Genomic DNA, 120,412 nt, shown 5'->3' with positions numbered 1-120,412 from the left:
ATTAGACACTGTTACCCTGTTCTCTTCTCTTCATTTTATGAAACAGCACTTTTGTGCCCCTGCCATCTGCCAGCTATGACATGCAGCAGTTACAGTGTGATGAATCTATTATTGTTTTAGTTTTTATTGTTAAAGTTAGATTCAGCCATGCTGTGACCTCAACAAGGTCAACGTAGTTTTTGTCGTCTTCTTGCTGATTTCCCCATAGGAGAGTCTGTTGCTCCAGGTGAAGAGCTTCTCTGTATAAGGTCAAAAAATTGTCCCACTGCCCAATACTTGCAGGGTCCAGCTGGTCGGGGGAGAATCGTGATTAGGCTGGGGATTAACATGCAATAAATTCATAGTGATTTAAAGTCCTTCCAGAGTCAGAATCTGTGACGGACTTTGCTTTGTCAACAAATCACAAATTTGCACCTCTAATACAATTATTCAGTCACGTTGCATCTGATGTTCCATAAATGGCCTTGATGTTGCACTGAAAGTCCCAGAAGACTGAGTCATGGATCGGGAAAAGGTACAGAGGAAACCAAGAGGCTTTGATGGACCAATCAAATTACATGTGTAGCTTTCACAGGATTAGCCAGCTGGTTGAATCATTAAATGGACATCAGCTTGTTCTTGATGTAAAGGTTAAACCTGTTTATCACTTGTTTTTCTTTCATGATAGACACAAGCAGTACCAGGTCCAGGTCTCAGATGGTCCAAGGGTGTCTCATTCCACTAGTAAGTAACCAGATAGTCAACAATTTCTGTCAGAACTACTATATTAGACTAGAAATGTCATCATACTCAAAAAAGGTGGATAAGAGTATACTTCATAAAGCCAACAAATGACACCATGCAATTTTCCACAGCGATGTTGTTGATAAATGCCAGCTATATTTAATGCACAACTGAAATTGTGGGTGCAGTTCATTGAGTCCTTGGCATCTTAATGTTTAGTGCTTATATTCATGTTCACATTAAACTGATCCTAAACTGTTATGTAACATAACCGGGAAGATAAAACCATATTCTTATCCGTTTTGATAGAACATATTCTATTGCAGTAACAATTCCTATGAACTTAATAACCATTTGCACCATTTAACAGCATTAAACGGGGATGAAGCTTCATGAGATATGCCATCAGCTCAGCTATAAAGATGCTTTTAGCCACTGCTTATTGAAAAATCTTGCTGGCTTGATGGATGGCTTGACTGATGTATCATATGCCATTATTTATCAAGGAAGGCCATTTCTAGATGGCAAATGTCTTCTGCTGGCATCAGTGATTGATGTAGAAAGCATCCAGAAGGGTTTAAGAGACAATCTATCAGATCTTCTTGAGGGAGAGATTGATTCCTATTCGGTAGGTAAGTTGCTTTTTAGATTTCAAAGTGTAGTAAACCTAATATTTAGTTCTCTGTTCAAGTCAACCCTTTTACAGTTCAATCTAAACAACAGGTCAATGATGCATGTGTGTGTTTTAACATTTCAGGGTGTGTAATGGTGATTGAATGTGATGGTTGTGTGTTTGTGACAAGTACAAAGCAGTCAATGGATGGATGGATGGCCGGCCGTTGCAGTCTCTCTCATTCACCCATGATTTTTAAAGCTGATCATGGTCTTCATTTATCATCCAGGCCTCAGAAGGACAACAATCACATATTGCACAAAAAAAGAGTCATAGTTTAGTTTTCCAGTACCATTTCCCAACCTTTTTCTGACCCTTAGAGTTAAACAGGCTTATTTTTTGCCACGGCCCCTTTAAGATATCCATTTATATATGCCCTTTTCACGTGAAACCAGTAAAAGCACTTTTATATGCTAATACACATCTTTCAATAACTTGGCAAAGCCTGCTTTACATTGTGACATTTTAAAAAACACTGAAATAAAATGCATAAACTGTGAAGGTCAGGCTAGAATGATCAAAAACTGTACTAGTTTTTAATGGTAGGATATTAATTTTATCGATATTAGATGTTAGTTCGAAAGTTATCTTTTATGTTTCTTACTTTATTACTTGATCATGACTGAGCAGTCCAGTTTATGAATACTGAATTGACGTTACTGATGTGTAAATGTGGGTGGTGTCAGACATCAAGATGTTTTTGCAGCGTTGGTGCATTAAATGGCCTTTTTAGCGCTTTTTTGCTTCTTAAAAGATTGAGGAAAACTGTATTTCCTATTACAGTAACCTTTAAACTCTCTATGATTGGCACGAGTTCTGCAGTGATGTCTGGATGCTTCTATTAGCATATTTGTGATGTTGTCATCATACCACATTTCAGGCTCAAATTTAACTTTTTATCACTGCATTAAACTTCTTCTTGGCAGAGATACTAGAAGTGAACAGATGTTTGAGTTCTCTATATTCAGTATAGTTTTGATCTGATATGTCTCTCATAATTAGGCACAGGCTTGTCAGTCGGTCTGTTTCTTTGTAAATGGATTTGATCTTGTGAACTTTGGCTGACATTATATTGATCTAGATATACAGCATAGAATAAATGAAATTACCCAAAATGCACTGCCTAATCTCATCTCTTCTTGAGCTGTTTTTCTGCATTTTTTTCAAATACAGGTTGTATAGATTATAGAAAGAGTCTCTTGTGATGTAACAGTCCTAACCAGGCATGATGAGATTAGGTGAAAACTTGTTATATATCATGTATTAAATATGTTTTGACTTGTCACATCCTGCAGCTTTTTTGCTTTCACTGTTGACCGACAAATAGCTTGACGTTGTAAACGTATTGCATTGCTTCTAGCTACGACACTGTGTCGTTCTTTCTCTCTTCTGTCTGTCGTGATGATAAGACCTCAGTGGGCAGTAAGCATCCCATTAATCTTAGCTGACAGCTTGACCATAGATGTACCGCAGTGTGGCGATGAAATTCTGGAAAGGGTCTCGCTTGGAAAGTTAAAGCGTTCCTCTTCTCTGTATCACAAGAGCATCATCATTGCAGTAGTTCTGGGTGGAGCTTTTATTGAACATTAGAGACCTTAGAGTCTTTGACAGACAGCTGTGATTGGAGCCATTCCTAGTATTCCTTTAAAGGCAAAGTTTTAAAAATGAATCAAAGGCTGTAGGAGGAGGCGTTTTCAGCATTTTTTTTTCCAGGCTTACTTCACAGTGAGTATCCATGTATTATTTATACACCACAGAAAGCTGAGTGAAAGAGTAGGAGGGTCAGTTCAAGCACTCATTCATATGCAGAATTAGTCAGGTTCATTTAAAGAGTGCCATATGATGTGCTATCAGCTAATAAACTCAGATTAGACATTTTATCTGTTCATTTGCAGCATCTGGCTCATAAACATCTCCTCTTTCCTAGAATAAGTCTCATTCAATGTTCAAAAAGAGAAAAGTACTGTAAACGTGTTTAGTTGGAACATTGTTCATCATCCCTGAGAACATAAAAGGTGGTGGAGTAAAACAATAAATATAATATGAGTTTTGATTACATTTGTTCGATTTAAAAAAAAAAAAATTTGCAATTACAGTGGAAGTCTATGGGCCTTCAACTTTTTACTGTACACAAAAAGGCTACCTGCAATGTGCTGTTTCTATACTATTTATATAGAGGCTGATGATGCTTTTTAAATTTTCTTTCTTAGTCAGGTTTCTCAGGCTCTAAGCAGGTGTTTGTGCATGATGGCTTTTATTCATGCCGTCAAATGAGCCACTTGTGTGTTCTGCTGATGTCTGCATGATGTTCTGCTCAGGTACAAAGTGTCTTTTTGTGTCCCTCAGAAATCACCAACACACTGTGTCAGATTTGGAACTGTAACAAGCCTTCCATTTTATAGACAAACTAATATAGTGTAGTTGACGTTTTTAGTATCTTGTGGTGAAAAATTAGGTTTTATCTCTTAAACTGTAATGAAAATGACTGCTTATACTGTGATATGTCTGCTATTAGGTGATGGCAACCAACATCTGTTCTTCTACATTTCTCCAAAGTGGTGTAGTTTGGCATTTGAGACAAACAGATTGAGAGAGTGGATGAATAATGCTAGTAAATACTAATTTGATAAGGTAAATGAAACAAAAAGAGAATAGGGACTTACTACTGCAAAGTAATTTAACTGCATTGCAACATCATTAGCAAGCTTTGCATTTCATATCTGGTGCTTCAAATGCTTAAAATGGGTGTTGAATTTCTGTATATCATCCCTTTAACAGATCGGATGTCAAAGGCTATGTTCAGAGTGAAATAAAAGCTTACTGCAAACTGTGCAATACATATTCAAAGCTTTTTGTAAATATGTGAAATGTATTTTAAAATGTGAAACATTTTTTTAAAAAGTAGTACACTATTGTCACAATTTTTCATTCAGGATAGTTCTGAACTAGGTATTTTGTGGTTTTTAACCTAACTTTTGTGTAATAAATATTATAATTTTAATAATAATATAATTAAATAATGAGAAAGACGTTAAAAATCTTATTAATTGTACTTCTAGGTCATTTGTTAATTTGGAAATGGAGGGATAGGTGGAATCCATTGTGTTGTGTGATATATTACATTGTATTCCATGCACATATTCCTTGCATTGTGTTCTGTTCTAAACTGCACATTTTAGTAAAAGTAGTAGGTCATACATTTATTCATTTCATGCAGGTGTACTCTATATGCATACTGCAGAAATAGTGATAAATTATACCATTAGTAGCTGTTCAGTTTGCTAGAAGTGCTGTAAATGCTGTAATAATACAGACTTGTTCTGATGTTCTACAGAAGCTGCTATGTTGGAATCATACATGAAGAAGATAGATCAGAGAGACAGTTGGAGCACTGAGATGAGGCAGGTATCTAGAGATAAGAAGGCAGATACAGAGCACTGATGATTACTGTCTTTAAGGGCATATTAAAGGCCAGCGTTAATCATCTGATTACCATTAAGTAATTAGTTGCAACTTCTAACATCTTAGAACCAATCGATCAATCTCTCACTCTAAATAGCCCACAGACAGGACGAGCCGAGCTATTCTATAGGCCATGGTGACCAGAATGATGTCATGTCAGGGAATGTAGAAATGTCCCTGAATCAGTTATGCGTCTGTGACTGTAATGTATTAATGGGCTTCATCAGACCTCACGAAGGATGGTGGTGAATCCATAAAATGTCCACAGACAAATGATTTCATTTATGATTTATAATCACCTTTCCCCAGGTATAGGTTCTTACACTCTGCACAAATTCTCAAAATATATTTTATTATCAGCAGGTACAGTGGAGTAAGAGAACGGAATCTATCTATCTATCTATCTATCTATCTATCTATCTATCTATCTATCTATCTATCTATCTATCTATCTATCTATCTATCTATCTATCTATCTATCTATCTATCTATCTATCTTTCTATCTGTCTACATCTATCTTTCTGCCTTGACTATTCGTTTATATATTAAAATATATATATATATCTGTATATATATCTTTCTGTATTCATAAGTTGAATTTTGAGTTATGTAGATACTTTCTGTATAATACTACAATGAAAAAACTACAACACATCACAGACAAAATTTGTTTTACATTCATTTCATTCAGTTTTAGTCACTAGTCTGATATCATACTTGTAGAACTGGGTTCCATTTCCTTTCTCTCATCTCTCCTGTGCAGCTCCAGCACAGATATCATCACTATATCATCAGTCTCACTCTGGATCACTGCCAGATGTTCGCTTGGCTCAAATCAAGAAATTGAACACCAATAAAACATTCAAAAAAACTTGTCCACAGGGATCTCCATATGCCACAGAATCAGTCGAGCCACCAATTTGACTGCCCCATTTATCTTTAAACATAACGATGGTTGGAGAAAACAAAGTAATCCAGTTGGATTGAAATTGTACTCCATCCTTCCTATATTAGATATACAGTGCAATTTGTGATCAATCCCAAGATAGGGAAAAGCGGTAGAAGAAGATTTTGTGTCCTCACAGCTGTGGCAGAGCTGGATTGAGTCTTAATCATCCAAACTATCAGCACAGACTGTGAATAAGCCCCTGATGGGCCCTTCGTTTTGCTCGGTTGGAAATGCACAGAAAACCATCATCTTGCATTAGTTTTCCAGTGCATGCATATGTGCCTGTGGACACGTCCACACTGAAATTTTGATTGGCTGTATAGTACGTTTTTTGTTGACTAAATCTCTCTGTGCTTGTGTAAATTAGAATGCCTTGGACTTTGAATGCTATTCGTGATGCTGGGCAGATGGTGAGGTTGAACTCCTGAGTGATGAATGAAGGGTTCAAAATATAGATCAGTGCAACACTCTGCAGGGGCTGTGGTAAAAAGAGCATCCTTAAAATAAACTGTAGATTGGTGCTCGAACAATATAAAACTTACATTTAAAATATCAAATGTTTATGATCTACACTGTAAAAGTAAACAAATAACAACAAAAATGTAATGTAATGGTAAATAACTGTTAGGACATCATCCAGTAATTTTACAGACATTTTCATTTACCCTAAATCACAACCCAATTAGCAAAATTCACAATTTAGTTAAAACCTAAATAATAATAATAAAAATAATAATAATATGAAAAATTCCTCCTTAATACTGTACATACTGTACACATCTGAGCAGCATTAAACAGTCCGTGTAAAGACACCTAAATGCCACTTTTCAATTACATTTGCATTTAGTCATTTAACAGATGCTTTTATCCAGAGCAACTTACAAATGAAGACAACAGAAGCAATTAAAAACAACAAAAGAGTGCTATGACAAGGTTTGGTTAGCTGGTTAATCTAGTGTTAGAGGGACTTTTTTAAATAAAAATAAAACAAGTCAAAAGAATAGAAAAAAGAGATAATGCAAGTGCTAGAGGCTTGTTTTTTTATAATAAAAAGCAAGCAAGTAGGTGGAATAGAAAAAGAAAAGAGAATGCTAGGCTCTTTTTTTAAAGATTACAAGAAGTTACAATAGAAAGTTCAATTGGATAGATATTTTTTATGTATTTTTTGTATCATATTAATAATGTATTTTTTTCCCTACTTTATTTTAAGTTTTTATCATAATTTATATATATATATATATATAATTATTATTATATTTGCAGGTTTGGTTCTCCATAATTCATACAGAATAGCCTTGTCAAGCTTGTTGATTTACTGTATAATGTTTTATTCATCTAGGTTTTATACACTTCATAACTTTCTACTTTTAAATCTGATATGCAGAAACCTTGTCATTGTTTATACAGTACAAGGAAAATGTCCCAGACAAATTCAATCCTGGAATTAAACATTTTCAGATGAAACGTAAGCAACACACATGCAAAGGAAACCCTCACACCACTCAGTATTCTAAACATACAGCCATAATAAACCTCAGATATAATAACCCTTCTGTCTCATTTACATAAGCTCCACCTTTTCCTCATCATCTGGCTTAACCTGTGGAGTTCTGACATCATCACCGCAGACCAGAGGTTTAGTGCTACAACACACCTGATGGCTACAGGTAAGACTTCTTGCTTCTTCATATCACGTTAGCACACAGCTTTGCTTGGTCTTTTTGTCTTCTGTTATTTTTCCATCAGTGTGTGATGCTAAGCTGTGTAAGTATAATGGGGGAAGGGATGTTTTTTGGTGCTATGACACCAAATCCTCTTGAGGAGCACAGATGGTCACTATGTACACCAAAACATAAGCATGACTATAACAGGGGGGCACCAGTGGTATCACACCTTATATAGATGAAAACAACAGAATAGAATCAGTATTAGTGGCATAAAAAAATATGCAGTACATAGTAATTATTAGCAAATACTATACAGATCTCTGAGTGAATGTACCTCCTAAAGACTTTAGATTTAAGAACTGGGAATTGGGAACATGCTCAACAGAGAGATATATGCATTTCATTTGATTTCAAATTCTCCTTAAATTTTTGCTTCTGTTTACATTCAATTTGAAGTAGGAACTTTACTGAATTTCTCAGTTCATTTTGAACTCTGATATAGGCTACTAATTATAAAGAAAAGATTTTGAATATGCCAATATGGTTTAAATTCACAAGTCCTTTAAAGGAATAGATCAACCCCAAAAAAAGAAAATTGTGTCATCATTTACTCACCTTCATGTTGTTCCAACATAAACATTGAACAATGTGAACTATTACTTTAAGCCCAAGTCACATTTTATATTAAGCTTGTTCCTCTCTAGTGGGACAGCTCATCCAAAAACTAAAGAGAGAAACGTATTATTTGAAACAACCACAGCAAATTTTGATTTACTTTGATTTACCTCCAGAATTGCCCCGCAACTTTGTATCCAAGAAAAAATTATGTGCATTCTGTCTTCGTTCTGGAAAAATATGCTTTCTAACAGAAGCTTCAGAGATAGTAATCTAACAGAGCAATTTCGGTGGAATTGTGATTTAGATGATCTTTATATTCCAATGAGATCTTGCATGGCTGGCTTCTCATCTTTTTGTCATACCCAGGTTTTGTAATCAACAGCAAAGCCATCTGGGTAAGTGCAGAGACACCTGTGCTTTTTGGGTGAAAGCCACTGAAGTGGAAGCACTGCCAGAAGAGAATGCCCTTCTAGCAATGACAATGTAAAAACATACAGTTCAACGTCATAACATGTTATTCTACCCCCACAATATGCTTCTTATATTGCTCTCTGAACCATTTGGAGGCTTAATACTTCACTTATCATGTCCATGTTATTTAATTAGTGTCTTTTTACATTTTCATCCTATCAGAGGGATCCTGAACATAAAGACCTTATTATGATGAATGATCCACGGCTCAGCTAATGCTAACCTTCTGTTTAACACCTTGTGGGTCACAACACCCAAACAGAGATTAATCTGAAAGTCATTTCATCCCTGCTGGTATATCCAGTAATATGAGAATCAGTCTGATTAAGTTTTTACTACATGAGACGTGTCAAAATTCATGCCTGGAATATGAAATCATTAAACAAGATGCCAAGGTCTGATGACCAAGGGTAGTCTGATGCAAGTCCAGAGAGTAAAAGATCACAGATAATCAGGCAATGCACAGTATTCGATAACTAACTTGCTGACGGTTGGTTATTAAAGTTCTTTTTTATTGGATTTCATCCCAAACTGGACAAGCAATTAGTCAGAGAACATTTAACCTATGAAGCTTTAAACAGGACATGCAACATTTACTTTTATAGCTGATCATGTGAGCATAATATTTTTTTTTTTTTACCTTGTTGATAAATTTTTTTTGTTTAGTTAGTTAGTTATCTCTCTGCCTCTATATTCAAGAAATACCATACCAAATTAATAATACTTTCTTTTGAGAAAGGGTGCATTAAATTGAAGTAACAAAAGATTTATATTGTAAAAAAAGCAGTTTTATGAACTTTCTATGTATCAAATAGTCCCAAACGTTACGGTTTTCGTAGAAATATGAAGGTGTAAGCATAAATTATTTAGCATAAATAATCAGCATATTAGAATTTATAACGGTATATTTCTTGAAAGCAGCTGCTTATTTCATATTATTATGTAGTGCTTGATGATTAAGTTGATATTAATTATTCAGACAGAAGACAGTTGGACAGATGTAGTGCAGTTTATTATGACGCTTCAGTTTCAGTAATATATCTGAGAATGTCTGCATATATTTTATGACTTTCAGTGCTGAAATCAGTTTAGCTATGGCAGATGAAGGCATTCTCATCTTTTTTTCCAATGTACTGCCACTCCAGGATTTTATATACATGTACTGTATTATCATGTATGTGTCACATTAACATATCATATCAGTAATGTTCTTCTTTTTTGGAAGCTGAACACATCTGGTGTAGTTTTTTTCTTACTATCCACTTCTTTTTTTTATGCAAACTTAATTTTAGCATCTCTGTAATATTAATCACCATCTATTTCATAATAAATAGTGTGTAAGTGCCTGTCCAGAAGGTAAAAATTACAGCTGTATGAATCTGAAGCTGACAATTTTTATGCACATTTGACAGTTTAACCTTCCTTTTAGGAAACACTTTATACTTTATATGCATAAAGAGGGAGAGTGATAACATCACTGAAACAAGTTTTTTATTGGCCCCCGAGCTTATTTAATTTTCTTTCCTTTTAATTTGTTTTTCAAAACACTTTGGGTTTTTGCTCTAAAGCAGTGAAGATCAAACATCAGAGAAAGCTTAAATGACCTCCACTAATCAATGAACTCAAAGCAGTGGCTGAGAGATGAGATTCAGGCTATTACTGAACTGCTTTTGGTTCTCAGGGTAAAGTACTGTTTATGCATCAATTTTAGTTGAAATAGAGTGTCAGTAGTTCAAGATTACAGGTTTGCACCTAGATAAAAATGGTTTTCTGAATGTTTTTCCAAACTAGTTTCAATGACCTATATGATGACCTTGGACGATGCTAATTTGAAACACAATTAGTCAGGATAACATTACTGAGAACTGAACTTACAAACAGCATATCAAATTCTTTGGAGGTCAAAGGTTTACCCGAAAATCCTACTATTATATAGGCACTTTGTGAGCTATTGAGTGAAAAGGAATGAGACTGAAAAGGAATTATGTACCATATTAGAGTCTATCAGAAAAGCCGATGTCTTTACATTTCTTTTTTCTTGGTCAGTTATAGTGCAGTTTTTACCCATTTCTTTTATATCTGATCCTTAGAAATTATTTTCATTGGTGTTGGCTAATGTATTCAGTTATAAATTACGTTTGACTTGAATAAAAGCAGTTAATTTAGATGCTATCACACGATGCACATTTCTAGCTTATCTAACAAAATGTGGTTTAAAGTGCTGAATGCACCATAGGTCTCATCAGTTTTATCATAAGGAAAGTTTAAAATTACATAAAGAAGATGTGTTTTTCTTTTCATTTGCTTCTATTGGTTAACTGTATTATAAGATATATTCAACCTAGCAGGGTAGGATATAAAAGTGATTTCAGTGATAAGGTGACAAAATTAATTTTTTTGAAATTAATGATCTTGTTATCATACTCTAGAGAATGATGTGCTTTGCACATTACTGTGCAGAGTAATTCATTTATAAAACAACTTATTTATGCTGAGGTCCAGAGATCATTTGAGCGTTGGACCAGCGAGGCTCAGCCAGAGTAGTTGTGCAACTCCTGCAGTATAACAAGATAAACTCTCTTACATGCTCTAATATAGAGGACGATCAGGAAATGCACCACCGTTTTATCGAAAGTAAGAATTGCAATAATATATATAATATAATATAATATAATATAAAGTTGTAAATAAGTAATATTTGTTAATGAAAATACAGTAAAATTATTTTTATATATTAATAATAATACTCCAATTTCTCCTTTCTTTTCCCAAATCTCTCCCTCTTATATGAAATAGCAGGTTACCTCCCACTTTCTACTTGTTCCCTGTGTTGACCTTTGTATTTATATGTACAGGGTCATGAATATGCCGTGTCACTGAAGATAAGCCACAGAACATGGAAGTGGGAATGAGGAGTCTTTTCAGCCGGCAGACACCATGAGAGGTAAGATCATGTTTGGTTTTCAAATGTAATTTCCCTGCAACCCTTTCTTCTGTGATTAAATTCAGAATATAGATGCTTATTGTATTTTAAATGATTGCTTCATTCATGAAAAAAAAAAAAAAATATATATATATATATATATATATATATATATATATATATATATATATTATGAAATGGCAAGGTGTTCCACTTAGATTTTTTTAAATAATGTCTTTCGACCATTTAAATTTCACATTGAAAATAGGTATTGATTAAATAGCTGTATTTCACACATAAAAACAGCCTTAAAAAGCCTCTATTTCAGTTATCGCCCTGATGATAACCTGTAAATAAAGAAAATGCACAAAATAATATGAAAAAAAATCATATATATTGAAATGGGTTTCTGTTGTCCTACATGGCATATCTAAGTTTCATGTTATGTGCTGGGGTGATATGCAGGTCATCATGTGTTTACCTGTCCTAACATCTATCCTGCATGACATGCTGTTAGCTCTTCACACCTATTCATAAACACATGGGACATAAAACATGACAGAGAAACATGTCAGCAGCTCTAGAAAACACCCCTATGTGGATAATGAAAGAGACCACCATCAGCTCCAACAATGTTCAGCTGACTGATTCAGTGCTGACTGTTAACATTTGCTTCTGGCGGTAAAAAGAACTAGTTTTCTAACTGTTTATGTGTGCTGGCCTTGTGCAGATGGCCAAGCGAAAACAAGTTTACAGGGTGTCCTAAATTCTTGTAAGGGTCTTGACGTAGGTTACGCATTCATTCCCTCATAGATAAACACATGTCCACAAAGCATAAGATCAGCGTTGTATAATATCTGAATACAGCTTGTAGTAGTTAATCATTCTTCAGCTGTTTGGACACTTAAAGTTAATAAGTGATGAATTATATCACTTTCATCTCATGTGTTATTGAGCTCAGAGAACATCGGTGCTGACTAGGCAGTGTGGATTTATGCATTCCATTGATATAAAAATAGTCTGATGTATGCTGTATCTAATTTTTAGATTGAAGGTGATGCTTTGAACTTCTCTCCTGAGCTTCCAATGGATCTACAAAGAAAGATCCGAACAGTTCAGCCTGCAGGTCCCCCGGATGGAGGCTATGGCTGGTTCATTGTGCTTTCCACCTTCCTTGTCTTTGGGCTGACATTCGGAGTAATCAAGTCCTTCGGTGTGTTCTTCGTAGAAATCCACTGCTACTTTGCAACCACAGCAACTGCAAGCTCATGGATCACATCCATCTCTGTGGCAACTGTACATTTTGGGGGTATGTGGCAATTTAACGTTTCAACCAGCAGGGGGTTTACTCCACTTCCGCTGTCAGCACACACCTTTGCCTTTTAATGTCATACATGAGACTGATATGTTTATGAAGTTCAAAATGAAAATGTGACTTAGTGAAAACTCGGTCACATATGATCATACAAGATTGTTCTTCTATTCTTTTAAAATGTTCTCTTGTAAAATCTTTTCTCTTATTTATGAATTTAATATTATAATTTATTTAATGAAATATTACATTTATATTTAGTCATTTAGCAGATGCTTTTATCCAAAGTGATTTACAAATGAGGACAATGGAAGCCATCAAAATCAACTAAAGAGCAATGATATGCAAGTGCTATAAGTCTCACTTAGCTTAACACCGTATACATAGCAAAGTTTATTATTATTATTATATAATAAATTAAAAGAAAAATAATTGTGCAAGCTAGTGTTAGAGGCCTTTTTTTTGCTTTTTGTTAATTTATAGAAAATAAAAAGAAAACAAATAGAATGCAAAAATAATAAAAAGAATAGAATATATTAACATTATTCTTCATGTAATATCATTAAAATATTTTAAAATGTATTATTTGCACTATAAGAATTAATTGCTATTTTGTTAAATGTTTGCACAAAATCTAAGCTGCAAAGACTTAAAACAATAATATACATCTTAAAATCTGAAGAAAATAAATATACTATATATAAATATATATTGTAATGAATTAAAACTTCCTAATCATCGGGAAGAAGGAGGCGACTGGTGCGCTCAAATAAAAACCAAAACACAACTAAAAGCCCAGGCCTGGTCCTCTCTCGTCCTTCACTGTCGTCGCTCCAGTTTTATATCCTTCCATCTCCTACGTGGGACTCGAGACCAGCAGTGGGTCGCAAGGTGTCACTGATTTGCCCAATCATTGCCGGCCTCACTCCTTGTTCCCACGTCCCTCGGCCCCGCCCCACTCGCTACATACCCCCATCGCCCCTCGCAGGCCGGGGGGTACCCTCGAGACTGCGCTCTACTCCCCCCCCCCTCCCTCCAGGGGGGGACCGCTCGCGGGAACCTGGGGGTAGGACAGACGAGGCGAGAGAAAAGGAGATGGAAGGAGGAGCGACAGAGACGAGAGAGGGGAGAGAGAGAAAAAAAAAAAAACATTCCGGTTCCCAGACGCACTGCTGCTCGGCCCTCCACCAGCTGGGTGATCTCCTCCGCGGTGCCTGGCGGTGGCACTGGACGGCCCTCGGTGGACGCCACGACACCCCTCCGCCGCCAGGTGGACGGCGACGGCTCCTCCGGTTTTGGGCAGCCGGCAGGAGTCCCCCGTTCCCTGCTCCTCCGGATACCTTCACGGAGGCAGCAGGCTCCGGCCCCCTGGCGAACGGCGCCGACTCCACTAGTTCATAGTTTTGATGACTTCAGTGTGAATCCACAATTTTCATAGTCATGAAAATAAATAAAACTCTTTGAATGAGAAGGTGTGTCAAAAACTTTTGGTCTGTACTGTATATATATATATATATATATATATATATATATATAGTATATAATTGAAGTATTATTTGTTAATATCCACAAACACTTTGCCTATAAATGAATATGTGGCTGTGTGTATTTGTTATTACACTTATGTTCTCTCAACTTTTTTTTAAAAAGTTATAAATCATTTATATTACTAATATTTTTATTCAGATATTATGTTATTATTCAATGTTTAACAATGTTATTGTGGTTTTCACACAAAATCTAAGCTGCAAACCACGAAGATGTGATTTGCGAAAAACACTTGATCTTAACTGTTGTCTGATCTTATTTGTGATTAAGATGCATGCCAACACACAAGCTCGCCTTAATCTTGTAATATTTGTTAGAGACATGCTCTTGTTCTCTGGCACCATCAGACTTTAAAACATTGTGTGGCTGAAACAAATCTAACAGAGCAGGGGACTAGAAATATGGGTTTGTGTTACCAGTATAATTTCATTATTGGGCTGATGGAGCACTTGGCTCCTGGTGGTACAGTATGTCATGACGGTGTGCTTCGTGTTTGTCTGTGATTCAGCCCCTGTAGGCACCGCACTGAGTGCGTACTTCGGCCATCGGCCAGTGGTGGTGGCGGGGGGTCTGCTGAGCAGCATTGGGATGGTGGCCGGGTCATATGCCCAGGATCTGCTACAGCTGTACATCACTGTGGGGTTCCTTACAGGTAAAAGTGCAGCCAGCAGTGGAGCATATGGCTCCATGTTTCCAATGTTTCAGTGAGGATTCACAACTTGAAGAAGTCATTAGCCATTTATAGTAGCTGTATAGGATCTTATTCATGAACCACTCAGATTCAAGAACACAGCAGAGCATATGATGAAATTAGAAAATGGTAGGGGCAAAGCTAAAAAAGAAACAAAGTTCACTAAAACTGTTAAAAAATTTTGTCCAATTATTGATTAAATTATTAATTTTTCTTAATTACTTGTTAATTAGATAATTATTCATGTAGTTTACTTCATTAACTGACACTTTCTTAGTATCTTAACCAACTTATTCTTTATTTATTTTACTATTTAGCTGGTTTACTACTACATATTATTATCTTACTATTATCTCTTTTTGCAATGATGTTATTTTACATAAAAGAAACATTTACTGATTTTGTCAGACTGATAAAGCACAAGAAAGAAAGAAACAAAGAAAAAAAACAAAGAAAAAGAAAGAAAGAAAAATGTCACGCAGCACAACTTTTTCAACATTTAAAATAATAATAAATGTTCCTTTAGCACAGAATCAACCTATTAGAATGATTTCTGAAGGATCATGTGACACTGAAGATTGGAGTAATGGTGCTGAAAATTCAGTTTTGCATCATATATTCAAAGAGATAATAGTTGTTTTTGATCGTAATAATATTTCACAATATTGCTGTTTTAACCATATTTTTAATAAAATAAATGCAGACTTGGTGAGCATAAGAGAAGTATTTTTAAAAAACACAACATTATAATCTTACTGACCCCAAACTTTTGAATCGGACATTCAGTGTTACTAGACGGTCATAAATACCTATGATCTTACAATACAGTTGTCTATGTAACCAGTGGCATCTCAGCATTGTTTTACCCTTGAAAAATTAATGACTTGTCAGAGGAATAAATGCTTGCTCAGGTATATCCACCTGCTTTGCTCTCTGAATGTCCTTTTTGTTTCGTCCTCTGCAGGATTTGGCTATGCGCTGACCTGGACCCCTACTGTGACCATGCTGGGCTGGTACTTTGAGAAGCGACGGCCAGTGGCCAATGCTTTTGCCAGCACAGGAGAGTGCCTCCTCACCTTCATCCTTACCCCATCCTTCCAGTTCATGGTGGATCAGTATTCCTGGAGGGGAGCGATGCTTATCCTGGGAGCTCTGCAGCTCAACTTGTGTTTGTGTGGAGCTCTTCTGAGACCCCTCAACACACACGTTCCTCCTAAAGAGCTCGAGGAGAAAGAGCAGGAGATGCAGCTGTTATCTCAACCTCACATAGACTCTAGAAGTTCAAATAATAGGTCAGACTCAGATCCACTGAAGGTCAAAATCATTCGTTACGTGGACTACACTCTTATCGCTAATGCTCGCTTCATGGTCTACTCAATGTTTGGTGTCTTTGCTGCTCTCGGCTTCTTCGCTCCATCTCTCTTTCTGGTTCCGTACGCCCGGAGTCAAGGAGTGGAGGAGTACCAGGCAGCCGCTCTCATGTCCATCTCTGCTGTGCTGGACCTGTTAGGCCGGGTGTTATTTGGGTGGGTGGCTAACCTGCGGCTGGTTAAGACAGTCCATCAGCTGATCGTCACAGTGATTCTGTTGGGTATTGTTCTGCTGCTCTGCCCGCTTGCAACCACATTCACCCAGCTAGCGCTGTTCAGTGCGGGTTATGGACTGGTGTTCGGAGCGACTGTGGCCATTCACATCACGGTACTCGCTGAGGTGGTGGGGGTAGAGAGGCTGGGAAGTGCTCTGGGCTTCTTCATGCTCATCCGCAGCAGCGGTGGCCTCCTTGGACCACCTTTGGCAGGTGAGATGTTTACTGAAATTTGGTCACTAGTGACTATCCTAAGCAATGATATCAAAATTATTATATTTGTTGATATTTATTTGATGTGTGTAGATAATGTAGATAAACCACTAATAATATAATATAATATAATAAATTTGTTGCATGTAATATATAACAGAATATATAATTATTAATTAATAATATCTACACAATTATTATAACCAAATTATTATATGCAATTATGGATATATATATATATATATATATATATATATATATATATATATATGTTCCTGTAGCTCAAGTGATAGAGCATTGCGGGGTTGGGGTTGGGAGTTCGATTCCCCGGGAACACATGATAGGTAAAAATTGATAGCCTGAATGCACTGTAAGTCGCTTTGCGTCTGCTAAATGCATTTTAATATATATATATATGTATGTATGTATATATATATATATATATATATATATATTACATATAATAATTTGGTTATAATCATGAAGTTACTCTATAGTCTGCCATTGTACAGTAACTATGTAAAGCTCTTTATCAGTAATCCTAATGCATACCCTTTCTTCGTCATATTTCTTTGATGAGGTTTCTCATTAATGCCCGACAGGACTAAATTTACAGGAATACTATGTTATCGTCCCATAAAACATTGCCTATCAGAGAAATGCACTTGGCTATTGTGTTCATTTCATGGATTATTGGTCATTGCATAAATGGCTTTTCCTGCTTCAATAGCAGGCCACGCTTTGACTGCCCTCACCAAATTTAAACCATTTATTTGGTTTCATTGGCTGTAATTTTTCTGTGCCCGCTGCTCAGTACGTAGCACATCACAAACGGTAGTGTGATAATACTGTACATCAGTGGAGCTCTGCAAAAGTGGCCAATAAATCAACAAACAAACAACCAGCCAAGAACAACAATGTATAGACAAACCCGATTACAAAAAGTTTGGGAGACTGTACAAATTGTGAATAAAAAAGGAATGTAATAATTTACAAATCTCATAAACTTATATTTTATTCACAATAGAATATAGATAACATATCAAATGTTGAAAGTGAGACATTTTGAAATGTCATGCCAAATATTGGCTCATTTTGGATTTCATGAGAGTTACACATTCCAAAAAAGTTGGGACAGGTAGCATTAAGAGGCAGGAAAAGTTAAATTTACATATAAGGAACAGCTGGACCAATTTGCAACTTATTAGGTCAATTGGCAACATTATTGTGTATAAAAAGAGCCTCTCAGAGTGGTAGTGTCTCTCAGAAGTCAAGATGGGCAGAGGATCACCAATTCCCCCAATGCTGTGGCGAAAAATAGTGGAGCAATATCAGAAAGGAGTTTCTCAGAGACAAATTGCAAAGAGTTTGAAGTTATCATCATCTATAGTGCATAATATCATTCAGAGATTCAGAGAATCTGGAACGATCTCTGTGCGTAAGGGTCAAGGCCGGAAAACCATACTGGATGCCTGTGTTCTTCAGGCCCTAGACTGCACTGCATCACACAGGAATGCTACTGTAATGGAAATCACAACATTGGCTCAGGAATACTTCCAGAAAACATTGTCGGTGAACACAATCCAATGTGCCATTCGCCGTTGCCGGTTAAAACTCTACAGGTCAAAAAAGAAGCCATATCTAAACATGAACCAGAAGCGCCGGCATTTTCTCTGGGCCAAAGCTCATTTAAAATGGACTGTGGCAAAGTGGAAAACTGTTCTGTGGTCAGACGAATCAAAATTTGAAGTTCTTTTTAGAAAACTGGTATGCCATGTCATCCAGACTAAAGAGGACAAGGACAACCCAAATTGTTATCAGCGCTCAGTTCAGAAGCCTGCATCTCTGATGGTATGGGGTTGCGTCAGTGCATGTGGCATGGGCAGCTTACACATCTGGAAAGGCGCCATCAATGCTGAAAGGTATATCCAAGTTCTAGAACAACATATGCTCCCATCCAGACGTCGTCTCTTTCAGGGAAGACCTTGCATTTTCCAACATGACAATGCCAGACCACATACTGCATTAATTAACACATCATGGCAGTGTAGAAGAAGGATCCGGGTACTGAAATGGCCAGCCTGCAGTCCAGATCTTTCACCCATAGAAAACATTTGATGCATCATAAACAGGAAGATGTGACAAAGAAGACCGGAGACAGTTGAGCAACTAGAAGCCTGTATTAGACAAGAATGGGGCAACATTTAGCAACTTGAGCAACTTGTCTCCTCAATCCCCAGACGTTTGCAGACTGTTGTAAAAAGAAAAGGGGATGCCACACAGTGGTAAACATGGCCTTGTCCCAACTTTTTTAAGATGTGTTGATGCCATGAAATGTAAAATCAACTTATTTTCCCTTAAAATTATACATTTTCTCAGTTTAAACATTTGATATGTCATCTATGTTGTATTCTGAATAAAATATTGAAATTTTAATCTTCCACATCATTGCATTCTGTTTTTATTCACAATTTGTACAGTGTCCCATCTTTTTTGGAATCGGGTTTGTAATAGCTGTAATTGATTGCTAGACAATAAGGCTCTGATAGGGAAAATTAAAATCGATAGTTCTGTAATGTTGAAATAATGACATTTTGCTCTTAACTAACACCTTTTCTCTTAAAAACATCTGCCAAAACATGGCACAAGCTGGAAGAGTTTCACTCCAAGCAGCCAAAAACCTCTCCCACACCAGAAGCAGTTCAACACTAAATCATCCAGAAAAATATCATCCGTCCGTTTAAAGGCATTGACTGCCAAAACTACATCTATATCTGTATTCTGAAAGACTAATGTACTTAATATGAATCTCTTGGGGTTTTAGTCAATTAAACAGAGCACAGATTGATGTTTGGGAGGAGAGGAGCGCCTTTATTTTAGGCACTGCAGGTTAAGAGTGTAGTCTGCTGGGCTCCATAACCGGCAGTGTAATTACACCATAAATTAACTCTGCAGCAGTTTTTCTTAGTGAGTTTTAATCAGGTTGGAAAACTCCTTTACTGTGGCATTATAAAAGACATCTCAAATAATCACTGCATGATTTGACAACACTGACTTGACAGGCACTCTATTCCTTTGTGCTTTGATTGATTATTTAAAATAAATGTAAAGGGAAATGTGCATTCAGAAAGCAGCTTGGCCTGAAAACATGAGGTGGGAAGATGCACGAACAACTGCAGGATAATTATTGGTCTTTGGGCAAGCGTCACTGTTATGCACGTGCAATCATCCAGAACATCCTATTGCAACTGCATACAAATGCCCTTGCACCCATCTACAACACCCTAGAATTGTTTCAACAAGTTTTGGATGCAATCAGCACACTCTCATTTTGCTCAGATAATGTCAATATTTTAATTTTAATTGCAAGCTAATGACATTTTCATAATATTGAATACTACTTACGATATTTTATAACTCTATAGAAAATCGGACCATATAAGAGATTTGTGGTTTGTGGTTTTATTTTAGAGATTTGTCAATTTATAGTTTACCTAAAAATGAAACTTTTAGTTAATGTTATTAAAGTTAATGGATGCCGTCAGAATAAAAGTTAAAACAGCTGATAATAACATTGCAATAATCCACAAGTAATCCACATAATGCCTGTCCATCAATGAATGTATTGTACAGTGAAAATATGCATGTTTGTAAGAAACAAATCCATCATTAGGGCATTTTAACTTTAAACCGTCACATCTGACCAAAACATAATGCTTCCTCCAGTTAAAAAGTATTTTGTCCTCTCACATCAAAATCTACCAACATACTTGTTTAATACTGTCTAGGGCTGTTTTTGCTTGTAAACAGTGCTTGATATGTGCATATTTCTCTCCAGATTCAGACAAAATGGGCACGTCCTGATTTTGCTGAGTTAGCTGTGTTCCTAGGTCAACATATTTTGTTGACCCTGGAACAACATTTTACTCCAAAAATGTATTCTTGACCATATCCCTACACCTAAACCTAACCTTAACCATGAGTAATCCCTAAAATCTAAGGAAATGATAGATGAATGACACTGATGTACAAGCACCAAACAGTGATTTTAAGCATAAACTTCACAAAATCTATTACCTGGTTCTTCAAATCTGATTGGTTAATCACAATGTTGTTCCAGGGACAACAAAGATGTTGTCCCAGGAACATGTCTCACTTGGTAAAATCAGATTCTGCGACACAATGGGGGTGTTTTAATGGAGAAAGCAATATTATGAATAGAGCAACATTTTGAAGTTAAAATGTCTTGATGGATGTTTATTACAAACACTTGGCTTTTCACTTCACAAGACATTAACTGATGGACTAGAGTTGTGTGGATTACTTGTGATGTTTTTATCAGCTGTTTGAACTTTCATTCTGACGGCACCCATTCACTGCAGAGGATCCATTGGTGAGCAACTGATGTAATGCTGAATTTCTCCAAATCTCATCTACATCTTGGATGAGAGTCAGTAAATATTCTGCAAATGTTGAACTATTGTTTTAAGAGAAAATTCCGTTTCAGACTTAACTGACTGTTATTAAATATTTTCTACTGTTTCTACAGGAATCTTCATAGACAAAATGAGTGACTATGGAGCTGGTTTTCTGATGGCGGGTGTGGCTCTTCTTGTCTCCGCCCTCTTTTTGCTTGTGTTACAGCAGATGAACAAAAAAGGGACGGGAAAGGGTAAAGACGTCAACTTGGAGAACGGAAAAAGAGAGGAGGATCTGAATCCAAGAAATTTCAATTTAAGAAAAAGTTAGTAAGAGGGGGCTCTAACATAATGTGTAGTGTTTCGCCACAAATGCAGTCAGGTAAACAGAGATTATAATTAGAGATGACTGTCGAAAGTGAAAGATGTAAACTGACAACATGTTCTCATGCTGCTGACATGCACTGTCTGTCCATTCACTCTCTCACTCTTAATGACAAGGATTTGTTGGATTCTGGGAAGTCTTCTTAGTGTAGTCCTACAGTGATGACATTACAAGCCGTATTTCATCAGATCTATTGATCTGGAAAATGGGGAGTGCCTTAATGGACTGATGGAGCACCTTAGCTATAGCCAAAGATGATCACATGCAGTCAAGAACAACATCTGCTGCAATTTGAATGAAAGTATGAAATTAAGAATGCATTTTAGTTTGTCTGTCCAAAATTACACAAATTTGGGTTTGAAACATGATTTTTATTTATCTATTCATTTGGGGGGGGTTCAACGTGCCGTCCTGAGGTCTGGATGCCATCTAAATCCCACATTTCTGAAAATGTTCTCATTTATTGCCCTCTAAAGGTCAGGAAAGGGAAATGCAGGATGGATGGTTACAGTGAAACTTACCTAAATGCACTTTTTCCTCTATTTATTTTATACATGCTATAAATAAGCTATGTTTTTTATGTATAAAATCATATTTGATTAAAACAGCCTAATGAACGCTGTTTATTTTACAAGGAGCAACTGTCGCATCAGTCAGTACAACATAAAAGTTACTGAGTGCACATTTAAGAGAGCATAAATCAAGAAAAGGGTAGTAGTGCATTTTGTTTTGCAAAAAAAATAAAATAAAACAAAATCCTCTTACAATAGCTTGATCTTGGATCTGTGGGAGATAAATGTCTTTCTGAAGGCATAGACTAAAAACACAGGCACATCCTGCTGAAGAAAACCACACAAGAGATAGTAGTGTCTAGATCTTTCCTGTTTACACTGTGTGATGAAACGTTAACCGTTCAAAGCCAAACCATCTTTATAAGATATCAAAGCATATTTCTCATCTCCCGTCTTCACAATAATCTTTTCCCAACATCTGCACTTTGATGTGTTTTATGCATGCTGGTCTGTGTGTATCACAGATAAATGGCTTTTCAAACTGAAAAAAAAAGAAAATAACAGGAATAAAATTCAATATGCTTGTTAGTTCCAAAGAACCTGAGAAAGCAAACATTATGCTCGACAATAAGAGCCTTCAATGACATACAAATAAAAAATTCTTCACATTTTAGTCTGTTCACAAGCACAGTTTTGACTTTCCCTGATGTGCTTTTGTAATGTGCTTTTTTTTCATATTTTTACTTGGCTTCAATTTATTTTTATTTCGATTTTAGAAATTTTAGTGTTTCAAATTCACTTTAGTCTTATTTAGTTTCATTTCTAATTTTCTATATATAAATAAATATTTCTTCCAGGTTTCGTTTCTTTTTTTGTGTGTGGTTTAGTTTTAGTTAACAGATCTTATAATTTTATATTTTATTATTGTTATTTTATATTTGTCTATGTAATTTTATTATAATTGACATTTTACTGTAAAATAAGTTATCATTTCAAGCAGAAACTCAACATACGCCATTACATATATAGTTACACTTGATCCCATCAGTAAATCCTAAAGAGAAAAGAAATAATGCTGTAATGAAAGAAAATAGGACTCATGCTGTTTTCTTCTGACCTGAGCCATCCTTTCTTTTAAACACAGTTGAGGCGACGAGTCCTTTGAAGTCTGTAATTGGAAACAGTTGATGGAGTTAAGTGACATAACGGATCCCAGATCCGCTTTTCCAGCCATATCTCCTCCGTAAAACCAGGCCTCTTAACTTTGACCTTGGTGTGGTCCAGGCAGTAAGCCCAGAAACAGACAGCCAGAATGATGCACGATGGCAACATTCAGTGAAGCCTCAAGATGAAAACTAAATTAGACTCAATCTAATAATAAAGATAAAATGAAAACAACCTAAGAAACTGAACAGAAATGACAACAAAATGGAAATGTTTCCCTCTGAACAGAAAATAAAAAGTGGCAGAACACCTGATTAATGTTACCAGCTCTTTGAAAATTAGGAAACTACAATAGGCACAGACTGTATGTACAGACTCAGCAAACATAACGTTTCAGTAGTCATAGGCAAACACAGACAGACCCAAGCTGTGTTTCCCAAAAGCAACGTAAGCAATGTTTTCTAAAATTTACTAACAATACTTTAAGGAAATGTAGCCCTGGATATTGTTCCACCAGAAAAGACAGGCTGTGCTCTGTCTACGCAGACAATGAGGTAAAAACTCATAAACCCTATTGGATAACAAAATATTGAACCACATGTCTCCTTCAAACCAATAAAACCAAAATTTTATGTTCATTTTTGGGCAAAATATTCCTTGAAATGTAGCTTTTGAGGCCACCATGTCTATTATTAATCCTTATGGTCATTCATAAAAAGTTATATCAGTGGGATATGTATTATGAATGAAAAAGATGCACTATGCAGTGAGGCCAGACAAAGGAGACATACTGCTTACAGAGAGAGTGAACTTCAAAGCAGCGAGGAATCAAAGTCGGAGAAGAAAAATCTGAAAAGCTGGAGGGATTACTGGATAAACCCCAAGAGGTGTAGTTCTTCTCCTTTACCTCTCGCTCACTCTCTCTTTCTCTCATTTTCTGCACGGTTTTGGGTGGGCCTAATGGGGTCAAATGAGAGGGGCTTTCCTGAACAGGATTGATAGGAACAGCTGTGGAGAGGTTGGTATGAACTTATAAGAACTGAAATAGACTGTTGTGTCTACACATACAGGTTTTAAAGGTTCTTCACAGTGATGCCATGGAAGAACCACAAAAAACATCTCTTTTTTAACTTTATTATGGAAAATTATAAAAAGAACATTTTGTTAGCCAGAAAGTTTCTTCAGATGTTAAAGGTTCTTTATGCAACCATTTAGACAAAAAGGTTCTTCTATGGCATCGTGAAGCACCTTTATTTTGAGAATTATATTGAGAAAATATTTACCTGCAGGAAAAATGTGTATAATTCTGCTACTGTAGAATGGCTTAACAGTTTCAGCTAGTTGTGTAACATTCAAGTGCCTGACAACACACACACACACTCAAGCCCACATCACATGCACCCACATGCAAGAATCAAAGGTATTTTTTTTCAAAGAAAGAGACATAAAAAGAGAGAATGGAACTTTATGCACATCATAGCATTTTTTTTACTTGCGTACTTATCGTCTGCCTTTACAGAGCATAGAAATGACAGCCCCCTGTATTCTTTTGTCCACACATAAATCAAGAAAGCTTATTTCCACAATACACAAATCATGTTGTACAGATAATAAAAGGCAACAACCTCACAAAAATTTGCAATTTTCAGGACGAGCAACAATAGAGCACAGAAACATGTTCAGGTTTTTCTCACACATCTGATTGAATTTTACAGTCACTTGATTCATGCTTACTCAACAGATGCATCATTATAAAAAGTGTTTCATTTTCATTGTGAGGCTGTGTTCCTTGTCTGATCTTTGCAGATCACAGCTTCAGCAGGTTGCAGACTGATTATTTCAGAGCTCAACAAAAATCCTAAAAATCATAGATCAAAGGAATCAGAGCATCTGCACATCAGATGAGATGTGCATTCACTTCATTTATTGCAGTCCTGCAATACAGGTGTTTTTATGCAGATTTTTCACTAGCCATTCTTTCTTACATTTGTTATTAATTTGCCCTTAAGTTTTATGGATTTGAGTGGAAAAAAAACAGGACCATATATATAGGACGAATAATTGCAAATCCTATTTTACAAAACACTTCTATTAATAAATATTTGGCTTAGTGTTTAGCTTTTAGTGTTTATGTAGGCTATTTGATTGTTACATGATATTAATTTATTTAAAATGGAAGTTAAAATGAAGAAATTCAGTAGCAGTATAGCTATTTAAAATTAGCTAGTTACTATGACCAATTTGAATGTGACAAGAAACTGGTGTCTGAAAATATATATAGAGTATATAGGCCAATAGGGATTTGACCTAGGTCGTCAAATTGGCTAGAAACGGCCCTGCTTGAACATGTCAACTGCTTTGCTGGCAGGGTTAGAAAGCTCTCGGATTTCATCAAAAATATCTTAATCTGTGTTGTAAATGAATGGAGGTCATGCAAGTTTGGAATGACATGAGGGTAAATAATGACAGAATTTTCATTTTTGGGTTAACTAACTTTTTTTTAACAAACAAAAATTGTTAGAAAGAATTGATACATAGGGCAAAAAAATAAACTTAAAACAGTTTTCCCCCACAAACGCTGAAAAGACTGTTAATACAAAGTGTGCTGTTTCTGTGACTTTCCAAAACACGTGAATATGAGGCTCATGATTGGCTGTATGTTAGCAGCAGCAATCTAACACCGCAAACTTAAAAATCGCAAGAAATAATTCAAATTGTGAGATTACAGACTGCAATGACCTCTTTTAAAAGCTTCCAGTAGACCAAACTTACCCGGGGTTAAATTTAGAACGACTATAGGCTTATGCACAGTGTGAAAAGCCCTAAACACTGCACATTTCTGTTAAACCTTCCAGAAGACTGCCTCATTAACTTCCAATGCAAATCTGTACACACCATTTTGGATATTTTTACAAATTACTGCTCTGTAACAACTGTACATGCTGTAAATTGCATAAATACCTGACTATATTAATATCACTTAACTTGTAACTGTTGCATTAATTTTAATAGAAAGCATAAATCTGAAATATGAGATAAACAGACACATGTTTTGATATTATTTTTTTTTTTTCAATAAACAGATATATTTACCTGTGGGATATAATGAAATTCCCTAAATATTATTCTTTTTTTCTCTCCAGTAAATATATAGTCTATTTTGTCTAAACCCTGAAATCTTCACAGGTGTCTTCATCCAGTAAAAGCAATGGTGTTAAAGGTTAAAATGGACTTGGCATTCCTTCGTTTTTTTCAGCCCCTGCAGCAGGGGTACAGAAGGGTACAGAGAGTGTGGGGCTGGAGGCGGGATGTCCTACTTTAGGAGGGAACGTGAATTTTCAAAGACTAGTGGCCCCTTCCTCAGATTCACCACATGCTTTCATTCTTTCTGCTTGTTCACCCAGTTTGTTTTATCCCATGCAAATGAGCACATAAACTCACAGATTGCAGGGAAATCTCAGGATAATTGTGCTAGGAATAACTTTTTTCTTAAGACACAAGCAAATATGTGAAATACGAGATTTTTTTTTTTTTTTTTTTTTTTTTTTTTGCTTCTTTGTATAGTCCTACTTCACAGATGTATTTCCCAGATGAAGACACAAGTTTGTCATAAAATTACTTGATAAATATGGCTGGCCAAAGGAAGTGTAAGAAAATCTCATTCCCCTAACTTTGTCTTTTTGTCCTCTTTCTTTCCCTCCCTCTCTTCTCATTCCCTCCCTCCCTCTCTCAGAGTAACCATGTGCTTTTCGTGTCAGTAGACACATTTAACCCTCTCCTCAGAATAACCGATGCATAGACAGCTGTCTCTTTTTCTCTTTCTTTTTCTCTTTCTTTTTCTTCTCCTCTCACTTCTCCTTTCGTAGGGTTCTTTATGTGTCTAGAAACTCTCCTATAGAGGAATTCATGTAACTGCAACAGGACAGAGACACCTTAAGTACATACATGCTGGAGGAAGCCACAACATAATCACCTCCAACGGAAACAACTTCAAAAGTTTGAGGTTTGCTGGGAGAGAAGAAGAAGGACACTCAGGCTGAAAAAGCGGGACCATGCTGGGCTGTCAGATCCGGACTGGGTTTGTGCCGGTACTGCTGGTCAGTTTTTTTCTGCTGATGGCATCTGTTTCAGGAAATGCACACATGATCTGGAAGAGGGGACTCAACCAGAAGGTAAGGATTTAATGCATTTGTGTGTGTGTGTGTGTGTGTGTGTGTGTGTGTGTGTGTGTGTGTGTGTGTGTGTGTGTGTGTGTGTGTGTGTGTGTGTGTGTGTGTGTGTGTGTGTGTGTGTGTGTGTGTGTGTGTGTGTGTGTGTGTGTGCATGTTGGACACCAGAGGCTTCTTAGGCTCAGCAAGGCTGCATTTATATGATAAGCGGTCACTTTCTTGAAATTAAAATCTATTTCTGTGAGTGGAGGGAATCTAGTCTACTGTTCAAAAGTTTGTAGTTTTGTACCATTTTAAAATATTTTTGAAAGAAGCCCTTTATGCTCACCAGGGCTGCATTTATTTGATCAAAAATAAAGTATAATAGTAATATTGTGAAATATTTTCACAATTTAAAAAAACGATTATAAATTTCATTTTTTCAGCATCATTTGTCCAGTCTTCAGTGTCACTTAATTCTTCTGAAATCATTTTAATATGCTGATTTGCTGCTCAAGAAATATTAATTGTTATTATCAGTCTAGTTTTGCTGCTTAAAAATGTTGATAAAATAAAAAAAACACGCAAATATTGAATTGTAGTGAAGTATTATTTTTGGATTATATACCATGCAATACTTCAAAGATTACCATTTTATTACCATGGTACCATGGTGCCATTGTACTGTTCAGATCAACCATATAGCCTACTGCAAATATGCTATAAAAAAAATGTAGCATGCAGAAATACACTCTAATATGACATCTGAAGTACGCTTGAGCAAGAAAATGGTCATACCATATGATACATGGCACTCTTTAGCCTTTTGTTGTTAGTGAAGGCAGTGTTGGCAGAGGTTGGCATCATCTGTGAGCCTTTAAGAGTTTTTAGGTCCATTATACAGTAAAAAAAAAAAGGTTATGAATTCACTGTGTCTCTGTGACTCCAGTGGAGTTGCTGTGGTTACGGTTGAATACTCAAATGTATGTAGTGTGTGTGTGTGTGTGTGTGTGTGTGTGTGTGTGTGTGTGTGTGTGTGTGTGTGTGTGTGTGTGTGTGCGCGCACACAACAAAGGCATTTCAGGCGGGAAGTTTCTAGGCCTCTGCTCATTAGTCCTGATAAGCATAGGTTTGATTGATAACAATTAACAAGGGATGGCAAGATGGAATTTGCACCAGATGGATATCCCTTCCCAACTTACTGAATTCCAGCATCATTCTGATTACGGCTCTACAGCGATATTTGAGATTGACAAGATTTAAAAACAAATCCATTCACATGCCACAGGAAATGGACCGTGCCCAAAGTAACCTCTCGGTTACATTATCATACGTACATCTATCCGGTTTTGTCCTTAAAAGGCCTTTCACACTCATTTTCAATTGATTCATTTATCATTCCGTTTGACATTATGACAAGTAACATCTGCTTCCTTCCCTAGCTGTCCTCTCTTTTTCACTCTCTCTTTCTGCAGAGTCATTGGTGTGAACTGATGATGCATGGATAGACACAGTACAGTGCGGTTATAACAATCAATCATAATTAGGTTCACATTGAGGGTAATTGAGATCATTCCACTGATGTGACTTCTCTCAGAAAAAACAGTAATAACAGGGTCAGAGAAGTAGGTGAGCTGTGCCTCACTTTCAGGGTTTTGTAACAGAATTGTTGTGGGAGAGAGAAAGTGGGTTTGAGCCAGCATTCTGCTGAGCTGGAATTTCTGGGTGGGCCTGAAGCGGTCCAAAAGCTTTCCTGGTCCAACTGGCTCCCAGCTCGCTCGTGACTGCAAACCAAGGACTGTTTATCCTGTGTTTGGTAAAAATGCTTGTGGCTGAGCATTTCAGGCTTTCATGAATACCTCAGAATGAATGAATATCACAGTGCTATCAATCCATGAGGGTTTGCGTTGCTAAAGTACAAAGGTATGGTTATAAAGCTAAATGTTTCTCATTGATCTTTGTAAAGATAGTCATCACAAAAAGCGTTTTTTCTGCTGAACAAGTAAAGACATGTGAGGGGTTATCTCAGCTCGGCTGTACCCTCACAGCCCCATCAATCTCTGAGCACAGTGATGACTAACAGGCCGAGGGAGAACGCTTTAAAAGCTGACAGAGGTGATGACAGATGTTTTAGAGATACTTGTCAACAACCTCCTGAGGTGATGTGAAGTGTCTGTCATCCTCTTTCAGGTTGTTTTTGCTCATAGACTCTAAATCAAGACTGCAGTATCTGCTTTAATGGCAGGTTATTTCAATCTGGATAGTCTTAATGTTTTGGACCAAAAATAACTTTTGTAAGATATTAAACATTAACTTGCAGCTTAAATTAATCAGTTAACGCCCTGGAACTTATGAAAAACGTCTCATCATTCAGTTAAAAAAGCTAATTTGAAACTGTAGTTTACCAAGCTACAAGCTACTAACAAAAAGAAGCTACATAGAGTATATCGAAGCCATTTAGCGAGTCGATATCTTTACCATATGATATTACCCTTTTATATATTTTTATAAGGTAAAAGAATAATGTAAATTATGGTGACATCAAATAGAACAAAAATGCATTAAATGTTTAACATAAATAGAACATTTTAAATGAATCTGTGAATCAGCAAATTGTTTATTTAAATGAACCATACAAACTGATTTACTAAAATGATTCAAAACCTACTTATGGGACAAACAGGGCAGATGGGGAGAGTTCAACTCAGGTGTGATAAAATATGACCAAAAGTACAATTTGTCTCTGAAGTTACAGTATAAGTTATTAGGGAAGCATTTGACTGTTGTTGTGTTTCAACTAATTTCCAACATGGGATCAGGCTAAAGCAGTTGAACAGCAGTCATGTGTTCTGTAGCAGAGAGAGTTCAACAGTAATCCCAGTCAGCTGAGAAGACCATGTTTAACCACACCTAGAAATAGGAGGAAAAAAAACATTTATTTTGTAATGTTTAGATAAAATACATGAACATTTCATTAAGGACTTATATCTGAAGTCTACCTGGTCTATTATGGTATGATCAAAAAATCTTAAAATCTACACCTATCCGATTGAAACTACATGATGTATATTATAATTAATTTAAGGGGAAGGAAAGTTGTTTCCAACAAGTACATGGCAGCTAATCTCCTGGCATGTCAATATTAAGCTATTCAAAAACAAAGTGGCTGCTACATTTCCTCAAAGCCTTTAGGGATTACCGTAATTTATCAGGGTTTATCAGGAAAAGAGGTGAAACACTGAAATGAGTGACCTTCACCTTGCCCCTCATCAACATTTCTAGTCCCATCTTCAGATCTGTCAATCATCTACAGGTCCCGTCCTACTCACTCGACTCAGTTCAGGCTGAGCCAAGCTACCAAAGCACATAAGAAGCTGTAAAATACCCAGAACTCAGCAGGAAATGAACGTGCAGACGTCTAGACTTAAATCACAGCTCACTGGTGGAACTTGGGGAGAGAGAGGAAAAGGGCCTATTTAGTTTTCCTCTCGTAATTATCTTAATGATTGCTTGGAAGACCACACTACAGAGTGCTAAGTATGTCAACATGTATTTAGTTCAAATCTTATTGTCAATACTAATAGGGGCCTCAAGTCAGTGAACCTGAAGGATGTAGAGCAGTAACAGGGTGGAGCATTTAAATGGTAAATGAAGGATATTTTGTGGCTCCTTGGAGGGTGAGGGAGTGTAATTTTGCAGTGCATAACCCAGGATGCTCATAGTTAAATGTGCAGGCATTTTTCACCAAACATGCAAGAAAAAAATGAGTTATATAGTTTGGGTCCACACTCTGTATAAATCTCATACATGTTGCTTAGATGTGTGTTAAAACACAGTAAAAGCAGCATCAAACAAAGTTCCTGTGTTGTTAATAAAAGTATCAAGTATTGTTGCCTGATCAAATCAGAGGACTGGAACAAACTGTTATATAAGCTACTGATATCTTCTATGCAGGAACAGAGGATCTAGGGGAGATAAGACATATACAGTGCAGGATCAGGGGACCTATTCCAGACAGGAAGACTACACTACCACTTCCTCTTTGCCTCATCCAGAGACACTTGGGAAAATATAATCTGTTCGTTAGATAAGCAAAGGCAGAATGGTTTTAACGGTCACTGATACTTTTATTGTCAGCATTGGTAAAACAGCATGCTGAATTACTGTCATGTTGATGGCAGTCATAAATCATAAAATATTGATCTAAACTTCATGAATTGCAGACCCAAGTCTTACAGGCCATTGCTGTTATGCAACAGATACATTCATAAAGGTATCAAAGAAAGACAGGTTTGTGTGTGTGTGTGTGTGTGTGTGTGTGTGTGTGTGTGTGTGTGTGTGTGTGTGTGTGTGTGTGTGTGTGTGTGTGTGTGTGTGTGTGTGTGTGTGAGCGACCGACCGACCGACCGACCGACCACAAAACCAGTCATAAGGGACTTTTTTTTTAAATACATGATCTGAAAGCTGAATGAATAAGCTTTCCATTAATGTAAATCTATTGATTTCCATTTATTTATGTTGGCTATTGCTACCCATGCTACTTATGACTGATTTTGTGATCCAGGGTCACATGTATATATATATATATAGTATATTTAATAAACATAAACATTTATTTAATGTACATCACTGTTGAAATGTTTGGGGTCAATAAGTTTTTTTTTTTTTTTTGAAAGAAATGTATTCATTTCTGTTATTGATCAAAACTGAGATTAATAATTATATTACAAAAAAAACCATTTCTAATTAATGGCTAAATGCATTAATGTGAATGTAGGCTGTTTTCGAAAATGATGATAAATGTTTCTCGAGCAGCAAATCAGCATATTACAGTGATTTCTGAAGGATCATGTGACATTATAGACTGAAGTAATGAAGCTTTTCCATCACAGAAGTAAATTACATTTTAAAATATATTAAACTAGATTCTTTTAAATTGTAATAATATTTAACGATATTACTGTGCTTTCTGTATTTTTGTTCAAATAAATGCAGCCTTTTGTGAGCAAAAGAGACTTATTTCAAAAATCTTACTAACTTCACTTTTGGTAAGACTTATAGTCACTTTTTAGTATAGTGAAAATATTAAATGATAACTGAATTTAATTTAATAAAACTGAATAAAATTTAATCTAACCTAATTGCAAAAACAACCACAATGGGCTTATGCCAGACATTTGCTTTTATTTTAACAGTTTGTTTGAAAGCAAAGCTCCAGCCAAGTGAACATGCTGAGTTTTTAAGATGCATGCAGTTAGTTCTCAAACCCATAATTTAATTAGTAAACAAAATCACAGCCACATTTCGACTTGGGCCCTAATAAAAGACTCTGTGGAGAAGAATGAAGTTCTGAAATCCAGCTGATGCATGTCTGCATCCTAAACAGCTCTGGTCTGGAGTTTCAACAGCAGTTTAGTATACACTTGGCCAGGGTAGTAAGTGAACTGATGAGCTTAAGTAGTGTTGAACTGTAAAAAGAAAAGCAAGAGCGAGAGAATGGAGGAGGTTTCTCAGAACAAAATGCACCCCTAAACAGTACCTCTAGTGCAAACTGAATCCTGGCTCAGACAGATCTATGAGTCCATTGCAGAACCCATGGGAGGAAGAAAACTCGAGTAGAAAGGCCCAGACTTGGATGAAAAGCCTTTTTTTTTTTTTTTCAAACCCAGCCTCTCTGTGAGAGGCATTATGTTACTGAACAGTGTACCCATTATATTAACAGTGCTAAATCAGAGAGAAAACAGTGTCACAGGCTTTTATAGATGCAAAATATCATCCATAGGAACTATCAGACAGATCTTCCGATTTGAAACCAATGTACTTGATTAGGCTTATTGTTTTGTGCAAGTTTTTTTTGTTTGTTTTTGTTTTCTTAGTGGAAGCTTTAAAATAATATACATGCACATACCAGTGGACAAATTTTGGAAAAATTCAGATTTTTAAATGTCTTCTCTAATGCTAACCAAGGCTGCAATTGTCTAATTAACAATTTCTAAGTTAATTAGAGCTCTAATCATATGGTGCTCTAATTAACTTAGAAAGTTAATTAAACCACATTATATAACAATATAAATGTGCTTTCTGTCCCTTTTGATACATTTAATGCATCCTTGCTAAATAAAATAATAATAATAATAAAAAAATAATTCTTACCCTAAACTATAGTATATAATGTGTTCCGTAAATATATTAAGCAGAAAAATATGAGATTTCTTGAGCACCAAGCCAGCATGATTTCTGAAGCATTATGTGACACTGAAGACTGGAGTAATAAAAATTCAGTTTTGACATCAATAAGTAACATTTTAAATGTATGTTTAGAAAGTAAGTTATTTTCAATTGTAATAATTTGTCACAATACTCTTCTTTCAGAAACATAAGAAATTCATGATAATGTTTCCTTACATATATTGTCTATCAATCTCTCAGGACTATGAGTACCCCAACCATCCTCAGACCGCTCAGCACCAGAAGAACGACCGCTGTCCTCCTCCACCGCAGATGCTGCCTGAGCGAGCCTGTGAGGTCCCAGGCTGTCGGTCCGATTCTGAGTGTGAGAGACACAAACGGTGCTGTTACAACGGCTGCATCTACGCCTGCCTGGAGTCAGTGCAACCTCCACCCGGTGAGAAAACACACCATGATCTGCTCCGAAATCAATATAACCAACAGACACACATATCCGCTTTAGCATTATTACAAGGCATAATGCTAATGGATTTTAAATGAATAGATCCTCTCGTGAGTTACTGAGCTGGATGTGTATATAGTGAATCATGAGTACATTTAGCCATACTGATATTGTGTATTGATGTCTTATTGCTCAGTGCTGGACTGGTTGGTGCAGCCCAAGCCACGTTGGTTAGGAGGGAACGGCTGGCTTTTAGATGGACCAGAAGAAGTTCTGCAGGGTGGGTATCGATTAATCAGTGATTGAATACTGACTCATCATTACATTTTGTTTTGAGCAATATTAATAACCCAGAGCTTAGTCACTGTAGACGCCATATTGACTTTTCCACAAATGAAAACAAGGCTTTGAGGGATAGACTTACAGTATTTACAATGGCATGTGCTGTATAAAGGGCCTAGACCCCATGGAACGGCTTTCAAAGCTGTTTTCTGGAGTTTTGTGTACTGAAAGTCTTCAATACAGTTAATAGAATTAGTATGTTCAATCCATTGAACAGACTGTACAGTCCCTCACAGTGTTGTTTTCATTCCCATCAAAAATTCTACATAGAGCTACCCCAACTACCCTGAGGCTTATTCATATCCACAAATCTATAAAAAATAAGCAATTATCTTGAAATTATAATACATTTAATCTCTGCAGTCAGCAGTCTAAATTAGCACTGAGGATGTATATAGTAGGTAGCATTGGCACGCTGAAACTTCGTGACCATGGCTGATGATGCCACAAAAAGGCACACATCTCAGGCTCTTCAATGGCAACTATGCTCTCAGGTTTGCCTGGTTAGCATTATCCATTTGGCTCCTTCTAGTAGAGGTTGGAACTACACCTACATCTGGCAGCAAAATGTATCTTTCTTCATATGAAGCAGGTTAAAAGTAACCACATATTCTGAAAAATCGCAAATAGTTCATTATATTATAATGTATTAAACTGGGGTTTGTGAAATCCTGGGTGTTTGTGAGGGAACTACAGGAGGCTTCATGAGAAGCTATAGTAAAATCATAGAAATATTGTTTTTTTATATTTTATAAATATTTATGTAAATATCTTTATATTATATAAAATAATAAAAAATTAAGTATTTAATAAAATCGAAAAATTTTATTTGCTTAACTGAATGCTATGTGACCATTAACCTCCATTAGAAAAATCTGAACTGCTCTTCAGAAACATACTGTTAATTATTTAAATGTTGTTAAATTATTTAAATATTAATTTTAAATCTGAGGGGTCAGGGGGGGTTCAGCTGACTCCTCTCCTTCTTCTCAAGGATTTACAATCATATACAGTCAAACCAAAAATTATTCAGACACCAGATATATTTTTTCACTAGGGGGTACAGGGCAGTATAGTTCATTTATGTTACATTTACATTTATGCATTTAGCAGATGCTTTTATCCAAAGTGACTTACAGTACATCCAGGCTATAATTTATTATTTTTTTCAGTATGTGTATTCCCTGGCAATTGAACCCACAACCTTTTGCACTGCTAATGCAATGCTTTTCTACTGAGCCACAGGAATTTATATAAGCACGGAGAGCAAAATAAAGTAAACATATTATACACAAAAATAGTGGACTACCAGTAAAACTGATAAAAATTTGAGAGCAAAAATTATTCAGACACTTTGACCTGACCATGTTTTGCTTAAGTGTTTTTCTTTAATTGTTAATGCGATCGTTTTACACACCAAACTGAACTAAATTAAGCATAGCTTGGTAATTGATTGACCTAAATTGCTAATATCTAATAGTCTAGAAAATTCTGTCACTAATTACTCGCACTCATGTCATCCCAAACCCCTAAGGGTTTCATTAATCTGCAAAACACAAATAAAAATATCTTGATGAAATCCGAGAGCTTTCTGACCCTGCATAGACAGCAATGCAACCACAATGTTCAATGCCCTGAAAGGTAGCAAGGACTTGCCTGCAATAAAACATTCTGGTGCTCCAACCAATAAATGATATTGTGTGTCAGAACACAGTGGTAACTCTCTTGAACACAGATATGCACATAGTGGGAGACACCAGTAACTTGCTTGACTGTCTTTATGTGTAGCTGAGGCCTGTAGCACCACAGAGGATGGAGATGAGCCTTTGCTCTGCCCAACTGGTTACGAGTGCCACATTATCAACCCGGGAAACCCCTCAGCTGGGATCCCAAACCGAGGCCAGTGCATCAAACAGCGTGGAAACTCAGGTCTGAAGGGGCTCCTTCATCCAAACTTTCATTCATACATCCATCACTCCGTCCACTCACACATTGTGTAGGTTATATAGTATGGTGGTTATAAACATTGTTTTAGAAAAAAAATCTAAGCAGGATTACATTCACACATTCTACAGTAGATTGCATAATTAATATATTTAAACAAAAATATTAAAGACATTTAACTGTTCTTCCTCTAGATGGACGTAGCCTGAGACACAAGTCCTTCAAAGATTACAAGGATTATTTAGGTTAGTACGACCACCAATTTATTTTGTGTTTTAGCTGTAGGAAAGGGAAAAATAAAAGCAGCCATTATTAATAGAATGACAATGAATTTAATCTTTATTCTTCAGGAAGTAACTCCAACAATGCAGTGAGCTATGAGAAACATCAGCACAAGCATGTGGGCTGAGACAGGTGAGTTGAGTTTCACCACTGAATCCCAACTTTTTTGTGATTTAATGTATTAAAAGAGGCACTTTTGTCTCATTTAGGTTCCTGTTCAGGAATCAGGACTGAAGTAACCACTAACCGCTGACTTCTGAACCCCAACCATCAAATCAAACAGAACTGCACAAGCCTTTCTCTTCAGTTTAAACCAGAGATCGGTTCAAATCTGGTGCTCTTTTTCTTAGGTGCTTAATGTGGAGTGACAGAAACACAAAGCTAAAATTTCCTACCTCTTATAAAAGCCAAAAACAGACCACAGAAAGTATCAAAGAACTTATACAATAATATGTCTTCTACATTTGCTTACTATGGGTAAAAAGCTGAATTAATTATATGTGAGTTGTGTCAAAGGAAGATAGTCTGTGTGGTTTTTATGCTGCTGAGTCTGAAATTTTTTTCCACTGTAAACACCAAAAACAGCTAGTTAATGTATGCTAACTGCTTGGTTACTGTGAGGATTAAAATTTTGGACTGGGACAGGGATGCTCCATAAAGACTTAAATTCCATACCACACAATTATGTTTCGCCTTTAAAGTTTTTTATTTGTATTTTTTCAAAAATAATGCATGTAGGTGCTTGCCTCAGCTATAGTTTAACATAACCAGGCAACAGTTAGATCCCATCTGTGCTCTACCACTCCAAACTATTTGTTTTTCATATGGTGCTCTAATCATTAACTATGGTTGTTGTTGTGCAGGTCTATGTTTTACTCTACTGCTCTCTAATAAGCTATACAAATCTGACGAGTGGGACAAACCACAATACAGCTTTCAGTAAATCAAAACATTTGAAACTGGTGCTGCATATACTGCCTTGTAATTCCAAATAAAACATTTCATAAAATACATCTGTGTCATGTTCATGTATATCAGAACGTCATGGGCTGTGCTTGATCTTAGCAAAAGAAAGAACTCATCAGATTTTATCCGGCAATCATTATTCACATCAATTTAAAAAGGTAAAAATATGAAAAAGGATCTTCTGTAGTAACTCTCATGAAACCTTTATTCAGTTATTTTGTTATCATACATGTATTAATTACAATATTTAGTGTTTGTAAGACCTTTTTATCTTTTATGGGAAGTAAGTTTAAACTTTTTGACTGATTATCATGAAGAAGATTTACTTTTATTTTAACACTCATAAAAGTTTGTTTAAAAAAAAAAAAGTTTTTGTTGAGTCAAAATCCCTTTTACCCTTTCACGCATAGTGGTCACTACAGTGGACAGCTATTAAAAAAGCATTTTCTTGAATTTGCATGGGTTTTTATGGCAAAGTTGCACATCAGCCTCTTCATTGGACCCTGGTGCATCATCCTATAAATTGCAACAAGTGGCAAGCTGTTGTGTTTCGATTTATTCCCCCTCCAAACTAAGATGGCCAAGGGTCAGTCAGACATGCCAAGTTGCTCCGGAATATCCACCCATTCCTTCTATCCTAGGAGACTCTTATAGTTAAAAAAAAATATTGCAGCATCAAGCAATATCTAATGAGTCATATCACAGTAAAATTTTCCAAGTTTTGAATTTAGATTGAGAGAAAACTCTGATTAATCACATGTCCACTGTACTGGACGTCATGCATCAATTGCAATATTTCAGCTACAATTCAAAATTATAATGTGAATATTGTTTTTGAAACTTAAAACTTAAAATCTTAATCTGCAGTGACTTTTTTACTGTAAATAAATGTATTTGTATTATTAGAATTTAATTTTCATTGACATCGAAAAAAGTTATGTGATTACCTAATTTATGACACTTGTAATGCATTACTTTACCTGTTAGATCAAAAAGTAATCAGATTTCGTTTGGCACGTTATTGTAATGCGTTTTTTACTCATAACATCAAAAAGTAATCTGATTACATTATGCATGTTACTTGTAATGCGTTTCTTTACTCAACATCAAAAAGTAATCTGATTACGTTATGCATTTTACTTGTAGTGTGTTTCTTTACTCATAACATCAAAAAGTAATCTGATTACGTAATGCATGTTACTTGTAATGTGTTTCTTTACTCGTTACATCAAAAAGTAATCTGATTAGGTAATGCACATTACTTGTAGTTAACTACTTGTTAGATCAAACAGTAATCTGATTAGGTAATGCATGTTACTTGTAACACATTACTTTACTTGTAACATCAAAAAAGTAATCTGAATGCATTTTGCATGTTACTTGTAATGCATTACCCCCAACACTGATCATTTCAGATGAGATTAAAAAAAAGTATCGCTAGGTTTTCTCAGAGGAGGGCTATGATAGAAATGTGATTGTCCATCTTAAACATAATCAGAATTATTAGCTAATAATGGGTAAATATCCATACTCTGGTGCACTAGAGGGAGCATCTGAGTGGTTTCCACAGTTGTACCTTGACAGGCTGTAGAAAATTCGGATGGAATCATGTCCTCATGTTCTAATATCAAAGATACGCGAAGTGCAACTTATATGAAGTTGTATGAAGCCTTTGCAATATTTCGCATGTATATATAGTATATATTTTATAGTTTTCACATGATTTTATACAATTGTATTGATTAGTTTGTTAAATTCACATACTTTATCTGTTTGATTATTGTCTTATATTTAATATAGTATATCTTCAGTTTAAACCATAACCGCATGCTGTCCACTCAAGTAAACATCTGAAGATCTCTTTGTTTAAAAAAATTTGTTTAAAAAAAAAATATTGTTTTTCATACCCTAAGTGCAATAAAAACACATAGGAAAAACTGAGTCCTGACTGAGGTTATCATAATTCAATCATGAAAGGGTTAAACAAACTTTGTTGAAGTAAGGATGTACATGGACAGTCCTGGAACCTTTTTTTTTTCTTCTTCTTTGGAATACCTTTAATGCTGAGACGTATTTGCCATAAAGACTATATAGGGATATAAGGGATTTTTTTATATGTTTATATGTATATATATACTTTGGTCATATAGTAGCTATTTAGATTTTTATATCATTACCTCCCCGGTACGTTTTGTTTATCTGTTTTATTTTTTGTATTTATTTCTATTTTTTTCCACTCTTTTTTACTGTTTGTAAGCCGAGTCGTTTAAATGCATTATAATGTGTAATATTTGCAACTGAACAAGAAGTTAAAGTTAACGTTTCTAGTTCTTAATATCTTTATATCTTACACACGTAACTTTGATTCTAAAGCTTATGTAATTAAATCTTAGCTACATTGTAATTATAGTTTTAACTGCCATAATGCACCAATACAACAATATCGAAACAATATCTATTATAATGTTTGTTTTATTTATGTATTTATTTATTTGGAATTTTATTTTGAAATTCATGACGCTTCCCTTCCGGGTCAGGGGTAACCAACGTGGTGTGTCTTGCAGCCCAACGTGTGCGCTTCTTCTGAGTGGTAAAACATCTAAAAGAGAATAATAAACAAGAAAAGAAGGTAAGGAAAGAGATTGTACTTTTTTATTTGCATTATGTTCTTCTCGGATCGTACGGCATGATGTATGTGCCACCTAAACTGTAGTTAACCTAACTTAAGTTAATTAACGTTATTTCAGAAAGACATTTTCAGAGACTACGTTAACTAAAACACGAGGCGCTTAGTCGAACTGTCTAAAAAAAATAGCAAATTATGATGTATATACACTGTTATATTAACATTTAGGGTCCTAATGTCGTTCGGGGTCTCTGTAAATTTAGTGAAGAGTAACGTTTCGTACTGATTCAACTAACTTAACGTTATTTGATCAAAATAGCAGACTCTTCTTTGACTAAAACAATGTTCTCGTGATGTTTATAGATCTCAGATCAGCGATGGGGGAGTTTAAAGTTCACCGTGTTCGGTTCTTTGATTATATGCCGTCGGGAATCAGAGCCTTGGCTTATAATCGAGATACTGAAAGGATGGCAGTGGCGAGGATTGACGGATCAGTGGAGGTTTTCCACTCTTCAGACAGATTTTTCCAAGAAAAGGTACCTTCAGTCATAATTATCAAATAGATGCTTATGAGACAACTCCTTCTTAGTATTGGGGACCAGTGCTACATTGATAAAATGGTTTTTGACCAGCAATCCCTTTGATAAAGATGCGTAATAATTACATTTCCTTTGTCCACAGATCATCCCTGGCAGAGAGCAGTGTGGGGTTGAAGGTCTGTCCTGGGTTGGGGAGCGTCTGTTCAGTGCAGGACTCAACGGTGGAATAACGGAGTATGACCTGACAAACCAAAAAGTGAAATACACCGTAGATGCCTATGGAGGGCCAATCTGGACTATTACAGGCAATCAGCAAGGAACACACTTAGCTGTATGTTTACTATGTGTACAGTAACAAAAATCATGACTTTTGACAATCTCTCCTATTTATCACTCTTCAAGTTCAACCTTTTGCATTTCAAGTCAATTTAAATTATATTTTAATTTAATTGTAAATAAATATTACATTCAGTTGACATGTAAGTACATTCTTGTTAATTATATTCCAGTCGTATTATTCTGTTTAAATGTATGCTGAAGTGTACTTCAGAAAAATAATCTTTTTGTTTTTTGCCATCTGTAGGTTGGTTGTGAAGACGGAACTGTGAAACTGTTTGAGGTGAATGAAGACCAAATACAGTTTGAGAGAAATCTGGATAGACAAAAAAGTAAGACTGTGGTTCTGTTTTAAACTTTCAGATGAATATAGTGATTTGTTATTGAATTAAAAAAAAATATGTCTGATTACCTGTTCCATAGGCCGCATCATCTCTCTGTCCTGGCACCCATCAGGCTCCAAAATAGCAGCTGGAATGATAGATATGATCCAAATATTTAATGTAGAGACCGGTAAATGGCGTCATTCCTCTAGAATGGATTACTGTTGTCAGTTAAGTAAAGTTAGTAGAAGAACTGGAAATATGAATGTAATCAAGTGTTTAATGTGTTTTCTAGGCCACTCTGTTCACAGGATTCTGGCTGACAGAGGCGTCGGGACATCCCGCAGTAAGGAATGCGTGGTGTGGAGTGTGGTATACCTCTCGGATGGGACAGTCATCAGTGGAGACTCTGTGGGAATGGTCAAATTGTGGGATGATCAAACCGGTACACTAATCAAAAGCCATAATGTCACTAAATGTGATGTGCTGGCATTATCAGTCTCTCAGGTGAGAAAAATGACGTTTATGACTTTATTCACTACTGCTCAAAACTTTGGGGTCATTGATATCTTTTAAGGTTTTTGAAAGAATGGCTGAATTTATTTGATCAAAAATACTGTAAAAACAGTATAGCTGTGAAATGCTATTACAGTTTATACAGTTTAATATTCTTTTGAATGTAATGTATTTTCTGTGATGGCAAAGCTGAATTCTCAGCAGCCATTACTTCAGTTTTTAGTGTCACGTGATCCTTCAGAAATCATTCTAAAACTCTGATTTAGTGCTCGAGAAACATTTCTTATTATTATCAGTGTTAAAAAAAAAAGTTGTTTTTGTGGAACCTGGTTAAAAAAAATTCCCATGAATTTTTGATTAAAAAAAGTGTTTAAAAACAGCATTTATTAGAAATAGGAATGCTTAATAACATTAAAAATATTTACTGCCTACTGTAAGAATATGAACAGGATAACATCTTATCATACCTCTTGAATGGCAGAATGAGGATAGCCTTGTTGCCGGGACTTCAGAAGGAACTGTGGTACAGTTTCAGTTCGTCTCTGTGGTTTTGGGAAAGGATGACAAAGAATGGGTCCGAACCAGAACATTTAAGAACCACACACATGACATCAGAGCTGTGGCAGAGATCACGACGGCTGTGGTTTCAGGAGGTGAGTTTATTCTTGGACTATTCAAACAGAGATGCCAAATCATCATACGACTGAAGTATTTTGGTTTAAAATAGTTTAATAGAGCATTCTCGTCGCAGGTATGGATGCACAGCTGGTCGTGAGACCTTTATTAGACAAGATTGAAGTGAGGTCAGCGGCCTCGGCTTTAAGGAAGATTCACTTTCCACATGTGAGTATTGTGACTTTTACATAGACAGCATGTTTGTAATTGATTCTTAATAGGAGGGACTTGTTGTGCTCTGTTGCATTGCAGAGGAAACTGGTGTCCTGTGCGAGGAAGTCAGGCCTGATGCTTTTCCAGTACTCTGGTCATCTGGAGCTCTGGAGACTGGGAGAGAGTGAAGGAAAAGGTGAGGATACTATTCATTGTGAACTTTGATATAGAATACCAGTTAAATGTTTGGAAACTCCTAATCATTTTGTACAATTAGTATTTTAGAAAAATAGTAAAGTATTTAAAAGCTACGAAATGGCATAAGTGGAAATAAGGAAATTAAACAACCATTTAAAAGTTTTGGGTTAGTAAGGTTTTTCTTTTCTGAGAGAGAAGTTATAGTTTTATTCAGCAATGTAACAATAAATTGATAAAAATTGACAGTTATTTATTATTATTATTACAAGACAATTGTAATGAAACAAAATATTTTCATTTAGGAAAAAATTTCTGATCTTTTGAACATTTAATTAAAGATTCCTGGAAAAAAAATGTTTTATAGAAAAACTGTGAGTAGATTTAAGTTTTAATTTTTTAAACACCAAGTCAGCATCTTAGAATGATTTCTGAAGGGTCAAATGACATTGCAGATTTGAGTAACTCAGCTTTGCTATCAGAGGAACAAGTGGCATTTTAAAATGTAATAAAATTGAAAATTTAATTTTAAAAATATTTAATCAAATGAAAGCAGTCTTTGTTCTTGTTTAGCTTTGTCTTATTTCTTCATGACATTCGTTCTGGAATGCTTTCATAAAACATTCCCATACAGAACATTTTATTTCTGGTCCAGCTCATGATGGAATGTTTTATAAAACTAATATCAAGCAGAAAAGTGATACTTAAAATAATGAGAAACAAGTTCAGTCAAGTGTCTTTTTTAGACTCTAAACCTTTTAACTGATCACACATTAAATAATTTTTAGTGTTTATTTTTAGTATGAAATGTCAATTTATTTTGTGATGTTAACTATTGGTCTTCTGTTGTCAGGCACACCAGGAAGCAGTTTATTTGTAAAAAGAAATCCAGAGAAGCTGCTTCATTTGAAAGTGAAGGTACAGTGCTTGTTGTGAAAATTGTCATTTGATTAAAATATTTTCACAGAATACCTATTGAAAAGTCATCTGTAAAACTTTAAGCAGGTGTGGTGAGAGTTGTGACACTCAAATGAATGAAGTGATTGAGCTATGATGTTTATCTGCAGGGTGAGGATCACATCGGCTGCAGTGCTGTGTCTCCCTGTGGAGAGTGGATTGTGTACTCCACAGCCAGCAGTCTACGGCTCTACAGGCTACACTTTGACAATAACAATGTCAGCATCACCAAGGTACTATAGATTTCCACAGAGCTGCATGGAAACACATTACATTGTTTTGAAGCATGCTAAAGAAATGCATAGATTTTCAGTGAATTTAGAAGACTCTGATGACCTCAGATAAAGGCCCCATGAAAACAGTTAAACAGTAGACCAACAGTTTTTTTTTTTTTCTTCTTTCAGATATCCAAACTTCCAAAGTTACTCAGCTCAGCCAATCAGCTTTGCTTCTCCTCAGACTCCTCCCATTTGTTTTCCGCCTCCACACAGTCATCAGTGCACTTAGTTTCTCTCAGCCAATCAGGATGCAAGTTTGTGGGCACCCTTAAACCTAAGTCAGGTGAGAGGACTATAGGGTTTGGTGTGAAAAACATTAGTTTTGTCATTAATACTTAATTTTTCAAGGATGCATTAAGTTGATCGGAAGGCATTTTCATATATTGTTACAAAATATTTATATTTCAAATAAATGCTGTTCTTTTGAACTTTTATTCATTCACAAATCCTGAAAAATAAAAATCACAGTTTCCAAAAATATTAAGCTACACAACTGTTTTCATAAAATCATTCGTCGTCCTCCAGGTTCCCATCAGGCCATTCACTTATTAGCTGCCAGTGAGGATGGCAAATGGCTGGCCTCTGCAAACAGTGACCACGAGGTTCACATCTACAACCTGCAGACACGGAAGGTGTGTTGTGTTCTATGACCAGAATGTTTATGTAACCTTATCGAAAACATTAGACCGAAGATGGATGTTTAACAACGACCTTATATGTTTCAGGCTCATTGCACGGTTCCTGTCTACAGCTCTGCTGTCACTGCCATGGGTATTCACCCCACAACAAACTGTCTGTTCATCATGTATGCAGATCAACAGGTTATCACTGAGCTTTTATAACAACTTACATTGAATAGCGTAAGGGTGAAGTAGTAGGTTTGATTGTATTTCTTGGTCTCATGTGTTCTTGTTCACCACAGATGTGTGAGTATTCCATAGAGCAGAACGAGTACACGGATTGGAGCAGAACAGTGCAGAGGAAGGGCCTTCATCGCTTCTGGTTGGAAAGAGACACACCGTGTCTCAATGTGATGTTCAATCCACAAAATCCATCCCATGTGATCCTGCACGATATGTACATGCTCTGCGTCATTGACAAAAGCCTGGTGAGAAATAATCAAATTCAGAAAGCATTTGCCACTCTTATTTAAAGGATGCAATAGGTGATTTTCTTCAGAAACTTTTTTTGTTAAACTGGTTGAAAGCATCTTCACAACCCGATAGCAATCATTAAGTTAAGTAGTTTAAATGTATTTATCTGTATTTATATATACTGTGGAAGGCATAGGTCTGGTCCGAGCGTTTTAAATCGCTTTCCTACCTGCCTGTCAACGTATGTATCTGCATACCTCTGCGCACCCTGTTCGCGTAGACGTAGTACGTCATTAGCGCATTCACGCAGGCTGTGCAGACATAGCTAGGATGGCAGACAAACATCAACAACCTGGTCTTTCTTGCTGGTATAGTAGTACTTTTAAAGGTTTAAAGCATTTTCCAAAATCTCCTATTGCACCTTTAAGTCTGAATGTCTAAAAAAAAATGTAAAAGTGCTATTATTTTTCACAAAATAGTTTTAAAATTAAAAATTTCTTGGTATTATAATAATGTTCTGCTATGTCAATTATCTTTACAAGTTTAAGAGCCTAATATTTCCAACATTGGTAGTTAGATTTTTGTAACGTATTTTATCAATTTATTTATGTACTTTAATGTGTGTTTCTTTTCTAGCCACTTCCTGATGACAAAACTCAATTTTACAATCAGCTGACTCTGAAGAGTCTCCCAGAAGAACAGAGGAAATCTCACAGCCATGCTTTTAAAGTATCCAAGACCTTCAAGGTGTGTGTGAGCCACATATACTTTTCTTCCCCAGAAATGTGGATATAAAGTGTATTACTTTACTCTGTTTCTGTTTTTTAGGATATCCTGTTTGTTGAGCTGATGTCGGATCAGTCTCTGGTGGTGGTTGAGCGCCCACTAGAGGACGTCGCCACTCAGTTGCCTGCACCCATCAAACAAAAGAAATTTGCCACATAAGGAGGAACCACTCCATCTGTATGTGTGTGGCCCCAATGAGGAAGTGTGTGTGTTTTTTTTAAAGAGACTGCAAATTGTTCCCTGTTTCCCCCAATGTAAAAACTGCTGTGACAGTATTAAAAATAAATATTTACTGTACCTGCTGTGTTGGTCTTTTGTCTAAAAAAGTTAAGTTTGGTATCTAAAGGTATGTTCTGATGATGTTATTGTTAACAGTAAGAAGTTTTCAGTAATTAAAATGAAGCAGAAATAATGTAAATATTATGTGGAGAAAAAAAGGAAAGAAAAACTTAAGCTCAACTCAAAAACTAGAAATTAAATGCTTTAGCAACAAATTGAAAGTTAAGGCTGAAGTACTAAAATGACTTAGGGGGGAAAAAAACTAGTAAACATTAAAGTTATTTAGGAATAAATATTTAAAAACAATTGAAACTGACCAAAGTACATGGCAAAAATTAAAACAAACTAAAATAAAAATGTTTATAATGTACAGTATAAATAATACTAAAATTACACCTCATGATATTGTGACATCCCAGGTTTTCTATAACTCATGCACTTCACTCATTCATCACTTTGAAAAAGATAGAAATAAGGTAGTACTAAATTATTTCCTTGTTCGTATGTCATTGCATTTATTGCTTCGTAACAACGCAAAATATAAAGCATTTAAAAGAGTCCGTTTAAGGTATAACAAAAAATATTTATTATGAACACTATAACAATTTTTCTTTCTATTTTCAGTTATGTAATACGTACACGCATTTAATTCACATTTTTATCTCAGTCTCAGGTTTTTATTTTTTATTATTGTTTGTTTGTAATTCATACAATCATACCTTAAGTGTCAGTTCATGCGTTCATCTCCTTTTATTTTGAAAACGCAGTAATTACGTCACTAGGGGGTTGTTGCGGATTGTCGACAGACTCGCGCGATTGTTTTGGCAGGATGGCCGCCCCTGCCAGTGACAGCAGTCAGAGATCCCTGCAGAACGCCATGAGACTTGTAAAAGTTGCCATTCAGCTGGATACCGGCAACAGAGACAAGGTACAGATGTTTAAATATTTAAACCTGCCCTGTTTATTCCAGATATGGTCATATTAAGCCAATAAATGCATGCGAGCGTGACGTCATTTATCAGCGTAAACACTGATCGATGATCACGAGAACCCCAATGATTTCCCGTTTTTATACGGTATATGGATTTTCCCCACAAAAAAATTAAATTTTATTCAATAAAAGTCCTGACAATGTCTTTGGGTAAAATCATATCAACGGTCATATGAAAAGTTTCGTCTGGTTTTAGATTGTTTAAAGATTCATCATGGCTAGTCTGACATTTCGTTGATAAATCATGCTGTGTTTCTCTTTTTTTTTTTGTGGATGGTTATGGCAGTTTAAGATACACCAGAACAGGACACCTAGCAAAGACTTCAACATTACTCTATGGCACTATGTTACAGAACACATCCCATTGAATCTTCCTACCACCCACTGTGATTATTTATTTTCTTTTATAGGAGGCGTACTGTGAATATTTGAGAAGTATCAACTACATCTCTCATGCTCTGCTTGAAGATGCCACATCTAAACGTAAGTTAGTCATCATACTTAATTAAGAAATTACTTCAACCTTTCTATTCAAATTAAATGTGTGCTTCCTTTCAGGCTTCAAAGGTTATTTCGCAATGCAATTTATTTCCTCTGCTTTAGTCATTGTCATGTGGTGTAAACTGGCTTTCTATTTCAAGAGAGAACTTTTAAGGAAGAGATTGTATGTGATAATGTGTCACACATTTGTGTGCTTCATCATGACATCAAAGTTAATTTAATTGACAAGACACACAGGGTCAAATTTATCTTACTTTTTGTAGATTGCATTAAATGATTATTAAAGCCCTATTTATAATAATAATAATAATTAATAATAATAATAATTATTATTATTATTATTATTATAAAGCCCTATTTAGAAAAGGCTATATATCACCTTTGTTCAATTTCTCAGGCTTATGTTAAGCTTGCCTGATTGATTAGTGACTCCACTGTCCTACTCTACATTTAAAGTTCTGTTTTTATGGACCGAATGTGACATATGACTCTTATGCACTTCTTCTTCTTGCAGAGGAGGGAGAGATGGAGTCGGTGGAATTGGAGAAGATGGTGAAATTAGTAGAGCAATGTTTAGAGAGGGTTAAATCATGCATCATGAGGAAGCACGAGTCCCAAACAGCTGTCATTTCCTCCACTTCTCTGTCCGGTTCCCAACAGACCGCCTTTCCAGCTATTACTGCAACAAATCATTCCAAACCGACAGGTGAGCCTTTATTTTCCTTATTCTGGGCTTTTAATAAGGGTGTCTATGCAGGTGCTACTTGTATGTATTAAACATAATGACAATTCTTTAAAAAATATTATTTATACACTACCATTCAGACGTTTGGAATAATGAAATTTTTTAATGGTTTGAACGAAGTCAGGCTGCATTTATTTTATCAAATACAGTAAAAGAAAAAAAAACAGTAGTTTTGTGAAATATTATTTACATTTAAAATGTAATTTACTGTTGTGATGACAAAGCTGAAATTTCAGCAGTGTTCAGTTTCACATAATCATTCAGAAATCATTCTAATATGCTTAATTATTAATAATTGGTGCTTAATTATAATGGTTCTTCTCATTATCAGTGTTGGAAAAATTTTTTTATTGCTTAATATTTTTGTGGAAACATTTTTTTGGATGATACATTTTTTTGTTTCACGATTCTTTAGTGAACATCATTTATTTGAAGTAGAAATCTTTTGTAACATTATAAATGTCTTATAATGTATAATGTAAATAACTGTCAGTTTTAAACAATTCCTGCAAGATAAATTACAAATGTAACTTTTCACGTCTTAAACTTTTGAATGGTATTGTATCTCAGTTTACACAAAACTCCTCTTCCTGTAGACACACCTAATGCATCTTCATTGGTTTCTGAGACCAAAAGTAAAGAGCAGCCCACCAGACATCGCAGAGTCCTCTCTGAGGGAGGGGAGACTGACTCTCCCTTCCTGCCGCCTGAAGTCTTCCAGAAGCTTCAGACAATGGATTTACAAGACAACCGAAAGTAAGTCAGTGAAAAATTGAGTTTTATAACCTCTGTATACATAACAGCAGAATGTGGGAGTACCTACATAATGATGGGTACGGAGCCCAATATCATTAATCGTTCACATCTTTTTGCCAAAATAATAGTGTGATATACAAAGACATACGAGATAACAAACGAATGACCGAATGCAATATTTTGTTTGCGGAACATAGGTACATTTTCGTGTTTCCAAACGAACATATTAAGTGGCGGAAGTCTCCGTGTTCAGCGCAAATCCCGCCCTGCAGCAGATTCAAAGGCCGGTGACACACTGGCTGCGTGGCGTGAGTGTGGCGTTTCTGCTGAGTGTCAGTTGCTTCGCGTTTTCTGTGTCTTTAAACACCAGAATCGTGCCTGACGCTGCGCTACTGTAGGTGACATAGAGGGGGGCCGCCGACAGACCAGGATCTTGTCGAATCACGACAACAATATCTATACTTCATGTTGAGCATAAATATTTTTTAAATATGAGCAGGCCTACAAGCTGGGATTGCACTGTAATCATAGTTATTTATTTATATTTTTCATTATATTTTATTATATGATATTGGTTTGAGACAGAGTATTTTATTTAGTGGAGAACTTTGCAGCAGTATTTTCTTACTTTTTTTTTTTTTTTTATTATTATAAATTATATTTTATTATTTATTTTATTAAAAAGTATTTAAAAAGTGTAAACAAATTGTTAAAAAAGTTTATAGTAATAAACAACCTGCAGTTTAATGTTTGCATTTCTTTCCCTTACTGTACCGAAAATGAACCGAGCCGTGACTTTAAAATCGAGGTACGTACCGAACCGTGATTTTTGCGTACCGTTACACCCCTATTTATAATTCACTTTAACTTGCTCCATAATGAATGCCCCTGTTTTGTTAAATTAGATTCTCAAAGAACAATATGCTCGTTTTAATAAGATACACGATAGCCTCTGTCAAATACTTGAAAACTGAATATGATGTTTAATTTTTAATGGATGTTATTCAAATAAAGTTATTTAAGAAAGCAAAAAGCAATAATGTCAACAAGTTTCTGGATGCTGCCTCCGCAGGAAAAAGAGACCTTCAAAATTTGAATCTTTTGCATTAAAATGACAAAAAAACTATTGTAAATAATTTATTTATATATTTAAAAAACTAGAAATCTTGTCAAGACAGTTTGATTGTTCATCACTGTTTTTTTTTCACACACTTTTTTTAATGGTTCACATGATGCTTCATGTTGCACATAATTAGTTACATGCACTTCCACTGAACGCTGACCCAGTCAGTTGATCTTTCAAGTCTATCAGTTTTGTGATAGAGAACAAATCTATTCTGCATCCATATGAAGAATGTTAATAGCACATCATGTTTTTCTCGTCTCTATGTCCCTAATGCACAGTATGTACACAATAAGAAGTTTTGTATGTGTGTGACAGGGAATTAACGCCTATTGAGGAAGCGTCACGTCTCAACCAGAAACTTAAGGCTAATTATGAGGCTCGGCTGGCAAGACTTACCCCTGGTCAGGCCACACAAAAAACCTCATTGGTAAGTCTGGAATAAAATTAGTTTGCTTATGTATGCTCACTGCAGGAAAATAATACAAATACAAAAATAATAAAAAGAAAGAGGAAACAAATTTCACTTTGTGATTATTTCCACCTTGTGTTTAAGAGCTTTCATAATATGTATACAATTTTATATGTGTGTGTTCAAAATCCGTAAACAATGAACTCATTATTCGACCCAATTTCAGATGTTTACGCACGTGATCTGTTACCTTAATGCGCGCATGCGTAGAACACGTCAGACGCCACACCTCCTGTTTTAAATGGCTTTGCGCGAGTAAACTTACTAAACTCATGTCCATGTAGCGACCGCTGCGACGCCTGCTGTGGTTTTGGGAGCCAGTCCGGGGATTACAGCGATAGATTGGCCGTGAACGCAGACAAAGGCAATTCATATGTAATAATTTGAGGTCGCTATCGCAGTACTGTCGTAGTTTTAAAGAGCAATATCGCATTTACTTCTACGGTAAGTTCGTTCGTTTATATTTTGGTAGCGGGACACAAACATTGCGTGCTGTCCAGTTCTCAAGAATGATCCGGAGACACAGAGAAACGCCAGTGGATTTCCGTTTATACTGGAAAAAAATCAAGACATTCTGGAAGGTTCGTTTTGATATTATATTATATATATATATTTGCGTGGTGACAAAGCAAGATACCCGATGCCTCTCAAACGAGTTACGTAATAAATCCTTTTATGGTTTGGGGTAAAACTGTACGTTTTTGGTATGTTAAATTTTCTTCCGTTAATTAACAATGAATCTTTTCCGTCTGAAAATCCATTGCGTAATCCATTGTTTTAATTTCATGCTTCCATATGGCCCATCTTATCTGCTTTTAATAATTTTGCATTATGCATGCTACTTTTTAACTTAATATTAATTAATACAATACTTTTTGGATGTTTGACTTTTAACTCATTTGACATTACTTGATCATTTTAAATCCGGTGTTTTTCTGAATATTTAGTGTGCTGTAAGTTTGTTTAATTGTGTTTAAAACTACCGTATATGCACTAGAGTTTAATTTTCTTCAGTTTTTTTCTTCTTCCAATGAGTAAATGTTAATAAAGTTGAAACTGAAATAATTATTTGTATAACACTGGTCTTTTTTTTTATATCATAGACCCTCTCACTCCAGAGGCAGATGATGGAGAATCTAAAAATAGCAAAAGCCAGGCAAGATGCAGTATCCTTAAGAATTTCTTTAGGTGTGGCTTTGGTTAAGATCTGGTTTCAGATTTTACACCTAAATGCATTGCATTAAGATTCTGTTGTTAAATCAGCCTGGAATTAGGCAGGTGTTAAAATGTAGTCGTTTGTGAATCTGGTGGCCGTGCTTGGATTGTTTTTCCAATCGTATCTGTTACATTATTTTGTTTCCATCAATAATTTCTGCCAATTAAACACACTGTTGTTGAGGTTATTACATAAGATTACCAATGGGTTTTTGATGTATATTTTAAGTTCATCAATGTTTGAACTTTGAGATGCTTGTGATGAATGAGTGACGAGTCAACACCTCTGTGACCTCTGAAGAATTTAATGTAGCTTAAATGAAATCGGATTCATTCATTCATTCTTAAACACACACCCAACACACTAAAAGTTTAATTTTTGGTTTTTCACATGTCTGCATGTGAAAAACCAAAAGTTAAGTGTGTTGGTTGAATGTTTAATCAATGTGCTGTGAGCAAGGTTTGCCTTCTGCTGATAGCTTCTTCTGAGTGTGGTAATTGTTCCAATGTTTGGGAATTTTCCTGAGTTCATGCAGCTTCAAAGAAAAATGGAGGAAAGGAGACTCAGGCTGCAGGAAGAAGCCAACAGGTGAGCCTTTCTGATCCATAGGCCATATGAAGATATTAAGCTGGCTATTTATTTGCAGATGTTGTATGAGTTTTGTCTTTCAAATTTGTTATGTGTTGTGCATGACATAATACCTTGTAATAGCAAAGGCATTATGTAAACACATTTAAGCTGCCTGTGTAATGCATAAATGAATACTATGTGTTAATTTGGGCTCTCATGCAATTGTGTGTTTTTGCAGGAGGTTTGCGAACTGTGGGACCATGACACCTGAGGAACAAGAGCAGCGGGTTCTGTATGCAAGTGTGCTTGAATATGAGCAAGATCATGTAAGTTTATGTATATCGTAGCTTTTTAAATAATATCTTTGTGTATTTTTGCAACTGCATATTTAATGGCAAAGCTGAATTTTCTTTAGTTTCACATGATCCTTCAGAAATCATTCTAACATGCAGATTTGGTGCTTAAGAAACATTATTTATTATTAAACATTTTATTTATTATTTAGTAAACAGTTGTGCTGCTTTTTTCTCCAAGATTCTTTGATGAATAGAACAGCATTTATTTAAAATGGAAATCATTTGTATCACTATAAATGTCTTTACTTTTGTTTTTTTAAATCATGCTGACTGAACATTAGTGTATGCACACATGTATAAATAAAGATTTTATTGGTTTAATCATAGGAATGGCCAAAAATTTGGAAAGCTAATCTAAAAAAGAATCCGAATGATCCAGTGCTGGTTTCTGGTCTTATCTCATGTCTTCTCAGGTAGGTTCATGCTGTCAGATCATCTGTAAGCATAAGAGTTTCTTCCATATCTTGTGTCATCTGGTTCTTTTCTTTTCCAATCCCAGCTACCCAGACCATCCAGTCATGAAGTTGCTGAAGAAGCTTCAGTATCGGGTGTATAACAGACTGTATCCTATAGTGAGCCAGTGTGTTCCTCCGAACACAGCACCTGGTCGCTCACTGCCCTTAAAGCCCTCGCGCAGCGCCCAAAGCCTGCTCCTGTCTGACAGTTTTATCTCTCCGCAGCAGCAGCAGAGCCCGCTCAAATCTGCTATGACACACAGCTTATCTGATGCCTCCATCTCCATCTCCCTTTCCCCATCCCACGACCTCAACGCCAACGACACACAGTCAGAGACCGACCCAGACGAGTCCTCAACTCTGGTCTCCACAGATAGGGAGAACTCTTTTGAGGATCTAGAGAAGTTTCTTACTCAGCTGGACTGGGTTTCTTCTCACAGTGGTGATGATATGGACTCTGATGTGACCTTTGACACAACACGTGTAGACCTCAAATATCATATTAATCATCTTGAGGAGCGGGCTTTGAAGGAACATTTGAAGGCCATCGTCAAAGACATCCACAATGCTATCGGTAAGTATGTGTTTGTTCTTGTGTGATTGAGTGCAACATGTGAGTTCAGCATTTTTAGAAATCCCCTGTTATAGCCAGTGGGATCTATATGGTTGTATCATGTGTTTATACTGCGTCAGGGTAACCAACGCCTGAGCATCATAATCCACCATAAATGTGTTAGTAAAAAGTCCTTTTATGAATCTGACCAGTTGCCTGATTGTCTATGGTAAATGGATTTATCTTTGTGTGAAACAGATCGCCTGCTGTCTCTGTGTATTCTCTCTTTTGAATGTCTCAACACTGCAAATTCTAAGGACCAATGTGTGTCGAATATAGAGGAAGTCTTCTTCACCCCTATTTGGTGCCCTCTTTTGGCACTTTTTAGGTAAGTCACAAAGTAATTGTTGGAGATTTGAGTTTTTTTGTCTTTAGATAAATGTATGTATATTTTTGAAAAGTCTCACAAAATCTTATGTACTTGATTAAATACAAATACATCCTTAATAAAGAAAAATATATTCATTTTCAACTTATTTAATGACTAGTGTACAACAAGAATTAGGTAATCCCCTGTTGCACAGATCTGGATTTAAAAGATTTTTTTTATGTGAAGTAAATACAATATTTTAATTAAATAATACAAATAAATAGAATATTAAAATTACTTCTTTCAATGGCAGAGTTAGCCCAGTCATGTTGAATCATTATTTGAATGGTCTAGACTGAGCAGTAGATGGCACTATTAATCTAAAATTCAGTAGTCCCATTTCAACTTGTCAATTTGTTTCATAGGCATTATTCTTTAGTTAGAGCATGGCTGAAAATAACCATAGTTCCTTACAACTGCTCACAAAGTCATCCGAGCACTTTCTTAGATGCTGTATGTTTTAGTAAATTGCATATAAATGTCTTGTTTTTTTTTTTTTTTGTGATGCTTTAGGAAGGTGCATCGAGAACGGGAGCTGGCTGTTGAGAGCAGCATGCGTCTTCATCGTAATGTTTCACCTGGTGATGTTGGTGTTCCATCTAAATTGTTCCCAAGAGACCCAGCTGTGCTGCATGGTTCCTATCCATACGAGTCAGCGGTGCAGGAGCTGAAGCTTCTGTGTAGAGACTATTGTCCTCAGAAGAAACTGGAGTGTATTGGTAAATTTATGTAGAGCATAAATTTAAACCACAAACCCTTTCTGTCTGTCACTTTAGGGCATGTTTATACCAGGTCACTTCAAGCATTTTCTATTTCTGGATAACAATGCCCTACAAAACACTTTCGAGAGATTCAGATTTAAATCTGATCTTTCAAAACACTTCAGGAGGTGGTTTGGGATGCATTCCAGACGAACCTGGACAAGTGTAAATGCATCTGGTTGTTGAAATCCTGTGTAAATGTTACTCTTCCCCCAAATGTATAAAAAAAAAAAAACGTGTGTAAGCGTGTTATAGGCTATATGACGTCATAGCCAGATATAACAGTGCTAATGCAACATGTATCACCACACATGAGTAGCTGAATATTCCTTCAAGTCGGCGTGCAAAGCTGCAAGTTAAGCTGAAAGTACAGTCATGGCCAAAAGTTTTGAGAATTACATAAATATTGGAAAAGTTGCTGCTTAAGTTTTTATAATAGCAATTTGCATATACTCCAGAATGTTAAGAAGAGTGATCAGATGAATTGCATAGTCCTTCTTTGCCATGAAAATGAACTTAATCCCAAAAAAACCTTTCCTTTGCATTTCATTGCTGTCATTAAAGGACCTGCTGAGATCATTTCAGTAAACGTCTTGTTAACTCAGGTGAGAATGTTGACGAGCACAAGGCTGGAGATCATTATGTCAGGCTGATTGGGTTAGAATGGCAGACTTGACATGTTAAAAGGAGGGTGATGCTTGAAATCATTGTTCTTCCATTGTTAACCATGGTGACCTGCAAAGAAACGCGTGCAGTCATTATTGCGTTGCATAAAAATGGCTTCACAGGCAAGGATATTGTGGCTACTAAGATTGTACCTAAATCAACAATTTATAGGATCATCAAGAACTTCAAGAAAAGAGGTTCAATTCTTGTAAAGAAGGCTTCAGGGCGTCCAAGAAAGTCCAGCAAGTGCCAGGATGGTCTCCTAAAGAGGATTCAGCTGCGGGATCGGAGTGCCACCAGTGCAGAGCTTGCTCAGGAATGGCAGCAGGCAGGTGTGAGCGCATCTGCACGCACAGTGAGGCCAAGACTTTTGGAAGATGGTCTGGTGTCAAGAAGGGCAGCAAAGAAGCCACTTCTCTCCAAAAAAAAACATCAGGGACAGATTGATCTTCTTCAGAAAGCATAGTGAATGGACTGCTAAGGACTGGGGCAAAGTCATATTCTCCGATGAAGCCCCTTTCTGATTGTTTGGGGCATCTGGAAAAAGGCTTGTCCGGAGAAGAAAAGGTGAGCGCTACCATCAGTCCTGTGTCATGCCAACAGTAAAGCATCCTGACACCATTCATGTGTGGGGTTGCTTCTCATCCAAGGAAGTGGGCTCACTCACAATTCTGCCCAAAAACACAGCCATGAATAAAGAATGGTACCAAAACACCCTCCAACAGCAACTTCTTCCAACAATCCAACAACAGTTTGGTGAAGAACAATGCATTTTCCAGCACGATGGACCACCGTGCCATAAGGCAAAAGTGATAACTAAGTGGCTCGGGGACCAGAATGTTAAAATTTTGGGTCCATGGCCTGGAAACTCCACAGATCTTAATCCCATTGAGAACTTGTGGTCAATCCTCAAGAGGCGGGTGGACAAACAAAAACCCACTAATTCTGACAAACTCCATGAAGTGATTATGAAAGAATGGGTTGCTATCAGTCAGGATTTGGCCCAGAAGTTGATTGAGAGCATGCCCAGTCGAATTGCAGAGGTCCTGAAAAAGAAGGGCCAACACTGCAAATACTGACTCTTTGCATAAATGTCATGTAATTGTCGATAAAAGCCTTTGAAACGTATGAAGTGCTTGTAATTATATTTCAGTACATCACAGAAACAACTGAAACAAAGATCTATAAGCAGTTTAGCAGCAAACTTTTTGAAAACTAATATTTATGTAATTCTCAAAACTTATGGCCACGACTGTACATTGCAGAAGCTCGACACAAAATAAAATTTGAGACTAAATTGTTCGTCCCCCCACCCTTTTGCAGTCTTTGATGTTGAAATTATCTGATGATGAATATAGTGCAAGCACATGTTTTCGTTGACGTGAACCGTTAATTTTGCAGATTTTTAAATTAAAGATTTTTATTCTTTTTGCAGAGACACATTTGTGGCCAAGTGTAAATGGAACTGTTTGAACAAATCGGATAGATATTCAATCACTAAAAACACATTAAGGTTTAAACAGGACCTTGGTGTCCAAATGGAATTGCAAAAATAAGATGTTTTCAAGCAGGTTTACAAAACACAAAAACAAAAAAAAAATGAATCCGCTTACAAAATAGACATACTAAATCATATTTATTAGCTTCATAGCTTAAATAAAGACAGTCATAATTTCTCAGAAGAAAAGTAAAAATTCTGACATTGAAAATTTGAGATTTGTAATAATTGATAAATGCAAAGTTGAGATGAAGAAAAATCATGGTTTTGACAGTTGAAATTAAGATGACTTGATATTATAATTTTGACATGTCATGATTATTCATTCATAAAATAATGCTTTGGTAAATCTTTTTTGTTTGTGAAAGAAATCTGGTTCCATATTTTTGCCTTTTAAGCAAGGTTTTCATAATTGTAATCTTTTGGACATTGTTCTTAAACGTATTCTTTTTCTAGCCCTAAAGGGTGCATATTAATTTTAAATGGATAATCCACCCAAAATTATAATTCCTTCATAAATTACTCGCCCTCATGTCCTTTCAAATCCGTAAGGGCTTCATTCAACTTTGGAACACAAATTAAGGTATTTTTGATTAAATCCGAGAGCTGTCATATCCTCCCTAGACAATAATGAGTAAGTAATGACAGAATTTTAAAATTTTGCATGAACTATCCCTTTAAAAGTGCTTATCAATGCTAATATGTACCCTTATAGTTTAAATATACACCTATGTCCTGTCACACTTTTTAATTGTTTTTTGATTTCAGTTGTTTTTCGTTGCAGTGAGAACTCTACGAATCATCTGTGGCTGTGCTGAAGAGTACTGCCTCCTGCAAGAAAATGATCCTAAATCGACCAAATCAGAAGCAATGTGAGTATGCACAAGCCTAAACATAAAAACTATTATGTTCCTGTGAAGCTCCATCCTTTCAGAAAAGTACAACGATTCATAAAGGAAATTTGTCGGAGTTCAGAGTCCTGAGAGCAATCTCCTGCTTGTCCGCTGGCCTTGTGTCAGATTCATCAGACCTCACAGAGGCCAAAGCTCAGCAGGGGTTCTGTCTTGACCCTCTGGCCCCCGCGGGGCGCTCGGAGCTGACTTCCTCTCTAAGTGGGTCACCCTGTCTGGAGCAGACTTTGGCCTTGATGCACTTTGAGAGAGGGTCTGAGTGTCAAATTGATCCAGTAATGCAAACCAAAAGTGAGCCTTATCTATTGCAGATAGAGACTTGCGGCTCTGCTTATGTTCTAGTTGATGAGATGTTCGCACAGCTTCTGAACAGCTCTTCTAATTTGTAAAACTCTTGAATTCTGGATTTACAGCATGAACGGGTGTGTTCAACCAGAGTAAAATCCAGATGACACATTTTCTTAACTGTGTGGGTTTGTTCAGGTTTATCAGAGTGAATGCACTTGGCTCAGATTCCCCTGTGGTAATTCTCCCACAGACCTCAGCATCTGCTCCACTCTTTTGGAAAACAACTTAAATTTCCTCCCATCTCCGCTGCGATCTTGATGGTTAAAGTGCGAGCTCACGCTAGCGTTCTGCGCTGGGAGATTATGTGGGCTGTTCTGATGTCTGAAACCTTTTGGCCCTGCTACACCCATCAACACAAGCTGCCTGTTCATCTTTCTCTCTTGATTTTGTGCTTCATTCTAGGAAGCAAGGGTAGAATGAACACTTCACTGTCATATCTACATGTCTCTTTGCATCACAGTTTGCAGAGCGTTGGCTCGCTGGTGACGCACATGCGTTTTGGTGCCCCATCTCTGATGTAGATGCTTGTTGTTGTTGTTTAAGCAGTTGTACAATGACTCACATTTGTGTTTTTCCCTTAAGAAAGAACATTTTAGCCGATGTGAAATGTGTAGAAATATATCAACTGGTCCAGACTGTTATACATACTGTACTATTCATACTATTCTGTATATCTGTGGTGATGTAATTTAAAAACCAGGGGCAAAGCAGGCTGTGTTGCAGGCAGAAGTGTAGAGTGCAGACCGTCTTGTCACAAGTATCTCATTTGCATTAATCATTTGTATATATGACTGCTCAACTATGGCAAAAAATCACATTTACATTAAATCATTTAGCAGACTCTTTTATCCAAATGAGGACAAAAGCAGTCAAAACAGAAATAAAATCTAATTACACATAACATGTGTTTTTTGTTTGTTCGTTTATTTTTTTTATAATAAATAAAAGGAAAACAAAAAGATAGAGAATGCAAGGTTAGAGGGTGAATTTTTATTTATATATATATATATATATATATATATATATATATATATATATATATAGATATATATATAGATATAGATTTAATTTGTTGTTAATAATTGAAATGATAGTTATTTAATTATCAATACACTTTAAAGCTTCCTTTTATTTTTTGGAAAGCCGTATTGTTATACAATGCTATTAGATGGTTTGGTTATACTGCCCATCCCTAATTTTCGTGTGTTTGTTTATTCTTACCAGAACAATGTACAGTTGCTTTCCAAATCCAACGGTTTTGGTTCGTTAGCATTATTTGGGTGTTTTCAGTCCCGTGCTTGAACTTTGGTTTAAAAATGATTATGCTATAAAGGCATCAGCGATCCGAAAGGAAATGTGTCATTGTGAGACTTGTCCTGATTTTGCCCTGGTTGCACAGCCAAGGCGCATTCTGCCTTTGTTTTGCTTTTAAGTTTGTGTTTGGTTGTGAGGGAGAATGAATGTCCTCATGCATGCATGAACATGAACAATTTAGCCATTCTCACCCTTTTTTTCGGTTGTTCTGTTCCATTGTCTCTCCTCTTTCTCACTCGCACACTTCTCCTCCTTTCTGGATTACATTCATTCGCACTTAAATTTATATTGCTGTTTCCTTCTGCACAGCAGTCATTTCCTCTGTGTGTCCATCTTTGTATTAATCTTTTGTCTTTTCTCTAGAAGGGGCTTATTGGTCTATAATACATCTTTGTTTTTTCGTTTCTTACAGAGCTCATGCATTTGCTCTTTTTTTTTTTTTTTTGCAACAAATTTCATTACCATCATCACCCTTCAAGTTCACATTGTTAAATGCAATCCAATTTTGCCCTCACTGAAAAAGCTCTTCAACATATGCTCAGATTTTGCCATCATTTGACATACTGTACAGGCTTGAACAAGCTAACTGCCACGTCATGCCAGCACGCCTTGTATGAGCGTTATTTTGATCGCAGCAGAAACTGTGTTTGAACAGAGATGATGATGTTATTCAGAGCTATTCTCACCTGTATGAAACATATCAGGTGTCCTGCAGTCCGGCAGGAAAGGGGACACCCAGCTATTTTCTCACGCAAACGTCCCTCCGATGCACGAATCATGGGGTTTATCTGTTCTTCCTGAGAACAGCTCATTCTGCCAATAAATTTAATTGGATTTGTTTGTTTACTTCATCTAATCTAATTTTTTTTGTGTGTGTTTTTCCCATTTTGTCTTTCTCAGTGGTGCCGATGACCTGTTGCCTATTCTGGCGTTCGTGGCTTTACGCAGTGAAACGCCTCAGCTGGTGTCTGAATGTGCTGCATTGGAAGAGTTCATTCACGAGGGGTGCGTCTTCAATATAAAGTGCTGTTGAACTTTTCTATTCTCTGCAATTATGAACTGAAAATGAAACCGTGGAAAGTTGTGTAGAATTGTGAGAGAAGGCCCACACTCTGTTCTCTGCTGTGCATGTGCCTCCCACCAGGCCATGTCTCATAACGTTCTTTTGTAAAGTCAATCTCTTTTTACATTTAGATGTTATAAAGAATGACGTGACTATTAGCATGTGATATCAGTTGCAAGTAACCACAGAAGGGTCAATGAGAAAATATTTTTGTAATGCCTTTAAAGAAGTCTCTTGTGAAATATTATAATTTAAAAGTAACTTTATTTTACGGTGTTCTAAAAAGTCATTTAGTCTAAATGTTCAGCAGCCATTACTCTAGTCTCTAATATGCTGATTTGGAATTCAAAAAATATTACTTCTCAATGCTGTGCTGTTTATGATACTTTTGAATGGTATCAAGTTCTTGGCTTTAGACTTGGCATGAAACTATCAGATCAAAAAGCAAACACAAAATTTGTAAAAGATTGTCCAGTTGATACATATATGGCTGAGTTAAATGTTATTGTTATAATGGGTTAAAGATCTGCAATTCCAGCCTGACTAAATATTATGCAATAGAAAATGGCAAATCTCAGACAGCCTATAAAACCCATCGACAGTCTGTCAAATCTTTGGCATCAGTTGTTGAAAATGTTGGGGTAGATGATGCTGTTTGGAAATTTAGCTCGTCATATCCTTTTAAGTGCCAGTCTCGCTGTCATTTGGGCATGTATCAAGTATCGACAGAACACGACCTCACTTGTTTCCAATAATCGAAATGTCTCAGATTTTGTGCATAAATATGTCAGCTATACCCTCCAGTCTAAACATGTTGGAATAAACCCATAAGCAAATATTACAGTTCTTGGTGATATGATTTCAACCTTGATGCCATCTTTTGTGTTTGTTTTTTTTTTTAGCAGAGGATATCACAACAGTGAGATCTCAGTTCGTTTAGGTGACTGTTTGACCTGCTTCCTGAGCAGCGTTATGGGTATTCATGTCACCCCTCCTGCGCTGTACTCTTGCGTGTCTACTCAGACCACAGCCCTGAGCTCTGTTTATCAGTATAAAACTGGACATTTTTACAGGCTGGTTAGATTGGCACTTAACAAGGAATTGTGGGGATATTCTGGTTTGGGTTTTTCTCTCCCTATGAAAATACAAATAAAACCTCTTTAGATGTTTGTGCTGCTCAGTGGCTTGGAACTGAGGGTGGAACTCTTTGCAGTGTGTGAGGAAAGCTGTGATAGGAAGTGTACTCATTCTCAGGCACAGTTAACAGGTTTCCTTTCATTTGGACTATATGCATGCGTCTTGACTGATTTAAAGGAATAGCTCGCCAAATTTTTTTTAAAATTATTATTTTTTTTTCTGTTCACCAACTTTTCATAATAGCAGGATTCAAAATTATCAAAAGCTACTGTGGTCCATCTCTCAGGCCATCTGAAAAAAATGTTCTTCGCCTGAAAGATACATTTTGCATTGCATCTCTTGCTCCCCAATGGATCCTCTGCAGTGAATGGGTGCCTTCAGAATGAGATTTCAAACAGCTGATTAAAACATCACAATAATCCACCGGTTTTGTGAAGTGATAAGCTGCGTATCCAAGACATTTTCAACTTCAAACCATTGCTGCTGGCTAAAATATGAGTTCTTTATCCATAATATTGCTTTTCCAGTGAAAAAGTATTCTTGTCTGAATCGGGAGAAAGATATCAGATCTAACATGCAGCAGAAGCAACAGTTTAAAGTTAAAACAACTTGATTTATATGTTTCTTTCAAACGCACAGCTTCCCAAGATGTTAATTGATGGACTGGATTCTTGTGGGTTATTGTAATTTTGTTTTTACTCTGACGGCACCCATTCACTGCACTGGTGAGCAAGTGATGTAATGCTGAATTTCTCCAAATCTGTTCTGATAAGGAAACAAACTTATCCACATCTTGGATGACCTGAGCATGAGTAAAGTTTCAGCAAATGTTGATTTTTAGGTGAACTATCACTTTAAATCATATGAGAGGTTTTTTTTTTTTTTTTTTTTAATTTAAGCTTTTTTGCAAATTTAAATTTACATTTTGCAAATTTAAGCTTTTTATTGATCATCTTCCCCTCAAGCAGGTCTCAAATGAAATATGACTTTATGGCACAGGTTTAAAATGACTTGAGGGCACAAAATGATGATTGTGTTTGAGCAAACTTAGTTTAATGAACCGAATGATCTGTCTCATACTGTCTTTTTCATTTCTCCCTTCCTTTCTCTTCTCTCATCACATTCCCTAACATGTTACACACTGGCTCTTGGCTTCAGCTTGATCTCGTGTCTTAGTCTCATTAGCTGATGGGTTCACTTGAAGTTGACCCTCAGTGGAAGAGATCTTGTTTTCCCTTGTGAGCCGAAGCACTAATGAAGTGTTTATTTATGTCTACAGGTATCTGATCGGAGAGGAAGGGTATTGCCTGACGTCAATGCAGAGCGCGCTGACCTATGTTGAGTCATTGCTCTCGGCTGGGGCTCCACCCCCCAGCTGCCAAAGCCACCTGGTGTAGGTAAAGCCAATCATAAGTTTATACTCTGTGATACACACTGACTCAAAACCAAGTCAGCTACCTACATGTAGGCTACATAGATTACCATCCCAATTCATAATTATATGAACATGTAATTTTGTTCTTCCTTTTTCACATTACCAAAAAAAAAAAGATCTATTTCAAAGGTCGTTCTTTTCAACTTTCTATTCATCTGAAAATAACAACAAAAAAATCCCTGTTACTGTCGGACAATGTTGTGGGACAACTTCCTGTGACAGTTATCCATTTTTATCCAAACGTTTTACTTTGCTGAGCACGGTGTCTGTACAGCTGTCAACTTACGCTATCGCGTCTCATGTTGAAATGCGTTCCTCTTTCATCATCCATCACTGAACAGCTTAAATGAAACCAATAGAATAGGAGGGGCTGGGCGGTACCCTTGGATCACAGCCAGATGTGTTGCTCTTACCTTGATGGATAAATTACATTGACCTTGCTGAACTTTGAACTTCACTTCTTGATGTGAAATGTTGCTGTTTGTTTTTGCCAACAGGGTGAAGTTTCTATTTAAGGTCACGTTACTGATATAATAATAGTCTACGGTGGTTTAAGTTCTAATTAGATTACCCGATGGAGACTGTTAAATGTGCCAAAACATCAAACAAGCTTCCAGCCAGGGTGATGCAGAACACTTTCATTTGCTTTTGCTTCTCTAACAGTCTCTAATCTTAGAGTAGCTGGCTGGCTTACTTGGTTCTTGTTCATCCAGTTTAATTAGAGCCGTTTGTGTTTTGGTTCTAGGTGCCTTAGCTGATGGAAAGATCTCATCGAGTTTGACAGTCCTCAGGAGTTGGTCTATCTCCTCTGCTCAGCCTGTTCAAGTCCCAAATCAGGCCAGACTTCAGTTCAGTTCAAATCTTCCCCACCTACTGCTTTTGAAGGGACTGGTGAATCTTCGCTGTGTTTGGGCACTACAGGGGAGGTTCACCCGAATGTTGTTAGAATTATGATTAGTATTGTAGCCCAAGCAAAAAAAAAAGTATTTATGAGACTGAATGGGATTAAATGAGCCAGATGTTAGGAAAGGATTTGTGGAAAGGTTAGTTGAAATGTAATTATATTTTTTTTATATATCTATACAAATGTCAATGTATCCCATTGATTTCTTTTTTTTTTTTTTTTGGTAATATATATTTCTCAGATCATTTTATCAATGCAAATGAAAGACAAAAGCACTACTAGCATTTATCATCATGTAACACCCTATTTATTAAACAATATAAAAAGAGACACTAATTGAGTTTTTGTTTATTTTAGCTCAGAGTTTTAGCCATTTTGAGCTTTTTGTACTGTTATAACATAATGGAGAAAAATTGTTAAAAGATCTGTTACACGTTTATGCTCCGAGCTGTGCATTTCTCTTGCAAGTAAATATACCACTAAGTGGACAGGAATCATGTTGTTAAGCAGTATAAGTTTTATCTATTTCTTTTAAAATATCTTAATTTGTTATTTAATTGCTTTTCACTCTAATAGTCAAAGTAGTGAAATCAATGTGAAAAAAAAAAAGTTTGGATCTGCAAGAAACATTAATGCTGCTGAACCGTCTGTCTTCAGTTACTGAGGTTGAATAGGAAATAATTAGGAAATAATAAAATCATTTGTATGAGCAAATGCATTAATGTATATATTTCTATGTTTTGTCTGAGCAGAATGTGTGTGTTTGTTGCTCAAGATAATGTGAATGTAGCCTGAATCTCTTTGTTTGAGAGACAGCGGCCATGTTTTTTTTTTTTTTTTATAAAACCTTCCCAAGTTCTTCGTACCCGATCATTAGGATTGGATAATGCACATGGGCATGGTTTGAAAGTGCACGGCATGTGAATTTTCTAACAATAAAGACATATGTAACCCTTTTGGGTGTTTTTTTTTCCCTCTTCTTAAATATTCCATGCTTTATAATACCGTTCAATCGATTGTTTAAAATTCAATGGGCGGGGAAATCGATGGGGGAAGCAATTGCTTCGAGGGAGTCCGAGTTCCCTGATGAGCAGATGGCTGGATTGTTCCGAAAGTTTCCGGGCCTAAGGAGAAAACATGCCACTTTGAATCAGGAGGCTTAACCTCTGTCCTAGAATACCCTCTGTGTAGATGACGATTACTCTAATGGCTTCACTGTGTGTGACTTTGTCTATGGGCGGCCTTTTAAATCTCTTCCAGTCCACTTGTCTTGTCCCTCTACATAAATGCCCCAATTCCTGTCTGTGTTTTGGAGCTGGCATCCAAAATAACCTGTGACAAGCCTTGGGGTTAAACACCAAAACACAGCAAGATTGGTTAGGGAAAGTTTGCAAACCCTTATCTATATGTATTTAATTTGATCTATAAAAATGGACGATTAAATTGTGCAAAATTGCATATAAAACATCATTAACTATTCAGTCTCACTTTTTGTGAGATTTTGCATCCCTGACAGTTTCTCTTTTTAACCGTTTGTAAAATTTCAATGAATTCACCCAAAACTGAAACCTGTTATTCACTCAACCTCATGTCATTCAGAATATCAGTTTTTTTGTGTTCCACTGAAGAAACCCAAATCCGTTTGGAATGACATGAGAGTGAATAAATAATGACAATTTTCATTTCGTGGTGAACTCACGTCAAGTATGAGTTCTGAGTTTGAAAATAATTGATGAGAAACAATGTCTTTCTGGCACTCAAAGTGTACCGTCTCACGAGAAGGGACATCATTGGTTGCCAAAGTGGATACTTTGTTTTCCGTTGTTTTCAATTTTTCAATTCCCAAACTATTTTTGAAATTAGAACTCCAAGCCAGATTTTAATGAAATCCAGGCGACTGAAGTCATATCACACTCTAGGCTTTGTGGCTCAGGTCACGTTGTTTGCTACTTCAAAGAAACTAGGAGTCTGGGAGATTTTCTCTTTTTTTATTGTTATTTTAATTTCCTCACGCAATATAAATGCGCCCATGAATTGTTTTCAGTCAGACAAGTACTAAACGGAGTAACAGAGACTATGTTTTGGTGGTGTGAACAGAATTTTTGGTCTATACTTCAGATTTAAAGGGATAGTTTACCCACCCTCCTGTCATTCCCAACCTATAAGGTTTTCCTTCTTCAAGAATATTCTTTTTTGTTCCACAGAAGAATGTAAGTCATACATGTTTGGAATGACATGAAGGTTAAAAAAAAATTCCATTTTAAGCAAGCTATCTCTTTAAGAAGCTGATGCAAAGCAAAACCACAGCCTTCTCACCTCCATTCCTTTCTTCACAGATTCTTTTAATAGCAAATTTACATTCATATCACTAAAGCGTTTATGCAAATATCATGATAACAACAAACAAAGTCATCCAGTTTAAAGGCCAGCCATTTCTAAACCCCTTGCCCCCTTCACACACTTATTACGGGCCACACGGCTGGGAATAATTGGAGCCATGGAAGCAACAGCCAGATAAGTTTTGAGTGAACAAGGGCAGGGAGTCACGCTACGGGGATGCAAGTGTGCCAACAACCTGCCATGTTTTTTTACTTTCTCTAACCGCGGAAAAGACCAAGTTTGTTTTTACATCCGTTCTCACACGTGTCTCTCTTCTTCCATGTCAAGCTTACATATCTGGGGCTGCGTTTACGCTCCGCCGCACTCCAAAGCATCTGTGCCATTCCACTGCTTATTATATTGATTCGTTCTGAGCACAATGAGTATTTCAAGGCTATGACTGTACTATGACAAAGCTGGGGATTTGCAATACAGAAATGTTTTGTTGACATGCAATTAAACAATACACGCATACTAACAGGATGAAGTTAATACAGAGGAAAATCTGATGGGCCTTGCTTACAGACTGCCCTCCAAGATAACAGTTTTTAGATCGGCAGGACAGTTAACGGGGAAGACGGTGTGGGACGTGTTGCGGCGCTCTATCAGCATAGCCATGGCTTCCCCTAAATCCAAGTGGTTCAGGTATCCAGGGGCCATTCGGTCTGGGGCTGCCACACCCGTATTGATTTTCACCTGTTGGAGGATATATTAAAGAAAGACATCAGAGAGGAAAAAATACGAGGAAATACTTTCATGATATTTAATTAAGAATGTCTAAAGCGAGTGTGCATGTCATGGCCAGAATATAAACTCATGAGCTTGTCGTTGTGTTGAGGAGAGTTTGCTGAGACACACCTGGTTGAGTTTGCATGGCACATCTGGATACTCCTCACGCAGAACCTGACAGAACGCCAGAGCGCTGGCTGCCCCCACGGTCAGGAACCCTGTGCCCGGCATGAGCAACTTCTCTCCAGCACCTCCTGGATAAGCAGGGGAAGTCTTTCACTTTTTTTGCCACATCTGCTTGCTTAATGGTCAATGGACTGAGAAAATTCACTGACCATTAAATTCTATTTACATTTTTAAATGTTTTTTCATCTTCTCATAGAAATCTCTCTCTGAAAATATGTGTACATCCATATGTATATGTGACCCTGGAGCACAAAACCAGTCTTAAGTCGCTGGGGTATATTGTAGCAATAGCCAACAATACACTGTCGGTGGAAATAAGCGTTTTTTCGTTTATGCCAAAAATCATACGAATATTAAGTAAAGATCATGTTCCATGAAGATATTTTGTAAATTTCCTACCATAAATATATCAAAACTTACTTTTTTGATTAGTAATATAAATTGCTTTTTTTACTTTTCTGGTCAGGCGATTTTCCAATATTTAGATTTTTTGTTTTTTGCACCCTCAGATTCCAGGTTTTTCAAATAGTTGTATCTCAACCAAATATTGTCCTATCCTAACAAACATGCATCAATGGAAGGTTTATTTATTTAGATGTCATATGATAAATGAAAATTGACCCTTATGAATGGTGTTGTGGTCCAGGGTCACATGTATGTTCCATTTTCTTCTATTTCTTTCACTGGTCTTAACCAGACAAAACCGTTTCTACTAAATAAAAAATGTCAATTGGAAAGGTTCCACCATGGAGGATAAATATTCTTCAGGTTCCAAATGTTTTTACTCTTTCTGTCTTTCATTTTTATTTCTTTTATTTATTTATTTTTTGCAGCGATGGCAAACAGCTCTCAAAAGAACCGTAGTGTAAAGATCATTTTAATAACCTGACTAAATTGTTTCCTAACAAACCTGTTGTGCAATAAAAGGAGTACCATGAATGGTAAATGTTCTTCATGGAAACATAAAGAACCTTTAATTTGAAAAATATATGCATTGTTGCCGTTCCTAAAAATGTAACCACCTATCTGACCATTGATTTTGTTTTATTGATTTGTGTCTTTAATTTGCTGAGTGATGAATTAGATTTTTTTAAATGCTCATTTATATACACACAATTATTTTCCACATATAACTACATCATTTTAACCAAATATATGTTTTGGAGGGCAAAGAATGATGTACCTGTGATGAACGTGTAGGTGCAGTTAGGATCATCTCTCACCAGGGGAAAGAACGCTTTCCAAGACACAAAGGTGCTGAAAAGCAGAGTCTCAATAACCTGTTGATCAAAAACAAAGTGTTTTGAACAATCAAGTGATGAGGGATCATTTGGAGAAGCAGACCCAAGGATGAGAGCTGCATTATAACTCAAAATGAGGATGGCAAAATGTTGTGTGTCATATAAGCAAGTGTAAAGAATCGCTGAAAGGGATCAATACTGAGATTACTATTGTAGTGGGGTTGCAAGGGTATAAGCTGCTCTCTCACCCAATGCAGTTCTTTGAGGGGTTGGGTGTGAGGTGGACCTCCCTGCCACCAGCTAAAGCCCAGAGAGGACACCACATCTGTGATCTTACCCACAGACTTGAGCAAGGCCTGTTTCACCTCCTCTACTCCTTCTTCTGAGCCTGAGAGATTAGCAGAGTATTTCATCAGTCACAGTCAATCCAAAATCAATGAGACCTAGAGTTGAAAAGATAAAAAATAAAAACATGCAAAAAATACTTACCAACGTTCCCCACTAAAGTGGTCAGGTTACTTTTTGTGCTAGGTGAAACAAAGTCCTTGAGTTTTTCCAACTTGCTGCTGTCTCTGGAGATCACTGCAACCTTGAAACCTAAATGTGTGTTTGCATAGTTACCACACATGCAATGCAGAACTTTCAAAAAATACATTTATGCAAAGAATTGTATTTTTTCATTTTAAGTTAAAGAAAGAAATAGTTTAATCAGTTTAGAATTAAATTACTAAATCAAATTTGAGATCTGAATTTAAACTAAAAACATCTAATAGTGGTGGATATATCATTGTTTTCCTAATCATAACTGCACTGAATCTTAAATCAAATTTTAAACTTATAAATAGAATTTTAAGGGATATGTTCTCAGAGCTGGGCAGTTGAGGGCGTTTTCTTATTTGCTTAATAATAATAATAATAATAATAATAATAATAATAATAATAATAATATCCTAATAATAAATAGTTACTGTTGCTACAAATAATATTTCCGATTTTTTAAATAAAAATAAATGCTTACTATTATATATATTTAGTGTAAATACTTCATATGCTCTTACCTCTGTCCAGGAGAGCTTTCACTATCCCGGAGCCGACAGTTCCAGCTCCACCGAGCGCTAAAACCACCCTGTCCCCGTTTGACATCGCGCACACAACCGCTGCAGCAGTACACACGTCTGAGATTGATTATGCTTTATGGGCTTCATGTCTCATGCTGCTCAAGATCTTTAAATCAAACCGCAGCAGGAACGCCACGCCCCTTTCAGAATTACACGCCCACCTAATTATGCATTCCTTTATTCTTTATCACAAATAAATTACAGTTCCAAATAAATTATTTTACAGGACAATTATAAATGTTGAACTGAAAAAAAACCTTATACTGTTATGAATAACAGTACTATCATATTGCCAGTAGAAATGGTTCTAATAATTAAGTTTGATACCAGGGTCAGAACCGTTTTTATACAGTCTATGGTCAGAACTGATATGACCAACAGGGTCTAACATATATTACAGCGCCCTCTTGTGAACAATAATTGGCACACACACTTAAATTGAGTAATCATTGCAAACTGCACATTGAGAGCAAATTCGTATACATTATTTTATTCACAAAATGAGAGGAATCTCTGTTTATTAGACTTGGGATAAGAAATAGACAGTGATCTCAAGATTGATATGGAATACGTTTAATATGTGATTTATTTTATTTTTTTTACCGATTTTATTTCATTATTTTTTTACTTTATTTATTTTTTATAATCTTATATTTACTTAATTAATTTTTATGTATTTGTTAGTTGATACAAATTTGACAACATTGCAGCCCTAAAAAAATTCACGTGAGGCGAATACGGAAGTGATGTCAAAAAAAGTTTCATCACTAGGAAACAACGACGTTCTTCAAAGCAGTGTTTTGTGTGTGTGTTTGTTGGGCGTTGAACGTTGATCAGGTAACACATTTAGTTTATTTAATTCGTACAGTCTAAAGTGAACGGCGTTAGTGTGTCGAGAGCTTTGTTGATTTAATTTGAACGAGTCAGTTGAGAAAAATATAGGTGGCGGTGGTTTTGTTTGGCACAAGACACACAGTGTTTAAAAATAAAGTGTAGTTTATGTTATTTATTGTCCAACAATGTGCTATACATTAAATATTAATTTAAAAATCTATATTTTATAACTACGGAATTCTTTAAAACGGTGGTTGTAGATAATCTGACGGAACTGTGCTTTCGATCTTGGAAAGTGATCTTGGATCACTTTCACTTTGTTGTTTTAGTAGCATTATAGATGGTTTTTAATAGTCTAAATTTCCACTTATATAGTCAATTACTAGTCATGTTGAACTAAATTTTTATATGTATATATCATCTCTAGATTACATTTTCATATAGTAGTTTTTAGTTCTCTTTACCCGACTATACACGTTAATGACGTAATGCAAAATAGAAACGTGATTGTTTGTGTATACCTCTTGTGATTATTGGCATGTTTAATGATTATAAGTTGGTTGTCAGTAAATAAACGTACAATATTGTTTCTTCTAGGATGAATTCTGCTCATAAAAAGACAGTGGATGGTCTCATCAATAGGTACCAGACTAACTTGGAGAGACGAATTGAGAAGGGGGATCGAAGTTTGGTATGCAGGGATGAGGATTTTTGTAAGGAAGTTGAGGCGCTGCTTCACAATGGCAATGCCCAGAAGTTGCACAATCTACATGGATTAGATTCATTGGCAGTGATGGAAAAATCTCTAAATATCTCATTTCTCTCTAAAACTGGCCAAACGAGGCTTGAGAAACTTTCCAAGGCCTTTGAAGTGTTGGAGCTCGCGGCATTACATCTCTATGTCTACCCCTGGAGAAGAGAGTACAGAGTGGTGAAGGTATGTGGAAATACTGGAGCACCACCTACATATTTCTATTAGTTTGAATGTCATTGTGTTTGTTTTCACTACCTTAAATAGTCTCTTTCTCCTCACCAGATGTTCTCAGGTATGTTCACCCATTTGATCAAACCTGCACTGACACTTCAGCAGGCTAAAGAGTTGTTTGGTTTGCTTGGATACCAAGCTTCAGGTCCTAATGAAGAAGAAGAGTTGGTGCTGAACTCCAAACTAGTTCCTGCTGATGTTTTACTCAGTCTTGCACGTGGTTTCTTCATTTCTCGGATGGAATGCCAGCTGCTACTCTCGGCCTTGGGCTCTGTGGACAGAGATGTGGAGTGGGTTCTACAGCTAGTCAAGGAGAGGCAGGCAGGCCACAGTCTTCAGATAGCATTAGAGAACACCAAGAGAAAGTCAGATGCTGTTAGTATTTCAGACGCCATCCTGACTGGTGGCATAGACGCTGAGCTGGATCTGTACACAGAGCAGGCAGATGCTTCTCACTTGATGTCCATTTCTGATATGCCACCTGACTCTTCTTATAAGCAACCAAAAAAGAAACCTTTAAGCAAGACTTTACAGAGAGAGCTCTCCCAGTCAAACATGGGGAATAATGAGGATTCAAAGCAGGGAAACTCACTCATCAGTCCAAGTCTGATGGAAAGATTTGCTCAAGATCAACTTGAAGGTGATGCCCAGAGACAAGCAGCAGCAAAATTGTTGTGCGAGTGTATCACGCCAGATCAGTTATATATTTACGAGTGTGAAAATTGCAAAGACATGCACAGTTCACAGTGTTCTCATTATAGAGAGTGCAAAATTAAAGGACATACTTTAGCACTATGCTCCGACAAAGCTGAAGAGCTTTATTCAACACAAGACCAGATTAGATTAGCAAAGGAAAAATCAAAAGATTCCCTGAAAAAACATTTTTGTATGGATGGTTCTACTTCTGATTCATTTTTGGTGTGCTATGAGTGCCAGCTTATCCATGACCACAACTGTTATATTATTCAAAAGTGCAATTTAACACAACACAATGTGCAACCAACAGGAAAAATACAACCCCCTCAAGGAGAAACAGCGAATGCCCAAAAGAGGCACAAAAGTATTTCTGCTGCACATCATCAGCAGTACTCCCAGGAAGTGGGTGATTTGGAAAGACTAATACTGTATCACGATTTTTGCTGGAAGGGTGAACAAACTTTGCCTGAAACTGTATGCTTCACTTGTAAAGTCTTTCATTTCTCTGGGTGTCCTGGTGGAGGACACTGCTCTCAAAAACATAACACACAAAATGTTAAAACATTCTGTGTCTCTTGCCATAGTTTTGACCGTAGCAACTTGCAGGTATGCAGGTATTGTGGTGATGTGTATTGCACTCTGTGTTGCTATAAATATACCATGATGTGTAAGTGTGGAAAGTCTTTCTTCAGACCTTCCCCTGTTTAAAATCAACTGTCAGCGTTGACCATGTCTGGTTGAAGACACTGTTTTTAATCTCCAAATTAAGCCTGTTATTATTTTGCTAGTTGCACAACAAGTAATAGAAACACTTAGTAATAGAAACATGAAAATCTATTACACTTTTGCTTTTTGAAATCAGCAATGTCTTTTTATGGTATTAAGAGACAAATATTACAAGAAAGTAACAAAGTTCACTGTAGACTCGACTATCTCTTTCTAATCTATATGTCATACAGTAACATGGCTTGTAACTGTTATTGGTGAGGTGTGTGATGGCCACTCCAATATTTGATGGGTTCAGACAGTTATTGGTATTAATGTGTTTTTGAAAATTATGGCTTTCTGTCTTAGCAACAACTCCAACCAATAACTGTTGTTTAGAGTGATATACTGCCATATAATCATTAAATATAATGTACATGTCTGATATTATGATTGTTAAATGGAATTCCTATAAAAAATAAAGGTTCTTAAGGAGAACCCTGCTTGTGTTTATTTCAAATTAAATTCTAAATATTACTATTACACATATGTACTCTCATATTTATATGTCCTTCTAAACTGCCTAAAATGACCAGGTTTTCCTTTCTTCTCTTACCGATGTGTTCTCTATAGTACATATGTACATGTATTTGCATTGCTTTGACTGTACTCTGTAGATCCCACCTTCTTGCGTGCCATGATTGGTCGATTATGTACAATGCCTGCACACAAATGGTCGAAATACTTTCATTATCATCAGAAAGTATGAAAACTATAGGAAAACAAAACTTAAACCTGAACAGTTTAAACAGTTTAGTAACAGTTTAGAAATAAAAGGACATAAAGTCCCCCTATATTACAATTTTTTTTTTATACTATTACAGATGTTGTTGTGGTTATTTCCATATGCTATCTGCAAAGGCAAAGTCTAATCTAGCTTGCTTTTAAATGCCCAATGAGAAAAATAATTTCTGGGTTTGACTGTCACATGTGATTAAATGTTGGTTTTTGATAACACAGGAGTGACAAGAACATCTATTTTCTCTGAATCCAAAAGGTGAGGTTGCAAAGAAGTTCCCAAAGCATTATTCATTATACTCTTCCCATTTTACATTGATGAAGGTTTTACTGTCCATGCGATCGATATATAACACTCCACTAAGGTGATCCATTTCATGCTGTAGTATTCTGGCTGGCCATCCACTCACTTGCCAACTGACAGGCTCTGCTTTCTCATTAAGACCTTTCCAAAGAAGAAAAACATCTGTTTTGATTTGATACTTTAAGAGAATAATACGTTTGTTTTTTAGATGGCATTTTATTTCACTTTTACCTGAGACTTCCACAGACACGTAGCGTGGAACAGATGCTGAAAACCCACAGATGCTTTCACAGGCCTCTTGGAAGATGACAGTGCGTCCATCTAGTACACGTAACTGTGGGTTTACAAAAATCATAAGAGGCACTGTCACCAGACCCCGAGCTTCAACAGAAGCGATTGAGCTATCCTCCAGCATTTTCTTTGGATACTCCAAGGCTAGTATTTGTAGAGGAACACCAATCTGGGGTGCACTCAGGCCGACACACTCAAGCTTCCTCATCACCTTGACTAGGGTCTTTATGACCTTCTGCACTTCTGGGCCCTGAATGGCTCCGGGTTCCACCACCGCAGCCTGTGAACGTAACACAGGATCTCCAACCTGACACACATGATCGTATGGAGGAGCTGGTGCACCTTTGACTTTCCTTTTCATGTACTGTAAGTATGAGCGCATCTTGATGTTGGTAGAATGAGTACGTGGGGAAGTGGTACATGTCAATGGTGACCAGGGCAAAAGAATCCTAACTGGTTTTGAAAGAACAAGATTTGTCTGACTTTTAAAGACACAGTGTGAATATGTCCTGCAGTGCCTCAACATGACTGACCGAAAAGCTTCTCTCGTCACCTGGGGGAAAAAATTTAACCAAATACAAAATAATTAATAATGCAATGAACATGCATATGCCAAATAGTGAATAAGTCTTGTCTTATTAATCTGAATCCATATTTAAATTTACAAATATATAAATAAGCATTAATGCATTTTTTAAAAGCAGCTATATTAAATAGGAGTTAAATAGATGATCAAATGTTATCTCTAAGTTATATATTTATTGATATTAAATTTTTTCCAAAGACATGACAAAACAATGATTTTAACAAAAAAAGGATTCAGTCACTTTTATGAGCAAGTGTCAGTACTCACCAGAACTCTAATAATTCCTTATGTTAATAAATAATTCGAATTTCACATGGAAATATCTTTAAGCAGTTCGAAGCATTTCAATGTGAGGACCATAGGGTGAAGACATACCATTCCGGAAAACGTTGCTGACACCGAGGACAGTTTGTCTTTCTTCAAAATAAAAGTAACCGGGTGAAAATAAAATAGTAGAATTATTTAATTATAATGAGGTTTATTATAAAGCAGCTGAGATGGGACATTTTTGAAAAGTTTCAAATTGAAACAACACTGAAAAAAAAGAAAAATATTTTATTTCAGTTACATTTTTTCTTAACGTTTACAACTTCCTGTCACATGATATAGTCAGCTGTTTACACGACCCTCCTCCGGTCATATAAAGGCATTAATCAGCGATCTACGTTTTTGATAAAACAAATATTGCCATTAACAGAACCTTTTATGGTTACTATATGAAAAAAAAAGTTTTTTTCCTCATAAGTAATTACCTGTTTTTATACAGTCTATTGTAATTACTCATGGCAGGAGAATAACGTTGTCATTCTATGCTGACAATTATTTTTAGTCTGTGTTCGGATAAGGAAATTTATTTTCTCTTAAAATTTGTATTTGTTATTCATAAATGAAAGTGAAATTAATTAGGAGGCAATCACGTGTTTGTATCGTTGTAGTAGGGGGAGAGATATCCAGAGTACGTACTACATCCGTGATTAGATGAACATGGCGCAGGGCAAATAGGCCATCGGTGGACTTTAAACAAGAGGAAATTTTGGGATAACTTCGACATCGTAGCATGCACGTGTGAAATGATCTCAATCTCGATATACTGGACCACTTGTTCTGCTTCATTGATGACTACGAGGCGACAGATTGAGTGCAACACATCCAATTGCATTCATAAACATTTCTATAGGACTTCAAACCCTTGAGCATTCAGTGTTTGGATATTTAAACAAAGAATCATTGTTTTATTGTGGATGGCATCCTTGCACGACCAAATGGCTGCAACTGGAAAAGTCAAACGGAGTAAAGATCTGCCCCAAGGCGTTGAGAGGTTAAAAGAGGAGCACAAAAAGGTCAGGAGTAAAGTTAATTTCATTTAACGTTAAGTTACCACCATTGCATTCCTGCAGATATCACAGATTAATGTCCATGCACGTGATGTTTATGTTGGTTTTGCAGGATAGTCGCATTATAACGCGTTTCCTTCTCTGGAAAGTTCTGTGTCACGTGTTGCTGTTTGCTAGATGGTTGCAAACAGTTATTTTGCGTTAGTGTATGTGTGTTTCTTATACTTTGTAATTAAATGCACGTGCATATTTATAAGCAATGTATCTCAGTGGTTATAACAGTAAATTATTAATGTATAGTAGCTACAAAACAACCTTTGTTCCAGCACGTTTTCCACGCTGCCAATATGCACTAACGTTAGGTAGTTTACATGCTGTGAAATGACTCCATGTGAAGGTAAGGGTTAACTGACCTATTTATATTTGCATGGTATTTTGAGTGACATTAGTAGGTGAAAGGTAAATAAACAGCGTCTTTTACCTGTGTGTTGACATTGGAGGATAAACCTCAGCTGGCCACATATGAAAGCTACATTTGTGCTGCTTCATTTAAAATCAACAAGACTGGAAGATATTTATTTATAAGATCTGGAAAGTTCTGTGTTGCACTGCCCTCAGCAACACGTCTTTAAGTAGAGAGAGAAAAAGAAAAGAAAAAACATAATGCATGTCTGCTCATGCTTTCAGACATGCCTTCTATTGTTGTATTGGTGGGTGAATCTCTTAAAGGACATATCCTGTTGCACCTCAATAAGAAAGAAATTTTATTTCTGTATTTAGATATTTTGTATGAAAAAAAAAAAAAACAGTTTTAGTAGCACTAAGATCATTAAAAATGTTAGTTGTCATAATGCCAAAAACAATATCCTTCTTATTGCTGTAATTAAAAAAAATAATAATTTTTAATGATGGTTGAGAGAGTGAGAGAGATCAAAGTGAGTTCCAATAATAATAATTAAAAAAAAAACTCAAGGGTATGCAATGTATAATTCACAATATATGGCAAATAATGCTAATGTACTTAAATTTTTTTTATTTTGTGCTATGGGACTTATTAGCTTAGTCTACAGACTCTTATTGACATAGACATTGCCATAAACATGTATTACAGTGTACCTTATCTCAATATCTCATTCATTCTCTCTATAATGGCCAATTTATATTACTAGAATAATGCAGATAGTTTAGCAGTGATTGTCACTGGTTGTCTGTGGCATTTTGGGAATCTCAGCTGTTATGAAATGACAAATTGTGTCTGTTTCCACAACAGGTGGTGAAAGATTGCAGAAGTCAAATTGAGCACTGGTGGGTGTCCTCGTGCAATTTAACATGTCTAGTTTCAGACATGCATTACGTTATTATCAATGTATCATGTCAGTGTTTCTCAGGCTGGGACTATTCATTGATGCATGTAAGCTAGTCATTTGTTATTCATTGGTTCCTGAAGGTTTACATGTGGAATGGAAATGCTATTTATACTGTGAATCACTGTATATATGTTGATGGTTATGAAAGATTCGACAGGCTTTTGTTATATTCCTTTTTTCTATTTTAAAAAGATTGTCAGTAGGTGGAACAAAAATAGAACTTGTATATCAACAAACCAACAATTTCTTTTTAAGCGATTCATTTTTCTCTCTGACTGTCAGGAAAAAAGTGGAAAATGACTATGAATCTCTTCAAGACCGCCTCAGGACTTTGCCTGACAAGTTGTCTTATGATATTATGGTATGGTGGCACTTTTCAATTACTGACGCGACCAAATTAATCTTCACACAAACATTTTTTATGCCTATGCTACAAAATATTAAATTATGATCAGCGTATTATTCGCACCGTTTTAGCTTGTTTTAAGACCTGTTTACATCAAGGATGATAACTATAACTATAAAGTTTTAATAATCATTGTTATTTTATGAGAATAGGAAAGTTCACACACGACTATTATGATAGTGACATAAAGAAGCAATATAGTTGGAATCACTTTGAGCAATTGTTTCTAGCTGATGAACAATAAAAACATTAACAGCCAATCAGAGCTTGAGCATTTAAAGTGACAGGCAGCATAATTTCAGTTTGCGCTTTAATGCATGTGGCAATTGATTTGGTACTATTATAGTTATCATTCTTGGTGTGAGCAGGGCTTTATTTGTCAGATTTGAAAATGAAGAAAGTAATAGTGTCACTGTTACTTTAAGCCCTGATTGTTTCAATGTTTTTTTTTAACATGATAGGTACCATTTGGACCCTTGGCTTTCATGCCGGGAAAGCTAGTTCACACTAATGAGTTAACGGTGCTCCTCGGGGATAACTGGTTTGCAAAGTGTTCTGCCAAACAAGCTAATGCTCTTGTGGAACACAGAAAGAAACGTGAGTTCATTTTTATTCTAATAAGATTTTTTTGAATAATCCATACAGCTTGACAGGATGTGTTGTTTTTCCAGATGTCAAAAATACACTAGATGACTTACAGAAAGTGATGAAGAACTTTCAGAACAGAGCCGACTTTACAGATGATCTTGAAAAATTGACTGGTGTAAGTGTCCTAACCATGACCTCGTTACTGTGTGACCTTATATTGAGGTTTTCTCCTCTGTATGAAACAATCATGTCTACTCTATTTTATTTTTTTTTTTAAACAGGATACTGGAGATTTTGCAGACATTAGAGAAGTTATAAATGAGGAAGTAGTCACCAAAGGTAATTCTAGTTTTCAGGTTAACTTGTGTGTTGTTGTTTTATCTTCTGTTGATCATTTACCCCCCCCCCCCCCCCCATTGTGCTTTCACAGGAAAACATCGTCTGGCCCACAAACCCAACTCTAAACCTAAACAGGAGTATTTGTTGGAGCTGGAGGAGGACAAGGAGAAGAAAGAAAGTGATGAAGAGAGAGCGACAGGGTTGCTGTCAGAGGAGGAGCTGTGGGTTCGACTTGATGAACTAGACCGTCAGGAGGAGCTTCAAGATGAGAGATACCGGTAAAATATAGAATTTCCACTAAAATATTAAGTAGCACAATGATTTTTGACATTTGTAATCATAAGAAATTTATATTGATCACCAAATGATTTGTGAAGGATCATGTGACACTGAAGACTGCAGTAATGGCTGCTGATGATTCATCTTTACCATGACAGAAATGTCAAAATAGAAAACTGTTATTTTCAATAGTAGTAATATTTTACACTTTTACTGGTTTCTTTGTATTTTTAAATCAAGTAAATGCAGCCTAGGTGAGCATAAGAGTCTTCTCTCAAAAACAGTAAAAAAAAAAAAAAAAAAACCTTCCTCCAGTGTTTACAATAAAGTATTGGTGCATAGCAATAAATTGGAAATCAACCCCAGATAACCCAATTATATAACTTAAAAAAAAAAAGAGAAGTAATCTTATGGGAATTTATTGATCTCAAAGTGTAGAAAAACTACAACTTGAGAAAACAGAGAAAGTAGTTGTTGCAAAAACTTGTTAATGGGTCAACATCACCATAGAGTGACTTTCAACCCTTACAATATTCAAAACTTGTGGTTTTAATTTCCTGTTTGCTTTATGTCATGTCATAAATAGTAGATGCTCAAGTACTATAGAAACATATTAGCTTAGCTCCCACAATTTTTTTTTAGATAATTATGGGCCATTATTCAAAGCATAAACCATAAGATATGTCCACCCTGTCATGGACCTACAGTACAGACCAAAAGTTTGGACACACCTTCTCATTCAAAGAGTTTTCTTTATTTTCATGACTATGAAAACTGTGGAGTCACACTGAAGGCATCAAGGGCTATTTGACCAAGAAGGAGAGTGATGGGGTGCTGTGCCAGATGACCTGGTCTCCACAGTCACCGGACCTGAACCCAATCGAGATGGTTTAGGGGTGAGCTGGACCGCAGACAGAAGGCAAAAGGGCCAACAAGTGCTAAGCATCTCTCGGGGGAACTCCTTCAAGACTGTTGGAAGACCATTTCAGGTGACTACCTCTTGAAGCTCATCAAGAGAATGCCAAGAGTGTGCAAAGCAGTAATCAAAGCAAAAGGTGGCTACTTTGAAGAACCTAGAATATGACATTTTCAGTTGTTTCACACTTTTTTGTTATGTATATAATTCCATTTATAATTCCACATGTGTTAATTCATAGTTTTAATGCCTTCAGTGTGAATCTACAATTTTCATAGTCATGAAAATAAAGAAAACTTTGAATGAGAAGGTGTGTCCAAACTTTTGGTCTGTACTGTATATATTGCTATATATTGTTAAATACGTTTTCATTGCAAAATTAAAATGCAAATTATATTTTTTTTGAAAGGTATGATGTACCTTTTCTAAACAGGGTTATTTGTTTGCTTTCAAATTGTAAGTACACAAAAGATTTTATGTAAACCAAATGTTTTTAAAGATACTTATACAATTCACACATGTATTTGTTCTTATTTGGAGAAAACTGATTTTTGGATGCAGTTTTTTCTTTGCATTTTATTGCCCCCACACCTAGGTATTGAACACACTGCATTATATAGATATTATTAAACTATTATTTAAAATATTACTGTAAAATATCGAGATGATAGAATGGACCAGCATGTTGAAGGGGCTGGACACATAATGCACAACACACAAAGTATGACAAAATATGATAATTAAACATTTATTCAACTTCAAAAAAATAACATATGGTAATTACATTCTCAATCACATTGATAAACCCCAACCCCCCTAAATACTCCCATTGTCCACCCTGTTGAGTCTAAGTGGCTGACAGGGCAGACATTTTAGCATATTAGCTTACATATGACTTGCTAAATAGTTAGTCTGGTCGTTGAAGAGAATTTGGTATATTTAAACTTAAATATTTTAAAACTTCTGGCATACTTTATTCCAACAGGGTGGACATGTCAAGCTTTTGGCAAAAGCAAGTAAGCAAACTCAGACAAAGAAAATTTGTCAATTGAAAAGTCACCAACTTACTCACCTCCATTAAAATTCCACCACTGAAGAGACAATAAATCTGTTTTCCTGATGTCACTAAAGGGGATGGCCCCCTTTTTTTAAAGGGGTGGATTCCCAAATACAACATGGACAAACCATTCAAGGGACATTAACAAACTCTTATATCCTACTATCATTCAATTTTAATGAGCAGTGCATTGGACATGGCAAAATAATATGCATCCTATTACACAAAACTAAACAAATATCTTGAAAATGTATCTAAAGAGCCAAGTAATGCTTATGTTATGACTATAAAAACAGCCTAATATAACACCCTTTCATAGTCATTTTTGTTAAGTTATCATGGCAAATTAGTTATGTACAGGGCACCAAAAGGCACCCTACATTGTTAATGACCTTAATAGTATGCTTATAAATTTGGTCCGTTTTCTCCCCTAGATTGGACAGCACAGACACTACTTCCTCCTCAGAGGAAGAGAAGGAGGCAGACGGAGGCAGTGATGTCCAGGTTAATGGCCATCAGAAGGAAAATGGCTGGGTTCCATCATCTATCACAGGTCAGATGAACGGCACTAATGGCTCGCACCCTGAGGATGAGGAGGAGGAAGATTGTGATGAGGAAGCAGGCAATGGTCTTCCAACTATCTACTTTTCTCATACTGCAGAATTCAAAAAGGTTTGAGTGCTGCATAACCCTTTAAAATAATGTTACAAAAAATGTCTATTTCAAATAAATGCTGCTCTTTTTGATTTTTTTTTTCATTAACGTATCCTAAAAAATTTTGTGTTTTACACAAACATATTAAGCAGCACAACTGTTTTCAACATTAATATGAGAAATGTTTCTTGGGCAGCAAATCAGTATAGAATGATTTCTGATGGAGCATGTGACATTGATGATTGATGAAAAAAAAAATGTAATCAGCCTCTGTAAACCTAAGATGCTTGTTTCAGAAACACACACACACAAAATATTACAGACCCCAGACTTTTGAATGGTAGTATATATTTTTGCATTTAATTACTTTGTCCTGTCTGTCTTGAAAATAAAAAATTCTTTCTTTCCATCTTCTCTTTTTCCTGTGAAGGTCAGGATAAATACAGGCAAGAACACCACTCTAAAATTCAGTGAAAGAAATGAACAAAAGGCGCAAACCAAGAGAAAAAAGCAAAGTGGCAAAAGCAACGGCCATTCTCCTCATGAAAGTTACAAGATCAAAAGCCCAGCGGACATTTATAGGTGACAGCCTAATGGGAAACATCATTCATCTACTTTTATTGATGTATTACACTGTTTGTTTGTTTTTATCAGTTAAATTTCGACACAAGTGTTTGTTTGTAGGGTGTTTGTGGACTTGGTAAATGGAGAGCCAAAACCACGCAAGTCCATTTTGAAGTCCCGCAGCCGCGAGAACAGCGTGTGCAGTGACACCAGCGAGAGCAGCACAGCTGACTTTGAAGAGCGCCGTGCTGCTTTTGGACGCTCGTGGAGCCATGATGACGCCACACACAGTGATACCAGCGATGGCATCACAGAGGAGGAAAGCCCCACTGGAACGAGCCCCCGCACTAATGGACGCTTTGAGGTACAAAAGACTAACTGCTGTTGGTTAATATCTATATGACATGGAAATTCACCCAGTCCATATTCAAATTGAATGATATTGATCTTATTGTGAATTATGTATTCAACCCATAGTGCAGTGTGATTTAAAAAAAAAAAAAAAACCTTTTTTCTTCAAAAACTGTAAACTTTCATTGTTTAAATCTTGTACCTGGGAAAGTACTTTATATTAGGTGGAGTTTGGATGGGTTTCCAACCTTTCGATTGGAAGTCCGACTCTCTAACCATTAGGCCACGACTTCCCCCACAAAAGATATTTTAGATTTAGTCAGAGAGCTCTCAGTCCCTCCATTGAAGCTGTGTGTACGGTATATTGTCCATGTCCAGAAAGGTAAGAAAAACATCATCAAAGTAGTCCACAAATGACTTAAGGTCTCACTGGTTTGGAACGACATGAGGGTGAGTTATTAATGACATAATTTTCATTTTTCGGTGAACTAACCCTTTAGTTAGATTTTAAATTTGATGCAATGGACTTATGTACGTAATTTTTTTTACATTGGACTTACATTTATAAAAAAATACCTGCATGTAATTACATCTGTAATTGCATTTATAATTACACTGTTGACCCATACCACCAAACCTGTCCTAAACCTTACCAGTATCCCTCCTCAGTAGCACCAAAAGTGTTTTGCAATACAATATGAACACAGTAAGTACATTGTACTTATTTTTGTTGTAAGTACATAGTAGTTAAGGCCACCTAATATAAAGTTGGACCAAAAGTATTTTTTATTTTCTACTCAGTACAGAATTTGGAATCATTTTGAGCAGTCTTTCTAGGATAACATTATTCTCATTAAATATTTAAATGTTTTTGTGTTTTAGGCTTTTACAGGCACAGTGATTGAAAAGGATCCCCTGCCTTGCTCCATCCCACACCTGACCATCGCTCCTCCTGCCCTACCCACAATCCCTGAGAGAAAGCTGGAGGAGGTGGGCCCCGAAGCTCCTCAGGAGCCACCTAAGAGGATGTCCAAGTTTAAAGCTACACGGTTGCATCAGAAATGAGAGATCATCTTATCAGCACACAGCTTCTGAATTCGGTTTTGTACAACAGTAACACTTATAGAATAACTTTCTCAATGGCTGTCTTATCCCTCTGTCCTCCATGCTATACTGTCATCTATTTTTTTTTTCTTTTGTGACATGCCGTGCACCCTGGAAATGTTATTTGCTCTATAAGAGTAATTCATGGAGATGATCAATGATTTCCCTGATGTTTGCTGCTTTTTTTTAATGCCAGATTTATTTAAAGAGATATTTCACCAGAAAATGAGAACTGTCATCATTAACTTTCCTCTTTTCTTCTGTGCAACACAAAGAAGTTATTTTGAAGGAAGTCGTTGTTCCACAGAAGAAAGTCATACAGGTTTGGATTGTCATGAGGTTAATTAAATGATGACAGAATTTTCTTTTTTGTGTGAGCTACCCCTTTAAGTTATGAAATAGTTGCACGTGTTTAGTTTAGGTAAATAATAGTTCAAATCTATTGGAATAAAATAAAATGTTTTCAGAACAAACAAAACGGTAGTGCTAGTAACATTAAGACTACTGTCATTGTTGTCACGTGGTCTATGATGTGATTTATTTTGGAAAATGCTTCTTCACAGTTTATTCTCATTTTGTTAATTCATGACTTATGTGCAACTTTGACCTATGGTGGCCATGAAATAGCTGCCAGTTCTGTCAGCTTAAAAAAAAAAAAATCTGTCCCTTCTTAACTTTTGTCTCTGACTCTCCCTTATCTCGTTTTGTATCTTGCTTTTCTATTGTTTACAGAGTTTTGGGCTTTGTACATTAGCTTTTTTTGTGATATCCAGACAATTTTGATATAATATTTTGAAAAAATTTTGATAAAATATTTTGACTGCAAGTGTTTTAGCTGGTTATTAGAACATAATTCGATTGGGTTCAGTTCTACACAGGAGATAAATTAGTGCATTCATTTCTGGCCAGGAAACAAGTCGCTGTTCTAGTGATGGAGCCATTACTATTTCCTTTGTCATCATGGTGTTGTTCATTTAGAACCATTAGAGGGCGCTAAAGCCTTTTACTTTTTTATCTTAAAAAAACAAAAAGAAAACAAAGGCAAAATAAGCTGCTCCTGATTCTAGGGCTCCTAATGTGCAGTAAATGTTACCAACCAAATTTTTTAGGCTTGTCAGATTTAGTGTTTTTATATAAGCATTTTTTTACATGTTATAAAATGTAATAAAATAGGTTTATAAAATAATTGTTTTTAATATAAATTTTGGGCACACACACACACACACACACGATGGGGTGTCTTTAACTTAGTTGTTAGATTATATATTTGTGTTGTGATGCGATATGTCACAATAAATCAATCACGGGCACATATCTACAGTCATTTACAAGGTGTGCAATGTGGCATTCAGTAAAATTAGTTCAGCCTTCTTGGAAACAAGTGTGTCAGAATAACCCAAAAACAAGATGACTCCGAGTGCTCCATTATTACGTCTGGCATTTAAAGGCTCGAACTGAGTACTTCTGAGGAGGACTGCCTCCATCAATGCCTTTGTTTGCACCGGTATCAGTCACTTGTGTTTGACTGCAGACTTATCCATCAGCACATTGACATTTGGATGTGGACAGGTTCTGAGTCAGCAGCCGGGCTGAATGCGGTGTACTCCATTCAATTAATTTCTGTCCAGAAAGACTGAATGATCAACTCAAATTAAAATTTTTTCAAGCATGATCTTCATGCTTCAAATGGCACATTTCACAGAGAAACTGGGTGTTAAAGAAACAATGAAAAGATGATAATCTCTCACCATAGACCTTAATCAGGTTAAACACCATATAGATTTTTTTAAGTTACTTTTTAATGCAATAGGACAGTAGGTGACAGGAAAGCATTGGGCAGAGGGTAACAGGATCTGCAAAGTGCCACGAGATGGGAATCGAGCTTGGGTTGCCGTGAGCACATTCCATATTAATTTAGTTCACTTAAAGGGTTAGTTCACCCCAAAAAAATAATTAGACTGTGTTTTACTTACCCTCGAAGCATCCTAGGTATATGTGATTTTCAGACGAATCCAGTTGGAGTTATATAAATTGTCCTGGCTATTCCAAGCTCTATCATTGCAGTTAGCAGGTTTTGCTAAAGCACGCACATTCATAATCAAATGTGACTCACAAGGCTCCGGGTGGTGAATGCATGCTTTGATATATATATATATATATATATATATATATATATATATATATATATATATATATATATTCATATTTCGAATGTAATAAACTCTTTTCTCTCACTTCAGGTATCTGATTCACTACAGGAGGCCTTTATTCACAGAATTTTCAATTTTGGGTGAGCTATCCCTTTAAGCATGAGTCTATCAGTGCCGATGCCATATTGAATTTGAACAAGTATGAAAACGAGGCTGCAGGACAGACTTACAGTCTTTATTATGGCACTCACTGTATAACGGTCCTAGATCAGGTTATTTTCACAACTTTTAAGGTTATTAGTTTTTCTCAGAAAGCCTTTTTGTCTACTGCAGATGTTACTCTGTACAGTATGTTGTTAAACAACAGTTGGCCTACAGTATTTCTATCCCTTATTTAATTACATTCAAAAATTAAATATTGTGCTACTCTTGAACAAGATCTGTTTACTCTTCTGTCAAACTCATTGCTTGTCAATTTGTAATTTTTAACTGCTGTTCTCCATTAAGATCCATTTTACTGAAATTATAAGCATTAACTTTGAACTAAATGTCTCATTTTGTGTTCCACAGAAGACATACAGTCAAACACGTTTGGATCAACATTAGAATGAGTAAATGATGACAAAATGTTCTTTTTAGTAAGAACTATTACTTTAATTCTCATTCATGAGTCAGTGTTTTCATTTATTTTGTGTGTCAGTGAATAATAAATGTAGAGCCACTGTGGTTCCTTCTAGTTTATGCCACCATGTCAAGGGGTTGTGGCATCTGTGTTACTGAAACTGTCACTGATAAGAATGGCACTAATAATCACTTCTAGGCCCATAGGCTCTATAATTTCCAGCTGGTCTCTCATGCTGATCCACCGTTTTAGGGGTCAGAGTCTATCCGAAGCGACTGAGTTCAGTCTGGATGTGTCATCGTTAGCTATACCAAACCATAGTGCCTCAGAGTTGCTATATTTCACCCCATAATTGAAACATCTGATACTCATCTCAAAGCAACAGTTATTAAAGGCAATTACACACCAATTAGTTGTGTAGTTAACACATCTAATGGTGCCAGATGGGGAGTATCAGTTTAAACTTGAATGACAAACCTGCCCTGGATTTTGCTCTGGTGCAATTAGCAGCAGTATGCATGAAGCTGTAAAGAGGGAGATGTTTTTTATTTCATGCTTGCGATGGATCCTTGTTCCCTAATATTACTGTGCATGTAATGCATCTTGGTCTAAATTTATAGCCTATATTAAATCTCTGTGATAAAATTGTTAAGCAATTACATTCGTTTTGGAGATATGCAAAAAAAAGTGCTCCACTATGCATGTGTTTGACTGGTAAAACAATAGATCACCACGGGCAGCTGTGTTACCTCCCTTGTTTCCATGGCAATATTGTTGATTGACAGTTGCCCTGACAACTCCATTCAGCCACCACCTGCTAGCTGTCAATCAGACCTGCCATCCTGGGGCTATTGACAGAGCTGTCAGCCTGTGTGAGATGTGCCTGTCAAAGCTTCCAAACACTTTTGGTGGCAGGGATACATCTTTTTCCTCCATTCACATTGTCTTCTCTTGGCACCTTCTTAAAAGTCTGATTTGGGCAGAGCCATATCCTCTTAGATTTACATTTACATTCACATTTATATGCTTGGCACACATGTGTTTTTTTTTTTTGTTAGCAAAGTGAGAAATGATATTTAATAATGGAGAACATTCAACTCCATTATTTGTTAATGCTACTTGAATGCTCAGTTTCAGCAATGTTAGAATGGAGATGCATGGGTTATTAGCTGACTGACTCAAAGACGTAGTTATTTTATTTACATAGATTATACTACATGTTATGGTCATAATGATAATCTACATAATTTACATAATGGTAAAGTAATAACAGTCAAAGTCAGCAACCTCTTCGACCGTAGCAATTCATTTCAAACCACAAAAAGAAAAAAAGCTACGTCTGAAAGATTAGTTCATGTAATGCACTGAAAGTCAGATGGTTTTTCGAACAGGTTGTACACACAATATAAAAATATGTATTTAAATGTATACTCTATAGTGCATAATAAAATATTTTTATTATACAATAAAAATTGTATAATGTAATTTCTTAAATTTGTTGAGTTATTTAGTTGTTAAATGATAACTCTTAAAAAATAACATGATAGTAACAATTATAAACAAATGATTTAGGGAATAATTTAGTCCATTATGAATTTGACTATTTAATACTTTATACTTGAATACTTTCTATGGAATACTTTCAATTGACTGATTGATCAGCCAATCAAATGTTTTATTTGTTACCTGGTGGGGGTTGTTCTGTTGAGGTCTTTAAAGGGTTACATCACCCAACAATTTCGATTCGTCCATCTTCTACTCACCCTTGAAGCATCCTAGGTGTATGTGAATTTCTTCTTTAGAATAATCCAATTGGAGTTATATTAAATTGTGCCTGCACTTCCAAGACTTTGCATGGGGTAAGCGGATGTTTGTTGTCAACAGTTCAGGAGGGGGGGGGGTGAATAAAGGCCCCCCTGTAGTGAATCCGTGCATTTTTGTAAGATAAATATCAAATGTAGATTTCAAATGTAATAAACACTTTTTTTCTAACATCTGCTGATTGTGGGATGTAGAATACGTGCAGCGTTTTGTTTTGTTCTCTGTCCGCGCTCCTAACTAACCACACAGCGCTGACGAACTACGACATCCGCCTGCGTGTCTTCTGGTTCCCCACAGTCAGCAGAAGTGAGAAAAAAAGTGTTTATTCTGTTTGAAATCTAGATATTTATCTTACAAAAACGCATGGATTCGCTACAGTGGGCCTTTATTCACCCCCCTAGGGCAGTGTGAGGGACGTTTTTTGCAGATGCGCACACTTTATTTCACGTCTTCTGAACTGTTGACAACAAACATCTGCTTACCCCATGCAAAGTCTTGGAAGAGCAAGCACAATTTAATATAACTCACATATACCTAGGATGCTTCGAGGGTGAGTAGAAGATGGACGAATCGAAATTTTCAATACAACTCTGATTGGATTATTCTGAAAGAAGAAAGTCACACACATCTAGGATGCTTCAAGGATGAGTAGAAGATGGACGATTTTCATTCTCGGGTGAACTAACCCTTTAAACAATCATACATTCAAAAACGTGCATGAGAAGATTGCGAGGAAATTTTAAAGAGTTAATTAAGCAGAAAATAAGTCATTTTTATTTATTTTTACTTCAAATAATAGTTGGTAAGTGATTTCTTGCATTTGAATAATTTGTTGGTTGCTTAGAGTGGGTTTACTGAAGTTTGTAGGCTGTGTCAAGTTCATTAAGGTTTTTGAAATCTCAGTAGCATCTTTGGTGTATGGATAAAACTCAAATGTAGGATGTCCATACAGGACCAACAGTTAAGGCATTATCTAGGTGTTTTAAAACATTCCCTCTTTCTTGTAAGTGTCATCAGCCCAACAGAGCTTTGCTCACACCTGACAGATGACAAGCCCCAGCTCGGAGGCTGACGCTGCAATCAAAGTTCTGTCACACCTGTCAATATCCCGCTGTCATAGCAACACTTCTTGTGAATGATGATGTGAGAGGTGGTGGTGGGTTGGGGGCTAGCTTTGCATAAACAGATGAAACGTGGGGGACTCTATGTTCAAAAGGTTTCCAATCTTCATAGCTGTCCGTTAACAACCTACATTTTATAAGACTTTTCTTCATTTAGATCAGTGATAGACGTTTTATGTATTCACCCTGATCTGATAATGCAGAGGATATTAATGTTCTTTTTGTAATTCGCTTAAAAAGAAGCTTAAACTTTAAGTGGTTATTTGTATCCACACAGCATACTACTTTACCCTCATGTTTTGTTTGGGGTTTTTCAATAGCTCAAAAATATAGTCAGCCTCAAAATTTCAGCCTACTCCAGATTTTTTGACAAAACAAAAAAAAAAAAATGAATGCTTGGGTTCTCACTGACTATAAATGCAATGAGTTTTCACATGCAAAAATTTTCAGACCTAAAATGTACAGCAGTGCTTCTTAACCATTTTGATTCCAGGGCCCCCCACTGGCTACAGAAATATTAAAAGCTTTTAACTTTTACAGTTTTTCATGCTACTTAATAAGAATTAAAGGCCTGTTCACACCAAGGTTGATAACTGTATAAATTATAACAATTTCGATTGAATAATCATTCTAATTCTAAGACACTGGGGAAGTCTAAACCACAACTATAATAATGACTTAGAGGAATGATATTGCTGGATTCAGAATGATTTATTTTTTCTAGTTAATGAACAATAAGAACATCGAACAGCCAATCAGAATCCATCCTGCTTTGAAGAGCTTGAGCATTTAAAGTGGCAGATGACAATACTGCAGTTCTTGCATATTATAAGCAAAAAGTTATGCACTGGTGTTGATGCTAATATAATTAACATTAGTTATCTTTATACTTATCAATCCTGGTGTGAGCGAGCCTTAAAAATAACATTAAATATAAATATATATTTGGCATATATACAGTACAGACCAAAAGTTTGGACACACCTTCTCATTCAAAGAGTTTTCTTTATTTTCATGACTATGAAAATTGTAGAGTCACACTGAAGGCATCAAGAGCTATTTGACCAAGAAGGAGGAGAGTGATGGGGTGCTGCGCCAGATGACCTGGCCTCCACAGTCACTGGACCTGAACCCAATCGAGATGGTTTAGGGGTGAGCTGGACCGCAGACAGAAGGCAAAAGGACCAACAAGTGCTAAGCATCTCTCGGGGAACTCCTTCAAGACTGTTGGAAGACCATTTCAGGTGACTACCTCTTGAAGCTCATCAAGAGAATGCCAAGAGTGTGCAAAGCAGTAATCAAAGCAAAAGGTGGCTACATTGAAGAACCTAGATTATGACTGTGGCGAGTGGGGCGGGGCCGAGGGACGTGGGAACAAGGAGGGAGGCCGGCAATGATTGGGAAATCAGTGACACCTGCGACCCACTGCCGGTCTCGAGTCCCACGTAGGAGATGGAAGGATATAAAACTGGAGCGACGACAGTGAAGGACGAGAGAGGACCAGGCCTGGGCTTTTAGTTGTGTTTTGGTTTTATTTTGTGCGCATCAGTCATCCGTGAGGGGCTGGTGCGCTGTTTTGTGTTTATTTTGTTATTAAAGCTTCATTTTGATTGTCCTCTTTCTTCCGGATGAATACGAAGGTTTTTATCATTATAATGACATATTTTCAGTTGTTTCACACTTTTTTGTTATGTATATAATAATTCCATTTATAATTCCACATGTGTTAATTCATAATTTTGATGCCTTCAGTGTGACTCTACAATTTTCATAGTCATGAAAATAAAGAAAACTCTTTGAATGAGAAGGTGTGTCCAAACTTTTGGTCTGTACTGTATATATATATTTATTTAGTTTCCACCTGATAAAATACTTTACAGCTTGACATAATTAGAAAAAGTATTCATTATAGAAATGGAGATTTTTAATCAATTTACATAACTTTCCAGGTCTAGAAATCACACTTTTAAAATTGAACTTGCTCATATATTCATGATTTTCAAGAAAAACAGCTGATAAAGGGTTTATCTTGTTTTGTCTTATTATTGTCTTATGGCCCTCTTGGAAGAGTGTTGAGGCCCCCTAATGGGCCCCCCCGGCCCCTTGGTTAAGAAATGCTGCTTGATTTGCTTTTGAGATTTTATTATCATTAATTTATTAAATGTTTTGTATTTATTTTTTTTAAGTGTGATTATGGACCCAGTCAAATTTATCTCAAACAGAAGCAAGGTTACTTTAATGGATGCCAATCCCATTTCTAAAAAAATACATGTTTGTTCATTTAAAATTGACATGAAGCTTCAATAATGTGACCCTATATGCTGGATTTTGCGCAACTTGATTGGAAAATAATATGTTAAATTAAAAATATATATTATTGTTTTTACACTTGTACTCTAAACATGACAGTAAAGTTCATCTCAACAGAACACGAGGATGAAATCAAACAACCTATTAAAGTATGCTCAGAAAATTGACATATGCTATTTAATGACTGTCTTCCGTTTTGTTATATATCACAGTTGAAATCCCATGATTGGGTCAGTGCATGGGAGGGAGGTTCTATTAAATCTGTCTGGATGAGGCATTTGCAGTTTTAAAGAGTTTACAATATCCTGGCCATTTTTCAAAGCCTTTCATCGCCTTCAGATTAAAGCTGACGCTGATGTCTGCCAGCTCACATTAATCAGAAGAGTGTCACAATGGGTTTTGCAACAGTTAGAGTCAATGTTAATGATGTCTGCATTTCATGTTTCCTCTGCAGTGGATTATTAATCATTATCTATGATATTTGCTGTTGAATTGTTGTCTAATCATCGAAAGAGTTTACGTTTACACCCCCCCCCCCCCCCCCAATATTTAGACAGGTTTGACTTTAAAAAAAGATTTTGATTCCTGCCACGCAAAAGTCCAGTAAATAGAAATGCCTCTTGTACATTTACATGACATGAAATCAGAAGGGACAGGCTCGTCCTTGACAAGTACACCTGTCACAGGGTCAAGTCAGATCACATTGGCAGAGTCAAGCATGTTGCGCTTGCTGTTTGAGTTTGTTTATTTCAGGATACATTTGTTGTAGTAACTAGCTGGCTTGTAAAGCATCAACAGAGGTAAAATGCATTTAGATAGTTACACTATACCATATACTTCATAATAAACAGAACATGTAAAATGATGAGAGGAATTTTACTATGTTCATTTACATGGCAACATAAAATCTTACTTTCTATATGTACATGGTAATTTACACTAGCAATAATCAGAATTTTCTGCAATTATGTTGTCCTTTTAGTTTTTTTTTTTACAACCCTATATTTCCCTGTCTACATTTTTGTATTTTTGCCACAAATCAAATGAAAAATAGATTGTTTTTGAGTTTATGTTTTTGTAATAGGTAAGGTGTGAATACATGCATTCTGTGGAAAACAGACAATAATAGAAAATGGTAAGACTATTCATATTGAATATTTCTATTGGTCATATTATTATCTAAATTATTTCTCCCCAATAGTTTTTAATGAGATTTTACTTTATTTTAAGGCAAGTTTAAGTTGAAATAAACTGGTTTGTCATATTATGGTACCATAAAACAAAGGCCAGGTGGGATTATTCTTTTGCATTTTTATGAAAGGTAACACATTTCATGCATTTTCAAAGCATTTGGAATACTGTTTTATTCATATAGAAGTAAATAATATTTAATCAAACTAATGTTGTGTTCTGGTAATTTTGACCAAGAGAGGATTTTATTTTTCTTGAAAATGCGAATGATATCACGCTGGACTAAAATGTACTGACTTTGCTCACACAGGGTCTAACAACTTTACCAAACACTATTTCTGACTGAGAATATCCATGTTTTGGGGGAATGCGATCACATTGCCAAAATTATCACTCAAACACTGAAGTGCATAAACTCTGTTAATAAGACATACGACCAGTCAGTTCCAAAAAGAAATCTAAAGCTTGTGCTAAATAAAGGAAAGCAAGTTGACAAAAAGAATATATCTAAGATTAGGTGATAATGACTGGGAAAACCAAGATTTTCAGAACTGTACAAAGGGATCATTTGTTCAGGATTCTAGCCATTTATAAATGCACAATTAGTTAGGCTATTATCTATAAAAAAAATAATTACAGATGTTTCCTATCCTGATGGACAGAGTTGACACCTCTTTCTTACAGCTCACGTTATTATTGGGGCATTTCTTCACGAGGGAAGGACTCACCCTGCCAAGCACACAGGCTGATGTTCACAGCTTTGACAAGATTCTGCACCTCTTTGATGTCTGCATCCGAAGATGTAGTGTGTGTGTTCTCCAACACGTTATCACGTCTCTCTGTCATTCTTCTGTGCTCAGCTGACATGTTGAAGGTATGGGACAGCAGCTTGAGAGACTGTGGGTGGGTTTGTGTTCATGTTTATGCTGTCTGAATCATATTAGAAAGCTACAACTAAAATATAACATGATTGACTGGATGAAGTAACGTTAGCCTATTTATCAGTAACACCTTTGACCGGATGTACCACGTTATATTTTTTGACCGGAATGAACACAAGGCTGTGAAGGGTAGGCGTAGGCTTTTTAACAATTTACCGATTGTTCAGAAATGTCTTTCTGAAAATTGTGATCTATGACGTTTATATATAGTGCGTGCCATTGTAAAGACTCCGCCCTGTCACACAAAATATGTTTTTGCATTTAATTTCGCTAGTTTTCCATTGTTTTATCTATGTAAACGCGGTTTACAAACATGTTTGACCATAGCCTTCGCACGCGGCTTATCACGTTCTGGGAAGGCGTTCTAAAAATGCGGCCGTCGAGAACACATTTTTGCGTTGAAAAAAAAAAGAAAAGTGAAATTCGGAAAAACAAACCTCAAGATTTTTTTTTTAAAGCTGAATTTACTTGCAGTCGATTTGGAAAAAAATATTCTCTGCGAACAGTCCTAAAATCTATCCCTCACAGCCTCTTTATATTCAATATGGCGTCACCTGACTCGCTCTGGTTCAGACAGATTTAAGCCGCACAAATAGTGTGAAGCTAGACTATATAATGTTAATATTTATTTTACTAGATTAGACTTTGTTACATCTGATTTTCAGAGATTAATCAACAATCCTCTGGGAAATTAACTTAATGTTTTTATTTGTTCTTTTAATTTTACTTCTCTATTTTTAGCTGTTAAACTTTCTTAATTAGAATGGAAAATAGCTAAGTTGGCCATTAAATGCAATAGCACATGGCTGGTATCTGCTGCTCTGTAATGCAGACCAGAGCTGGCATTGACGTTACATGAGAGGTGGCCAAACATGATCATGACAGTCAAACAGAAGGGCCAGACAAGCAGACAGATGTCTGATCAGTGATTTTCAAAACACTGTATTTCAACTCCCTCAATGTGTGAATAAAGAGGACAGGAAGTGGCAGTTTGGCAGCTCCAACCAGGAGTGTCACACTGAATCGTGTCCCCTGCCATCTCCGGACGGCTAGCATGGCCCAGGAGGTCGCGTGAAGCGCTCAGCTCATGTATTTTTGAGATGTCACATCTAAACGCCACCTATGCATACAGCTGAGACATGCAGAGAGGGACGATGGACAGGGATGAGACCATTACCAAATTTCGAATAAGCCCTGACACAACATGAGTGGATGCCTTGTCAGATTATTCTGAATACACAATGTCAAAAGTCATGCCACCATGTCAGACAACTCTGGCGGTGGTAGAGAGCTAGCATGCTACAATGTTCAGCTTCTTTCTGAAATCTTGACATGTCTGAGATTTATGCTCAAAATGAGGTCATTTCAAGTCAAACAATAGACAAAAATGTATTTTGTAATATGCTTCTATTTTACATTATATTCACATTTAAACAATGTATTTTTTAAATTCAAATCCATACATAAATGGACAATGGCAAAACAAGCAAATCTAATGAAAGTTTGATATGCTGAAAGATAATGAAAATATTGTGAGATCCAAAAAGATCTGAAAATGCTTATATTTTTAATTATTTAAAATAAAGTTTTTATTGCAAATCATGAAATGAAATTAGAATCCTAAATATTTCTCATGTTGTTATTTTCATTATAATAAAATTTTCAAAATCTTTATTTAATTACACATTTTGATTATGCTCTTATACTTTTTGTCCCCATTGTATATACATCCTTACATAATCTGACAAAATAAAGTTGACCAGAAATAATGGGTGCAGGACAAGGTTCTGTAGGGTGGCACACCCAAGGGTCACATCTTAGAAAGATTTATGTTTGTTCTAAATTCTGTCAAGAGAGGTAGGGAATAATAAAAAAAAGAAACTGGACACAACTAAAACTAGTTCTCAGTGAGATATCCAGCTCAGTTCTCTTGGGGGTTGTTGGTACACTCTAGTGTATAAAAATGAAATATATACTCTTATTTATACCCCAGCGGATCTTGTTTTAGACCTTCCTTTTCTTGCAAATGTAGCTAGATCAGCCAGTGAGGTCCTCTCAAGCGTTTTACTTGGTCAGCACTTCTCTCCTAGTCAGAAATATTGCTTAAGGTATCACTTAAGGTGTTGGAAAACAGGATCAAATGGATTGATACACAGCTTTTGACATGCTATTTGAGCATGTAGCTCACTATAATTGTTCGTGTCATCATGCATTAAATTAACAATGTATGGTGTAATGCCCTGAAACGAGTGTCTTTTGCAAATCTGTCAGATATCATGCCAAAATACTCTTGACAGCTGTCTGGGGAAATGCTAGTGAATAGCAATTCAGCTGCTCAGAATATTCCCTGTCCAGCTGTTAAACATTTTGGACTTACAACAACTTTCTTGAGTTAGTTTATTGGGCTGATGTAAGTGAATGTAATGCACCATAGTTCTTCATACGTTTTTTTAACTCACAACCTTCTATGACTAAATCAATATCGTGTTTAAATACTATTTAAAACATTTAAGCACAAACATTGTCCAACTTGATTTAAACTGATTGTACTTCAGCGTTACGACTATTTTCCCATTCTTTAAGAAAAGGAAAATGACCTTAACCCATACCCTTGTGCTGAGAATAATTCAGTATGTGTGGACTCTGTGGGCAGCTGCCTCAATTCTGTCCCATGAGTGCTCTGGAGCTGTCATAAACTGTCACGTCAACTCAGGTCTGGTTACGATATGAACTGACACTCAAGTAGCGGGTGAACATGATTGATTTCCAAGAGGTCATGATGAGATGAAGATTGTGCTAGCTCAGTGATCAATTTATTTTCAGGTTAAGCATGACTATGTTCCAAGGAACACTGCAAATTACACCAAAACAGAGCTTTCCTTTACAAGTTAAAATGTTGAGATGTTTATGAAAATGTGTGTTTGCTACAGCCTACTTCTGATAAGATGTCAGACAAGAAATAAGGATGATGCCAGTACATTCTGTACAGTGTTTCACATAAAATTCAAGCTACCGGTTTCACGTCAAGTTTTTTTTTTTTTTTTTGCATTGGCACATGTGTCAGAATTCCTGTTCAAACTTGTCTGATCAGGTTGAAGCTTATTGCACTGTCAAACGTAGCTCTCTTCTCATTAGTCTGGGCCCCTTCCCATCAGTGCATGCACTCAAATTAGATTGACATCCAAACTGTTCAGATATACAAAGCAATTTAGATGATATTCATTAGAGCGATGACATAGGCTGATGTGACTCTGACAGGGAGCACTTCTCTCTGTTATTTTATTACCACTGAGGCGTGACTACCCCCACTGAATTCACCGTACCAGAGGAACAAAACAAAAAGACACAACAACGTCAATTTAAGTCTGCCAGTACTTGATGGGAAACAAACTAAGATGACAAAGAGAACATGTGACTGAATGTTTAGACTTGGCATGGTAAGAGTTAAAAGATATGCACCAAAGAGGAAGTAACTGCAGCAAAATGGGGAGCTTATTTATAATATATACAATTTTTACATTTAAAGAAAGCCTTCATCCAACTAGGACCGGTCAAGCGTAAGGATGCACTACTGGGAAAAAGTGTTTTTCGACTCTTTTGAATGACTAATAAAAACAATGGTCTTTTTTAATGTCTTATTAGAACACTGGTATTAGGTTAAAATTACACATTTTAAAAAAAATTAAATGTGAAGTAAAGCATTTGAAAAAAAAAATATACACATATATATACACATTTACAGATATAGATGGCATGCCTCATTCAATGTATTAACATTCAACAAAAATTATGTAAATAAAAACAGTCAAAAATGTCTGGTTAAATAGTCAGATTAACAAAGAATGACAAACAAAGAATGAAAATGAACAGGTTATACAAATATTTTGAGAAAACAAAAACATATGTAAAAAGCAAGTCAAGGCAATTTATATAGACAAAAATGTTAAGGACTTTAAGTATTATATACAGTATTATATACAGTTCTTTAGTTATACATCTTTAAATAAATCAGATTCCTTATGCACAAACAAACTAAGTATTATCACAGGCAAAATTGAAAGAACAAAAGTGAGATATTTTGGAAAATAGGTGTAACAACATCTATTTACAAATCTACATTCTTCTCTCATCAGAGCAGAAACTTCCCTCAAAAAGCTGTTCATCATGAGTATTCAAGATCGTTCACAACTTTAAGACATTTTTATATATAACAGATTTCTTATACTGTGTATCTACTTGGTAAAACTGGTGGTAGCCAGCTTAACTTTAAACAGGTTTTTGAAGTTAATTTACCTTTACAATATTCATGATCTCAAAAGCTTAGCCTACAAGGCCAACTGTTAAAGCAACAATATATGAGTAACTGTATGAATCTTTACATTATGATCTATCGGTCTGTTCTCAAATTAGAGTACAATAAATATCCTGGCATACTGTGTTAACTGTATTGTTTTCTAAGTTTTTTTTTTTTTTTGTATATTACAATGCTGGCACCGGTAGCAATTGCTCCTGACATCCTCTAGCTGGCAGTACAGCAGGAATTGCAGGTTTCATGGGAGGGCTCTTAGAATGCTTTGTAATCCTCCGGTTCAGATCCTTAGAAGTAAGTTTTTCCAAGTCTTTCATTTTAAACCCAAGGTGTGACTCAAGGTGACAGATGTATGTAGATTGAACTTGGAACTGTGTTGCACATTCACTACAGTAGAAAATCGGGTGTCCTGAGTCAACATTCTTTACAAACTTTGTTCTGCCTGTTCGTCTGAGCTGATATTTCACATTGGCAAGCCAGTGGCTGATGGTTGTCATAGATAGACCTGTTATATGCGATATGACCATCCTTTCCTGGGAGCTCAAGTCTGATATCACATACTTTCCATCAGCTGTCTGCCTGAGGCAGGATGCAAACTGAGCCTGCAAAATCAGCAAGTGCTGGGGTTTCCAGTGTGATTGCCTACCTTTACGTTTGTGCACCATGGATGTATCCTCTGCCTCATCTGAAGTGTGAGAACCCTCTATTTCTGACTGTTCTGGCTTACATAAAAGCGTTGGGGACTTCAAAACTCTAGAATCTGAAAGATTGCGCAGCATGTCTGATATGTCAGAGAGGGCATTTTCACGCAAAGGACTCGCTGTTGATAATATTTCAGAACTGGCTGATTCCCTGACAGATACACCAGACACAGAGGAACTCAAAGCTTTACCTGGGAGAGCAGCAGCTCTGAGACACTGTTCACTTTTGCCTTTGGACAAGTCTATCGGTTGGTCTCTGCAAATTTCATGGCAGTCAGAATGCAACTGGCTAAGTTTCGCTGAGTGTCCAGATGGACCGGCAAGAGCGGCCCTTTCTGCCATGCTGTTGCTCATCCTGAGAAGCATGCTCATAGGGTCCTGGACAGGCCTTACTGGTTTGGCAGCTTTACCCAGATGAAGGTTCATAACAGATTGAAGGGCACTTAGAGGACTGACAGAGGGTTGTTTTGGCTCAGGGTGGGCAGAGAGTAGACCAGCATTATCATACAGCTCTGAAGTGGGGTGAGTTCTGTAATCTTGTGTGTGCTTCTGAATTTCTCTTTCATTTGTGTTACCCTCAGAGACATTGCTCATAGATGTAAATGCACTCTCATGACTTGGAGATTTTGACATTAGTGGTTTCCATTTGGAATTCAGCAGTTGCTGATGTAAGGATCCTTGCCCATTCAAGTCATTATATCTGTCAACCTCAGAAATATTTTCTATTACTTTCTTTTCCATTTTGTCCACCTCCTGGACATTAACTGTGGTAGAGGAAGCTCTTGGTGAAGTACAAGGAGGGATTAAATGACTTTTGTCTATGGACTGGCCTTCCTGACTACTGCAAGATTGTTTTAAAGAAGAAATATAGCCCGAGTTGTTTAGACCAGGTTTCAGTTGGTTTTGTAACTGATAAGCTGCATGAATGCTCTGGTAACCACCCCAACTCGGGGCACCCCTCTGTGCTTTGTTAATAGCTGATGTAACTGTATTCTCCAGTGATTTTAGAATATCAAAATCCATTTTAGGACTCTCTTTTAGATCATCTTCAGTTAGGTAATCAGACTTCGATGATATGCTGAATTTCTGCTTGGCATCATTTATATTTGCAGAATCCTTGCAATCACTGTCTTTTTGAGAAGTAATTTCTTGTGTCTTGATTTTGTCCCCAGTTGCTACAGATGGGAGGGACAATGATTCCAAGATTCCTGTGGCTAAGAGAGGGGAAGAACATTGTGTATCTGACTGAGACTTCTCAGACTTACTTTTGGGATGAGGAGGCTTGACTGTCTTTTGCAGTGTTTGGGTGACTCTGACAAAGTGGCCAGTCAACATCGCAGGATCACTCAACTGTTGCAAAGAGTCATGTGAAATCCCACTCTCCTTACATTTGAGGTTCTGAGACTTGAAATGCACACCAGGGCTTGTTTTCTGATCCATCAAGTCGTCTTTGTTGGTTTGTTCAGAATACATCTGAAAAATAACCCTGGCCTGCCCTCTGTTGGGACTTCTTGTCTTTTCTGTGGTGTGCAAAGATTTTGCCACATACAGCTCCACTGGAACTTTCTTCCTGAAGGAAGACACAACTTTAGCAGCAATTGCAGTTCTTGGCTCTCTCAGAGGAACCTTTTGGTAATGCTTAGTCTTTATCATGTGCACGCTGAGGTCTTGCAGGGATTCAAAAGAGTGTCCACAGTACATACAGCGTAGGACTTTCTGGGCATCTTCCTTTCCCTCCATCTCCAAAAGAGAGCGCTTCCGAGGCTTTGACCATGACTTAGCACCCTTACTAGCACTTTCAAGGTTGTCATCACGGTAGTGGTCTGTTTCATTCATGTGAACTGTGAGATCAAGCAGTGTGTCATATGATGCACTGCAGCTTTTGCAGTGGAACTTGCTTGCACCTGTAAAGATGGATCCATAGAGTTTAGGACTTTGGCGGTAGAGCTGGACAGTGGAGAAAATACTTGGTTCAAGTGCAGCAGGTTGTTTCTGAGAGACCTGTTGGAGTGTCTTTGCGATAGCAGACTGATGCCAGTCATAGCTGTTACGTCCAGGACTGCTGTTGCTACTACTGCTACCGCTGCTACTGGCTGGCTGTTCATCTGCATGTAGTTGAGAGGATTTCAAGCTCAAAAAGGACCAGTAGGGATTATTAAGGAAGCTTTTGTAAATGGCCTTCATCTGTTCTAGGCTGTCTGTAATACATACGGAGTCCTCAGAATGGTCTTTTAGAAAGTCTGTTGTGGCCTCCTCCATATTTTTGATCGGGATGCTGCTGTCTGCATCTGACGTGGGGTCACTAGATTCACTTGTGTGCGATTCATTGTCAACATCATGGCCTGACAGCTCAGCAGTAGGGGGATCTTGTTCATCTACTGGGTTATTGAAGTCTTCTCCCAAATCACTTTTCCCCAGTTGTTTTTTCTTGGTCACTGAGCAATCACTTCCAGTGTCTTCGGTCTGTATGGTGCTCTCCTTAACATTCTCTGAATCATAAGCTAGTGGGAGAAAAAGAGAAAAAAATTTAAATTAATGCCACATAAGTAAACACAAAACAATCATTTAACCCAATAATATTCTTCTGGAATTTAAAATGAATGGGCCATATCCCACAAGATGTTAATCTGCAATACAGGCAAAATCATCCTGGTAAATGAAGAATTCCTGCACCCTGGCCAACAAATGTCAAAGTGCAAATTTCAATCGCAATTCTGTATCCTGCTGTCTGTCTCAGTTCAAATGCAAATCAAATTCAAGAATTGAATTACAATCTAAAAGGCATTACTTCAATTCTGAATGGCATATACACACTGGAGCATCCACAAACAAATTACAGAGGACCAAGAAATAAACTTCAAATATTTTTATATAATTGTTTGCAGTTAAGCACATAATCAGGCTATTTACAAGGGGTTGCACCTGCTGCCATTTGGCCCACCTCTCCACACTTCAACATACCTGTGCACATATAAAGAGACAAAAAGATAGAGGGAAAAGGTGGATAGATAGATTGAGAAGTTAAGGGGAACGACATAAGATGGCGGCACATAAGCCACCTGTCACTTTGAATCCCACCTGACGACTGTTCACCTTGGACAGGTGACGTGTTGTGAGAAAGGTGTCTGCTCGAGCACCTCCAGATGACAGATCCAAGGGGACACAGTCGCCCTTCTCTCTGCCAGCTGCCCTCACACCCTCAAAAGAGCCCATCCACCAACGTCCTCTGGGACTGACGATCCTGTCTCCTGACAGCCTGTCCCCTGCAAGTTTGACACTGTCACTCTGACTCCATAAGTGGAACAAATGCCCCCTTGAAAGCCATACCAACCCCCATCTCTGTCCCACTCTATTCACTCTTGTTTGTGTGTGCATTTGTGATTATGTTGTTCATGTCAAAAGGAAAATGCTTGACATGTTAGATGTTTTGAAATACAGCAGGCCTTGAATTACAAGCGAACATGGTGTGCCGCCACATGTGTGATTCAAGTGCACCGTGGCATGCCAACGGTCTCTCTTCCTTTCTCTCTCTTACAAGATCCACCACAGTCCTGACAAGAGTGTTAAAGCACAAATAGCTCTCATTTCAAATGATAATACACAATCTCACAAGCTTGCGCTTCTCTCATTTAGCCTCTCACTGGCTGTCAGCCAAGCGGCCCACAGGATGGGGGCTCTAAAGGATAACTGGCAGGTGCAGGCCAGTCGTATCCCCTCTGTAGATTTGGATTGTCACTAGGTATCCATTACTTGCCAATCTCCTCTGATCGTGCCCGACAGCCTTGATCAAAAGACGTCATTTGAACGGCCTGATTTGGCATGAACTCCAAAGCAGCTCGAAAAGAGGGTGAACCAGGTGTAACTACAATGAAATGATCATTTTCCTGCCCTCTCATATCCCTGAGACAATTACAGTGACACACTGAGGGTCCACAATGGTAAATTGCTTTTTTCTTGCACAAATGCCAAAGATTACAAGAGTGTAACTTTTTTGAAAGGATTTTAAACCAAGTAAAATGTAAAGCAGATATCATGACCCTGAGGTGAATCAGAATAAGTGAGCTTTAACCAACTAACTTTGTTACTGTACATAACACAAGTCTGCCCTCATATAAAATTTAGGGGCTGGAAGAGTTCAGAAGATACTCTTTAGAGCATAACCTAAGAAGAAACCATATACCCTCACAAATGTGTATTTGTGTATCAAGACCCAAGCCCACTAAATTTGAACACAATCTTTAACCTTGAATGATTTATAATCCATCTCAGGAGGCACCTACCATAACCAATTATTCTCAAAAGGCTTGATTGACAGCCTGGTGATTTATTAAGCTAATAAAAATGTGATGTGTGCAATGAGTTCTAGCAGTTAAAAAATCCAGGAGACTTTAGTGGCACTTGCCTTGTTTGATTTATGTAACTATTACATTTGTCTCCATATGATCAGTCATTTTTCCACTCCACATTACAGACAAAAACAGCACCAATGACATTTCAATTGGAACATCAAATTCCATACGTAATAACCTTTGGTTAATGTGAGTGTATAATTGCTTACTCTAAGACTGTACATGATTACTGTTAAAAGTATGCATATTTTGTTAATCCCATCTAATGTGATCTGCTAAACTGTCTAGATCATCTAATTTTTACATTAGAGGTTGATCATCTTGACATCATTGTATTTAATGCCATACACTGGTCTTGTTAGAACTTGTAACTCTGCAATAACACCCAATAAGATTATTGCTCAATTTGCTGTCCGTAAATACTGCAGCTTTTCATCCTCAGAGCTCACATGACTCACTCACAACCTCAGAGTGAGATACAGATTGAGGCTAACTGTGAGAATTGTTCTAGCTTGAGGCCATGCTAATGTGCAACACATGACACTTTGATCAAAATAAAGCAGCATTCAGGCAACATGTTGAGATGCCCCCATGCCAAAAATAGCATTTTCTTTGCTGCAAATGAAGCAAAGAAATTTGAGAATTTTTTAGTCAGTGAAAGTGGGCAGTCAAATTAAGACAGAAAATGAACTGTGGGCGCATAATGTTGTCCTGGGTCTTGCCCTTTCTGTAGTATTTCTCTTTCTCTGCTGGAGAAACTTAAAACTGACCATTTACAGTAAATACGGGAAGGCAAACAGTCTCTGCTGACTGGAATTCCACCGACCACAAACGTCCTTTCAGGGGAGATATCACTCTAATTATCACTCTGTGTGCCTTTGATTCCTTTCCCCCCTTGACAACAGCGTGTCTGATGTGCCTCAGCTGCCAAGAGTGATTGGCAACAATTCTATGTGTATCTAAGCCAGCAGCTGCTGAGATGATGGCCCAGCATCAAAGAACTCAGTGAGATGGATGGCACTCATAATTTTACTCTGCAGGGACAATTTGGGGGAGGTTGGGGCAAAAACCAACATCAAAAAAAAAAAAAAAAAAAAAACATCTCCCAGACTGTCACATACCCACCCCCAACCTTTCAAGCAAGGCTTTGTCCCAGAGTTACCCTCTTTTAATAAGCTTCTGATAACTAGGAATTGAGTTCACTGAGAATACTGGAAGGGTTCGTTGGGAATGCAATACCAAACTCCCAATCTTATCCGGCAATGACCACCCGGTGGACAGCTGGTGTCTCATGACAAACACAAAGAGAAAGCAAAGCTATCCATCATAGAGAGGACATCTAAGACCCTGTGCTCTGTCTATGCCTCTCTAACTCTCAGGTTACAGGCTTACACAGCCGTCCAAATAATATTCACTGTGATAAATGGTCCTCTAAGCCGCCTACCTCTCATTAATCTCTTTCTTTAAAGGAGCATCCATCATGGAGTAGTGCTAGAGCTGTGGGAGAGAACGAGTTCATTTACAGGCCAGCTAAACTTGAGTGATGCATGTCATTTTAAGCTTGGATGGGAATGCACAGACATGAACACATACAAATGTCCAGATACGTGAATGCCCACAAACTAAAGGCGGATGCACGCATAGCCGTGCATTCTTGACAGACAAAAGTCGATTATTGATGGACTGATTTGACTGATTTAAAAAGTACTTTGGCAGGAGTACATTTCAAAATGCGTAATGCAAGACTTTCCCACCTTTTGTTCAAGTAGAAATTATCATGCATTAAGCTAAATTAGAACTCATTTGTTGTTTCACTTGCTCAGCACGTAATATATCTGTTTGTCATCGGCTGAGGTCTCTACCCAAACAGGGCTTTCAATGACTTAATGACTTAACAGCTTAACTCAGCAGTGCGACAATTTATTAAATTTTCTCGCCTGTGTCACTTTCTTTGTCTAATGACAAAACCTATACAGCACCGACTCCATTTTGCTTTTAAACATTTGACCTGTATCTCTGACTTCCCAACTTTCTCCCCAGCCTTTTCTGTCTAATTCTCAACAATATTTCTTCTTTCTTCCCTCCCTCGGCGTCTCGGAAAGCCTGCGTGATAAATGACATGTGTCAGGATGCCAGAAGTAAAGGGTGGCAGCGTGATTAACGGCTCTGTTGAAAGGGTAATTGACGGTTTGGCATTGTGCTGATCTTCTCCACCAGGGTTTGGTTTCTGGACCCCGGAGGACCAGACTGACTCATTTTTCTAAAATGGACCGCAAGCTAAAAGCCACCTCCCATGAGAAAAGAGATGGATTCTTGTCTTTTTAACAGAAGATTGATGTCTTCATTGTCAACACAGCAAAGTAACATTCATATAAGTTTACAACCACAACAGAGTGCTAGTTCAAATGAAACTTTGGACAGTAGGCCAATGTGATGTTTTTGTCTGGGGCATATAGTGAAATATATGTAATTTGTGGTTTATTTTAATAATTTTTCTCAGAAAAATACAAAATTATTATTAAAAAAAAAACTTATCTCTGAAACGTTTCCCATTTTAAAATGACTTTCACAACTTTGTGTCAAGGTCAATAAGTCTCTGGAAATCACAAATACAAACATTTTAATGACTATACATGGATGCTCTTAAACCATTGACTAGTAAAACACATCTACATCTACTAGTTAGCTATGACTTCCAAAGTGTGGCATGGTGATGATCCTTTTAAACTGAAAAAGTAAACTGTCCATTACAACTAAAACATCAATACCAGTTGTGAACACATTAAACTTATGAACACACCGTCTGTGTGCATGTGTGAAATGTGTACCCAGGAATGTGTAAGATTACTTTAATCTTTTGTCTCAGCCGCTGCGTAAATCAATGGGGTTCTAGCGGTTTTGAAGCTTTTGGCAGTGATTACAGGCATGCCTGGCTGGAGAGGTATGTTGACACTGGTTGGGATTAGGGAATATTGGGCCTCTATGGTTTCCTGCCCTTTCATCACCACCACCATCAAGCCCAGCTCCTGCGTCACATCCACGCATGACTGATGGCAGCTTGTCCGGATGACCTGCCTCGCACCTTAGATCTGACAGCAACTGATTTTACCCTTAGAAAGAGGGAGAAGGCAGGGCCTGGAGTTACGCCCAAAAGAGCCTGAGAACCGAGAAGCTTTTTTGCCAGGGTGGCCCGTGGGATTTGCGGAGGCGTGTCCGATTAACTCGCATTATCAACCCACACACAGACGGAAAGAGATCTAACGGAGTTGAATCAAAGTACAACTCTCAAAATAGATTTGATGCCTAATCTGTTGTTCCAAATATGGCTCAAAGACAGATAAAAACATTCATCTCAGAAGGACTGTAGGTGTTTTACACATGTTTGTCTTCTCACTGCAGTTCAGAATCATATAGATGCCAGACTGGCACCAAAAAGCTCATTTGTCAAGTAAAGGTGCTAAATTGGGTTATGGCAATAGGAAAGGCCAGCAGGAGTGGCTAATATCAACTTAATTACATCAAGGGAGCACAAACCTAATATGACTTGGTGACAGACGCATAACTTGTCAACTCCAATCATTGCACCTGTCAGGAATCCATCAGGCTTACAGCTAATTAGGTGCACTCAAATTAAGCAAAGCAAAATGTTTCTTTTTACAGAGCTGTGCAAACCTTTAGGGTAAGAGAGAGAGAGTGATTGGGATAGAGTATATTTCTGTATAAACTCTCATTAAGATTTCATCTACAAGATTGCTATGGAGCATTACATCACCTACAGAGAAAACGATGCATCAGAATCAATAAGTTAAAAGTAACAGTCCTTCTTCCAGTGGCTCAGTATATGACTAAATGTTTTCATACCTGTAAACCATAAACTCACACTTGTAAACCACATGGTCACCACTCTGCACAGCGCCTATGAGTGAAGTTTGGATGAGCATACTGATGAAATAAAAGCCTAGGCAAGCTTATGGGAAAAAGAAGGAGAGCACTCACATGGCCTTGGTCTGATTGACCATTAAAGCCTTTGATGGATGAGGCTGTCACAAGGATAACAATTAAATCCAACATGAGACAAAGCTGTTCTGACAGGCCAGTCTAACAGAGCAAGCCATACCCCTCCATTAAACTCCACATCATCTCTGCCTCAAACACACACACAAACAGTGAAGGCTATATAATAATGGCTTTGTATCTCTGTTTCAAAGAGCTCTGCTATAAATATAAAAATGCCCTAGAACTCCTCCTCTTTTAAATAAAAGGATAGGATCTATTCTATTAAGCAGACTGATAATGTTTTAGTTTACATTAAGGCAGTTTCAGTGGTTCCCAACTCTTCAGAGAAGTTAAAATAGTCTGGAAAATGTACACATATCCCATGTATGCGTCAATGTTTCATAAGGACATAAGGTCTGAGCTGATAAAAAAGACACATTAAAAATAATAATAATAGTTAAAAATGCTTGTGGTTAATACTAAACATTTATACTAAGTTTTACTAAAGCACTTTTCTTTCACCCTGAATATAATGTACATTTTAATCAACATTTGAAAAAATGTAAACATGCTTTTAATGCAATATTTTTTTTTAAATAATTTTAATAATACTTTTTAATAATACTAATTTTAATAATTTAAATATTTTTTATCATGCATTTTGAATTACAAGTGTCAAGTTCCACTAGGGTTCACCTATTTGTACTGTATTACAACCAATTAGCCTTTTAATAATAATAAAAAATATATATATATCCAAAACAACAACTACTTAATGACCTTGATATACAGATGAGGGTCTAATTTGGTCCTTTCGAGTTTATGGTTTTGTTGTCACATGACAACAAAATGGCTTCCTGACTGTTTGTTATGCCAAAGTTTTTCAAATATTAATACTTAAAAAAAAAAAACTTCTTCACCCCTTAAAAAAAGGAAGAAAGAATAATCAGAATCATGATTATGTCTTGATGAATATATTCCTTTTAGAGATATTTTTTATTTTCTTGTTTTTTACTTTTTGTTTTTACAATATTCAGACAGTTACACCACTTAGACAATGTTTAATTGTCTCGAAGCCACATAAATTCCATCTAAATTACTTTTAATTAAATATTAAAAGCATGGCCATTTTTTAAAAGTAGCCTATCCATTAACATGAAAAACAAGGTATGACTTAAATTAGAATAAGGAAAATTATTTATGCGCGAAAATAAAAATCCACACAATTAAACGCGAGAAAGAATATTGCTCCTTATGGTAGTTCGTAAATGCAAGGCAGTATAAACCAAATGTAGACTACATAACCGTTTTAACAGACAAAAAAAACTTGCACAGATGTACAAGAGTAGACTCTCTAATGAAATCAGCTTAAATAAACTTACCTGCCGCTCGTTTGGGCGCTTGCTGTTTTCTCCTCGGCATACTTGCGCGCAGATTGTGTGTCTATAACGTAACCTGAAACGATATTTTACAATATATGCTCCCAACCAGACGAATCACAATTTAACAATAGCACGGCGCAGTCACAAAAGCTACGACACTTCCCATTAGGCATAGGAGAAAGCCAGGTGTTCCGTGTTAACCGGTAGTCTTTGTTTAAAGCCCGTCTGCTGGAGTAATGAGGAAAACTGAGCGGCAGGACAGTAAACGTCTAGCCGCTCGCTACGAGTTCGTCACGTCACTCAAAAGTCCGCGGCAACTGATTCTTCCGCGCGCAGAAAGTATGGGGGCGTTTGACACGTCTGTCGTTAAAAAATGCTAGATACAACGCAACGAAATGGCACTGACCGCGAGGGTTTAAAGTCGAAATTAAAGAAGTTACTAGAAGTTACACGCTGTTTAACGCTGATGGCGCAAGACGGTGAAAACAGAGAGCCGCGACGCAGCGATCAAAGTGTGGACTGACAAAAAAATTAACAATAGCAGACGAAATGCGTGCTGTGCTCCTATCGTTCATTCCCACGGCACATATAATGCACAAAATCCAGTCTAGGTAGTCTGCTCATGAGGTTTTGAGACACTGCCAATATGTCACTTAAGAGCGCATTAACTAGACCGCTTACACTGACAGAAAGGAAGGATGTAACTTAACCCTTTAATGGACACACCCAGAAAAAACAATGGAGTTATTTTTTTAGGGGGGGCAATAACAACAACCTTTGAGCATATTTTAAATGGTTGGTATGTCGGTGAATGGTTCCTTTTTTATTATTATGCACTGATCAAAATAAGACTTCCCTTTTTTATCATTAGCCTACATGAATAAAAAATGTTACTCACTATTTTAAACCACTGTAATCAAAACATATTTAAGAGATTGATTGATGTGTGAATAAAACTAAATATATATATATATATATATATATATATATATATATATATATATCACTATATCTATCACTAAGTGATATATCTATCACTAAGTGCACTTTTACCATGATTGGATATTTGAAATGTTTAGATAAGCAGATTTGCTAAAATCATAAAACAGAAGAAAGCCTCATGCTTTTACTATATAGTTAAGGAAACCCTCTGAGACTAAATTACATCAAAATGCTTTACTTAAAAAATAAAAAAAAAAAATTCCATGTTACCCCCCCAGTATGCTCACATCTTGATGCTTGATGGTGAAAACAGTAGCCTGTATTAAAGGCTGCACTGAAAACTAGTAAATCTGTGCTTTACAAAGCCTGTGTTAGAGATACATTTTTCCAATTGGATTTCATAACTCTCTTAACACTTTATAAAAGTGGTTAAAGGGTTAATTAACCTTTCCTGATTACACTGTCTGCCGTAATTGAACTAATTTTCTCCCTTTGTCAATTCCTGAAAGATCATGTAAAAAGTATTTATTCAATACTAACTGCAAACAGTAATGTATCTGTGATGTTCATTCAGATATTTATAAATGTCACAAAACTTATGTATATTATCAGGTGTCTATTTAAATGTACATTAACTGACCTAGTCCTACATTTAGGACTTGAAAGTTATTACAAAGTGTTTAAGAAAGTTATGTTTGTCATTTTGTGTAAGGTTAAATACTACTAATACTACTAAATATTACTGTACTCATACTTCCGTAAGAGTGCAACATAATTATCTGTATTATTCCATATGTAATCGTGTTTATCACAGTTTCTTTCAATGTTAAAAAAAAGACAAATCTGTTTGAATATTTTAACCTGTTAAACAGTAACAGACTTGTTTGCAGAAATCAAACAATGAGCAACAAAATGAAGGAATGAAAACATATGATTTCTTTCTCAATGTTTTGCTATTCTAAGAAACTTAATCACAAATTCTACTGAAAACTCTCTTGAGTCTCTTGAGTAATCAAAACTGCATGGCCAAAACAAGCTTGCCCTGAAGACTTTCTTTTACAAATCAGCACTGTCTGAGGATGTCCTTTTAAGTACTGTAAAGTCATTCAGATGTGGGGTCAGAGTTCTGACCGTGCCATTAAAACGCAGGCAGAGACATAGTGCTCTCATTTAACTGCAGGGCTGCATCATATATCATCCCACTGCCACAGAGCTGCATTCGAGAGGATCTTTGATTTTTACTTTTAGAGCAACATAAATCAAATGCAAGGCAAGGTCTGCCAGTGACATCCTTGTATTGGTCCTCACTGAATGGGATGGAGAGGGTTTGTTGATTGAGGTCAGGAGCAAACGGATATGTTGTACTAAACACAACACAGTTGCAAACGAGCAAAAGAAAATAGAGTATAATAAATCGAAATCGGTTTGTTATTATGAAATGTACTGGTTGTTGTACATTTTAAAAGCAGCAAATTTTATTTAATTGCTCATTGTTTGATTTCTGGATATACGTCTGTTACTTTGTTAAGTTTATTCTGTTTAACACTTTAAAATACCCAAAAGGCCGTAACTAGTCAAATATGTGTTGTCGTTTTTGTGCTTGTGCACGATGTCAGGGCAAACATTAAGGAAGCAACTGTCTCATTACCCAGACCGCTTTGGTCTTCTCCACCTCAGAGCAATCTTGTCTAGCAGCATCTGAAACTAGAAGGGACATCTGCCAGCAGGACACCCACCCTCCCTACAGCTCACAGGAGGGTGTATTTGAGCCACATGTCCATCAGTCCTGTTGTGAAGATTTCATTTTATCTCCTCCTGCCCGCTTTCCACCACTGTTTTGAGAGCTGCTGTCCTCCACTTTGATCTATGATGAACAGATGACCTTTTTCCCAAGTCAGGTGTCTGACTCTGTAACATCATGTTCTAACAGTGTGTCAAAACAGCATGGCTCACCTTCTCCAACTCCTGTTATTTGTCTCGGACAGACTCACAAATCTGTTTTGAAGAGATCTATGGTGAGGTGAATGTGTTGGGGATGCAGCATGTGTTGGGGATGCAGCACCTGTATTATAAATGTAAAAAAAAACAGAGAGAAAGTGATGATGTTGATTAAAACAAACTGGAGAAAGGATCTGCAAATACTGCTTTTAGCAATTCATTCTGACTTGGTATTGATCAAGGAAAGAGATTACAAGCCTTTCCTCTAGGAAGTGTTGATCACTCCTTAATCAGTGACACAATCAGGATGTTAATTCTTAACCCTGCAATAATTCAGTGTAACTGCTGTAGGCTATAAAATGAAATAAGTATTGCCTCCAATACAACAATCTGCATTTCATTAGGAACATAATAGTGTGGCCAATTTATGCAACAGGAAAGACTGGGCTAGTTTTCACAAAGATTCTATCTTAAGCCGGGCTCACACTACAGGATTGAAAGACTAGCCAAATCACTGTGTTTCTCACACTATGCAACAAGATTTGTTCTCATCGGTCGTCGTCTTGTCATAGCTGCATGCATTCTACACAACACAATGCTAACGAGGTGCACCCACTACAAAACATTCAGTGAAGAGGCGTTTTCCAGCCATCAGCAAAAATACGTTTTCTCACATAAATTCTCACAAGAAATTACAGCAATTATAGGTCCTTTCTTCAAGCATTGACGGTAAACTGGCCCTTCAATTGGTCTGTGCAGTTATTTTATCCGAAAGAAAGAAGAAACCAAGACATGAGAATATGGCAGAAACAATGGCTTGGAAAACGTGGACTGTCAGTAGCCTACTGCAGAAATAGTTGGAAGTAATTAAACAGCACAATGAAAAATGATATTATATGCACACAATATACGCATTTGTTAAATTTATTTCTAGATGATTTGGTGAATTTTTGGCTTTTCGTTTCTGTTCATAAAGATGAATGATAAGACTGTTTATACCATCTACGCTGTGATTGGCTGGATAAGTTCCACCTTACCATTTTGTCACTCACACAGGTTTGAAAATATCATATTGTCTGTGATAGCTTGAGACAGGTTCGGATCACGTTGCTGAGCTGCTCATAGTTAAAGGGTTAGTTCACCCAAAAATGAAAATTCGTCCATGTTTTACTCACCCTGGAAGCATCCCAGGTGTATGTGACTTTCTTCTTCCAGACGAATCTTAATTAAAATCCTAATTAAGAATCAATTAAAAATTGTCCTTGTTCTTCTTAGCCTTTAAATGGGGTAAGCGGTTGTTTGTTGTCAACCATTCAGAAGACATTAAATAAAGTGTGCACATCTGTAATAAAATGTACCTCACACAGCTCCGGGGGGTAAATAAAGGCCCCCTGTAGCAAATCAATGCGTTTTTGTAAGATAAATATCCAGATTTCAAATGTAATAAACACTTTTTTTCTCACTTCTGCTGACTGTGGGGAACCGGAAGACGTGCAGGTGGATGTCGTAGTTCGTCAGCGCCTTTGCTCCTACATTTCTCAAAGGTGCATGTGCAATGCTTACTTCTTCTATCTTCCACCTTCACATCTTCCATGTCCCACAGTCAGCAGATGTGAGAAAAAAGTGTTTATTACGTTTTAAATCTGGATATTTATCTTACAAAAACACAAGGATTCGCTACAGGAGGCCTTTATTCACCCCGCTCAGCCGTGTTTTATTACAGATGTGCACACTTTATTTCAAGTCTTCTGAACTGTTGACAACAAACACCCACTTACTCCACTGAAAGGCTTGGAAAATACGTTTTTTTTAAACCACATAAACACATTTCTTTACACCAAATACACAAAATAATGTTCTTTTAGCAACATCATATGACCCCTTTAATATAACTCTGACTAGATACGTCTGAAAGAAAAAAGTCATATAGACCTAGGATGCTTTGATGATGAGTAAAACATGGATGAATTTAAATTTTTGGGTGAACTAACCCTTTAACAAGCTTAGGGGACCGCAACAAGCACTGATCTGAGGGTTTTTTCGCAGACTGTGGAAATCGTTATATGTTTTGGTCTTTTCTAATCTTTTTAGTGTATATATTTTGCTGAAACCTCATTAAATGGCCAACAATTAGACAACGTACCCCACAGTGTAACAACTAAGTGCTTTTCCATCATCTGGGCAAACGATTGTGAACAGGGTTTGGAACAGTACGGTTACAAAGCATTCTCGGCCTGTGTTTCTTACCATGGTTAGCTACAGCAAACCATGCTAGTGGATAAATAAGTCTCAATAAAAATAGTTTGTAGAGGGTACTTTTACCTTTTTATATGATGTTATTATATAACATAGCGTGCTCCCTCCCGTCACTGAGTTTACATACATTCTCATTCTAGCACCACATTGGGACAAGCCCACTGTCCTGGATCAACACTGAACAGCAACGGTTTCACAACGAGAACTGTACAACCAAATGTTAAAACATGTTTAGGCAATAACAACGAAAATGCTCTTTTGGACCTTCTTGGAAACCAATAATTTAAGGTCCGTTCATTCACAACAATAACTATTAGCATTAACATGATAAAGTTCTGTGTATTATAAGCGGTACTGCAGTTTTGTCTGATGCTTTAAAAGATGGTTGCTGACAGATTGTCAGTGTTTTGTAATGTTGACTGTGCTATAATAAATTTGTTCGATTTTTAAAACTATATCGTTTTCATCCATGCCTGAGAAATATTCAGCATGTTATATTCATTATATCTGTGACAAATTGCCCCGGTCTCCACTATTGAAAGAGATTTAATTTATGCAGTTATCACTGAGAAATGTTTCATTAATATGACCACACCGCATTCACATTTCCACTAATCCTACTTCCTATCCAGGATGACAGCAGAGGCATGGTCATAGGCCTCTCTGAATAGATAATTAAGTCTTGATCTTAAAATATAAATGTACAGATGGGGCTTATGACAAAAATGGAAATTTTTCACCTTTAACCACCATTAGTTTGACAGTGACGCAGTTTCCCCTTAGTGTGAGAATACAGTGGGCCGAGTTCAGTCAGGTGAGAGGTGACAGGGCCGTATGGTGGATCTCCTGCCAGTGACAGGCTGTCATTTGGAGATGTGTGCCATGTGGCTGTCTCTCAGACTGTCTTTGAGCTGAAGGATGACCCCTCCTGTTCACTGGGGCTTCACCGGCCATGCCATTCCTGTCTCTCAGCTAACGTGTCTGACAGGAGACATGACGTCCGAGACACATCGACTCCATCTTTAGGTAGGCCTGTCCTGCGTTTTCTGTGATAGTTCAGGGAGGGAGAGAAAATGAGAGAAAGTTTATGTGCGTCTCATTCTTCCTGTAACTAAAAGAGCTATGGCATTATGCTTTAGAAATTTGCATATTGAAATGTATTGTGTTGTCTTTCATACCAGTCTGAAGACTGAGTGAAGGCTCAAGGTTAAGTGTTTCGATTGAGGTGAAAGGTGTACTTATTAAGATTTGGAGGATCTTTTTTTACCAAAAATCCATCATCGGTGACATAAATGCATTTTAGCAATTAAGTGTCCTTTGCTGATAGAGCAATTTAACTTGATTTGTGGCTATCGGACAGGACAAAATGTGTATAAATTCTTCAATAACAAACAAATAAATCACAAACACTGTTTAGTAAATCCTAAAAAAAAGACATAATCAAGGACATGCATGCACCTCATATTATACGATTATGTGTAATGTACACAAGCATACATTAGATACTTGTGTAATGGTCTGTCAGTATAATATTACATAATAAAAGACTGGAAAGATTCAAGTTACCATTTACTGTACATCTTCAAATAATAACTATCTCAAACTCAATCTACCCGCCCAGCTCTTGAGAACTTCATGAGAGTTTTCTGACCTGCTGCACAGTCACAGTCTCAGTCTGCTATGACAGCTGCACATCCTCAGACCGGAAAGCCCTTCAGCGGGTAGTCAAAACTGCCCAGCGCGTCACTGAACTCAGCTACTGGCCATAGAAGACATGAACAATCATCGCCTCTGGCAAAGAGCTCTCCAGATCACCAGGGATTCCATCCACCGCAGCTACAGTCTGTTTTCTTCCCTGCCATCTGGAAGCCACATAGACACACACAAACACGGACTACAAGGCTAAAGAACATTTTCATCTCTTGAGGTGTTGCATAATCTAAACTAAGATCTAACTTAGTCTAACAAATTCTCAAACCCAATACCAAATCACAAAATACTGATGCTATATATATATATATATATGTCACAAGGTGACGATCTTTAGGGGCGGAACCAAAATTCGGGAAGTTTGGTTCCGCCCGGAAGCGTTTCCGCCCGGACCGGAAAAACAGAACACCGGAACTTCCGGTAGCGCCGTAAGAAGGAAAATCAGGGAATTCGATGCACCTGTGCCTAGTTAGGGACAGCGGTTGGTGATTGGAGGATACGCTGGACAAGGCAGTACTTAAGGCCAAGTTATTTCCCAGTCTGGGAAGCTCTTTTTGGTGTGTGTGAAGCACTGGGTTGTGCCCGTCTTGGTACGCTGCTGGTAGCTGTCTAACTCTCTCTCTCCCTCAGGCTGGAATTGTATGATTGTGAAGACATCGCGAACCTTAAAGGTTGAGAAGTGAACAGATTATACGGCGAACTGAGACGACGTGAAAAAGGGGATTGGAAGTGGCATTGATGTGAGTACTAAGAGCCAGTCGAAAGTGCCCTGTATATTGACCTGGCGTTGTGTAGATCTCTCCAGGAGGAGGAGGGGGGCCCTACCCCTAATATAGTGTGGTGGGAGAGCCGAAGGAATACTTATTGAAGTAGTCACAACGACGACATCACTAGCTAGGCCGCATATTCCATCGCCAGATCCGAACCAAGCGAAGTGAAGGAAGACGGGTGTCCTTTCCGTACACTGAGTGTGGTGGGTGAGTCTTCGTGCTGTGAAAACCTATAATTTTGACGTGGTGCTGTATATTGCTGTGGGCTGCTGTGTATTGCCGTGTGTCCTGTCAGATAAACCCCCGCCTTCACGCACTTCGGCGTGGGAGGACAAGGAGATTGCTGGTCCTAGCCTAGTTCAGTACAGTATATGTTGTGAGCGTGCTTCAGATCTCCGGAGATAGCACGGTACGCTGTGTCCAGCCCAGAGGTGAAAGCCATCCAAAGCAGACTAACTGTGTTTTGTGTCCAAGTTGATACCTGTGGAGAGGAAAGGAAAGAGAGTGAGTAACACAAGGAGAAACAGAGGAAACCTGTACTTACAGTGCGCTGTGTTCAGCCCAGAGGTGAGAGCCATTCAAAGCAAACTAACGGTGCTATTGTGCCCAAGTTGATATCTGTGGAGAGAAAAGGAGAGAGAGGGAATAACACGAGGAGGAATAGAGCGAACCCTGTACTTACAGTACGCTGTGTCCAGCCCAGAGGTGAGAGCCATTTAAAGCAAACTAACTGTGCTATTGTGCCCAAGTTGATACCTGTGGAGAGAAAAGGAGAGAGAGGTGAATAACACGAGGAGGAATAGAGCGAACCCTGTACTTACAGTACGCTGTGTCCAGCCCAGAGGTGAGAGCCATTCAAAGCAAACTAACTGTGCTATTGTGCCCAAGTTGATACCTGTGGAGAGAAAAGGAGAGAGAGAGTGAATAACACGAGGAGGAATAGAGCGAACCCTGTACTTACAGTACGCTGTGTCCAGCCCAGAGGTGAGAGCCATTCAAAGCAAACTAACTGTGCTATTGTGCCCAAGTTGATACCTGTGGAGAGAAAAGGAGAGAGAGAGTGAATAACACGAGGAGGAATAGAGCGAACCCTGTACTTACAGTACGCTGTGTCCAGCCCAGAGGTGAGAGCCATTCAAAGCAAACTAACTGTGCTATTGTGCCCAAGTTGATACCTGTGGAGAGAAAAGGAGAGAGAGTGGGTAACACGAGGAGAGACTGAGGAAACCTGTACTTACGCCGCTGCCTGTGGAGAAAGAGAAAGCGAGTGAGCACCCAAGGAACGAACTGTGTGAACCAGTACTTACTGTGAGCTGTAATCAGCGAAGAGGTGAGAGCAGAACCAAGCTGAACTAACTGTGCCTGTGTGTCCCAGCCGTTGCCTGTGGAGAAAGAGAAAGCGAGTGAGCACCCAAGGAACGAACTGTGTGAACCAGTACTTACTGTGAGCTGTAATCAGCGAAGAGGTGAGAGCAAAACCAAGCTGAATTAACTGTGCCTGTGTGTCCCAGCCGTTGCCTGTGGAGAAAGAGAAAGAGCCCGTTGCCTGTGGAGGAAGAGAAAGAGAGTGAGCACCTCGAGAACGAACTGTGTGGACCAGTACTTACCGTGAGCTGTATTCAGTGAAGAGGAGGAAGAAGGAGGGCGCTACGGATACCTAAGACTCAGGCCGGGGCCCGAGTCCTACGCCCCGGATCCCCGTGGCCCCCTTGCTCCCTGACCTCTTCCCGGCCATAGCCCATCTGGAGGGCCGAGTCAGAGTTTAGTTTTAATTGCCCTTTCCCTATTCCCCAAGCTATTTTTAAATATTTAAATAAAGATTGTTTTATCACTTACTTGTTCTCGTGTTGTTTGGCCATTGGGTCGGGTTTGGGGACCTCCTCGAGGTGGAAGTTGAGAAGGGGTGTGGCTTAGTTAAAGCATAGCCAGCCCCTGGGTGTGACAGATTTGGCGTAGTCGGCAGGGTTTCCACCTCGAGTTGAGTAACCAAGGTCGTCCAATGACCGACAACGCGGGGCTTTCAGCCCAACCCCGTGCCATGCCCGTTTTTATGGGGAGCCCCTGGATTCAAAAATATGGGGGGACAGAATCCGAGGTACGATTGTCTGAATGGAAGGCTCAACTAGAGTACTTGGCCGACCTACAGGGCCTTAGTGCAGCCCAGCGGCTTCAATTTGTGTTAAACTCCCTGGATGGAGAAGCGCGGCGAGAGGTGCATGCCGCCCCCGAAGCCGTTAGAGCCAACGCCCAAACCGTGTTCCAGTTCCTCACTGAACAGTATGGTGACCACACCCCCGTAGCTGTCCTTCGCTCCCAGTTCTTCAATTGTAAGCAGGGCCCCCGCCAACCGATTAGAGCTTTCGCCCTGAGGTTGCGAGAGCAATTCGCCCGACTACAGACCCGTCGGGACCACGGGTTGGGAGGTGGAGAGACTCTATTGCGGGACCAGTTTCTTCTGGGGTTGAAGGAGGGTCCGGTGAGACAGAGCCTACGTATCCAGTTTCGAAGGGACCCGGGTCTTACGTTCGAAGATCTGAAGAAAGAGGCACTGGCCCTGGAAGGTGATGAGACTGAGGTGAGTGGTTCCCCAGTGTGTGCGGTTGTCAGTGAAGTAGCACCAGCACAACCCGGAGGCCCTGACTGGAAGCAAGCACTGAAGGCTGAACTTTTGAAAGATGTCCGCGATCAGATGTCTGAACTGTCTAAAGCCCTCGTAGGAGAATTGCGCCAAGGACGGGCGCGGGAGGAACCACGGCCGGCGCCCCGAGACCGAGTGTACTCAGAGGGAGGCCGAGAGCCGTTCAGGCGCCCGAACCACTTTAACCGGCCCCGTTTCGAATGGGACGAGCAAGGGCGACCCATCTGTAACCGCTGTGGCAAACCAGGTCACTATAGCCGTCAGTGTGGGCCCCGCAGGGCGTCAGAAGGGGGTTTTTAGGTCGGCCGGCCACTGTGGGTCGTGTGGCCGGGACCCCTCGAGAAGACCCTGGAAGAGGATATGGCTCTAGGAGCCAGATGATTGGGCGTAGCCCCGTGGCGAAGGTGAGAGTGTGCAGCAAGGAGTTGTTAGGGAAAGCAGCAGCCCGTGGGCGGCCCCCATAGTGCTGGTGCAAAAGAAGACGGGGGCTTGGAGATTCTGCGTGGACTACCGTAAGCTGAACCTCGTGACTAAGAAAGACGCTTTCCCTTTGCCACGGATCGAAGATTCGCTTGCCAGCCTCACGCAGTCGGCATGGTACTCTACCCTAGATTTGGCCAGTGGCTACTGGCAGGTGCAGGTGGCCGAAGCAGACCGGGAGAAGACTGCCTTTACAACCCCGTTTGGACTATTTGAATGGGACCGGATGCCTTTCGGGCTCTGTAACGCTCCGGCCACCTTCCAGCGGCTGATGCAGCGGTGCTTGGGAGGTCAGTTAATGGAGTCAGTATTAGTTTACCTGGATGATGTGATTGTCTACTCCCCAGATTTTGATTCACACCTGAGGCACCTCGAGGAAGTCTT

The 120,412-nt window shown here is 37.2% G+C and overlaps 9 protein-coding genes across 13 annotated transcripts; 6 read left to right on the top strand and 3 right to left on the bottom strand.

Moving 5' to 3' along the window:
• The first annotated feature begins 11,419 nt into the window (after positions 1-11,419).
• Positions 11,420-21,747, top strand: LOC132101629 (monocarboxylate transporter 13-like). The gene is made up of 5 exons (XM_059506711.1): positions 11,420-11,508; positions 12,535-12,796; positions 14,856-14,999; positions 16,003-16,836; positions 21,386-21,747. Exons 2-5 carry the CDS (start codon positions 12,574-12,576, stop codon positions 21,583-21,585), a joined length of 1,401 nt encoding a protein of 466 aa, XP_059362694.1. The 5' UTR covers positions 11,420-11,508; positions 12,535-12,573; the 3' UTR covers positions 21,586-21,747.
• A 5,236-nt stretch (positions 21,748-26,983) lies between these two features.
• On the top strand, positions 26,984-37,673 carry wfdc1 (WAP four-disulfide core domain 1). 2 transcript variants are annotated; one of them, XM_059507177.1, is made up of 7 exons: positions 26,989-27,487; positions 33,893-34,088; positions 34,291-34,374; positions 36,225-36,365; positions 36,575-36,625; positions 36,731-36,794; positions 36,872-37,673. In XM_059507177.1, exons 1-6 carry the CDS (start codon positions 27,368-27,370, stop codon positions 36,787-36,789), a joined length of 651 nt encoding a protein of 216 aa, XP_059363160.1. In that variant the 5' UTR covers positions 26,989-27,367; the 3' UTR covers positions 36,790-36,794; positions 36,872-37,673. The 2 variants fall into 2 exon arrangements, with proteins under 2 accessions (XP_059363161.1, XP_059363160.1); XM_059507178.1 differs by lacking the exon at positions 36,575-36,625 and having other exon boundaries at positions 26,984-27,487.
• Positions 37,674-40,133: 2,460 nt separating this feature from the next.
• On the top strand, positions 40,134-46,403 carry utp4 (UTP4 small subunit processome component). The gene is made up of 17 exons (XM_059506709.1): positions 40,134-40,257; positions 40,618-40,790; positions 40,936-41,124; positions 41,377-41,461; positions 41,553-41,642; positions 41,748-41,959; positions 42,450-42,621; positions 42,720-42,811; positions 42,896-42,992; positions 43,845-43,909; positions 44,059-44,181; positions 44,353-44,509; positions 44,752-44,858; positions 44,952-45,047; positions 45,149-45,334; positions 45,957-46,067; positions 46,149-46,403. Exons 2-17 carry the CDS (start codon positions 40,632-40,634, stop codon positions 46,263-46,265), a joined length of 2,058 nt encoding a protein of 685 aa, XP_059362692.1. The 5' UTR covers positions 40,134-40,257; positions 40,618-40,631; the 3' UTR covers positions 46,266-46,403.
• A 778-nt stretch (positions 46,404-47,181) lies between these two features.
• On the top strand, positions 47,182-65,546 carry vps9d1 (VPS9 domain containing 1). Its single transcript, XM_059506708.1, has 16 exons — positions 47,182-47,313; positions 47,787-47,859; positions 48,392-48,583; positions 49,219-49,378; positions 50,820-50,931; positions 52,077-52,139; positions 52,725-52,777; positions 52,998-53,085; positions 53,443-53,528; positions 53,615-54,144; positions 54,382-54,511; positions 55,067-55,272; positions 58,263-58,350; positions 60,952-61,056; positions 63,531-63,648; positions 64,432-65,546. Exons 1-15 carry the CDS (start codon positions 47,215-47,217, stop codon positions 63,646-63,648), a joined length of 2,103 nt encoding a protein of 700 aa, XP_059362691.1. The 5' UTR covers positions 47,182-47,214; the 3' UTR covers positions 64,432-65,546.
• A 1,018-nt stretch (positions 65,547-66,564) lies between these two features.
• Positions 66,565-70,341, bottom strand: si:dkey-238o13.4 (uncharacterized protein LOC560780 homolog). The gene is made up of 6 exons (XM_059506707.1): positions 70,184-70,341; positions 69,615-69,722; positions 69,374-69,513; positions 69,068-69,164; positions 67,828-67,952; positions 66,565-67,665 (listed from the first exon to the last, which is right to left on the bottom strand). The coding sequence occupies exons 1-6, from the start codon at positions 70,266-70,268 to the stop codon at positions 67,489-67,491; spliced, it is 732 nt and encodes a 243-aa protein (XP_059362690.1). The 5' UTR covers positions 70,269-70,341; the 3' UTR covers positions 66,565-67,488.
• Positions 70,342-70,973: 632 nt separating this feature from the next.
• spata2l (spermatogenesis associated 2-like) lies at positions 70,974-73,938 on the top strand. Its single transcript, XM_059506704.1, has 3 exons — positions 70,974-71,080; positions 71,675-72,014; positions 72,114-73,938. The coding sequence occupies exons 2-3, from the start codon at positions 71,676-71,678 to the stop codon at positions 73,464-73,466; spliced, it is 1,692 nt and encodes a 563-aa protein (XP_059362687.1). The 5' UTR covers positions 70,974-71,080; position 71,675; the 3' UTR covers positions 73,467-73,938.
• Positions 73,939-74,468: 530 nt separating this feature from the next.
• On the bottom strand, positions 74,469-75,865 carry pdf (peptide deformylase, mitochondrial). Its single transcript, XM_059506706.1, has 3 exons — positions 75,710-75,865; positions 74,797-75,409; positions 74,469-74,706 (listed from the first exon to the last, which is right to left on the bottom strand). Exons 2-3 carry the CDS (start codon positions 75,380-75,382, stop codon positions 74,549-74,551), a joined length of 744 nt encoding a protein of 247 aa, XP_059362689.1. The 5' UTR covers positions 75,383-75,409; positions 75,710-75,865; the 3' UTR covers positions 74,469-74,548.
• A 225-nt stretch (positions 75,866-76,090) lies between these two features.
• LOC132101622 (unconventional prefoldin RPB5 interactor 1-like) lies at positions 76,091-85,075 on the top strand. 2 transcript variants are annotated; one of them, XM_059506702.1, is made up of 11 exons: positions 76,091-76,782; positions 78,047-78,081; positions 78,426-78,504; positions 79,011-79,146; positions 79,221-79,312; positions 79,419-79,476; positions 79,568-79,754; positions 82,163-82,400; positions 82,813-82,964; positions 83,067-83,310; positions 84,180-85,075. In XM_059506702.1, the coding sequence occupies exons 1-11, from the start codon at positions 76,684-76,686 to the stop codon at positions 84,360-84,362; spliced, it is 1,503 nt and encodes a 500-aa protein (XP_059362685.1). In that variant the 5' UTR covers positions 76,091-76,683; the 3' UTR covers positions 84,363-85,075. The 2 variants fall into 2 exon arrangements, with proteins under 2 accessions (XP_059362685.1, XP_059362686.1); XM_059506703.1 differs by having other exon boundaries at positions 78,047-78,187.
• Positions 85,076-98,711: 13,636 nt separating this feature from the next.
• tshz3a (teashirt zinc finger homeobox 3a) lies at positions 98,712-109,990 on the bottom strand. 3 transcript variants are annotated; one of them, XM_059506700.1, is made up of 3 exons: positions 109,295-109,987; positions 102,646-102,830; positions 98,712-102,068 (listed from the first exon to the last, which is right to left on the bottom strand). In XM_059506700.1, exon 3 carries the CDS (start codon positions 101,824-101,826, stop codon positions 99,037-99,039), a length of 2,790 nt encoding a protein of 929 aa, XP_059362683.1. In that variant the 5' UTR covers positions 101,827-102,068; positions 102,646-102,830; positions 109,295-109,987; the 3' UTR covers positions 98,712-99,036. The 3 variants fall into 3 exon arrangements, with proteins under 3 accessions (XP_059362683.1, XP_059362682.1, XP_059362684.1); XM_059506701.1 differs by having other exon boundaries at positions 101,933-102,068; positions 109,295-109,990; XM_059506699.1 differs by lacking the exon at positions 102,646-102,830.
• Between the last annotated feature and the right edge of the window lie 10,422 nt (positions 109,991-120,412).

The sequence above is a fragment of the Carassius carassius genome, chromosome 23 (assembly GCF_963082965.1).
Source record: "Carassius carassius chromosome 23, fCarCar2.1, whole genome shotgun sequence".
NCBI classification, from domain to species: domain Eukaryota; kingdom Metazoa; phylum Chordata; class Actinopteri; order Cypriniformes; family Cyprinidae; genus Carassius; species Carassius carassius.
This window is presented reverse-complemented; position numbering and strand designations above follow the sequence as displayed.

What these genes read in the sequence shown, in the direction of transcription:
- LOC132101622 (XM_059506702.1), top strand. Translation starts at nt 76,684, where the DNA reads ATGGCATCCTTGCACGACCAAATGGCTGCAACTGGAAAAGTCAAACGG. An exon ending in CTTCAAGATGAGAGATACCG is followed by an intron (nt 79,755 to 82,162) that starts GTAAAATATAGA and finishes TTTCTCCCCTAG; the next exon opens with ATTGGACAGCACAGACACTA. An exon ending in ATACTGCAGAATTCAAAAAG is followed by an intron (nt 82,401 to 82,812) that starts GTTTGAGTGCTG and finishes TTTCCTGTGAAG; the next exon opens with GTCAGGATAAATACAGGCAA.
- spata2l (XM_059506704.1), top strand. Translation starts at nt 71,676, where the DNA reads ATGAATTCTGCTCATAAAAAGACAGTGGATGGTCTCATCAATAGGTAC. An exon ending in GAGAGTACAGAGTGGTGAAG is followed by an intron (nt 72,015 to 72,113) that starts GTATGTGGAAAT and finishes TCTCCTCACCAG; the next exon opens with ATGTTCTCAGGTATGTTCAC.
- vps9d1 (XM_059506708.1), top strand. Translation starts at nt 47,215, where the DNA reads ATGGCCGCCCCTGCCAGTGACAGCAGTCAGAGATCCCTGCAGAACGCC. An exon ending in CAAAAGCCAGGCAAGATGCA is followed by an intron (nt 52,140 to 52,724) that starts GTATCCTTAAGA and finishes GAGTTCATGCAG; the next exon opens with CTTCAAAGAAAAATGGAGGA. An exon ending in CTTATCTCATGTCTTCTCAG is followed by an intron (nt 53,529 to 53,614) that starts GTAGGTTCATGC and finishes TTCCAATCCCAG; the next exon opens with CTACCCAGACCATCCAGTCA.
- utp4 (XM_059506709.1), top strand. Translation starts at nt 40,632, where the DNA reads ATGGGGGAGTTTAAAGTTCACCGTGTTCGGTTCTTTGATTATATGCCG. An exon ending in ACAGATTTTTCCAAGAAAAG is followed by an intron (nt 40,791 to 40,935) that starts GTACCTTCAGTC and finishes CTTTGTCCACAG; the next exon opens with ATCATCCCTGGCAGAGAGCA. An exon ending in TGGCATTATCAGTCTCTCAG is followed by an intron (nt 41,960 to 42,449) that starts GTGAGAAAAATG and finishes CTTGAATGGCAG; the next exon opens with AATGAGGATAGCCTTGTTGC.
- si:dkey-238o13.4 (XM_059506707.1), bottom strand. Translation starts at nt 70,268, where the DNA reads ATGTCAAACGGGGACAGGGTGGTTTTAGCGCTCGGTGGAGCTGGAACT. An exon ending in GAAAGCTCTCCTGGACAGAG is followed by an intron (nt 69,723 to 70,183) that starts GTAAGAGCATAT and finishes ACACACATTTAG; the next exon opens with GTTTCAAGGTTGCAGTGATC. An exon ending in CACCTACACGTTCATCACAG is followed by an intron (nt 67,953 to 69,067) that starts GTACATCATTCT and finishes CTGCTTATCCAG; the next exon opens with GAGGTGCTGGAGAGAAGTTG.
- pdf (XM_059506706.1), bottom strand. Translation starts at nt 75,382, where the DNA reads ATGTTGAGGCACTGCAGGACATATTCACACTGTGTCTTTAAAAGTCAG. An exon ending in CGTGTCTGTGGAAGTCTCAG is followed by an intron (nt 74,707 to 74,796) that starts GTAAAAGTGAAA and finishes TTCTTTGGAAAG; the next exon opens with GTCTTAATGAGAAAGCAGAG.
- wfdc1 (XM_059507177.1), top strand. Translation starts at nt 27,368, where the DNA reads ATGCTGGGCTGTCAGATCCGGACTGGGTTTGTGCCGGTACTGCTGGTC. An exon ending in GTCAGTGCAACCTCCACCCG is followed by an intron (nt 34,089 to 34,290) that starts GTGAGAAAACAC and finishes CTTATTGCTCAG; the next exon opens with TGCTGGACTGGTTGGTGCAG. An exon ending in CAAACAGCGTGGAAACTCAG is followed by an intron (nt 36,366 to 36,574) that starts GTCTGAAGGGGC and finishes TTCTTCCTCTAG; the next exon opens with ATGGACGTAGCCTGAGACAC.
- LOC132101629 (XM_059506711.1), top strand. Translation starts at nt 12,574, where the DNA reads ATGGATCTACAAAGAAAGATCCGAACAGTTCAGCCTGCAGGTCCCCCG. An exon ending in GGCAACTGTACATTTTGGGG is followed by an intron (nt 12,797 to 14,855) that starts GTATGTGGCAAT and finishes TCTGTGATTCAG; the next exon opens with CCCCTGTAGGCACCGCACTG. An exon ending in CACTGTGGGGTTCCTTACAG is followed by an intron (nt 15,000 to 16,002) that starts GTAAAAGTGCAG and finishes CGTCCTCTGCAG; the next exon opens with GATTTGGCTATGCGCTGACC.
- tshz3a (XM_059506699.1), bottom strand. Translation starts at nt 109,334, where the DNA reads ATGCCGAGGAGAAAACAGCAAGCGCCCAAACGAGCGGCAG. An exon ending in AGCGCCCAAACGAGCGGCAG is followed by an intron (nt 102,069 to 109,294) that starts GTAAGTTTATTT and finishes TTCTCCCACTAG; the next exon opens with CTTATGATTCAGAGAATGTT.